The sequence below is a fragment of the Entelurus aequoreus genome, linkage group LG13 (genome assembly GCF_033978785.1).
Source record: "Entelurus aequoreus isolate RoL-2023_Sb linkage group LG13, RoL_Eaeq_v1.1, whole genome shotgun sequence".
NCBI lineage: Eukaryota > Metazoa > Chordata > Actinopteri > Syngnathiformes > Syngnathidae > Entelurus > Entelurus aequoreus.
The window spans coordinates 68,192,270-68,307,269 of NC_084743.1; the positions used below are offsets into that span (position 1 = coordinate 68,192,270).

The window sequence follows — 115,000 nt, forward strand, 5'->3', positions numbered from 1 at the left end:
AAATTGTTTGGGTGACCCCAAACTTTTGAACGGTAGTATATATATATATATATATATATATATATATATATATATATATATATATATATATATATATATATATATATATATATATATGCAGATGTATGTATGTATGTATATATATGTATATGTATGTATGTATGTATGTATATGTTTGTATGTATGTATATATATATGTATATGTATGTATGTATGTATATATATGTATATGTATGTATATATATGTATATATATGTATATATATTTTTATATATATATATTTTTATATATATATATTTTTATATATATATGTATGTATATATGTATGTATATATGTGTATATGTATGTATATATGTGTATATATATGTATGTATAAATATAATATATATAAAATGTTAAGACAGTCAGTAAAGCATAGAAAACACAAAACATGCAAAATGTGTGGGGTGTGTATTTAGTTTAGGTCAAAAGATTTCAGTGTATATAAGTACTTTTTGAGTACATTCAACAATACGACAAAAATTACTGATAGTTTTGGTTTTGATAACCATGATATGAAATGTTCATATAGTTACTTACCACCCACCTCCGGTAAAGCGAATAGGCTCGTCTGTTATTTTTTGTTTTAGTTAGTACAACTGCAAAATTAGCCACCACGGGGCCAAAGAAAGTTGAGAGTGCCAGCACTTTGATAAAGACGATCGTTTACATGTATTTTGCATTATTTTCTGTGTGAAATTATTCTTTATAAAATGTGTCTTGTGTTAAATATTTGGAACAGATTATTCAGTTTTGCATTATTTCTTATATGAAAATTGTATTTGGTTTTCGTTCGTCTTCATTTGACCTTTAGTAATGGATTACTAACAAAAAACCGAGGTACCACTGTGATTTTCAATATAGTGTTCTTGTGTGTGTTAGACTCTTCCTGTGTTGACATAAACACATCAGTCAATAATAAATAGGATGTGAGGATCAATCCAAGGGATTTCACATCTTATCTCTTTTTAACAGAACACCTTTCCTATCTTCCTTCATGCTGGTTAACTATGACCTTTTTCCTTTTTTCTACAAGATGACCTATTCTACTTCTTTAGCATGTATTCTACACAGTCTGTGGCCTGTTTGGTGTTCAAGCAATTCTGAAGGAAGAGGATTACAATCTTTCGGTCCAAGCCACATTCCCAATTCCTGTCTGGGATTGTTCTTCAGCGCTTTGTTTACATGGTGAATAGAAATCTATTTCACTTTCTTGGCTATTCACTATTTAAGTTGCACTATTTCATCTTCCTTCTCTTTTCCGCTGTGAGGGAATACAATCATTCGGGGAAGGATAAGCTCAGCTCTAACACGATTGTCCTCTACTGTGATTTTCATAATTCTGTGCTTGAAGAAGCCGTGCTCATACTTTTATTATCCTTCTAAAGCAGTGTTTTTCAACCACTGTGCCGCAGCACACTAGTGTACCGTGAGATATTGTCTGGTGTGCTGTGGGAGATTATGTAATTTCACCTAATTGGGTTAAAAATATTTTTTGCAAACCAGTAATTATAATCCGAAAATGTGCCGTTGTTGAGTGGCTGTGCTGTCTAGAGATCAGCAGAGTAACCGTGTAATACTCTTCAATATCAGTAGGTGGCAGCAGGTAGCTAATTGCTTTGTAGATGTCGGGAACACAATATGCAGACGACAGCGGGAGGCAGTGTGCAGGTAAAAAGGTATCTAATGCTTAAACCAAAAATAAACAAAAGGCAAGTGCCGCTAAGAAAAGCCATTGAAGCTTCGGGATGGTTATGCAAAACGAAGCTAAAACTGAACTGGCTGCAAAGTAAACAAAAACAGAATGCTGGACGACAGCAACGACTTACAGCGTGTGGAGCAGCAGACGGCATCCACAAAGTACATCCGTACATGACAATCAACAACAAAATAGGAATGCAAGACAAGAACTAAAACACTACACACAAAAAAGCACCAAAAAACTCCAAATAAGTCAGGGCGTGATGTGACAGTACACCTACTTTGAGACAAGAGCTATAGTGATGCATGGTTGGTTATGGTTTGAATTCATATCCAACAATTGCGAGAACAACTGTTTATTGTCATTATCGGCTGCTGAGTTTAATTTTTTAATGTTTTCTGCTTGTGGTCTGCCTCGAGATTTTTTCAATGAAAAAAATGTGCCTTGGCTCAGAAAAGGTTGAAAAACACTGTTCTAAAGGACCCACATGACCGACATTTCACTAACAAGTTCTCTTTATGTATGTTTTGCTCCTGAAAACGAACCTGGCAGTCAAATCACAGTATCCGTTAGTTGAGTAATGGGTAGATATCTAATTGTATTTGGAACACCCCCTTTCCATCGCCAGACTCAATATGTGGCCCCCACTTGGTGTGAAGCTGTGATGTCATATACAGAACTGGAGCCCATTTGCCCACATCTGCAGTCCCTTCCAAGGTTTCTCCTTATCCCATTGGATTGAGTTTTTTCTTGCCCTCATGTGGGATCAGAGCTGAGGTAGTTGTTGTGGTTTGTGCAGCCTTTTGAGGCATTTGTGATTAAGGGCTATATTGATAAACTTTTTGATAGAAAATGGATGGATGGATGGAATTAGATGGGATCATTTTGGTCAAATGTTTCTCACAGGCTTTTGGTGGGAGGGTATCAGTCTATCTAGCAAACCTTTGCAGTACATTTAGTGTTCTGTGCATGCAAATTTGTTTGATTCTATTCAGGCACAATATTATTTTTTTGGAGAAGGATACCAGCCAAAACAATTCAGTGGGTTGAAATCCATTCAGTAACTTTTTAGCAAAAAACTGTGAAATAAATAGTGGGATATTGGACACTGCAGCTGAAGTTTCCTACATTCCTGTTAGTTCTTGTAAGGGAATTTGGAATAAATGAATTATGGATACAAACAAAGAAGTAAACAACAATTATGGCACATCTCGTTTGAATAAAGTGCAACCGACACTTCAATTAAAAAGAGGAAATATGTTCTGCTCACATTTTTAACATTCAAGACGTTTTCAATAAAAGTACAATAACCAACATTTTAACAGTGAAATTACCTGCTAAAAAAAGTTCCCCGACCCGGCTATACAGTATCTGTTTTCCACCCTGGCGTCGCCAATGGAGGACAGCGTCCCAAATGCGCATAAGCATGTGTGCCCCCTCATCGCTGTTGATCCTAATTTCCATAACCTCCTTCATCCATCTCTTCTATTTCTTTATTTCTCATCAAATTACTTCTCCTTGGCTGTTAGTTTTGACTTCATGTTGTTGTGTTCCAGAGGTCGCTGCGTTGCCTTAACTTGCTCCACTGTCACTTTCGTTGTGTCGGTCGTGTCCTGTGTGGCTTAAAGTTGTGTTGCGGCTTTATATTATTGTGTTGTGGCTTTTGCAATTGTGCTGTTGTGGTAAGTTGTTGTGTTGTAATTTATGATATTGTGCTATGACCTTTCTCGACCACTCATGGGTATCTGACATTTTTGTTTTGATGACGCTACTGACTTGCATTACGTGTATGTCATTGCATATGTATCAATCAACTGTTGCAACCCTACTTGTTAGCTTGGTCAGAACAAACATCTTCTTATAGCTGGTTAGACTCTGCAGGCTGCATCAACATTTGCAGAATTGCAGCAACACATGTCTCAGCAGTAGTAGAACTAATTTTGAAACCAAAATGTTTTATACTCTTCTCACTCCCTGAGGACTTTTTTATGTTTCATCTACTCTATTGGGCTAAAATGATTTCCCAGTGTATTATTGATGTATTAAAATATTAAAATGAAGCATGGGAAAGAAGCCTGTGAGGAAAAATATTGCATTCGTAGTATGCAATATAAAGTTATGGCCAAAAATGAAGCAAAAGTGTACCTCAAAGGAGTACAAATTATCCGACTTACACTAAGGGTTAATACTTTTTAGTTTTTTTTAAACCTGCATTCACTTGTGTCTCCACCCTTGTAAAGCGGCTGGAAATGTGAATTTCTCTTGAGTATGAATAAAGTATCCATGTTATATTAGCATTTTTTATTAAGCACACAAGGTACAATTCCAGTAATAAAACATCAGTAGAAGAGGACACAAAATAGAATCTTAGCGTGAAAAAGAAGGCAAACACCTTCTTTTTCTTTGTTTTGGAGCACCACCCAGCAGGCAAGACATTAAAACAACGTTGAGAACTTGTTGAATTAGGTTCGGACGTTGAGCAACTCAAACATAACGTTGAAACAACATTGTGGAGGGGGGCGTGGCCTGCAAGCCTGCAGCACAACGGGTTGTGCCAGAACCGGCCTCGAAGTCAGCGACAAGGTGCGTAGATGGCCCAGGTGGGCCTTGTTATCTAATCACCTGTCGCCCTGTATAAGCAGCAGCCGGAAGGAGAGAGGTGGAAATTGTGGAAGTTGCCCTCCAGTGGGTTCTTCAGACCACCACACATCAACATGAGAGCCCGGGTTTCAGGATGTAATAATGTTTTATTTCAGCGTTCTCCATTCTTCTGCTTTTTCAGCACAAAGTCTGTCTCTTGGTCTCTCTGTCTCTCGCTCGCGCTCCCGCTCCAACCCAGCTCCAACCACCTCTCTCCTCCCGGCTGCTGCTTATACAGGGCGACAGGTGATTAGATAACAAGGCCCACCTGGGCCATCTACGCACCTTGTTGCTGACTTCGAGGCCGGTCCTGGCACACCCCGTTCCGCTGCAGGCTCGCAGGCCACGCCCCCCTCCACATACATGCTTTTTGAGAACGTTCAATCAATGTTGGGTTCTGACGGGGATTTGACTGTTTAAATTTGGTAATTTCCCAACCAACGACGTGGATCCAACGTTAGACACCAACCTTGTCTCAATTTACAAACTCAACTATTTTGCAACGTTGTTTAGAAGTTGGTTTTAAAGGACATGTAGGTATAATCAACATGGTATCAATGTCTTGTGCCTGCTGGGCAGTTTCCGTGGCAACGCTTGTGTCCCCTGCTGTGAGTGTGAAGCGGACCTATATTTCCGTCTTTACGATATGAATTCCATTAAATTCCAAAGTCCGTTGGCGAAAACTTTTACAACAGCTAATGTACAGAATGTTTTTCTGCAGGTTCCAACTCAGTATTTCTCCCCTTCAAAGTGTATGTTGCTAATTACTTGAAATTCTGCGTGAAAATTGGGATGGGGATGCTACAAAAAACAAAACGCATTCAATTTCCCCCAGTCTTCTGTAGATGACATCAGCAGGCTGACCATTTTGGAGCTTAAAAGAGGGCGTTCCAAAATGTGCCGAGACTCGTCAGTAGGCCTGGGCGATATATCGAGTTTGTGAGATGTATCGATATATTTTTAAACAAGATATGAATTAAGAAAATATCGTAATATCGATCTCATTTATTTCACGTTAAAATGACCAAACGCCGCTTATTTGTTGCGTTCCTTGTTCTCCCCCGCTCTCCCTCCATGGGCTACTACACCACTCCCCTTCCTCCTTCCAAGGCGTATAAGAACATCCATGATTGGTTGGTTGTTTACTATGATGAGGCACGATTGGTTAGGGACAGGCCAAGAAGGGCGGGTCATCGAACCAGGAAGGGAAATCACAAAGTGCCTGCCTGCAAATGTATTTTTTTATCTGAGTTTGATACATTTTGTATTATTTGCACAGCTATGTTATTTATTTTACGTATAAAGAATCTTTTTTCTATTTTATTTATTTTATGTAATTCTGTGCTACTTAAACAGTTTCTTTTCTGTGCTGTTAATACCAATCTTGACTAACTGGGTTAATAAAAGTGCCACTGACTGTTTACAGTACACTTGTCATTCACTTCAATTTCACTGAATATCGCTCAAAAATCACCGAAAAATATATCGACATATATATCGAATATAGAGATGTCCGGTAATGGCTTTTTTGCCAATATCCGATATTCCGATATTGTCCAAGTCTTAATTACCGATTCCGATATCAACTGATACCGATATATACAGTCGTGGAATTAACACATTAATATGCCTAATTTTGTTGTGATGCCTAATTTTGTTTAATGCATCCGCTGGATGCATTAAACAATGTAACAAGATTTTCCAAAATGCCAACATGGCATTGCCATATTTATTATTGAAGTCACAAAGTGCATTATTTTTTTTAACATGCCTCAAATCAGCAGCTTGGAATTTGGGACAAGCTCTCCCTGAGAGAGCATGAGGAGGTTGAGGTGGGCGGGGTTGGGAGGCAGGGTTGAGGTGGGGGGGGGGGGGGTAGCATGTTCTGTTGTGTTTATATTGTGATACGGTGCGGATGTTCTCCCGAAATGTGTTTGTCATTCTTGTTTGGTGTGGGTTCACAGTGTGGCGCATTTTAGTAACAGTGTTAAAGTTGTTTATACGGCTACTCTCAGTGTGACCTGTATGGCTGTTGACCAAGTATGCATTGCATTCACTTGTGTGTGAAAAGCGGTAGGTATTATGTGATTGGGCCGGCACGCACAGGCAGTGCCTTTAAGGATTATTGGCGCTCTGTACTTCTACCTATGTCCGTGTACCACTCCGTACAGCGGCGTTTTAAAAAGTCATACATTTTACTTTTTGAAACCGATACCGATAATTTCCGATATTACATTTTAAAGCATTTATCGGCCGATAATATCGGCAGTCTGATATTATCAGACATCTCTAATCGAATATCGAGTTTAAGTAAAAAAGCCCTACTTGTCAGGAAACAAGCCTAACATTTCTATGGAGTCTACTTTGATGAGAATTTTATCTGACGACATCATTTTTAAGTCCAGAACTATGAAATAAGTGTCGTCATGAGAGGACCTTTAAATGTCCCAGAAGTCTTCCAAGTCTTGTTCCTCATGCAAACTCTAACCTCCTTCTGCTGTCCTCCTTAGATCTGCTTCAGTCCTCAAGGCAGCAGAGTTCTGACCGCCAGCTCGGACAAGACAGCTCGTTTGTGGGAGGTCCAATCGGGCGTCTGCCTTCAAGTCCTGCAGGGACACACCGACGAGATCTTCTCCTGCGTCTTCAACTACGAAGGCGACGCCATCATCACAGGTACGCGACGGCGCCCACGTCTGAGAACTAACGGCCGCCTCGAGCTGTGAGGGAAGCTCGTCGCGGTCTGTTGGTTTCCCAGCTGCGCTGCCACCTGCTCCTGTTTGTCTTCCTCCGCAGGCAGCAAGGACAACACTTGCAGGATCTGGTACTGACCCGTCCCCAGAGCCGATACGACGCATCGCTTGACATGGGGTTGGTGTTACTGTACGTCACTGTACCTACATTTACTTCCATCTAAAGAGGCCCTAATGGAACATTTGGTTCTTAATATTACTGTAATATTCTGCTTTGAACATTAACGGCAGCCGACGCGTTTCCTCCTCTATACCCCTCCTTTAGTTCTTTTACGTTTATGTAGCTCTATCACACAAAAATGAAAAGCACACTCATTTTATCAGTTATTTTCTTGCATTTGTCTGTTTCTCTAGTGTGATTGATTATTGAGAACTTGAATGAAGTCAGTATTGTGATCAAATTTGCATGATTGGCCATGACACATTAGCAAGAAGCATCTAAAGCAAAACAAATGTGTTTAAAAAAACCTGTCACAATGTAAACAAACGCCATTGGTGGATCTACACCTAACATCCACACTGCAAAAAGTCAGTGTTCAAAAACAAGAAAAAAAAAATACAAAAATTAGGGGTATTTTATTTGAACTAAGCAAAATGATCTGCCAATGGAATAAGAAAATTTGGCTTGTCAAGACTTTCCAAAACAAGTAAAATTAGCTAACCTCAATGAACCACAAAATACCTTAAAATAAGTATATTCTCACTAATAACAACTGTACTACTATATGAGTACGTATTTTCTATTGTTTCATTGAAAATAAAACCACAAAGTCCATTTGGCTGTCATCTGTTTTAATATGAGACACAATTGTGTCAAAGTCATAATTTTTTTTTCATGCTTGAAATAAGAAATTATTACTTTAAAAAGGTAGTTTTATACTTGTGAGTGTTGATGACACAGCTTTGCAACAGTTGATATTCTAGTTTCAAGCATGTTTTACTCAATATAGGTCATAAAATCTCAGCTACAAGCTTTAATATCTTACTGAGATCATTTAGGACCAAAACACTTAAAACAAGTAAAACACTCTAACATAAAATCTGCTTAGTGAGAAGAATTATCTTATCAGACAGAAAGTAAGCAAATATCACCCTTATTTGAGATATTTAATCTTACTTAGATTTCAGTTTTTGCAGTGCACTGTAATGATACCAAGTACAGGAGCGTATCTACCATGATTACATCGATATTTTTTAGCATCACAAAATCTTATTTTGTTTTTTCGAAGTTATATTACGTTGTCGTTTTTTCCTGTGAGTGCTTTCTGAGTAGAGCAGGGGCCACACAGCTGCTCCCGGTGCTCGCTAAATAGAGCGAGACGCACTTTCATTTCACAGTCGCCACAAAATGTGTCATGGAGAAGAATATCTGAAGCGGTCTGATTGCACGATAAATGTAACGACAAAGTTGCTACATCTATTTATTCTCTGGCAGCGTTAAAATGTGGTTCATTAAGAGCACTATCACGTGATCGTTATTTTACCGTATGAGCTCGGGGGGAACAGCTTGTGATTTATTTTTAATCAAATATCAATATTTTAATCATGATTAATCACAGCAAATTGCATGCTTGCAGCATTAAAATTAACTTTCAAAGGAAACATTCACTTTTTTACATCATCCAAATCCCTGCTAGACATGAACACACATCTTTCCCTTTTTTGTCATATTATATAATTCTAAACAGTAAAAGAAACGCTAGCAAGAGGCAACTAACAATGCAGGATGCAATCTATTCCGCCTTTAAATCGCTCTTAAAAAAACAACCTCCAAACGCGCCTACATCAATGTTTTATATACATGCAGTATGTACATATGTAATGGATAGAGATGTCCGATAATGGCTTTTTTGCCGATATCCGATATTCCGATATTGTCCAACTCTTAATTACAGATTCTGATGTCAACCGATACAGTTGTGGAATTAACACATTAGTATGCCTAATTTTGTTGTGATGCCCTGCTGGATGCATTAAACAATGTAACAAGGTTTTCCAAAATAAGAGAACAACTTCAACTCAAGTTATTATTGAAGTCACAAAGTGCATTATTTTTTTTAACATGCCTCAAAACAGCAGCTTGGAATTTGGGACATGCTCTCCCTGAGATAATCCTGATACCCACTACAACTATGGGAAATACTATACTTTGACTTTCACCAAGTGCATTATTTTAATTTTTTTTTAAACATGCCTCAAAACAACAGCTACAAAAACAATGAGGGCACACGGCTTCAGTCCAGAGTATACTAGAGTAATAAAGTAAACAATAACAGTCCTCCTTTAGTGCAAGACTGCCTGGCATACTGTATAACAGGAAATTATAAACTGGGCTCACATCCATCTTCCGCTTGTATCCATCGTGTATCTCTTTAGGATTCTTGAAGAGGTGGGAGATCAAATTGCTCGTATTAAAGGCCTACTGAAACCCACTACTACCGACCACGCAGTCTGATAGTTTATATATCAATGATGAAATCTTAACATTGCAACACATGCCAATACGGCCGGGTTAACTTATAAAGTGACATTTAAAATTTCCCGGGAAATATCCGGCTGAAACGTGGTATGATGACGTATGCGTGTGACGAAGTCAGAGTAACGGAAGTTATGGTACCCCGTAGAATCCTATACAAAAAGCTCTGTTTTCATTTCATAATTCCACAGTATTCTGGACATCTTTTGCAATTTGTTTAATGAACAATGAAGGCTGCAAAGAAGACAGTTGTAGGTGGGATCGGTGTATTAGCAGCGGACTACAGCAACACAACCAGGAGGACTTTGTTGGAGCGCTAGCCGCGCTACCCGCCGACCTCACCTTGACTTCCTACGTCTCCGGGCCGCCAAACGCATCGGGTGAAGTCCTTCGTCCTTCTGCCGATCGCTGGAACGCAGGTGAGCACGGGTGTTGATGAGCAAATGAGGGCTGGCTGGCGTAGGTGGAGAGCTAATGTTTTTAGCATAGCTCTGTGCGGTCCGGTTGCTAAGTTAGCTTCAATGGCGTCGTTAGCACAGCATTGTTAACCTTCGCCAGCCTGGAAAGCATTAACCGTGTATTTACATGTCCACGGTTTAATAGTATTGTTGATTTTCTATCTATCCTTCCAGTCAGGGGTTTATTTTTTTTGTTTCTATATGCAGTTAAAGCACGATGCTATCACGTTAGCTCGTAGCTAAAGCATTTTGCCGATGTATTGTCGTGGAGATAAAAGGCACTGAATGTCCATTTCGCGTTCTCGACTCTCATTTTCAAGAGGATATAGTATCCGAGGTGGTTTAAAATACAAATCCGTGATCCAAAATATAAAAAGGAGAGTGTGGAATCCAATGAGCCAGCTTGTACCTAAGTTACGGTCAGAGCAAAAAAAGATACGTCCATCACTGCCTCTCAAGTCCTTCACTGTAACGTTCCTCATCTACGAATCTTTCATCCTCGCTCAAATTAATGGGGTAATCATCACTTTCTCGGTCCGAATCTCTCTCGCTCCATTGTAAACAATGGGGAATTGTGAGGAATACTAGCTCCTGTGACGTCACGCTACTTCCGGTACAGGCAAGGCTTTTTTTTTATCAGCGAGCAAAAGTTGCAAACTTTATCGTCGATTTTCTCTAATAAATCCTTTCAGCAAAAATATGGCAATATCGCGAAATGATCAAGTATGACACATAGAATGGATCTGCTATTCCCGTTTAAATTTAAAAAAATCATTTCAGTAGGCCTTTAAAGGAAGACGTCTTGGTTCCTCCTCGCATAACCAACTGTTTGCAGTCATTGCAAATTGCCAGTTTTTTATCCATCAGAGACACTTTAAAATAATCCCAAACCATGGACAGGGTGTCGTTAGTCAGTCACAGAGGGATCTGGCTTGTTAGCCACGGCTACAGCACCGGCAACAACACAGTCTTGTTGTTGTTATGCTGCGCTCGCGGCAGTTTGATGAGGTCATCAAGCGTCGCCAGTAAACCTCTCATGCTGCAGTCGTCAACTCCTGTGTTGTGTGTGGGAGAGGGGAGGGGCTGCTGACTGGGAGACGCAACTGCTCTGTACTTACCGCTCCGTACAGCGGCGTTTTAAAATGTCATTAATTTTCCTTTTTGAAACCGATACCGATAATTTCCGATATTACATTTTAAGCATTTATCGGACATCTCTAGTAATGGAGTAACATTTACATTCATAACATGGAATGTTTACAGTATTTTGAGCATTCTAAATATTACTATTACTATTTCCATCAACAACAACATAGAGAGCACTTTCGATGTTTGCTACCACTAATGGCAGATTTTGAGAGAGCCTAGAACGTAATGTAACAGCCTTGTGCTCTCTTTGAGATGCTAAATTCATAAAATCCTCACTCAGATAACAATGCTGGGAGCAAATGTTCATTTTCTGAGTCCACCCAGCGATGTTATGGAGTTTTATGCCGCATTCCATTCGTTGAGAACAATTATTCACTTTTTATGGTGTGTGTAATTTCAAAGTTGACCAACTTCTCGGCTTTTTGCCACAACCCACTATGCAGCTGGGCATTATTTAAAATCTTGCATGAACTTTTACTAAGTCAAATATGTATGTGTGAAATTATTAACACATTACCGTAAAATATCAAATAATATTATTTAGCTCATTCACGTAAGAGACTAGACGTATAAGATGTCATGGGATTTAGCGATTAGGAGTGACAGATTGTTTGGTAAACGTATAGCATGTTCTATATGTTATAGTTATTTGAATGACTCTTACCATAATATGTTACGTTAACATACCAGGCACGTTCTCAGTTGGTTATTTATGCCTCATACAACGTACACTTATTCAGCCTGTTGTTCACTATTCTTTATTTTAAATTGCCTTTCAAATGTCTATTCTTGGTGTTGGGTTTTATCAAATAAATCTCCCCAAAAAATGCGACTTATATATGTTTTTTTCCTACTTTATTATGCATTTTCGGCCGGTGCGACTTATACTCCGATGCGATTTATACTCCGAAAAATACGGTAAGTTAAAGTCCAATGATGACTGTGCAACTCAAACACTTTGTTTGATGATGAAAGGCCCACATACATTTTTAAGTACAGTAATTCACATCACACAATTTTATTGATGCCAAAAGAGAATTACATTCAGTTACACAATGACACTTTACAGCAGAATAGTGTGCTTCTCTTTGCAACGTCGAATGTAACACAAGAGTACCTAAACACCAAATTCACGTACAAAGTCCACGTTACAAATTGCACTCGGCCCTCCACTCTCTCTCAGGTGCAGCAGGTTGAAAGTGTCGACGTATGTACAAGACAACAGTTGTCAAATAGAATGTGTGTGCTCGATTCCTACATAGACCTGTGGTAATGTCACACAACAATGTGTTTAGAAAGTCAAAATTAAACAACTGCCCCTGGTTTCTATTAATGAATAAATACATTTGGTTGTGAAACTCTGCAAGTATTTTCTATTATTTATTTATAGTGGATTTCTGTACACTGGAGTAGTTAAACCTGCTGACCAGTCAGTGGCGTGTTCACTTCCAGTAGGAACGTCCAATGGATGTTCCTACTGAAAGAAGACATGCCTTTTATCAAGCAGCGACACACAACTTGTTGCCAAGTGTGCTGATGTCTTTGTGCTCTCGGCTTTGGAAGAAACACACTTGGTGAGGAAAAGAGTGAGCATGCAAACTTTAGTGTGCAGAGCGAGGAAACTCCTCTTCACAGGGTGTCCAAAAGCCAATCAAACAGGCTGGACGGATGTTTGTCCTCACTCTCGTCTTCCTGGTGGAGCTTTCCGAAGTGAACCAGAGCATTGAACAAGTCTGCGATTCGCCAAGACTTCTGGGACATGAGGTGGATCACCCTCTGGAACTGAGAGGACAAACACAAATGTATCAGAAGGATCAAAGTTTTAGCCTGGAAACAATCGTCCTCACCTTGGCGATCTTCTTCTCTTTAGAATTCTTGAAGTAGAGAACAGGAAGTCCAAGCTCAGAAGCGGCGATCCACTGCAGAGCCACGGTCAGCTCAGAGTCCTCACATTCTGCTTCTAGGTCACAGTTCAGCACCAGGAGGTCTCTGGTGTGACCTCCACCTCCTGGTGCTGATGTCTTACATGAGCCGCTTTCTGAGAGGGCAAACATCACTTTAGATCCTCACTTACAGCCTAGAAATACTGCACATACAAATAAATTCACCTCTTAATCTCCATTGTCGTTCATCTCAATTCTAAATCGATTCATCATTTTAAAAATTGATATGTATATTTGTTTGTTTAAACAAACAAAAAAAAATGTTTGAGAATCAATTTTCAAAAATACCTTTTTAAGCCATCTCCATGCAACCAGAAGGACCTATTTTTTTAATCATAATTATACCAAATAATTGCAAAAATCAGTTTGAATTGTGTTGAATCAAGAATTGATTGTAAATCAAATAACTAACCCAGGAATCTGAATCGGATCAAAAGGTGCCCAAAGATTTAAACCCCAATTAAATACATTTTTAATTACAATGTTTACTTTTTCACACACGAGTAGGGAAAAAAAAAAGTTTTCACAATGTATACATGTGTGTGTGTGTGTGTAGTATGTATATATTAGTATTAAGGTTGGCAACATGCCAGAATTTCAGTAATTGATACCAATATCTACACATTTCCACAATTCTTGATGCTTGAAAAAACACTTAAAATTACTACCTTTAGAAGTATTTAAGATCACGGTCTTTTTGCACATTTAAATTGCAGTAGAGGTAACTATACGTTCAAAAAAGAGCAGCAGTGGTTTATAACCTGGTATATCAAAAGAAACAATATCGTGCTTATAAATATGTGCATAACAGTCAAGTATTTTACATTGTAAACAAATTCATATTTTTGAATCTGGGTTTAGTGTGACTTTAGTGTACTTTGTAATGAAAGAGGTTAGTTAAAAGAAGTTTTAATTAGTAATCACATTTCAGCCTTTTCTTATTGTGTCATGACATTTTGCTCTATTTTTTTTTCTTAATTTGAATTCTACAATGAGCGACAGGCCCATTAAAAAAAAGAAGTAGCGTTCAGCAAACGACTCCCAGGCCACACCTCACCTTCCTGGTGAAATAAGTAAAGCAGTCTTCAAAGTGTTGCCAAACGACAGAAGAGACTCCCTACGCTTAGTTTTTCTTAGCACTTATAGAAGTGATAAAGTTTAGTTTGCGCGCTTTTGGACGTTTTCTGCACACGGTGGTAATGCACACTCCCTGGGCTTGTGGTGGCGGATCTCCGCTCTCACTCGCTCTGTAAAGACTTTCTTGACTGCTTGTATTTGATTACTGAATAAATGCATGATGCAAAATACATCTCTCTTTCACTTTGAATATGCACCTCTACTCGCTAAATATAGCAACAATGTCGCTAAAGTGCACCACAGATCACCACAAAGGTGTTATTGTCTGGCAAAGCAGGCGTGTATAAGTTGTGTTGTGAAGCTGAGTTACGTTACACTGCCACACTTCTATTATTATTTGTTTATGAGCGAAGGCCAACTAAATGGACCAAATCCACATTCATTCAGGCTTCCACGAATAAGTAAATACATCAAAACTATTTTTTTCTTTTTTGCGCTGACTCAGTGAATCGATGCGACTCTCCCAGTAAAACATGTTCGACATTATTTTGTACTGATAATACTGAAAAAAGCAGTTATTGTAGGGACAAAATATTGTTTTGAGGTACAAGTCAATGTTGTGGTTTGCCAGCTAATATGGGACAGTGCATTCTGAAACATGTACAGCTGGGGTGTCCAAACTTTTTGACTTGAGGGCCACATTGGGCTAAAATAATTTTTTGCCGGGGGCCGAAAGCCAACTGCATGTAAAGTAAACTGTATGTATGTACAGTACAGGTCAAAAGTTTGGACACACCTTCTCCTGATTCAATGTGTTTTCTTTATTTTCATGACTATTTACATTGTAGATTGTCACTGAAGGCATCAAAACTATGAATAAACACATGTGGAGTTATGTACTTAACAAAAAAAGGTGAAATAACTGAAAACATGTTTTGTATTCTAGTTTCTTCAAAATAGCCACACTTTGCTCGGATTACTGCTTTGCACACTCTTGGCATTCTCTGGATGAGCTTTAACAGGTTTTCACTTCACAGGTGTCATAGTTTTGATGCCTTCAGTGACAATCTACAATGTAAATAGTCATGAAAATAAAGAAAACCCAAACTTTTGGCCTGTACTGTATATATAAACACAGTTGCAAGAAAAAGTATGTGAACCCTATGGTATTACTTGGATTTCTGCATAAATTGGTCATAAAATGTGTCGAAGCCACACCAATTGACAGTCTGCTTAAACTAATACCGCACAAAAAATTCTAGGTTTTCATCGTTTCATTGAACACAACATGTAAACATTCACAGTGCAGGGTGGAAAAAGTTTGGGAACCCCTTGGCTATTGACTTCTCCAAGAGCTGATTGGAGCCAGGATTCAAACAACATGGAGTCTAATCAATATGACGACATCATGTGTTGGTTAAAGCTGACCTGCCCTATAAAAAAAACACACACCTGTGACAAGTGTGCTGCTCTCAAGACGCATTGCCTGATGTGAACCACAAAAGAGCTCACAGAGGATCTACGATCAAGAATTGTTAACTTGCATCAAGCTGGAAAGGGTTACAAAAGGTAAAGGCCTTGATGTCCACCATAAAACAGTTCAGCACTGTTGCTACTCTCCCTGGGTGTGGTCCACCTGTGAAGTTGACTGTGAATGCTCAGTGAGGTGAAGAAGAATCCTCGAGGGTCAGCTAAGACTTAGAAATCTCTGGCACATGCTGACATTGTGGACGAATCTACAATACGTAAAACATTGAACAAGAATGGAGTTCATTGGAGGAAGCCACTGCTGTCCAAAAGTACATTGCTGCACGTTTGAAGTTTGCAAAAGAGCATATGTTCCACAGCACTACTGGCAAAATATTCTGTGGACAGATGAAACCAAAATGGAGTTTTGTTGGAAGGAACACACCAACACCAACCAGCACACCAACATCAAAAACTCATCCCGACTGTGAAAAATGGTGGAGGTGGCATCATGGTTTGGGGCTGCTTTGCTGCCTCAGGTTTGCTTTCATCGATGGAAAAATGAATTCCCAAGTTTATCAAGACATTCTGCAGGAAAACTTAAGAGCATCTGTCCGCCAATTGAAGCTCAACAGAGGATGGGTTAATGCAACAGGACAACGACTACAAGCATAGAAGTAAATCAACAACAGAATGGCTTCAACAGAAGAACATTTGCCTTCTGGAGTGGCCCAGTCAGAGTCCTGACCTCAACCCGATTGAGATGCTGTGGCATGACCTCACAAGAGAGTGATTCACACCAAACATCCCGAGAATATTGCTGCACTGAAACAGTTCTGTGAAGAGGAATGGTCCAAAATTCCTCCTGACCGTTGTGTTGTGCAGGTCTAATCTGCAACTACAGGAAACATTTGCTTGAGGTTATTGCTGCCAAAGGAGGCTCAACCAGTTATTAAATGCAAGGCTTCACATACTTTTTCTACCCTGCCCTGTGAATGTTTACATGTTGTGTTCAATAAAAAGATGAAAACCTATCATTTTTGTGCGGTATTAGTTTAAGCAGACTGTTTGTCAATTGTTGTTACTTTGATGAAGAGCAAAAGTCATTTTTATCACCAATTTAATCCAAGTAATCTCAAAGGGTTCACATACTTTTTCTTGCACCTGTGTGCGTACGTATACACACACACACATACATACATACATACATATATATATATATATATATATATATATATATATATATATACATACAGAGACACACACACACAAATATATATATACATACATACACACACACACATATATATATATATGTATATACACATACTGTATATATACAAATATATATATATATATACATACACATATTTGTACACAAATATATGTGTAATATATATATACACAAAAAATATATACATACATATATAGTATACACATAAATACACCCACCCACCCATATATATATATATATATATATATATACACACACACACACACACACACACATAAAAATATATGTATACAAATATACAAACAATGTATATATACATATACGCACACATGTATGTATTAATGTAAATGTGCATATATCAGGCATGTGATTTGACCACAATGAAAAAGACTGAAAACATTTCCGAGGGTCTGGGGGACGAAAGCTCCTGGTTTTTCACCAATTTAACATGCTAAAATTAACAAAGACAGCACCATTTGAAGAAAATATTTTAGTGTTTAAAGACATGAAAACATCATTAATAGAACATACATAACCCAATTATAATAATGAATCACTGTATATGGTTCAGTCCCAACAGTATTTAGTTACTAATATTTACATCTTGTGTTCATTTCACATCCACAGGTGTCACATCGATCAGTGTTATTATCTACAGTTTATTTACAGTATTACCACATTACTTCAGTTCATGTAATGTAATGTAATGTAAACATTTCATTCTTTTTGCCAAAATAGGATATACATTTATGAAAATAATTAAACATGTTTAGTATTGTTTACTCATATTTGAAAATAGGAAATAATAATAATGTGAGGACACTGACATATTGCATGAAACAAGTGTGAAAATATTTACCTTCAAGATTGTTACACCACTGACAATAGTTTCAACAGACTACAAAAGAACATAATATTACAAAATAGTATTATATGCACATTTCTTTCAAATAAATTGTTAACTGGAATCAATAATGCGACTCTTTGAATTTCTGTAATTTCATAATATATTTTCACATGGCTTTTTATTTTTAGAAAAACCCATTTATATTTCGCTAAGCAATAATTGGTTAATATTTAAAACAAACATGCGTATTTCGCAAGGAAATATTTTTTAGCTTACCTCATTATTAACAACCCTGTCTGCAACTGAAGTGGGTGGATCTTTCCTCTCGATGTCTACGGCAGTTGTCGATGTAAACAAAAGATGAAGTCCGTAAGGTTTGCTCACTTTCGGTTGACATCCAAAAGTACCAGCTAGTGAAAAGTTTGTTTTCCTTGCTTCAAGTTGTTTCATATGTTTTTGGCGTTTCGCACGTACTTCCAAAGCCTTGAAACCTCGTGATCCATACTCAATATTATCATGACACCACGTGCACAAAACCTTTCCGGGACGATCGATTTTCAGAATAAAATCACCGAACAAAGTCGTAACTTCCTTCTTCCCAACAGTATCAGTGATTTCCCTTTCCATCCAGTCCCATCGGAACTTATTTTTGACATGTTTATCAATTTCTTTTACTCGTAAAGCGTCCTTTCTCTCGAGAACCGACATCGTTTACATATGGAAAATGGCCGTAGTAACCATGAATGATGACGTTATTAACGTCATCATTCATAACAGATGTCCTGATTGGTCACAAGGAACATATCGACCAATCAACTACGGCGTAATATAAACTACGTCTCGAATCTTGATTTAGGGTCGGAAAAAAAAAACGGAAAAACGGGAGATGTTTTTTTTTTCCCCCCGAGATTAAAAAAGACGGAATTCCGACTTTAGACGGAAAAATCACATGCCTGATATATATATACATATATATATATATACGTATATATATGTGTGTGTGTATGTGTATATATATATATATATACGTATATATATGTGTGTATGTATATATATATATATATATATATATATATATATATATATATATATATATATATATATATATATATATATATATATATATATATATATATACGTATATATATGTGTGTGTGTATGTATATATATATATATATATATATATATATATATATATATTTATGTGTATATAAACATGTGTATATATATACTGTATATGTGTGTGTGTGTGTATATATAATATATATATATAATATGGCGATCTGATATGAATCTGGATATGGGTTACGATACGATTCACGAATAAGGTGAAAAAAAACAAATGGAGCATGGATCAGCTCAGAACATATATAATTATATATACAATGTACACACGCATACATACACTTATACATACATATATACATACAATTGCATATACACATATATGGACACATTTATATACATATATGTATATTTTTATACATATATATGCATATATACATACTATATATATGCATATATACATACAATACATATATAATATAAATACACATATGGACATACATATACATATATACACGCATATATACATATATAGACACACATACATATATATGTGTATAAATATACACACACACCTGTATATACATATATATGATGTCGAGAAGATGGCAGCAAAGTTGCAGTAATTATACGGTAAGATATCTAAAGTTGGAGGCACTGCGCGGGCCAGATTGTTTACTGAAATCGTGACGTCTCGCGGGCCAAAATGAACAGGCCAGAGGGCCGCACTTGGCCCGCGGGTTGTAGTTTGGATGTACAGTATCAGCAGCTCTTCACATTCCATATTGTAAAGGAAGGCGTTATAGTTTGGGGTCTAACCAGAGAGCCAGGATGTAGTCACTAAAGTGCAGTTGAGAGCCAAAGCTCAAAGGGTTAAATAAGATCACAGCACTTACCAAGGTTACTCTTCTTGGTTGCTGCTTGGTCGCTTTTCTCAGACTGCATACTGTGAAGAAAGAAGTCAACAAGTTTGTGTTGTTCCACTAAAACCTTTTAAAGAGCAACTGCTTGTCAAAGGAAAAAGGCAACAAACGCATAAAGCTGACAATCAAGTCTAGCGGGCATAGACGATGACATCACAACAAAGAAAATGGACGCTCTTTAAGGTCCATCATTCACATTGCACTTGACATAAGAACACCTTCAGTCAGCAGGTGCATCAACATGGCAAAGGTGGATAAGTTAAGTAAAAGGGTTAAAAAGTGACATTTACCCAATCACTGTGCTGTCTGAAAAAGCATCAACGTCTGCCAGGCCCACGCTCGACCCGCTGCTGCTTGCAGTCCTGTGAAGCATGAGAGAAAAATAACAAATATTTACATTTTGCTTCCGCACATCTGACATAATCACTGACTTCATGAAGTGCAGTCATTTAGATGGAGTACAGTTGTACCTCGGTTCTACCAAAACCTCCGTTAGAAAAGTTCAGACAAAGGCCAAAACAATTTTCTCACAGACAAAATAATGAAGTTGGTGATGAGCTGAGAAGGATGAGAGGAGGCCACACAAACACCACCTTCTACTTTGCCATGACCTCTTTCTAGAATTCAAAAGTGTTTCTCAGCTTCTTTATCAAAGTGCCGGCACTCACAACTTTCTTTGGCCCCTTTGTGGCGTATTTTGCAGTTTTACTAAAAAAAACAAGTACAGACTGGGATTTTTTTATTTGGGCACTTGCTTCCGAGAAATTATCTGCAGGCAAACTGACTGGTTTGTTACGCACAATTGGCAATACTTCATAAAAAATTAATTTGGCTGTAAAGCTAGAGAAATTTTATCCAGCCAAACAAAAAATACTTTTGCAACCAAATGTTATTTCAATCATAAAAAATATTTATTAATTGCCATAACGTTTGGCGTTAAACCCATGCTGCCAGTTAAAAATGTACTTCCTGTTTTGGCTTAAACCGAAAGTAAAACCATCCAATGCGTTTCTGCTCGAAAGGATTCTTCATGCATCACTCCAAGCAACATTTGTAAGTTTTACAAAATAACTAAAAAATATACATTTTCAAGCATAACAAAAAAAAAAAAAAGTATTTTTCAAGTTCAAATCTTTTAGTTACACTTTTTTTTTTTTTTGGTTGCGAATAAATTTTTTGGTTCCAAATATTTTTTGTGGTTACAACTGTTTTTTTGGTTACAAATCTTTTTCTTGGGTTACAAATCATTTTGGGGGGTGTGACAATTGTCTTTTTTTGTTACAATTTTTTGGGGGTGCTGCAGAACTTTTTTATTTTTATTTTTTTGTCCTGTCCAGCTTCTCAGGCAAATCATATAGTAGATGTAGATGCCCATATCAGCTGTTCAGATTTACTTTACAAAAGAGAAGTGTAGGATACTTCTCTTGTTGCCTTATTTGTATTTGACTTTATTAAATATATTTATATTATCATTTGGTGCAGCCGGGCCGGAGCAGGAGGGGATAGAAAGAGAAAAAAAGGAAGACAGAGGGGGAAATCGTGGGGATAAGACAGAGAGACAAAAACAACAGCAGCAAACAACAATAACAACAACAACAACAATAGAGCAACATCAGCACATAGGATATGTACAAATATGATGGTAAAAGTGATAGCAAAGAAGCAGTTAGCGAAATAAATAATACAGAAAAGCTAAGGAGCATTTTTACACTACAAATGGAGCAATACAAATACCAATAGAAATAGCGCTATTGATAATGAACAATACCAATAATTGACCTCTATTATCAACAATACAGTTGTTCAAATGCAACAATACATATACGTAATGATAACTAGAGATAAAAAATGAATACCGAAAAATGGAGGGGAAGAAAGAGAAGCAACCTATATTAACCTTGTAGATTGTTATAGTAACAATAGGTTAGGATTAGTCAGTGTGCCATGTGTTACCCAGTTTACCCTAGAGCAACAACGTTAATACATGTTTGAGGAACTTTTTTAACGGTTGTAATTCTTCTCTTTTTGGGTTACAAATCATTTTTTTGAGCTGCAATTTTTTGGTTCCTATTCCTTTTTTTTTTAACCACTCAACTTCAATCTTGTGGGCGGGGCTTCCGCTGAACAGTATGTTAGCAGCCTTTTTATTGGTCAGTCTGTGACTTAGGCCTTGAACACATTTGTAGGCATCCTAGCAAAGACAAGACAGGTGGGCTATACTGACCAATAAAAAGGCTTTTAACATATTGTTCGGAAGACGTTGAGTGGTGACAAAAATATTGAATTTTTTTTTTCAAATTTTAATCAATGTTGTCAAATTTATTTGAGAAAAAGTCACACATTTGTCTCCAAATCCGCAAAGCAAGAAAAGAAAGGTGACAGATAGCGAGTGGGGGGTGCATGCATTTAGCAGCAGCTGCTGGGAGGTGGCCAGGCTGCTCTGTGGCGAGACTTGGAAATAGTTTTGGTGTGAATAGTAAACAAGCCAGGCGGTTTTGTTCACATTAAATTGAGCTGAAGTGTTGATGAAGGAGCCATGGGTGATCATGATGATGGTGATAATGATGCAGACAACTACTTTCAGTTTGGCATAAGAGTCAATTCCCCAAGAGTCGCACGGAGCGCCTCTTAGGCCAGGAAGAGCAGTGATTGGTCTAAAAGGAGCGAGGTTGTAGTCAATTCTGCAAGGAGCGATACAGACTCGGCCCTATCTGGCATGACATCAGCAGCAGGTCAATTGGCGGTGGCACAGGTGTCAGCAGCAATGAGTGTGAGGTGAGAGCGGGAGCAGCAGCCTCTGGGAGCGACGGTTACTGACCCCTCACTCAGCTGGTTAGAGCGACTGGTCTCCTCGGGGGGGTCGTCCTCCGTGTTTGCATGGGACCACCAGCCTCCCGCGCTCTCTTCGCTGCTCGCACTCATTGAACGCTTGTCGCTCTTGTCTAGTGCCGCCGGCCCGGCCCTATGGCTGCAGGGAGACCATGGAGTATTTACTGCTGCGCAATGTGCTCGCCAACGCACCACGCAGGAAGATAGCTAATCCATCAGCATATTCAACATCGGCGCTCCTCGAGGGGACGCTTGTTTTTTTTTCTGAACATTGATCAATCCTAGTCATAATGAGTCGACTGAGGGCTGCCAACCTGCCAGAGAGAATTAAGGCAGCATGATTGCTACACCCGGGACAAATACACAGCGTTTGTAGTCTGACGTTTACGTAAACATGTCATGGGTGTGAATGGCATTCATCTGATGCCCAGTTCATCTATTAGGGCCCGAGCAGCAAAGTCTACAAAGGCCATAATGAAATGGCTTAATTTATTACCATAAATTACGGATTATAAAACGCTACTCTTTTCCTATGATTTGAACCCTGCGGCTTATAAAACGGTGCAACTCATTTATGGATTTTTCCTGTTAATTGCCATAATGTTTGGTGTTCAATAGTTTTCATTAAACCCAAGCAAAAAAAAAAAAAAATAAATAAAAAAAAATATTTAAAAAATAAATAAATAAAATAAATTAAAATTTTAAAAACAAATAAATTAAATTTAAAAAAAGATAGAGGTTTTTCCCACTCCAGACTAAGCCTCCTTAGGAGCCCAGTATAGATTGTATTTTTTTTACTCATCTTCTTCCCCAGCGTTTTACCTTCCCCCCCATGGGACAAATTTTCAAGCGTTGACCGGTCCGCAAGTACAAAAAGGTTGGGGACCAATGCTGTACACTGTTTGTCTAATCTTGAACGGGTTTGTGCTTAAAACATAGTTCTGTTGTACTTGTTGCAATGACAATAAAGACCTATCCTATCCCCTATCCTATCCCAAGCAGAGGACTAAAATGGTGTTGTAAGTTAAAGTTAAAGTACCACTGATAATCACACACACACTAGGTGTGGTGAAATTACTCTCTGCATTTGACCCATCCCCCCTGGGAGGTGAGGGGAGCAATGAGCAGCAGCGGTGGCTGTGCTCGGCAATCATTTTGGTGATTTAACCCCCAATTCCAACCCTTGATTCTGAGTGCCAAGCAGGGAGGTAATGGGTCCTATTTTTATAGTCTTTGGTATGACTCGGCTGGGGTTTGAACTCACAACCTACCGATCTCAGGGCGGACACTCTAACCACAAAGCCACTGTTTTATTGTTTGTTCTATGGCGTCATCTTTTGGACGAGTTCGCTAATTGCAGGTGCTGCGAGTTAAAAATGTACTTCCTGTTTTGCCTTAAACCGAAAAGTAAAACCGTCCAATGCGTTTCTGCTCAACAAAGGCAGGTATAAACTAGTTATACTACTAAGAGTAGTAGTTAAGGCAGGGCAATACGGCTGTAAACTGTATATACATTTTTTATAATGATCGATAATTATTGATATTTTTTATGACTTAAGCTCGCCAATAAATACAGTAAAACAATTTTCAACTTAACGAAATGTTTTATTTATCTGTGGTGAAGGTGTCTCGCCAGCCAGGTAGGATGCGGCTAAGGTAATAAAATAATTAAAATAGATTTGAAGGTAGTTGCAGATTTGAGACACTAGATGGCAGTAGTGCATAAACTATTGAACACTACACAGAGTAGCTTGAGAAGCTACTCATCAAACTGACATATTAGAAGTGTCAGGATGTTGCCGCACGTCTGTATTAAAACCAACAAAACTAAAGACAAGTTTCTGTTATTGACTTAATATATCAATATATCGCAGTTTGTCTCCTAACTCCATGCAGAGAATCCACAGCGAGACAGAAAGACGGCGCAACCAATCTTCGTAGTTGATACTGTTACGTGATGGTTAGTGACATTTCCCGTTTGCTGGACTTCATGAAAAAAATCTTGTTTTATTATTGCGGTTTATTCCGACCAAAAAATATCAATATATATTGAATATTTTATCAAACACATTTTTTATATTTTTGAGACTGAATATAAGGAGGAAGATCTACAAGTTTGAGAAGCTGTGTGCTAAACCGATGCATCTTTAGTGAAACACTAAGCATCATGTAGCAGTATTGTCAAGTGCTGAACAAGATATCGAATCTACGCACACAATAAAACAATCACTTACTGTACAGTAAGGATGTTTATATTTTCCCGTTTAAATGAAGAATTAAAACACCATTTTTCATGTCTTTCTTGCCATCTCCGGGTATAAGTTGGATGTCAAAGTTGACCAACTTTTCGGTTTATGGCCACATCCTGCTGCTATCCAGGTGAGAGGCGTGATTTATAATCTAGAATTAACTTAACTTTCACCAACTCAGTGGCGATGCAGCAGCTCATCGGCTCAATATAGCAGCTGCATAAGTTACTGTAGTTAGCTCTCTGAGATCACCGCGTGGCTAAAAATAGTTTGTCAATGTTAGCGCTTATAATAACAATATCGCTAATACTTGGTTAATATTTAGGTCACGAGATGTAAATTGAGTATTGTTGGTGTTTTTAGATGTTTTAGAGGGCTTTATGGGCGGAATAGTGTGGTCCCGTTCGCTGCATTGTTAGCCACCTCGTACGTGCTGTATTTTACAAAATAAAATGCATTACAAAAAATAAAAGCCTGTGTTCTTGTCTATATAGAGGTTGTGAATGAAAGGCAAAATTCCAAAAAAGTGCAGATGCCCTTTAAATCTATGACTTAATGTGAGTACACATTACATACAGTGTGTCACAGCTATAAAGAAAACATAAAACCTTGATAACCAACTTAGGTCCATGACTAAATCTAAATTTCTGAAGCATGAGCATGAACTGATAAAGCATACTTGGATTAAGAGGCGCACGTCTAATAAGAAACTGAGCAGTCCAGTTGCAATCCATTGAATGCCCTGAGAATACAAGGACCTGGATACATGACAACCATGGGCATATTGAGGGGAAAATGCCTAAACTCACAAACTGATGCAATGTTATTGAAAAAAAATAAGCCTCAAAACGATGGACATTTTAGGTAACAACAATCACCAAAAAAAAATCAAAAATCCTTAAAGGACTGATTAGCCTAGCATGTTTTTGGAACGTGAGGGAAGGTGCAGTAGCTGCAGAAAACCCAGGCATTCACGGGGACGACATGCAAAGTCCACACAAACACACGTTCGTTCCAAAGCAGATTCCCTCCTGGTTGTCCAGACTGAGAAGTCTGTTAACCACTACATCGCTGTGCTGTAGTGATGAAAAGTCAAGGCTAACAATTCAAGTCCTGGATGTGACTTTAGTTTGTTTCAAATAGCCACTCGCTGTCAGAACCAGTCGAAGATGATATTTCCACCACCTGCAATCTGAATGCTAACGCACAATGCAACAGCTATCCCTCATTTTCTATGCATGGAAAATAACCCACAAGAGGGAGAGACTGGCGCACGGACGAGGGACAACAATTCATACCATGATTTGTACATACTGGGACTTCACTTTGCACTGGTAGAGTGAAGGAAAATGCTCAAGTCCAAACTCTTCAACTGTGTAAGATCACTGTTGCAGCCAAGTGAATTTATGAGACGCCAGAAATCAATTTAATGGTCGTGTGACCAGCCGGAAGTAGCCAATCTTCCCCCACTTTTCTCTGTACAATGCACCACTGAAAATTGGCCCTGATTCTTCAAAAGGTTTTTCAACTTAGACTCAAGCTGAACATTGATTAGTTGACAGCGTATGCTCAGATTTCAAGCTGGTGGTGGGCTAAGACAGTAATGTGGATTTTCCATTGATACTTGTGTGCCAATTGCTGGCTTGCAATCACGTGACCTAGAGGCACATCGGGGTTTCAGGCGATAGTCTAGACCAGTGGTTCTCAACCTTTTTTCAGTGATGTACCCCCTGTGAATTTTTTTTAATTCAAGCACCCCCTAATCAGAGCAAAGCATTTTTGGTTGAAAAAAAGAGATAAAGTTAAATACAGCACTATGTCATCAGTTTCTTATTTATTAATTTGTATAACAGTGCAAAATATTGCTCATTTGTAGTGGTCTTTCTTGAACTATTTGGAAAAAAAGATATAAAAATAACTAAAAACTTGTTGAAAAATAAACAAGTGATTCAATTGTAAATAAAGATTTCTACACAGAAGTAATCATCAACTTAAAGTGCCCTCTTTGGGGATTGTAATAGAGATCCATCTGGATTCATGAACTTAATTCTAAACATTTATTTTGTTGAAGTATTACTCAATAAATATATTTATAAAGCATTTTTGAATGGTTGCTATTTTTAGAATATTTTTAAAAAATCTCACGTACCCCTTGTCATACCTTCAAGTACCCCCAGGGGTATGCGTACCCCCATTTGAGAACCACTGGTCTAGAGCCTCATTAGGCTACTCTTTATTTGCCTCAATCAGTGCAAATTTGGGTGTATTTTGAAAAGGTTTAGAGGCAAATATATAAGTGATCATGAAAAAACATTTAAAACGGGATGGAGTGGATTTTTACACTCTTAAGAATTTAATTTTTTTTAAATGAGAGTCGTAACGTCACCAAGACATTACTGCTCGCTACGACCTCACTTCATTTGACACTCTTACATCTGGAGGGGTCCACAAATTAAGCATTAAGACAAAGTTGGACTTATTCGAGCATCGGTAAGTAACGTATTTGATTGACATAACGAGTGCTGCTGTGATCATGACGCTAATGAGAAAAAGGATACGTTTTTTTGCAGTTGATTTCCTACTACAAATATTAGTCTCATCTACAATTAATGTATGCAGTTGTTTGTATGCTGTGAAGTCTATATTTTGTCTCATTGTTTAGCTATTAATGTCCCTGTTGTTCAGCTTGAATCTTTGATAGCGATATCAAGATTCAGTTTATGCTGTTGAGCCTACGAGAGATTTATTCATCTCATTTATCAATACTATTAAGATGTTTTCTTGATGCTAACAAACATCACCAAAGACGTTATAATGTGGTCATCCGTGTCGAACAAAGCACTTGGTTTTCCTGCACAAAAACAACAACTAAGCTTTTAGTTTGTTACGAAAATGGACAGTGAAAATACGGTGGATTGAAACAACAATCACAATATTTACAACGAGGACTTAACTTGACGTTAGTTTATTTGCACAACCAGGTCTACATAGTTATATTTAAGCATAGCAACCACAAAATAAGACAAACTAATTTGATCTCTTGTCCTTTCTTTACGTTGAGTTCTGCTCTCAAACACTACTAATATAGGAGAGAATATACCCGATTGCATTTTACAAAGTGATCACTGCAGACACGAGCGGTCTGATTGTATTTCACAAGATGATGAAAGTGATATTTTTAAGAGCCATTTTCTTCCACGCACTTTCCTGACTTTATTACCTTTATGAACATCTTCTTTCGGGACTATGAAAGCTCTTTCCTATCTCTCTATTTGAACGACTGGAACACCCAAGAACAGAACAGTAATATGGGATTTTCTGACCAAACTCTACACTCTCACTTGTTTTAATGCTACGCTCAAGCTGCTTGACCATCGTGTCAATTAAGCCGCCAAGAAGAAAAACGGATGTGACGTCGTATGCAACCCAGCTATACAGTCGTCTCTCACTACATTGCGCTTTACATATTGCAGCTTCACTAAATTGCAGCTTCACTATATTGCAACTTTACTACCATATTTTTCGGAGTATAAGTCGCACCGGCCGAAAATGCATAATAAAGAAGGAAAACAACATAAATAAGTCGCACTGGAGTATAAGTCACATTTTTTGGGGACATTTATTTGATAAAACCCAACACCAAGAATAGACATTTGAAAGGCAATTTAAAATAAATAAAGAATAGTCAACAACAGGCTGAATAAGTGTACGTTATATGAGGCATAAATAACCAACTGAGAACGTGCCTGGTATGTTAACGTAACATATTATGGTAAGAGTCATTCAAATAACTATAACATATAGAACATGCTATACGTTTACCAACCAATCTGTCACTCCTAATCGCTAAATCCGATGGTAAGTGTTCAGTTCAGTTCAGTTTATTTCGAACATGCATACGATACAATTTAATGCATCATATTCCCAGTTGTTTCATTTTAGCACGTCCAAAAAGGAGTAGGAAGAAGCTGAACTTATTTTCATACCATAGCAATTGTATCCCATTTCCTTGTTCTCTGTAACAGAACAGTGAATAAATAAATAATAAATAAATAATATACCATAGTAAGTAAACAAACATTAAATACATAATCTTTATCTCAAAAGAAAAAAAAGTGTTTAAGATGTTCATCGTAATGATTGTTCTTTGTACTTTGTGAACACTTGTTTGAACAGTCTCTTAAACTGAATCATTTTGGTTCTTTGTTGGATGAACTGTTGATTCAAGGATGGAATTCATCTTCGACAAAAATAACAAGAGACAGTGACATTGATGAGCCATGTGAGCAAACACAGGACACGCAATGCTAACTTCCCGGAATGCTAACAACACGGCAATTGGTCCTAGCTGCGACGGTCACGTTAATAAACTTTTCAATCAATCAATCAATGTTTATTTATATAGCCCTAAATCACAAATGTCTCAAAGGGCTGTACAAGCCACAACGACATCCTCGGTACAGAGCCCACATACGGGCAAGGAAAAACTCACCCCAGTGGGACGTCGGTGAATGACTATGAGAAACTTTGGAGAGGACCGCATATGTGGGTAACCCCCCCCCCCCCCCCTCTAGGGGAGACCGAAAGCAATGGATGTCGAGTGGGTCTGACATAACATTGTGAAAGTCCAGTCCACAGTGGATCCAAGAAACTTTTGACAGAATAACTTACACCTGTGGTTTCAGCACATGGAAGCTTAGTTCTCACAGATAAATCATCCAGGATGTGAGAAAGTATTTCCATGTAGTGGCCATGCGACGGCCATTGCAATGACGCTTGGAGGATTCTCAGGGGTACAAGTGAGTACTGTAATCTACAGTAGAACACACTAGAGGCTACTATATTTGGTGAATCGAGTGTTAAAGTGACTATATGGATGTTAGTTCATGTTTAGAGAGCTTTGATTATGTTTGAAAACGTAATTAAAAGGTCATGTATATTACATTTATAATTGTAATTTGCGGAAATTTGTTTACGACTGTCAGGTCTGGCTGTGATAAACGACTGTACGTTTGTTCCAGGTGAGACTCACAAAGTACAGTGACTGCAAAAATACAATATTCTGACAGTCGTTTTTGTTCCTTTTTATGTCTCTCAAAGCTTTTATGTAAATTATGTATTCAGTTAAGTACAATGGTTTTGATCAACTTCAAATTTAAATGTCAAAGTAATCTAGAAATGTGAAACTGTTAGCCAATTGTGAACACTAACTGCACAAATGGAGGTGAGTTGTAAAGATTTGTTCACACACAACACAGCACACACCGAGGTGTGAGTCACGTCTTATCAAAAGGTCTGTCAAGCAATACACACTGCCGGGTTTTAGAATAGATCAGTGTGTTTGCGCTTGGTAGACTAAAAATCTAATAGATAGTAGTGGGGCGGCCTAGTTCAAAATAGAGCTGCATGAATTTGAGAAAAAACCTATTTCGAATTTTCCCTCCAAAATTGCGATTTTTATATTGGATGGATATTTTATAACATAAATGCATAAAACTGCAAAAATAAGTGAAGGAAGACTTTAAAATAACATTCTTGTCTCAAGGTGCCCAACAGAATATGCAATAATCTGTCTACATCATGCTGTTAAACTAAATAAATAATCGATAAAAACTATACACTGTTAATACTATAATGTAATCATAATGTATAATAATGCAAGTAACCACTTAAAAAGGATATAAACTTGTATTTCTCATTACTGTAGCATTGTTGACCACTGTACTGTAATTGGAAAGTCAATAACTTTGAGTTATCCTTAATAAATTAACAAAAATAAATAAAATAGACATCTCTGTGAGCAAAAATGTAACTTAAAAACATACTGAAGATCTTAAAATGCATTTTTTCCCAGTTGGAAAAATGTGTTCCAGAACGTCATTTTGTTTGTTACCATCACGGCATTCTCGCTCATATTGCCCATCCGGGTTTAAGCTGTAATATCATATTCCTCTTAGTTTTTGTTGCTTTGCAGAAATTCCCACTAGCGGGTCGCGAGTAGCGTGACTGCGTGCTTTCTTACGTGTGTAAGATAGCATTTCGCTCTCCGCTCACTGAGACAAAGATTGTGAATGACTGAAAAGAGGGCTCACTGCAGTCAGTTAATTGTACTGTTAATTAAATGCGCTCAGGTGCTGAGAGCAATGCACAGAAGAAAGACATGAAAAAAACAAAAACAAACGAGTACTTAGCAATTTATCGATGCCGGCAAAATATTTCTACTTATTTTCATTCATCGTTCAATTGATCAGTACAAGCAGAGTCACCATCATTAACGTTTTCCAAGGTGCAAGTGAGGTTTGTTATTTGCATACTGGCTGCCTCCAATAAAGCGCACACAAACTTTGTTTCCTTATACATTTTGGATTGGCCAGGAGGTAAAGGACACGAGGCTTAAAAACTCTGATTGGCAAACATGACTGTCATTCAAACGCCGGTGACAACGGAGAAAAAAAATCCTCTCAGCCTCCTGCACCATTTAAAACCTTGATGTCGATTAATTGTGCAGCTTTAGTTCAAAATACATACATGTTCACATTTCTGCAAGTCTCCCCTTTTATAAAGTATGTTTTTTAATACTCAAGGTTAAATCTCAGTACCTGTTGCCATTGGCTGTAATCCTCTCAGTCCACTGGGTAGTTGGAATGTCTTCTGGTCGTTCTCCAGGTCGATCTCTCCTTTCATGGCTTACGGAAGCCTCATCCTTCTGATCCACTTCAATATGGATCACTGGCACATCCCTGTGACCTCTTATATGAGGTGTACTGCTGTCACTTATCCCTGATGCCACTTGTTCATGACTTGACCTACTACGATTACAATTTAGATGGGATTGTTTGAACCCCATTCTTCTCTCACCAACAGGTATGTGTTTTTGTGAGCCATTCGTGATGCTATCTTGCTGAACTACAGCAGACGATTTGCCAATATCAACAATGTCCGCCGCCAAGCGATTGGCAAACTGCTGTACATGAGGTTGGGAGTCGCCTGCAGCTTCCAGGTCATCCTCTGGATCCGCAATGATCTTGTTCTTTCGCATCAATGACTCAATAGAGCTGGACCAGGTCTCATGAATCAACATATCGGTGATCTGGTCAGTCTTGCCTCTTTGATAGAGGCACGAGTCTGACTTACAAAGGCCCGTTGCTGACACAGAGATGCTTGGATAGATATTCAATGTGTCTCCATGCACATTTCGGGCAAATCCATCAAACGAATTGGCTTTGATAGGCGAGTTAACTGTCAGTCTCGAGTCTGAAGAGCGCCTGTCAGGGACTGACGACTGTCTGATACAAAAGGGTGTCCGAGGAGATGGGGGGAACAAGCTGTTGCTCCACTCTTTAGTCTTAGCAATGCCATACTCTTTGTTCTCTTTATCCATGTCTCGGAGCATGAACCTGTAGAACTCCTCCGTGATGCTCTCAGTGCTAGACTGTTTGGACAAGCAGGATGTAGTCCTGACATTAAGGTGGCCATTTTTCTTAGATGCAGCCTGTTGCACTGCTGCAGATAGAATGCTGCTGGCATTTTTCCCTGCGTAGTAGTCCAGAAGAAGGTCAAAGCCTCTGCCCTCAGTCTCCATCTGGTTTACCATGAACCGTGAAAATTCATCTGTGATGCTCTCACAACTTGACTGCTTGGAGATTGAGCTACCACGACTCAGATTCTGACCTAAATGACTGCCAGGGCCCAGGGTGTTTGGTGTGCCTAAGGGGTCGCCATCTTCTTCTGGAATGCTTTCATAACTTGATGCCTTCCCACGGCTCCACCTTTCACACTGCAATCTGCTTCGTGGCTGGCCGGCTTTGGAAGTGTCCACGACATTGAGCTCAGGGCAGTTCATGATCCTGGCAGTGACTTCCGAGGCAAACAGTGCAAATGGGTCCTGTGGTTCATCAAGGTTGACCGATTCATCCACCACACGGTTTACAAGTCGCTCCATTAACTCTGGTTGCTCCTCTGTTTTCTTTTTAATTTCACTGAGGCGTGGTGCACGATGTTTCTTTGACAATGCATTGTTGCTCTGACCTTCTTTCCTTCTTAGTACCGTTCGGCAAGCCGGAATTAGGTAGGCCTCTGGGCCCTCTGTAAATGTCCCTTTGAGAGCACAGAACCAAGGCTGTTTCCCTGTAGAATTCTCAAGCGATATGGCTGCGAGCTCTGTGGCCATAGACACCACTGTCGTAGCTAAGTCATCAGCAAAGCACGTAATAGGTGTCCTGGTCTCGGAGTCCATTCTCCAAGAAAACAGTGAACTGCAGGAGTTGAGTGAGGACTGGGGGGTAAGGGAAGCCTGTCTGCTTTCACTTCCTGTCATTGATCGCCCCCGCCGTTCCGTGCCATTAACTGGAATTTCACTTAAAGGCACCCTGACAGCATTATAGTCAGGCTGGTTTTGGTAGTAGTCTTTTCTGTGAATGACACTCTTTAACGGACTTTGTCCACAATATGGGTGCTGCTGCTGTTGCTCTTTGTTGTACTCTGTATGGTAAGATGTACCAAAGTCACTTTCTTCAGCAACATTTGTTGCCTTGAGTCCAGGAACCATGGTAAGCCTATCTGTCCTGTGACGCATTCCACTATGTTTGTCACTGTTAGTGGACTGCCTATAACTAGCTAAAGACTGTAATTGACTTAATGAGTCATCACTGTCGGTTATGGTGGAATATTCCTTCAAGCAAGTGTTAAAGTCTTGTCGCGTCTCAAATGGACCTTTGTCATGTCTGGAAATGTGACTAATCTTCTTCTGTGCCACGCAAAGAATTTCAAACAGCAAATTGTTTACACTATCCTGCAGAAGAACCTGGAGGCTTGATGCATCCTCTTTAGTGCCTTCAAGTTCTTTTTTCTTTTTTGCAATCTCTAAAGCATGTTTGAAAAGACTGTCGGCCACCTCATTGATTAGGTCACCCATTTCCCTTTCATCTGCGTAGGATTTTTTGGGACAAGTGATACCATCAACTATCTTGTTATGTGTGGACTCTAAGAGGTCTGCTACACTCCTGTATCCATGCGGAGAAGATAGCACCTCAGCTGCTTCCCTGTGAAGGACCTCGGCAATGTTTGCACGAAACACTTCTACACTAGTACCTTCCGCAACACTACAGTGTAATGTAAAGGCTGCAGATATTTGGGCAGCCGATATCAAACCCTGCGATGCGGTGTAGCCTTCATTGAAATCGGCTTCACAATCCTTATTGTCCACTGATTTGTCTGTAAGCTCTACGGCTGCTACAGCACCAGCAACCTGTGCTATACCACACATGGCTGAGGAGAAGGAGTAATCTGCTTTTTCTTCTGGTTCCTGAAGCTCTTCCTCTGTATCTTCTCCTGAAGTTGAATCCAAGGTGAGGTGTTCTGTTAGCTGCGGGGACGTTATTGTGCCAACAACATTGGCAGCACAGGCCAGAGCCACCTCCACAGGTTTGGGTTGGTGTCCTCCATTGTGCTGAGGAATGTGAGCTTTTTTCTCCTTTTCTGGCATCTCACAGTCTTTGTTGGGTGTGTCCTGCTCAGACACATTTGACACCTGAGTCTCTGGCCACTCTGCAGTTCCATCTGCACTGTCAGGGCTTTGAACTATAACAATTTTTGGAAGTTCAAATGAGCAGGTGCGTTGCTGTGAAGACTGTTTTGCTTGTGAGAGAGCTGTATTGGCGGGGTATCTGGAGTGAGACACGCTGACCGCAGCTTCAGAGACGAATGAGGATTCGTCTTGAGATAGCCGTATAAAGGCATCCTGCAACACAGACTCTGCCAGATTAGTGGCGTAATGACCAGCTGATTCCTTTGTGTGCGGGCTGACCCCTATTTCTCTTTTCACCTCTGCGTTTTCCCTCATCTGATGGTGGACCATCTGTCCCCTCTGACCTGTGACACTAGCACTATGCTTCTGTGCAACGTCCACCAAGTTCTCAGCCCGATCGCCAACCTCTTGCTCTGCGGAGAGACAAAAACAAAGATATGTGAAAATGACCAGCAGCTTTGTCCAATTTAAGATTAAGAATGGAACAATTTTATTATTTTCTACATCAGGGGCCGGCAACCTTCAGCATGCAAAGAGCCATTTGAGCCCATTTCCCACCAAATAAAACCCACCCGGAGCCGCAAACTGATCAATAACATTACTTATAGTTTCTTTACACTTATCCTATTGTATATATGAAATCAAACACTAGACAGAGAACGACTCACCGAGTATTTTTGCTCTGATCAGCTTTCCACAGCAGTTTCAAAAGCTGCTCTTTTTCAGTCATCTCTAGCTGGGTATTTTCTCGCTAACGCTGTGTGTTTGTTCTGGAAATGTCTTGCAACATTACATTTTTTGTTGTGATCCAACCTTGTCAACAGTGAAAGCAAATTAATCTGTCCATGAAGAATTAAATGTTCTATTTTCATCAGAAATTGTTCTCTTTTTTGATAAGTCCATTGCTATCTTACCGGGGGGCTGACCACTAAAAATAATACAATTGCTTGCCAGAAAAAAAGATGAGGCATAGGAGGTGTGACGTACATTTCAATCGACAAAATATTAAAATATGTTTTATTTTTATATTACAAGATCGCCGAACTCTCAGATAACAACTGTTAGACTAAAATAATCTGACTAAATCAAATGAAATTAAATAGCCATTATGTATTGACATTTTGTATCAAAGCCAAAGGGAGCCAGGGCGGAGGCATGAAAGAGCTGCATGCAGCTCCAGAGCCGCGGGTTGCAGACCCACCGACCAGTCACAAGAACATTGCCACTAGCCCATTTTTCTAAGAGCTGTATCAAAAATTCTACCCTAAATAACAAAATGTTAATCCTAGTTTTTAATAGGCAGTGTGGTAATTCAACATCATGTGTCAAAACATCAAGAAAAGTTCCTCTAAGTGTTAGCATTTCACAAATTTTAAAATACACCGACTTCATGACATCTTGTAGCAGATAAAGTGAATTAAACTTGAATATTTCAGGCAGCAAAGGACAATGTAATTTAAATTATTTGGTAACAAATGTGTATTCGTACCACAGGTTTAGATTCAATATAGTATAGAATATGTTAATTTTATCCATCCATCCATCCATTTTCTACCGCTTGTCCCTATTGGGGTCGCTGAAGCCTATTTCAGCTACAATTGGGGCGGAAGGCGGGGTACACCATGGACAAGTCGCCACTTCATCACAGGGCCAACACAGGTAGACAGACAACATTCACACTCACATTCACACACTAGGGCCAATTTAGTGTTGCCAATCAACTTATCCCCAGGTGCATGTCTTTGGAGGTGGGAGGAAGCCGGAGTACCCGGAGGGAACACACGCAGTCACGGGGAGAACATGCAAACTCCACACAGAAAGATCCCGCGCCCGGGATTGAACTCAGGACTACTCAGGACCTTCGTATTGTGAGGCAGATGCACTAACCCCTCTTCCCCCGTGCTGCCCTGTTAATTTTATATTGTAGCTTATTGAACCTGCGGGAGAGTTTGCTTTTCACTCTGCTGGTGCTATTACATGTATTGCATATGCACATGCTTTATTCAATCATCAAATAGACTGAAGGATCATAGAGCTCATCAAAATGTATTGGAATGTTGTGGTAGGTCAATGTATTTCCTTCAAAACGGTAATTATAGCTTCACTTGGGACTCACCATTTCTGCAAGGGTCATCCTCACTATCTTCTCCTAAGTGTTCTGAGGCGGTCAGGAAATCTTCCTCGATGGATGAAACTGAACGATTTGTGTCGTCATCAAGCCGTTGTCTGGTTATTCGCCCGTGGTGATGTTGTTGTTCCTTTCCCCACTGCAGACCTAGCAGGAACCGGTTGATCTCAAAGATGATTCTGTTGGGTTGAATGTTGCGTCTTTGCCCTGAACGCTGAAATACGCACACGCCTGTACTTCTCTGCTGCTGTTGAAGACCCTGAATGAGACACATACAGTAAAGTACATATTACGCTAGGCTACTAAAATAATAAGTCGACACTCGCCAGATGTTCACAAACTCAAATAAAAACCCAGCTTTCAGTGGATCTTTGGTAATGCACAACACCGGCTACAACTCCAGCAACGTAATAAAAATAAGTCTACTTTTACTATAAACATCAACTTATCTGAAATGCGCTGTCAACATAATGTTAACATTAAATCGTGGTGACGTAATAAATGTTGGTTTCATCTGAATTTCAGGTGAAACGCTGTCTGGAAAATACCGTTGTCATGTCAGCCAGGTTCTGCTCACTGAGTTTAAGCCCGCCTGCCCTAAACTTAGCTGTGCGTAAGTCTTCGCAATCCGTGGGGCGGGGCGCGCTTTGCGCAAAGAAGCACGTGTTAAAATGTAAATTATTGGATGAAAAAGCGCTTCATATGAAATTTTTCCTCAAACGTATTCCTGGCCACATCCATGCTCTGTCACTGATAAGAATATGGTAAAAAAAATTCCCTCCAAGATTTGTGGTAGCTCTCGTGGCGCCCGTCAATAATACCCAGTTGTGAAACAGAAAGTTGAGGGTTTGAGCCCCGTTCATACTTGAAAATGTAGTAAGGTTTTTAATTTGTGTTTTAATGATGTTAAAATTGTTTAACACGCTAAACTTTAGCATATAAATAAAAAAGTGGACTGTTACAAAGTCATGCTGATTGTCAAAGATGTTAGATAATATAACACGAGGAAGTTCTACCTAAATGCAAGCTTTTGTTATTCTGGAAATTCATTGTGTTGCTCAAGGTAATATAATTTGTATGGTGCTGGGATACATACACATGATTTCAGCCTTTCAAAGCTCCTCTTGGACAATCAATTTCTGACCTCGGTATTTGTCAAATCCTAGTTACGGCACTGATTATATATACACATTAATGTCTCCGAAGTGTGCTTTTTAAAAAAAAAAAAAAAAAAGGACTTTTGTCCAGGCTAGAACCAATTTCCGTTGTTTTTATGGGGAACTCTGCTTCACTATACAAACTTTTTGGACTGCAAACCATGCTCAAGAACCAATTAAGTTCTTAAATTGAGGTTCCACTGTATATCTGAGTGTAATTTATTATATTGTTGGTGCTGTGTAACTTTTTATGGACCTTGTTCAATATACCATCAACTTGCCGGGGACTGCAGATGGAAATTAGCATGTGGCTACAATCTGGTACATTTACATTTTATCTGTTCATTAATGAACATTGTCCCGTGTAAGAAAGATATAACAATTGGCCACTTCCTATCAGGGCTGTATGTAATTTATTCATTTATGAACACGCTTATTGGTGTGTTCTAGTGAGAGATGCGAAAGTAAAGTCGGAGAAAATGTGGTTGTTTATGAATTATTTAATGTGTCTGAGTGGCCCAGTAACAAATGTGTCACAACTCGGTACTGTTCCCCGGAAGTCAGCACCATAAAATCACCTGAGAGGGGGCTGGTGGGTGCGTTTGGCAGGTGTCTGCTCCTTCAAGGCCACCGAGGAAGAGGATCTCATTGTCTTTTGGCTGGTGAACAGTGAGTAACTCAACAAGCCTTGGCAGGTCTGGAGACATCATTGACAATTTCTGTGGGAGACATGTCACACCAGAGCTTACAATGACAAAACCAACCATAATGGGTTGTCAGTACTATCAATACAACAACTGATATTTAGTTTACACCTGATGGGATAGCATCACTGATTGCCAACTACTCCCACCTGGAGCTGACCCATTTGGGACCTTCTCATGCACATTACACAAACAAATCATCCATGAAATTCTAGATAATGACCTAGTATCCATGGCAACCATGCCAATGTTGTAAGAAACCAACCCGGGGAATTCAAGAGAATACAGCGAAGGAAAAGACCAAGCTTGAAAGTTGTGCCTCACCTTTAGGCTTTTGTCGTCACAATAGTCAGTTTTCTGAGGGTCCAGATTCACAAAACAGATCTGAAAGGGACACAAATGCAGACAAGCTAAGAAATGTATACAGTAGAAGGATGAACAATGCAGTGGAGTTTATTAAAAAAAACATTTTTGTACATTTAAACACGTTTTTGCAGCGAATCCCGTCGAACATTCCCCATGATGGGATGCTGGATTGTTTCAAGTGGAACTGCACTTTTTTACAAAAATGTTGCCTATCGTTCACAATCATTATGAAAGACAGAACGGGACAAGCGGTAGAAAATGGATGGAGGACGGATGGATTTTTTTTTTAATGCGTTGTAAATATTAGATTCGATCAAAAATCTGCTTACAATGGAGCCCAGGGGAGCCCTTCAATTCTGCCTATAAAGTCCTTAAAACATCCAAACACCTCAATTGAGGTTTTATGTACATGATGTAAGTATATATGTACACAATTATAACAACAATCAATATTTACGAATTTTTATCATTTTAAGCATACGTGGCGCATTAATTTAAAAAACGCATCACAACCTTTGCTTATTTTTTTCTTCATCACTGATTTCTGCTCACTGCAGACTTTACATCACTTACTGTACAACGTCTGCTGTCATTAGGATGCAGACTGCTGGGATGTTAAGTTAAAGTTAAAGTACCAATGATTGTCACACACACACTAGGTGTGGTGAAATTTGTCCTCTGCATTTGACCCATCCCCTTGATCACCCCCTGGGAGGTGAGGGGAGCAGTGGGCAGCGGCGTAACCGCGCCCGGGAATTATTTTTGGTGATTTAACCCCCAATTCCAACCCTTGATGCTAAGTGCCAAGCAGGGAGGTAATGGGTCCCATTTTTATAGTCTTTGGTATGACCCGGCCGGGGTTTGAACTCACAACCTACCGATCTCAGGGCGGACACTCTAACCACTAGGCCACTGAGTAGGTTCATATATATACATATATATATATGTTCATATATTCCCATTTAAAGGGGAAACAAGTGCTTTTCGTGTCGTCCTCGCCAGTTCCAGGTCCTATATAGCTGTCAAAGTGTCTCAACTTGTTGGATTATATCAACAGCCACCTTCTGTCTAGGTGAGAGGCATGATTTGTGAATTACAATAAACTTACAGGGAGCAAGGAAGCAAGGAAGCAGCTGATCAGTCAATGATGTAAACATTGGCACACAGGAAGTAATCACGGTGCCGCTATAAATAGTTTGTCTGCGTTGTTGCTTAAAATATTAATATCACTAATGATGAATTAATTAGTCAATATTAATAAATTAATATTCAAGTCACAAAATGTAAATTGAGTATAGCTGGCGTTTTTTGAACGGTTATCAGGTTTTATGGGCGGAATTGAGGACCTCCCAATGGCTCCGCTGTAAGCGGACTTTCATTTACCTTTATTTGACATTTAGAATGCATTAAAAAACAATCCATCCGTCATGTCTTTCATAATGATTGAGAACGATAGGCAAAATTCCAAAAAAAGTAAATTCTCCTTTAAGATCGTTTACACAGCAGTTACTTCAGAGACCATTTTCCCCAATTAGACTTTAGCACACATGTGCATGTATGAGAGAGAGAAAACATTAACTTACTGACTGCAACTTTGGACCACATCTAAATAAAAATGGTGGACTTGTGCAAAGCTCTTCGGGTAAACCGCTTCCATATATAAAAGATTTATAAAAAATGTGTCACAATTACCGTATTTTCCGCACTATAAGGCGCACCTAAAAACCTCAAATGTTCTCAAAAGCTGACAGTGCGCCTTATATATGGACCAATATTCAGCCACAAGAGGTCTCGCAACCCCAGCCTCTACTGTAGCGTCTATTCTATGCGCCTTATAATGCGGTGCGCCTTATATATGAACAAAGTTTTAAAATAGGCCATTCATTGAAGGTGCGCCTTATAGTGCGGAAAATACGGTATCTCAAATTCCAAATGGCTCATTTGGAGAAAGTTTGGAAGAAGGCAGGATTGTTTTATACATATCGCCACAATTCCTCTATGGTCGGATTTAAAATTTCCGGGACTTATGGAGATCCCAAATACACAAAAAGATGTTCCATCAGGTAAGAAAAGTTGGTTTTGCATAATGAGGCTCTTACACTATCATTCAGTCAGCCATTTAGCGCGTTATACACTCACCTTCATCATGGCGAAGACATTACCAAATGCACACAACACAGCCCCAAAGCTGAGGGCGATCAACCCAGCCATTGAAAAAGGAAACAGACGCCGCACGGAACCGAAATCCACTACCACTAATGGGCCCAGAAAGGCCAGAACGCTTCGAGCCAAAGAAGGCAGAGGCAACCCACCATCGAGACAAAAATGAAAGTGAAAATGAGGCCAAGAAATGGCCGGACGACACAACCCCAATTCTCCTCCACTCAGACACCGAAGGAGGATGAAGACCACACACACGCCTTGACCACTCCGGTAGGTTACTGTAGTCACTGTCTTTTGCTAAATTTGTGAATAAGATGTGAATATTTCAGTCTGTACACCTGCAGCGTGTGCCCTCAAACTTTGTACAAAATACAATTTTCCCAAATATTAGGTAGGTGTGAATTATATTCATGTGTGCTCTAGATTCTAGAAATTACTATTGACATTAATTGATATTGGCAGGTAAGATACTTCAACTCCTTCCCCACTACCCTGTCTGTCACAAATCCAACAAGCCGAACACAATGACACCTTTTCAGTAAGTGACTCGATATTTCAAAATGACAGCTGCTGTCTGTCATGGCTGACAATGCCGCTTTAAGGCATCGTCTTTTCAAGACGAGACCCTCCCTGACAAGACTCCTCTCCCGAAAGTCGGCTCATTCGCTTCCCACTTCCTTCCTCTCCACTCCTTGTCACACTTGCTGCCTTCTTCCATTTCCTATTTCACCCACCTTCGCCTCTAGCCGCAAGGTTTAATGGTCTATGATGGAGTCCTTGTGCCGGCGCGGGGACTCTGGGACTGCAAGGATGCGGTTTCATTCTACAGCCTACGGCCTCTGATCCGAGTTGGCAGAGGCAAGGAAGTCCTGTGTGGCTAAGTGGATGAAGCTCAGCTCCAGTTGCAATGAGGAGAAATTGAATGGGAGGGGGTGGTCCCAGTTGAGCATGTGCGCGCAACATGAGGCACTTTGAGGGAAGTGTCATTGCTGTGTCTCAGTCACGACATTTCTATATATGTCCCAACATCTAAATGGTGCCATGCTTATCAAACAGAGCAGAAAAGTGAGTCACACGGCATCGTTTCAATGCAAAAAACATGCACAGCTGGAACCCTGCTGTCTGTCATTTTACTTTTGCAGACACCTGCACTACCTACGCCTAATTATACATGTACTAAAAGAAATACAGATATAGTTGCAAATAATAACACCTTGACACAAGTACCAGTTTGAGAACGCTTACTTTTAACGGTTCACTGCCTCACAGCTGGAATGCAATCAACAAACTTTTTATAATAGGTCGTGTCACACAGAGAAAAAAACGTTTTTTTAAAGAACCCAATAAGACTTTATTGAGATTTAAATGGTAAACAGGAAAATCACGAGTTGAACATACATTAACTTTGGGTCATTTTGAGCACGTTCCTCTCTGGAAATACAAAAGCCAACCAACAAAATAAATGTCATTTTTGTAGTTTAACCAATTAAAACGGAATTATTAGGTAAATACATTTGTATCATGAAAATACCTGCAGTTTTACAACATTAAACTAAATTGTGGTCTCTTAACTGGAAAACAGCAATTTTTGACAATATCAAAATCTCATGATACGATAGTTTTAGGGCCACAGTACGATACTATTGTGGTATTGTCCAAACAAAAACAATGCCATAGTGTGTAAAATGAAGTGGCAGGAATGTTTAGACTAAACACAATTACTGTAATTGAACACAAACATTGTTGAAATGCTCCAATCATGTACGGTATAGCGCTACTAATAAAGTACTGCTGTACTAATGGAATTCAAAACGGTACTATACTGCATTTGAAAAAAAGCTGCCGTGCGGCGGTGACTAGCAGAGCAAAGAGGCATGTTGAGTGTGTCAGCGCGCACACACTCAGAGCGCACAACAAGAAACAGTGAGGAGAGGAAAAATAAAGGCAATTCTACTGGTTAATAAAGAGCGTACGTGAAGCGCAATATCATATGGAAATATTTGGGCTTCAAAACTATCATTCAAGGGACGCTTTAAACATAGAAGTGCGGTGCTGCCTTAAATCATGCCTTGCCAAAAGTGGCATGACAGAAGTATTACAACCTTTGCTTCAAACTTAGCTTAATTAAATAACAGGCAGTCAGATCGACAGGTAATAAAGTTAACCAGCTCTCCTGCTGTGCACATACAGATACATCGATGCACTCACAGCTGTTAGGCTTGATGCCAAATATTAGCAAAGTCCAAACCGCCCATGTAGCGCAAACTAATTCAAATGAAATGACTGAGTTTTGTAACAAATGCCTACAATTTTTGTTGCATCTTTAACAATGTGTGTTTTTTACATGTCTTATCTGTGTAGTTTAAGCCATAGTATTGTTTTTAGTCTTTACTAATGATTTTATTTGTATTCAAGCACAAATAAAAGCACAGTGGGAACCATAAATCATGAAGCATAATATCAATATAGCTTTTTACTGTATTCTAACCTAATTCTAGATTATGACAGGGTACATGTAATATAAAAACAATTAAAATCTTCTATGAGTGCAACAAAAAGCCTAATTTGTTTAATGCCTTTTAATTTGTATTTTAATCTTCTAAAATTGTTCTTGGAGTGCAATAAGAACCATATGTTTAACGTATCGTAAGATTTTTTTGTTAATATGAAGCCAAAAATTTATTTTCTTTGTGGTCCGCTTTTTGTAGTCTTTTTAAGTATAGAAAAGGTATCGAAATACATTTTGGTACCTGTACCAAATTATTGGTATAGAGTGCTGGAACATCCACTGTAAAAGCAAATATTTAAAAAAAACTCAATTAAGTGCTGTTGAAATAAAAATGTAAACATCCCCCCAAGTAAGGGTGTAACAGGTGATCCACATATCAATAGATCGATTTATATTCCTAAAATAAAAAAATAAAAAACTGTTTGTGCTCGGCAAGTTAGCGTTTCAGAAGATATATATCGATCTATCATCGATTTAAAAGGCAATTAATCGATTTTATCGATCATGGAAAAGTAAACATTGGCTTTAAGAAAAGCAACTATTATATAAAGCTGTTTTTAGCACTTTTTAAGTAATTAAAGATCGTAAACATTACGCGGACATCTTCGAGCCAAACTTGACATATTTTCCTTACCTTCTTGTGCAGAGCTCAAAGGACATACTCTGAAAAAGTTTATGATCAGGCGACCTTAATGTGGAACTGCACTTTTTTTTGGAATTTTGCCTATCATTCGCAATCATTATAAAAAATTTGACGACCGAAGTATTTTTTGTCACGCATTCTAACTCGTAAATAAACGTAAATAAAAGTTTGCTTACAACTATAATTATGTTAGATCCACTATGGACTGGACTCTCACAATATTATGCTAGATCCACTCGATGTCCATTGCACCGGTCGCCCGGGGGCGGGGGGGATGGTTTATCAAGTAACTTCTCTTATTACTCGTGCAGTGTCCGCACTCCCACCGGAGGCTTCCCCTCCACGGCTGTGCGCTGTGACCGGCTTGGAAACGCTCGAGACAAAGTTGCCGTGCTTTGTTTTGCAGTAAGAAGACTTAATTACCTCCGCCAAAGAGGTTATGTTTTCGCCAAGGTTTGTTTGTTGGTAACAACTCAAAAAGTTAAAGACGGAATTTGATGAAAAATTCCTCTTATCTACTGCGAACACCTTCTCTTGACCCGAATGCTTCCTCTTTTTCTCCCATTGATGGCGTTCCACGCCCCCGTTTTGCCAGTCCAGCGCTCCTCAGAGGATTTTAGAAGGTGGAGTCTACTGTCTGACCGGCCCACACAAAAGTGCCAGAAAAAAACTACACTCACCAAGTTTCCGTTTCATACTGTCATACGTCACGGCATTATTGTGAGGATTTTGAAACCGCGATACCGTTAGATCACTATTAAATGAATAAAAAAAATTCAACGGTAGCTAAAAATTACTATTCGAAAAGGTTTTTTCTGTGTCTGCTTTTCCTGAAATGTCACCCGTACCATTTACTTGAATACTAAGAGACGGTCTTCTTTGCTGTGTGTCCCTCATCTGCTGTTTACATCAATTCAGTGGGTATGATGAGCACATAATAGCTGTGAAATGTCAATTTAAGACCTGAGGTTATTCCACACCTAAAAGGCAATGGGCCACAGAATGCATACAAAATCCCCCGTCCATGGATGCCCTATTCTCTACATCAGGGGTCGGCAACCCGTCGATCGATCTACCAGTCAATCCTTGGGACCCTACCGGTCAATTTCAAAAATATTAGAAAAAAAAAGTATTTATATAACATTAGTGACACCCCCACCCACAGAACAGACCCGCCACCAGGCAGGCATTTTGACCCCAGAACACGCCGGCATGCCTCTGCCTCTCTTCAGCGGCTTTCGACACCACCCGCCTCCCAGCCCAGCGGCACACTACGCCCGCTCGTCTTGTAAACGCGTGTTTCAAGACGTGCTCAAAAATCATCAAGCTGCAACAATACAGTAAAGCTGATTCTTGCAACAAATAAGTCATATCGTAGCATCCAACATGATCAAACAACTTTTCACCATCATCGCTCGCCTGCGACGGGAAGCTAACAAGCCAAATACTAGAGTTTGTGAACATTGCTCCAAAGTATGAATTTTGTTTTGATTTATATATACAAAAGGAAAACATTGACATGTGCTGAGGCAGTAATATATGATAACACAAGGCAGCAGCTAAAGAAGGACTTCAACGTTTATACCTTCTTTTTTTATCACACAGGAAAAACCCGCCAGGTGAATAACGGACTTTACTAATTCTGGCGCTGACGTAAGACAACCATGTGACTCGCGTCCCATATGTGACCATTGGATGAAAAAATATACTACAGTACTAAGATTATAGTGGCCATAAACAGTTAGTTTCTACAGCAGGGGTGCCCAAAGTGTGGCACAGGGGCCATCTGTGACCTGTGACTCGTTTTTTTTATTGGCCCTAAACACATTACAAAAAACACCAGCAAAAATTGGGAAAACAAGAAGCACATGAAAACGCAAATATGTTGAAATCAGCCAATAATAACGATGAAAAGCTTTGTCTTTGAAAACACACAAAAACTTTTTTTTTTCATAGAAAAACACACACACACACACACACACACACACACACACACACACACACACACACACACACACACACACACACACACACACACACACACACACACACACGTACAGTATATATGTATGCATACATACATACTAGGGGTGTAACGGTACGTGTATTTGTATTGAACCGTTTCGGTACGAGGGTTTCGGTTCGGTTTGGAGGTGTACCGAATGAGTTTCTAAGCTAAAGTCTGAACAAGCTGCTTTGCCTTTTCTGCCTCTGTCTCAGCACCCAGCATTGTCCCACCCACACAACCATCTGATTGGTTACACACAAAGCGGTAACAGCCAATCAGCAGTGCGTATTCAGAGCGCATATAGTCAGTGCTTCAGCGTCGAGCAGATAGGTGTTTAGCAGGTGAGCATAAGGCAGTGTACTCTCCCCAAATTATAATAAACACCTCCCAGACAACTACTAGTAATATCACTATGAGCCCGTTGATGTTCTAGAAACTTAAACTGCAGCTCAGCTCGCTCGCAGTCCTGGCTTGAGGTGAAGGCTAATTAGCTTTTAGCGTAATGTTAGCTCATTTTGCGGTGTGTGTGTGTAATCTCTCCTATTGCTATTGTACTATTTTTTCAGCTATAGTTACATTAATCATTAGTAATGTAGCAGCCTAGTTTTGAATGGCAGGGTCCCTGCTATCACATGTTGATAAAAATATAACATTTACATAATACATATTAACTCCAGGGTTCCCAAATGCTGAAATAAATGAAGCATGATGAGTTGACTTGAAACTGTTTAATGTTGCACTTTTTATATGTTGAAGAAAAGTTAGGTCATTTTATTTAATCTGAGCAACAACTTGAGGCAGTTTAATGTTGATTAACGTGGGCAGAATTATTATAGTGTTCCCAATGTTAAAAGGATAAAGCCATTGTTTACAAATTTGGTAAATAACCAAAAAATTTATATTTTGTTGTTTTCCTACTGTACCGAAAATGAACTGAACCGTGACCTCTGAACCGAGGTACGTACCGAACCAAACTTTTTGTGTACCGTTACACCCCTAATACATACACATATACATACATACATATATACACCTACAGAAACATACATACGCACGCATGCGCGCACACACACATTATTCACGCGGATATAAAACAGTTGACGCAGGAGTAGATCTTGATTTGGTTTTTGGCTGAAAAAAGCTTGGTGACCACTGCTCTACAAGTTGTATTTTTAAATATTGTACACACACACTTGTTAAATTTCTATTATATCTGATCCAAGGTAGCCAAAATAGCTGAGGTTAAAAGGTCATATTGTCTTCTGTGGCACTTTAGTACGAGCTTTGTTATGGACGCTTTAGTCATGCTCCTGTCCGTGGATATCAATGCATAATGCATTATAACGCATCAGGAGCCTCTGCTGGCACACGGGGTAATTGAAAGAGGCTTACACATCTGCTTCTGTTCTGCTGACATGAGCACTGGACAAGGAGTATTATTTGGAGGGACAGAACAGATGTTGACATAAGACTATTACGAAAAGAATGGGGGTGTGTAAGCTGAAAGGTAAAATGCTGTTTAGGTCATCCTCACTGTGGCAGGTCAAAGCCAAAAACCACAAATAGCAAAGATTTCTATCAGAATTTAAACAAGGTGTATAAAAATGCGCTGACAGGCCGCATTCCACTGACACAATGACAGGCTTGCCTCGTTGTGTCTTCTCCTTGGCCTTTTCTCTGCACCACGCTAGCTTTTTCTGCTGTGAAGTGTTTTTTTTTATAACAGTGTCATACCAAAAATGTGCTATTTTAAGAAAAACCTATTTAATAGCATTGCTATAATATGATTACTTTTTACTCCACCTGTCATAACATCACCTTAGGTGGAGCGAAGCAAGGGAGAATAATTCAGGTTTGACTTTGTAGCAGGAGGGCGGAGGTATGAAGGTATATAGTTGACCTCATCAAACAATGGGGGCCTCGAGGCAGCTGATAAGACGAGTCAAGGGACATGCATCGATGCTATCAGTTTTTTTTTAATTAGGAGACCTACCAGACAACAAGAACATTTGTGTCAGACTGAACAGCTGACCATATAAGAGATAGAGAGGTGAGGGTTATACACACCCTTAAGATTCCATGAATCCTACATGTAATATACAAATTCTCAAGACCAATATATTTCTGTTGTTGTTTTAGATTTAAACTGTAGTAAGACCCAACAAAGGTGGACTTGACAAACTGCAAATTGTACCTGAATATTTCTCCAAACCAAATGTGATATCACAAGTATGTAGGGCTAACATCACACATCCATTAATCAGAATTGAAGTCAATATAATTATTTCCGTCTATCAGTGTGTGCATGAGTGTGGGGAGAACGTGGTGTTTTGCTGGCATTTCCACAATGAAATAACAATATTGCTTTAGCCCCTGGGTTGTCTCGGACAACCTTTTCACTCTTTTTTTTAATCAATTTTTTTCAAACTTTTATTTGGATTTTTGACATTCACAGTCCAGAAATTACATGTCAAATGTTCTTTTTTGTGTCCCTCAAACAAGTAACCGACAAACATTATATAAATTACAAAACCAAAAACCAGTGAAGTTGGCACGTTGTGTAAATTTAAAAAAAATTAAAAAATACAATGATTTGCAAATATTTTTCAACCTATATTCAATTGAATAGACTGCAAAGACAAGATACTTGACGTGAAAAACTATTATTTTTTGCAAATATTAGCTAATTTGGAATTTGATGCCTGCAACATGTTTCAAAAAAGCTGGCACAAGTGGCAAAAAAGACTGAGAAAGTTGAGGAATGCTCAAACACTTATTTGGAACATCCCACAGGTGAACAGGCTAATTGGGAACAGGTGGGTGCCACTATTGGGTATAAAAGAAGCTTCCTTGAAATGCTCAGTCATTCACAAACAAGGATGGGGCGAGGGTCACCACTTTGTGAACATCGGTTTGACGACATATCCTAATTCCTAATATCAGCCTGATAATTATCTTACACCTTCAGGTAAAACAAATTAAATATTGTAATTGTTGAAGTAGAAAAGTTGGAACGTTCCACATCAACGGTTAGATGAGGCTCAGTAGTTAATATCAAAATCAACAAGCAAAATATAACACCAGCACTAGCTTATGTCACCATTAGTGGTTTAAGTGGACATATTTTATGAAGAAACAACTATATTTGTCTAAATTATAAGTTGAATTTTGTAAAATACTTTCGCAGAGACCAAATGAAATGTTGGCATTTATTGGCTTTAAATTTTCGCGTCCGCTTTCAGGAGAGATTCTCGCATACGAAAGGATTAAACAAATAGGATTAAATAGGCGACCAAAACCATATAGTGCATCTGGAAAGTATTTATTGTCCTTATTTTGGTATGTTACAGGCTTATTCCAAAATGGAAGCCTCAAGTCTTTTTGAATACGATGCCACAATCTTGGCACACCTTTCTTTGGGCAGTTTCACCCATTCCTCTTTGGTCATTCCTCTACGCAGCACCTCTTAAGCTTCATCAAATTGGATGAAAATCGTTGTTTTGCATCCAGGATGTCTCTGTACATTATTGCATTCTTCTTTCCATCCATCCTGACTAGTCTCCCAGTTCCTGCTGCTGAAAAACCACCCCACAGCATGATGCTGCCACCACCATGCTTCACTGTAGGGATGGTATTGGCCTGGTGATGAGCGGTGCCTGGTTTCCTCCAAACATGATGCCTGGCATTCACGCTAAAGAGTTCAATCTTTATCTCATCAGACCAGATAATTTTGTTTCTCATGGTCTGAGAGACCTTCAGGTGCATTTTGGCAAACCTTTACAGGCCACTATAACATACAGGCCTGATTGGTGGATTTCTGCAGAGATGGTTGTCCTTCTGGAAGGTTCTCCTCTCTCCACATAGGAATGCTGTAGCTCTGACAGAGTGACCATCGGGTTCTTGGTCACCTCCCTGACTGGACTAAGATGAATGCAGTAATGTACAGAGACATCCTGGATGAAAACCAAAGCTTCTTATCCAATCTGATGGAGTTTGAGAGGTGCTGCAATGAGGAATGGGCGAAACTGCCCAAAGATAGGTGTGCCCAGCTTGTGGCATCGTATTCCAAAAGACTTGAGGCTGTAATTGCCGCCAAAGGTGCATCAACAAAGTATATAACAAAGGGTCTGAATACTTATGTACAAGTGATTTTTTATTTTTGACAAATTAGCAAAATAAAACAAAAAAAACCTTCACATTGTCATTATGGGGTATTGTCTTTAGAATGTTGAGGACACATTAGAATGGAGGATAGAGGCAATCAGCCACAGGACTTTTTGTCTTGTTGACAATTTTATGAACTCAAGTGATCATTTGAATGCCTTAATTGTCCCTTGTTTTACCTAATGTGCTTCTTTATTTCCTATAACACTTTTAAGTATGTATTTAATGGTCCATGCAGTGGAACACTAAAGTAACTGAGCTTGGCACAGCTTTACTTGCTACTGACAATACGTTCAAGCGTGTAGAGGAACAGTTTGTCCCAAAAGCTTCCATCTATTTTTTAGGCGTGAAATCTTTGTGTCCACACACAGTCAGGCGGTTACCGTCTCTTCACTGCATGACCCAAATTAAAACTACTGTTTCTATATGCACAGACTTGGTCACTATACAAAACCATTACAAAACATTTCTGTCTGCTTTGATTGTGAAAGCTTGGTTCCAGCTCAGAAGCGTCTCCACATTACTCTAGTCCTCCCACACACAGCTGCTGCTCTTGTTCCTTCAGACTCCATTTTGCTTTAACCGTGGCCCCTGTTTTGCTTCAAATTGACTCTGGTATTTATTGTGCACTTGTAATATGCATACAGGTCCACTCGGAGCTCGAATAAAAAACTATGGCCACTTAAAATCGCAAACTGCACCTTTTAGCAGCTGGTGAAAACAACTAAAAGAGATGACAGCATGACAGGTCTGACAACTATTTTTTATTTATTTTTTTAAACAGACTAATTTATGGGCTTTACCAGTCCGTCTATTTTCAATGCCCTAGATTTTTTAAAAAGGAGATAAACAAGGCATTGTCGACCAAAATGAAGCCTGACTGATACAGAAAATATGTCGAACAGTGTCAATGAGTAAAAAAAAAATATTAATCTCATGTTATTACAGTCAGTCTAAGAAACTGTACACATAGACATGCACTGTTGCAAAAGTGGTTGAAAACTTTTGATACATTTCTAGAAATGGTCAATAGTTTAGTTTGTAAATATTTTAAGTTGAACAAATATTACATTACATATACTTTATATACAGTACATATTAATTTATATTCCTTTATATGAGACTGTTTCATTCATATTTATGGGACTAGAAACAGTGTAATTAAATGTGTATAAAATTGTATTTTTACTGCAGAATTTTGATTACTATATTTAGGTTTCCACACAACATGCAATTTTGCACACGTTTAGTTTCAATAATTGTATACGTGTGTGTATATATATAAACATATATATATATATATATATATATACATATATATATATATATATACATATACATAAACATATACATATATATATATATATATATACACACGTGTGTGTTTGTATGTATGTATATATGCATGTGTGTATATACAAATGTATATACACATTTGTATACCTGTATATTAGGGTTGTCCCGATACCAATAATTTGGTACCGATACCAAAATGTATATCGATACTTTAAAACTTTTCAAAATAAAAGGGAACTACAAAACAATGTCAATATTGGCTTTATTCTAACAGAACATCTTACAATACAATAAACATATGTTTCCTATTGCACTCGAACAATTTTAGAAGGTTAAAATATAAATTAAAGGGCATTAAACACATTGGAATTTTCTTGTTGCACTCAAAGAACAATTTCCAATTTAGGAATAGGTTAGAATTTAATAAAAAGCTTTATTGACATTATATTAAATGCTTAATGATTTATGGTTGCCACTCCTGGTCTGTGCTTTAAGAAAAATACAATTATTAGTAAGTACTAAAAACAAAACTATGGATAAATGTACACAGATAATCCATGTAATAGGTAAAACACACATTTGTTATAGATAAAACACAAATTGAAGCAATTTGTTACAAAATTCCGTCATTTCAATTGCATTAGTTGATGCTAGATAGGTTTTAACTTCGCTAATATTTGGCATGAATCCAAGCAGCTGTGTGGGTGCATCTACATTAAGGCTGAAACGACGCGTCGACGTAGTCGACGTCATCGGCTACGTAAATACGCGTCGACGCACAAAAACGGCGTCGACGCGTCGCATATTTACGTCACACTATCGTCATGGCGAAGCGCAAAGCAGACGATCAAAGCAGACGATGCGAGCGAGGGGGGAAAAGCATGCCAAAAGTGGTCAAAAGTGTGGGAGTATTTCAATAAACTGCCTAATAATGTTGTTGTATGCACACTGTGTCGAGCGGAAATGGCCTATCATAACAGCACAACGGCTATAAACGAACATTTGAAAAGAAAACCATCAACTAGTCAATCGTCCGCGCGAGCATACGTTGTCATCATTACACAAAAACATGAATGTGTCATTTGTATCTGCTAGGGGTGTAACGGTACGTGTTTTGTATTGAACCGTTTCGGTACGGGGCTTTCGGTTCGGTACGGGGGTGTACCGAACGAGTTTCTAAGCTAAAGCTAAAGTGTTAACAAGCTGCTTTGCTCCGTCTGCCTCTGTCTCAGCATGCAGCATTGTCCCACCCACACAACCATCTGATTGGTACACAGAAAGCATTATCAGCCAATCAGCAGTGCGTATTCAGAGCGCATGTAGTCAGCGCTTCAGCATGGAGCAGATAGGTGTTTAGCAGGTGAGCATCAGGCAGCGGACTCTCCCCAAATGATAATAAACACCTCCCAGTCAACTACTAGTAACATCACTATGAGCCCGTTGACCTTCTAGAAATATAAACTGCAGCTCAGCTCACTCGCAGTCTTGGCTTGAAGTGAAGGCTAATTACCTCTCAGTTCCAGCCACATCGACCCCTTTTGAGCGCCTATTTTCAGCTGCTGGGAATATTGTAAACAAGAAAAGAACCAGAGCATGTACACATGCTAAACTTTCTTCATTACAACTGTTAGTCACTCACTGGAATGAGTAGAATTGGTTATTGTGTACTGTGTTGGACTGGATGTTTATTTTGCACATTTTAAAAGCAATACTTTTTCGTCACTTCCTGTCAATGAGAAAGGACGCAAAAGAGAAAGGCTCCGCTCTTGCTACCGGAGTTTTTTGTTAAATCTGAAGATTTTGACCACTGATTTGCGATCACAGCCACAGGAGAGTACCCTGGCATCTTCAATCTGATTTTGGTCAGTTGAGAGGCACTGATACGCTGAAAGAAGGCGAGTTGGGAGAGCCGTTAGCCTCAAGCCAAAGGTGCCTTGCCGCAGTTCAAAGCGGTTGCCTAGCAACCAAAGCTACGGCGAGTTTACAGCTGTTTTAAAGTGATCCCGACGTCGCAGAGTGATATAAGTTGACAGGCTGACACCTCAAATTGATCTCTGAACGGCGCAAGATACGAAATTGTTGGAAAAAACAAGTTAAAGTGCCGCAAGTCGCTAAAGAAGCAACTGCCGTTAAGACACAAGCAAGAGGCAGTGACGTCAGTGACTGCCGCGATGCGAAAAGGTAAAGGAAAGATTGAAATCCCGAAACCTTCGGGGTCAGCTGTTACAGAACACAACTGGGAACAAGATTTGAGGTTGGACACAGGACATGATGGGAATCAAGAAGTGATACTACAAAAACTTGAAGAAATGAAAGAAGAAATGAAAGAAATGAAAAAAGAAATGAAAGAAATGAAAAAAGAAATGAAAGAAATGAAAAAAGAAATGAAAGAAATGAAAAAAGAAATGAAAGAAATGAAAGAAGAAATGAAAGAATTGAAAGAATATCTGAGAAAAGTAACAACAGAACACAAACAAGATGTGAAAAGTCTGCAGGAAAATATAGAAAATCTGCAATCTCAGAACAACAGAAGAAATAATGAAGCCACTGAAATGGGCAAACGAATGAAGACCCTTCTAGAAGACAACAACATGTTGAGAAATATCATAGATGAAATGGATCAGGACAAACGAATGAACGATATCGTGACTGGGCACCGAATTAAACCAAGATCCTATGCGAAAGCTGTGAATAATGAAGGTGAACCAGATGAAATGGATATGATCTCAGCAGAACAGCAAGTGGTCAACTTTCTGCAATCAAAGGAAATTGAAATTGACATTAATACCATCGAAACATGCATCCCACTGAACGGAAGAAACAACAACGCCACTCCAATCGTGCTCGTGAAACTCGTAAACAGAAAATCTAAAATGGCATTGCTGAGACAGGGAAAGAAGCTGAAGGGAACAAATGTGTACATGAATGAGCATCTCACAAAACGCAATGCTGGAATCGCCAAGAAAGCACGCGACTTGAGAAAGCAAGGAAAATCCAGGGAACTTGGAGCATCAACTGTAAAATCTACATCAAGCTGAATGGAGGTCCAGAAGCAAGAGTAATTGTTGTCCATGACATCAAGGACCTGGACAATTTTTTAAAGTTTACACAGCTACCAAAACAACGATGATAATGGACTCTGACAGAAAACAAACACCCAAATTCAGCATCGACACTACTATGTTCCAAGGGACGACTAAACAAGAGGACCTACATTCAGGATTGCATCCACCTACACTTATTGAGATTATTGAAACAACATCAAAGATTGTTGAACAAGAAAATATGGAACTAAAAAATTTCTGCAACAAAGATTACAAAAACCAGGATTTGGAAAATGATATAGATCCAGATACAAATTTTTTCTCCCACATCAGGAATAATTGTTTTTATTATACAGATGATCAATACAATAGCAACATTACATGCGATAACAAATAGTCAATTATTCATTTTAATAGCAGAAGCTTGTATGCAAACTACAACAACATTAAGAACTTTTTGGAACACATCAACGAACCATTCAAAGTGATTGCTGTCACAGAAACATGGATTGATGATAAAAAAGGAATAGATTTTGATCTGGAGGGATATGAACTAAACTACATCAACAGAACCAACAAAAATGGAGGAGGAGTAGCTGTGTACGTGATGAAGAACCTGAACTACAAAGTGGTAAAAAACATGTCATTTGCTATAGATAATATCTTAGAATGTATAACCATTGAAATATGTCAGGAAAAAAGCAAAAACATTTTCATCAGTTGTATATATAGATCACCTAAGTCAAGTATAGAAACATTTGAAGAATGGATCAAGGCTACTTACATGGATAATGGTCAAAGAATAATGTTCTTATGTGGTGACTTTAATATTGACTTATTGAACCCTAACAAGCAAAAGTCTATTGATGACTTCATTGATACAATGTACAGCAACAGTCTATATCCAAAAATCACAAAGCCAAGCAGAATCACAGCACACTGTGCCACGCTTATTGATAATATTTTTACCAATGAGTTTGACAATAACACTACAAGTGGTGTACTTATAACCGACGTTAGTGAGCATCTGCCAGTTTTTACAATATATGATGGACACTACAAGAAGAACATGGAAGACAAAAGGACATTTCGAAGACTGTGCACAGAGAAGAGGATGACTGCTTTCAAAATTGAGCTACAAAAGCAAGATTGGGACAATGTGTACAAGGAAAAAGAGGTTGATGAAGCATATGAACATTTCTTAAACAAGTTCATAATACTTTATGACAAACATTGTCCATGGATACAACTCAGTAATAAACAGAGAAAGAATAATCAACCATGGATGACAAAAGGATTAAAAAATGCTTGTAAGAAGAAGAATACACTATATAGAGAATTTATAGCACAAAGAACTATAGAGGCAGAAATTAAGTACAAAAAGTATAAAAAAAAGTTAACAGACATACTACGATCATGTAGAAAATAATATTACAGTGAATTATTGGACAGGAACAAAAATAATATGAGAGCAACATGGGGCATCCTCAATAGCATTATTAAAAATGGCACAAAGAGGGACTACCCTCAATACTTTTTAGACGGAAATAAAAAAAATGACAACATAAAGGAAGTAGTTGAAAGCTTCAATAATTATTTTGTAAATATTGGACCAAAATTGGAAGAAAGGATTCCAGACCCAGTTCCAATTGAGGACTATAATGATACCATAGAGCGAAATCCCAACTCCATGTTCCTCAGTAATGTGACACAGGAGGAAAGAGTTACAATCGTGAAAAAATGTAAATCTAAGACTTCAACTGATTGTAATGGAATTGATATGGAAACAATAAAAAAGGTTATAGAAGAGATCTCAGGACCATTAATGTATATTAGTAATCTATCATTTCAAACAGGTACATTCCCAAACAAAATTAAAATAGCTAAAGTTGCACCAATTTATAAGACTGGAGATAAACATCAATTTACAAATTATAGACCTGTTTCTTTACTTCCACAATTTTCTAAAATCATTGAAAAACTGTTTAATAACAGATTAGAGAGTTTCATAAATAAAAATAGAATACTCGAAGAGAACCAATATGGATACAGAGCTAATGTCTCAACTTCAATGGCTTTAATTGAAATTACAGAAGAAATTACCAATGCAATAGACAGTAAAAAATGTGCAGCAGCAGTTTTTATGGATCTAACTAAAGCATTTGACACAATTAATCACAATATTTTAATCAAAAAACTAGAACGATATGGCATCAGAGGGTTAGTATTAAACTGGATAAGAAGTTATCTAACGAACAGGAAACAATACGTGAAGCTAGGCGAACACATGTCTACAACGCTAAATATATCCTGTGGTGTACCTCAGGGATCAATATTAGGACCTAAATTATTCAATCTCTATATAAATGACATTTGTAAAGTTACAAAAGATTTAAAGTTAGTATTATTTGCGGATGATACAACAGCGTTTGTTCAGGAGAGAACACACAGGAGATAATACAAATAATAACAGAAGAAATTAACAAATTAAAAAGATGGTTTGACAAAAACAGACTATCGTTGAATCTTAGTAAAACTAAAATAATGCTATTTGGTAACAGTAGAAGAGAAAGTCAAACACAAATACAAATAGACGGAATAGAAATTGAAAGAGTAAATGAAACCAAATTTCTAGGTATAATGATTGTTGATAAATTGAACTGGAAATCTCACGTAAAAAATATACAACATAAAGTAGCAAGAAACACGTCAATAATGAATAGAGCAAAATATGTTCTAGACAAAAAATCACTTCATATCCTCTACTGCTCACTAGTGTTACCATATCTGAGCTACTGTGTAGAAATATGGGGAAATAATTACAAAAGTACACTTTATTCATCAACGGTGTTACAAAAAAGATCAGTTAGAATAATACATAATGTTGGATATAGAGAACATACAAATCCTTTATTTATTGAATCAAAGATACTGAAATTCCACGACATAGTGAATTTGCAAACAGCTAAAATTATGCACAAAGCAAACTATAACCTGCTACCCAAGAATATACAACAATTCTTCTCAACAAAAGAGGAGAAATATAACCTTAGAGAAAAATGTAATTTAAAACATTTGTACGCACGCACAACACTTAAGACCTTCAGTATATCAATATGTGGAATTAAATTATGGAATGGATTAAGCAAAGCAATCAAACAATGTACTAATATGATACACTTCAAGAAACTCTTCAAACTTAAAGTGTTTACAAAGTACAAAGAAGAAGAACCATGACAAACATTCTCAATTTATTTCATCCATCCATTCTTAAAGTAATCTTACTTATCTCATCATATGAAATATGACTTTCTTCACCAATTATTATTATAAAATTCTTACTATTATTTATTTATTTATTTTTTATTGTGATTACCTATGGAGTTTATTGTGAATAAATTGAGAACAGGAAGTGAATAAAAAAGTTTCAGCAACTGTTATGTAAAGAAAAGGGGTAGGATTAAATAAGCTCTGCTTCTTCCTACTCCTTTTCGAACATGTTGAAAAGAGAAACTGGAAATTGTGATGTATCATGTTGTATGCTTGCATGTTCGAAATAAACTCAAACTCTAACTCTAATGTTTACAGTGCTCCAGAATATTTAGATTGGCACTTTTTTGTATTGGATGTTTATCTTTATTTTTGCACATTTTAGCAAATAAGCAATACTTTCACTTTTGTTGAAATGTTTATACTGTTACAGAATATTTCGTTTTGCACTTTTTTGTATTGGATGTTTATCTTTATTTTTGCACATTTTAAAGCAAAATAAGCAATACTTTTACTTTTGAAATGCTTATACTATTGCAGAATATTAAGATTTGCACTGGATGTTGACTTTTATATTTGCACATTAAAAAGCAAATAAGCTACTTTTAATTTTGTTAAATGTTAAAAGTTTTAAATGTTTACATTGTTACAGAATATTTAGTCATGTTGTTGTCAATGTTGACTGAGTGGCCATACTTCTTTTTTTTTTGTAAAGAAAAGCCATGCCTTTTGAAAAAACGGGCCTACATTTATTTTTTCATCTTCATTTTGAATAAAAAAATAATCGGTAAAAGGAAAAATAATCTATAGATTAATCGAAAAATAATCTATAGATTAACCGATTAATCGGAAAAATAATCTATAGATTAATCGATAGAAAAATAATCGTTAGCTGCAGCCTTAATCTACATATTTTCATATGCATAACAGAGGAGCTGGTTAATTTATGAAAGTAGTGTATATGTAGACTGACCATACGACCTCTTTTCCCCGGACATGTCCTCTTTTGCGGGGCTGTCCGGGCGGGGTTTCTTAAATGCCTCAAATGTCCGGCATTTTGAGTCAGGGTTGCGTGTATTTTCAATGTACGCCCAGGGTTAAGAAGGGGTTAAAAACAAAACAAATTGTGAAGGTGTGCGCACGCCGTAGTATTCTTGAGGGAGGGGCAGAGAGCGAGGGAGTGGATTGATTGACATACTTGCCAACCCTCCCGATTTTCCCGGGAGACTCCTGAATTTCAGTGCCCCTCCCGAAAATCTCCCGGGGCAATCATTCTCCCGATGCATGCATACTTGGTCAACAGCCATACAGGTCGCCAGGGCGGACGTATAAACAACTTTAACACTGTTACAAATATGCGCCACACTGTGAACCCACACCAAACAAGAATGACAAAAACATTTCGGGAGAACATCCGCACCGTAACACAACATAAACACAACAGAACAAATACCTAGAACCCCTTGCAGCAATAACTCTTCCGGGACGCTACAATATAGTATGTATGTATGCCCTGGCACACCATTATCATCATTTCATGACCGAAGCAAAACACTTTTTACACTTTTATACCGAAATAAATACACCTACAACTTATTAAATGAAAACATAAAGAAACTACCAGCAGCGGTAAAGTTTAGATCCATGAAGGAAAGAAGAAAGTGAAAGAATGTTTATAACTGAATACATATACATATGCATACAAATTTGTCTTCTTTTTTTATTATCTATTTTAATGAATTAAGTAACGTTTATTACAACCTTTTTCCAAAACACAATATAGAATGTGAGATATAACAGGACAATGCATACGTTTATCATTTGTTTTCAAAACGCTTACAAAAAAGTGATATTATTTAAATATATTATTTATAAAGCAAGTTCAAGTATCATTGGCAAATTTTCACCTAGTCCATTAGCAAATTTTCACCTTGGCACACATATACAGTATGTGTCCTCTTTTTGGGATTTCAGAATATGGTCAGCCTATGTATATGCCTTTAAGAGAATGGCAAAGGCATTGGCTGAATGACATCAGTGAGTGAGTGGGCGAGTAAAGAGAGAGAGAGGTAGCGCTGCACTGCAGTAGAAGAATGAACGAGTCTGGTTGTGTCCTACAAAACTAATAATAAAGCAGATTGTCACAAATCGGCGGCATTATTACCTGTCACTATTTAAACTCCTTGTGCAGATCTGAATGCTTATTATTTAAATGTTTACCTAAGTTTGAAGCAAAGGTGGTAATACTAATCGCCACATTTGGCAAGGGGTGTTTTACGAACTTCGTCACCTTTATCATTAGTTTTGAAGACTAAATACATCCATATTGCGCATCACGCACCCTCTTTATTAACCAGTAGAATTGTCGGGTTTTTTTTTTTTTACATTCTTCCTCTTCAAGATGTTATTGCTTGTATGCACCTTATGTGTGCGTTTTGACACAACATCATGCGCCTCGGCTCTGTAGTCACCACCGCAGATGAAAGAACGGTACCGGTAATTTTCAAAGGCAGAATAGTACCAATTTCAATCAAGTAGTATCGCGGTACTTTATTAGTACCGGCATACTGTACAAGCCTAATGTATATATATAATGACTTGGATTGATTGGAATCAGACGGGATTCACAGTAGTGCTAATAGTTCAACAACTTCAAATTTACATTGTGGAGGGGGGAAAAAAGTCCTCTTATTCAAATACCAAAAAAGTGGTTGGTCTTTAGCTTCTTATTTGTCCAGCTTCCATACTCGTTTGTGTTTCTTGCCTTCCTTCCTGCCTGTCGGTTTTTTCTTCATGCTGAGCTTGCAGCAGCCAGGGGTCATCTCACAAGACCCTCGGTTGTCGTGTATGTCAATCAAGTGACGATTGTGGCTTCATAGTTAAGATTGATGACAGGTCATGTCTATTTTTTTTTAATGAATGGTGAACAATCTACACCCTTACCGCTATTGACCGGTAGCTCGCGGTCGACGCAATGGGCACCCCTGATATGCATGAACTAAGCTCCTGTTGTCATTACCATAGCAATTGAATTGCTTCTAACCAACGTTCGTCCCAGCGCAATTGCCCACTGCTCAAAGCTAATTTATACCGCACACAAAATCAAATCCCATCTGAATTCTAAACAAAATAAACACCATTTATTCTGTATGATTTTGCAATGCAACTCTGAGTGACAGTGACCACAAGCGGCCCTAACAGATAAAACAATGTTCGTCAACACCGTTCAATTATTGTAAAGTCTGTCGAGACGAAAAACTGTTTATATTCAGGCATAACCACACCAAAAACATGAGTAAAAAACTTCTCTCTCGGAAAACTAGTCATTTTCTGCCGTACGAACCAGGCCAAAACCAACTCTTTGTCATCTGTCCTATCAACAGCAGCGCCTCGCTCTCTCTCACCTGCATCAACACACGCACATATGGCACTTAGCCACTGGTGCGTTTTATGGCCACACAAAAAGTTGGACAAGCCAAACACCACACAAAGTTACACTATGACTCCTCAGTCATGTGTGTGCTTATTCTACTGTCATTTATTATCAATGTTAATTTATGGATATTAAACATGAAATGCTCTTACTAGAGAAAGTTACAGGAATGTACATTTTATCCCGTGCTTACATTTCATTGTGCAACATGAGAATGTTTAAGGGGAACTAAATGTGATCCCTGAAAGGGCTACAAATTGTTTCCAAAGCAGGACCCCCACCCAGACATACTGTACAATACTAATACATAGCTTATGAAAAACAAGACTTATTTTCTTATTTTCATTGCAAGTGGGCCAAATTACCTTTATTAAAAAATAATCTCATGAAAATTACTCCTGTCATTTGAGTATTATAATAAAAGATTGAAATTGGTTTAGTACAGGTGTGCTGCTGGTATTGCCACATGTGATCCACTGAGTGTGTTTTGTGTTTGCTCACACATATGAACAATTAGAGGAAACATGGCTTCCCACCAAGTAATCCGCGCTATAGGAATAATTGTGTTCCTTTTCGGATCTATATTTGAATGAGTAAACAATTTGCGCAATACCTTGAACTCACATGCAATTAATACTTTGCAGTAATTTGCTCATAGCTCAGAGCTAAAGCCAACATCAAAAAGCTGCTGCTGTCCTTGGCCACGCTTCCACCCCCTCGAACCTTCCATACAAAGCGTAGCTAATTACAAACATTAAAACATTACACAGTGTTTGAGCGTGTTTAGTGCAAGGAGATTCACTTGAGGATCCTGATTTCAGAATGAGGACTGCATTATTTTGTGCACAGGGATGTGTTAATAGATGCATGCAAATAAACACCAGAGGGAAAAAAACAATTACACAACAACGGTGAAAATCGCTCACAGCAGCGGTGCTGTGGTGGGTGTGACATATTGGTGCTAGGACATTTGCAGTTTTTACATTTGGAAAAGTGCTAAGATGTTTCCTCACGCGGCTGTCCAAGTGTTTTCCTTACTAAATGCAATCATGGTTGTATTGTCTTGACATGACAGAATGTATGGCCTTGTACTTGATCAAAACAAACTACTTCAGCCAGTCAATCTTAATAATTGATGTTAAACAGAAAAGTACTTTACGAAACATCCTACCTTTAAACAATCTTTTACCTCCTACCTACTTCAAACCATGGAAATCTGAGTCAGATTAAACACAATTTTCCATTTTGATTAATCACGATTAATTCCTTGCTGGCAAAACTTAGATTCACTTTAAAAAATACCCCACACAACAATGTGTTGATATAAGTTTAGATTGGGGTATGTTTTTCCTTAAAGGGGAAAGACGTTAATGTCTCTTGTTTTTGCGTTAGCATTCGAGCCAGCAAGCTGGCGCTAGCCAGTCTGTGAGTTCATCAAAGTGCAGTTGTCAAGTTTTTTTTTTATAATCTTAATTTAAAACGGTAATACTAACCATTGGGTTGCGTTTTAACGCGGTTATCATTAATACTGTTTATCCTTACATCCCTAGTTACTGTACAAAAGAGGATTTTAGCATGCATGAATGAGCCAGTCTGCCCCACAAGACGTAGGAAACAAGTAGCGGCTTATATTCCGGAATTTACGGTATATTAAAAAAACATCTTGCAATACGCATTTTCTTGAATCTCGAACATTCATAACATATTGGTCTGCTGCATGTTACAAAACAGCAAAATGCCACAGCGAGGAGCACGATAACATGAATGTGCAGTAAATGAGTATCCTTATGGTGAAAGACGCATAGAACATGCAAAAACTCAGTCTGTAATAATGGTTTGCAACAGGACTTACATGTTATTGAGAAGTGGGCCTGGAACTAATGTATTACTTTCAAAACCAGCAAGACGGAGGAAATTATTATCAGCAGAAAACACGACAAGACATCCTTCATGGATAACCAGCTCAAGCCTGCCAAAAATATCACTATAATTGGTATAACCATCACTAACACTCTAACCTGGACACCGTATAGCACAAGTCTTGCCAAGAAGAATGCCAAGCGACTGTAAATACAAAGCCGGTCTAGGAGGGATCTTCCCCCCTTCAAGGCCAGAGTTGCCATCTACAAGGCCTACATAAGACCTCTTATAGAGTATGCTTAACCAATCATGAATTGATTAACGTGGACCCCGACTTAAACAAGTTGAAAAACTTATTCGGGTGTTACCATTTAGTAGTCAATTGTACGGAATATGTACTGTACTGTGCAATCTACTAATAAAAGTTTCAATCAATCAATCAATCAATGAACAGGTACCACTGCACTCAGTCTTCCCAGCAGACTTTGGAGAAAAGCAATTTGTCTCTTGCGTATTGAAAACCCAATCAAAGCTCGTATCCACCCATTGGAGCTGAGACGGGATTTGGCAACTCTCTGCACCTTCTATAGACATTTCTTCTTCGAGCCATCTTTGAAACTTGGTGCTTTCCTACGGACATTGGGCTCGAGTACCCAGACAACAAGATCGCTCACTGCAGTACATTCATACATTGTATCTATCCCCAGGTCTCGCACGCATCTACATACATTTTTCATACATACCACAAATGTGCTGATGGTGGAACACTCTTCCAGCGTACACATTCCCTCCAATACCAAATCCACCTTCTCTTAGTTGCATGGGATTTGATACCATTTACTTCTTGGATATAAGACTTATTTTAATATTGAAAATTATACAATTGAAATGTATTTTGTTTTCTGGACTGCTTTTCTTTAGTAATGATGGCAACATAAGTCCTCTAGAAAGAAAGAAACAATTAAGAAAAACTAATTTAAATAAGGCAGCCTGTGACACTTTTTCACTTGTCAATTGTACACGCAGTCTTAGTAGATCACTTGCAACACACCCACTAATAGTACACGCCATTTTTTAGTGTGCCAATGCCGTTTATTCTGTGGTATTTGGATTTTAATAAATCAGCCCCTAACTGTTTTACGATTTTACAATACAGCAAAACTTACACCATTTACACAAGAGCCTTTAATAATTTGACAATTTAATGAATTGTATTTTAATTGTGACTAAATTGAGGATCCTTACAAGGTCAACAAGTCTTGAAGCAATAGACACATTTGAAATGGTATTTAAAACCTAACATCTGAGGACCTGAACATAAAAGGGTCAAAAACCTGCATATAAAACCGTTTTGGCCACGATGAAGGATGTTAAGACTGAGGTTGACAGCAAAGAAGCAAAGGTTTAAAGTACGGAGGTTTGCCTTCCTGCTGTAAGTCAAAGCTCCCGCTGTGGCCGATGGCATATTTATTCTGTTCTCTTGCTCTCAGTCCAGGGAAAGGACTCTCAGCACACGACGTAGAGACTTGTTTGAACCCAGTGATGAATGGATTGTTCTTTTCCTGCTTTGCAAGGGACAAGATCTATGGACAGTGTTGATGAGGAATACTACCAGCTTGTAAGTACTTCCTTGATTGAGTAGAACGATTCCATAACTTGGATATTCTGCCACACACCAGTTTTGATCCCAAGTAAGCTATATAGAAATATATTTTTTCTGTCCACTTGTGTATGCAAACAAAGTCAGATGGATTAGGAGTACATAAGGAATATTTAGTGTAATTGTAACCCACAATTGTATTTAATCTGAGACAAACCAATCATAAGACTGAAATCGGTGTCGGGTGAAGAGAAAAAAAACCGATCCTTGCATCACTGTCAGGTTCTCCTCATGTCTCGAGGGTGACATGGAATTCAGCACAGCATAACATGAAGAAATGATCAAAGGCGACAACATGATGTAGCCAGTAACGGACTAGATGTTTTCATAATGCATTAAAGCTGTCTTTCATGCTCACTATTTTGAAAACATGCTTCTTTTTCTAAAAACAATATTGAAGGATTTTTTCCGGATAACTAAATGCAGGTTAATTAGGATGTAAAAATTCAGTAAAATTTACAGTGCATCCACAAAATATTGCATTTTCACTTAGTATTTAGGCTACTAATTTAAACAATTTTAAATCTACTCCGCATCATAATGACAAAGTCAAAGTAACAGTAGTAAATAAACATTTGTAAGTGTAATAAGAGACTAACATTTCACATGAACAGTGAGACAAGTATTAATGTGATTTTTGACCGATTTATCTTTGCGAGGCGCTTGTATACTTTCATGGAAGTCTACAAGCTGAGTCAATGTTTTAAACGTGTTGTGTGAAAGCTAGCATTCAACTTGTAGTATTCTATATTCTATAATCCCAGATTCAAATGTTAGGACGGTGTTATGCTTTACATTAGGTTTTTTTTTACCTGCACAGACATCGCTAAGCACCTACACTCAGGCTGAAACCATCCAACATTGGTTTGTAGTTCACATTATCAATCAATCAATCAAAGTTTACTTATATAGCCCTAAATCACGAGTGTCTCAAAGGGCTGCACAAGCCACAACGACATCCTCGGCTCAGATCCCACATCAGGGCAAGAAAAAACTCAACCCAATGGGATAACAATAACAAACCTTGGAGGGGACCGCAGATGTGGAGACCCCCCCCCCCTGGGCGACCGGTGCAATGGACGTTGAGTGGATCTAGCATAATATTGTGAGAGTGTAGTCCATAGTGGATCTAACATAATAGTGTGAGAGTCCAGTCCATAGTGGATCTAACATAATAGTGAGAGTCCAGTCCATAGTGGATCTAACATAATAGTGAGAGTCCAGTCCATAGTGGATCTAACATAATAGTGTGAGAGTCCAGTCCATAGTGGATCTAACATAATAGTGTGAGAGTCCAGTCCATAGTGGATCTAACATAATAGTGAGTCAAGTTCATAAAAGGGGGAGACTTTTTACACTGCAGGGTATGCTACCCACCGTATTTTTCGGACTATAAAGCGCTCTTAAAATTCCTTTAATTTTCTCAAAAATCAACAGTGTGCTTTATAACCCAGTGTGCCTTGTGTTTGTATTAATTCTAGTTGTGCTTACTGATGGTTCTAACATGGCAGTCACACATAAGAGATAAGTGTGGACTACAGGTTGACGCTTGTTTAGTAAATGACGCCAACAAATACCGGTAAGCAAGCAAGACCAAAAATGTGATGTTTATTTTGAGATTATAGAACAGTACATACGGCACTTAAAAATCTGACAAAATGTTTTAGTACGACTTTGGGAAGCTATTTAGCCACACCGCTTAATGGAACGTGGTGCATTAAGGCTAGCATAGTCAGACGTACTGTGCTTCAACATACATTATGGTGTGTGTATAAGGATCCCAAAACGGCACCTATTAAAATACAGTATCTCGCATTTTGTTTTGACCCATTATACAAAAACAACTTTTCTTACCCATTTGTACTTTGTATTTGGGATCTGCATAAGTCCCGAAAATGTGTCTGCGTCCGCCATTGCAGTCCGGGCTGTAGTCAATAAGCTCCTTTTTCTGTATCCTCTTGTTGTGGGGCATTAACCCTCCACTGTTGCCATATTTAATACAAAGTAGTGTATAATTCTAACATACTTGTCAGTAAACTCGCTATGGAAACGCTAAAAAATACAACAAAGATGACGGGAAGAAGACAGTGTCGAAGTGGCGCCACGTAAAATAAGACCGCCCACCAAATGGCACATTCTGAACAGACGATCAGAAAGCGGGTGGAAGATGATCTGTAAAACAATCTATGCAACATTTTGGCCAAAGAACCACAATTACATGTTATGTAAACCACAATGAAGTGTTTTAAATGTAAAAAGCAACAACATATATGACCCTTTTAATGTGCCTTATAATACGGTGCGCCTTGTGAAGGAAACCAGACCCGAATAGACCCATTAATCGACTATAGTCCGAAAAATACAGGAATTCAAATCTGTGTAAGTCACACTTAGGGTTGTACGGTATACCACTACTAAAAAGTACTAATAAAGAAAAAACAGTACAATAATGCCTCTTAAAAATACTAGTACTTTTTTACGGACATAACGTGACATTGCTGGTTCTACCAGCAGAGGCACATGTTAGGCACAAACAAGCACAGAGTACTTACAAGCAGAAACAGTGTCTAAACATAAAGGAGAGAATGGCCACATTTTGGCTTTAAAACTAACGATAAAAGTGAAGCGCCGCTCAGCAAGACGTGCTCTAAAACTTTGCTAGCTCGCTAGTGGCTAACATCCAACTGCAATCAATAGTGTTTTGGCTACTTCTAAATCACTAATCCTCACCTCCATGGCGACAAATAAAGTAAGTTTCTTACAAGTATCATCCCTGCAGGAGGAGGAATGGCTAAACATGCTTCACTACACACTATAGGAGGATACAAAAGCTAACCGCTAACAGTAAGCAAGTGCTTCTGAATGTAAACATATGCCATGGGTGGATCTACACAGACATTGACTGTAATGATACCAAGTACAAGACCCATATAGAGTTGATACTGCAATGATTACATAAATATTTTTTATTATCACCTTTTGTCATTTTTTATTGTTTATAAACACAGGAAGTACGTCCCTGGACACAGGGGAACTTTAATTATGACCAATGTAAATGCAAAGGCTCCAAATGTGGCTGCTGGCGTATGCAGTAACATATTGTGTCATTTCCGATTGTATTCCATCCATCTATCCATCCATTGTCTACCGCTTGTCCCTTTCAGGGTTGCGGGAGGTGCTGGAGCCTATCTCTGTCAAAATTATGAGGGCCAAGCGGCAGACAATGGATTGGACTTTACTGGTAATATCTGCTTACTTTCTGTTTTAACATGTTCTATGTAAACTTCTGTTAAAACGTACTAAGCACTTATTCTTCTGTTTGGATATTTTACATACATTTTGGATGATACTACAAATTTGGGTATTGATCCAATATCAAAGTAGTTACAGGGCCATACTTAGTCTTACAATGTCCACAGATGTATTTCCTGAGTTTGTGAACAATAGCAAAAATGACAAAAGATTTTGTGATACTAAAAAATATCAAAGTAAACATTGTAGTATCGACTATATACGAGTGTTGTACTTTGTATCACTATAGTCGATATTTGTATAAACCAACCTATTTGTTTACATCCGGTAGTGCTAGCTTACTGTCAGGTATTGTATCCTCCTATGCTGTGTAGTGAAGGCATGTTTAGCTTTTCCTCGTCCTCCAGGAATGATACTTGCAAAAAATGCAGCTTGTCGCAAGATTTAAAAGTAGCTAACAGACTGTGAAGGGGGCGTCAGCCGCTAGCGAGGACTCACTTTTATCGTTAATTTTAAAGTCAAAATAAGTACAGTACATTCTACCTCTTCTGCCTCCCTCACATGCGCATGTATCGGCTCATATTACCAACAATGTCACAATGGCACATGAATAAAATAAGTTTGTTTGTTTTTTCCCCCCAAAGGCATCATAGTACTTTTTGTTTTTTACTTTATTAGTACCGCGGCATTTTATTGGTGCCAATATACCGTACAACCATACTTGCCAACCCTTCTGAATCTCCCGGGACAACCATTCTCCTGAATTTCTCCCGATTTCCAGCCGGACCTGAGTGAGGACAGCCTGTCGTCACGTCCGCTTTTCCTCCTTATACGTTACAACATCTACGGCTTTTGGAGCTCAGTGCGCAACTGCACACACAACAAGGAGGAGACTATTATATATGTCTCCGTTATCCTTAGGTTTATCTATAACCCATAAAGTAGGCAGGCACGGAGCTATTTCTCAGCATGTGTTTATTCCAGCCGGCACGTTAATACACTGACACACAACATCCGGATTCCCCTCATGCATTGCTTCAAAACTACGGCAAGTAGTCATGTCCAAAAACATAACAGAGACAAAGCAGAAGAACGAAGAAGAGACAGTCATGGCGACGACGAGTAAGAAGAAGTACGCTTGCAATTTCCAAAATGATTGGAAACAAGAATTTCAGTTCATTCAGGACAACTCGAAGGGGAAGGGGTATGCTAGGGAAAGATGGAAGATTCCAGACTCTGGTGCATTTGATGAAGGCACTTTTGTGCGTGCCACACAGCAATGCATCATCAGAGAGGGTGTTCAGCATGGTTAGAAAAATAGTGACAGAGAATAGAACAAGGATGGACAATTCAACCCTAAACTCACTCCTTTCCTGCAAATTAAATTTCACCGATGCTGCCCATACCTATGCTCCTTCAAAGGCTGTGCTACTGGCTGCAAAGCATTGCACTTCAAATACAACAATGAGTAGAGGAGTGTTATGTGTGTGTGTGTATATATATATATATATATATATACATATAAATAAATACTTGAATTTCAGTGAATTCTAGCTATAAATATACTCCTTCCCCCTTAGTGCCGCCCCCCCACCCCGCCCCGCCCACCCCCGCCCACCTCAAACCCTCCCCAATCTCCCGAATTTGGAGGTCTCAAGATTGGCAAGTATGCGTACAACACTAGTTATAAGCAATAATTTTGGGGGGAATTTTGTCTCGAATCAGTTTGAGCCAATTTCAATCTACTCATGAACTGCATTGCACCTGAGCAATGTTGTCTCATGTACACTCATTTTCATGAACCCCATCTCTCAGATTGTGTCCGCCATTTACCCTTTGCCATCTTTTTGCTTCCGTATACAGTTCAGTTTGCGAGTGAAGAGCTCTCTTTGCTGAGGCGGTGTCATCAATTGTAAGCCCCCGTTTGACTGATTGGCCTTGTAGAGTGTGGAAAGCCCAACAGAGGACTGAGAGTCGGAAGAGCAATTTGTCACTTCAAAGACAGGATGATGCTGTGGGAGGATGGGCTGCGTCTGAGCTCATGGAAAGTCTCCTAACTCACAGGAAAGAAAACAAATGACCACGGTCTGCAGTAAGCCAGATCTGCAAAGACACCAAAAGGATGGCATATTCTGATTACAGAGGTGGGAGCGAGTGAGAGGCAGCTTGTTTGCAGAGAGAGAACATTGTCTTTATGCTGACATTCGTCACAATTAAGCTTAAAAACAATTGCCCACCAGGGAGATTCCAGTTTAAAATTTAGAGTTCAAACTGCTTTTTTTTCCCAACAACACACAGCTATTATTGTCTAAAGCTGGTAACACAAGTGAGTACCAGGAAAACTATGACATGCCTACCTATGGTGATGGCAGAAGTGCTGCCGGCTATGGGGAGCTGCTGTTCTTTGAGGACATTTCAACACAAACTGACATTCTGAAGCAGAGCATGATCTCCTTCCTTTAGAACACTGGTGTCAAACTCAAGGCCCGGGGGCCAGATGTGGCCCGCCACTTCATTTTATTTGGCCCTCGAAAGCCTGGTAATATGTATCAATAGAGTACTGTAACTTTTCTTACTAAATGTATTATTTCTTTCTATTTTGGGAAAAAAATATATATGTACTCCTAATAGCAAATTATGTTAACTTACTGTATATATTCTTTAATTATGCAAAAATATATTCAATAGAAATAAATACTAATAATAATGATTACAAAGCAAGTTATCCATCAAATTGTGCAATGTAAAAGTAGCAATAGATTTCATGGTAAAATAGTGAAATTTACTGTGGTTTTTACAAAATTTTTCTCTAAATGAAAAAAACTGTACTTTTTTTACTGTAATAAACGGTGGTTCCATTTTGGCATTTACAGTAATACACCGAAAATTCTACAGTAGTTGATTTGCGGTATAAAAAAATAAAAAAACTCAGCTCAGGTGCCACAATTTTACTGTAAAATTGCATTTTTTTTATTTACACTAAAAAACAAATGTAAATTTCACAGTAAAATTCTGGCAACTGAGATGCCTTTTTTTTACCATCAAAACAGCAGTACTGTTTTTCCATTTACAGTAATATATGATATACTCAATTTTGAGGTGAAATTATTGCAACTTACCATATTTTTTTACATTTCAGTTTTTAAAGAATCTACTAATAAAATGCATTAAAAAAAAGTGTAATAATAGTATTCACTGTTAGATGCGGCCCTCGGGTGCTAAACATAACTGTGATGTGGCCCTAAGTGGAAACGACTTTGACATCTCTGCTTTAGAAAGTAGATGGCATGGCAGTTTTCCAATGTGATGGAGTAGCCAAGTAGCATACTACTGTCTGCCTCCAGACCTGAACCCAATTGAGCACCTGTGAGACACCTTCCACTCCACCTTCTACATGAGGATGTCTAACATCCACCACCTTTGGCCTGCCATCATGTCCCAATTTGATGTTGATATCGGTCTGACATCAACAACAAAAAAAGTATGTGGTTTGACAGTATCGGCGAGCATCTAAAATCTCTGATATAAATCTTCCGATACAAGCAATTTTGCAGCAAGTTTACTTGTGCAACGCTTAACAGCCAGTTGACATCTAAATGTCCTCCTATATGTGGGTTGCAATCCCGTGACTTAGTTTCAGGCGAACGTTTATTTACCTAAATGCAGATTTAGGCGTAATTTGAAAGGTTTAGAGGCAACGATACAAGCAATCATGAAAACAAATATTTTAAAATGGGATGGCGTGGATTCTTACACTCTTAAGAAAACTTTTTTTTTTTTAAACTTAAACCATTTAACATGTGAATTATACATATATATATATATATATATATATATATATATATATATATATATATATATATATATATATATACCTGTATATATATATACATACATATATATATATATATACACACATATATATATATATATATATATATATATATATATATATATATATATATATATACACACACACACAGTATATACTGTATATACTGATATATATATATATACTTATATATATATATATATATATATATATATATATATATATATATATATATATATATATATATATATATAAAATGTGTTTCATCATCACCAAGAGGTTACGCTACCTCAATTCACTTAACACTAACAGTATTTAAAGAAGAAAAGATAGGAGGCACATCATGTCTTTATATCTGGAGGGGTCTGCAAATTGAGCATTAATCCGTGAAAGACAAAGTTGGACTTATTCGTGCATCGCTAAGTAACGTATTTGGATGACACGAGTGCCGTGCTGCTGTGATCATGACTCTAATGAGAAAAATTATAAGTTTGTTTACAGTTGATTTCCTGCTAAAAATAGTCTCATCTACAATTCATGTCTGCAGTTGTTTTTAGGGTGTGAAGTTCATATTTAGTGTCATTATTTAGCTATAAATGTCCTTGTTGTTTAGCATGAATCTTTGATAGCGATATCAAGATTCAGTATTTACTGTTGAGCCTATGAGAGATTTATTAATCTAGATCAATACTATTAAGGATATTTTCTTGATGCTAACAAATATCACCAAATACGCTATAATGTGGTCATCGGTGTCAAATAAAGCACTTAGCTTTTCTGCACAACAACAACTAAGCTTTTAGTTTCTGTTATGAAAATCGACAATAAAAATACGGTGGATTGGACCAACAATCACAATATTTATTACTAGGACTTAATATGACGTTAGTTTATTTACACAACCAGGTCTACGTAGTTATATTTAGGCATATAGCAACCAAAAAAATAAACTAATTTGTTCTCTTGTCCTTTCTTTACGTTTAGTTCTGCTCTCAAACACTACTAATATAGTAGAGAATAAACTCGACTGCACCACAGAAAGTTTCTCAAATAAATCAAATGTTCAAACATTTTACAAAGTGATCACTGCAGACACAAGCATGGTCCGATCGTATTCCACAAGATGATGAACGTGATATTTTTAAGAGCCATATTCTTCGACGCACTTTAGTTTTATCTCTGACTTTATTACCTTAATGAACCACTTACTTCGGGACTCTATGAAAGCTCTTTCCCATCTCTCTATTTGAACGACTGGAACACCCAAGAACAAAACAGTAATACGGCATTTTCTGCTCAAACTCTACACTCACTGTCACTTGTTTTAATGCTACGCTCAAGCTGCTTGACCATCGTGTCAATTAAGCCACAAAGAAGAAAAACGGGTATGACGTCATATGCAACCCAGCTATAGGCATTCAAGGTCTTTTCTTGTATTTTAGTGATGTCATTTACAAAAGGTAAACATGGCAGATACAAAGTCTCCAAGGCAGAAGCATATTAGACTTAAAGGGGAACTACACTTTTTTTTATGGCTGAAAACTGTATCACGATATACGTGTTTTATATCGGTCGATATCAATATGGCCTATCAAAAAGGACCAGGAGAAAAATATATTGAATGTAAACATTTTTATTTTAAAAAAAAAGGTAACCTTCCTCTGATTATGATTCCCTCTGCTATCTAAACAGAAATGGAAAAAAATGTCACCACAACCACTCAATGTAAACACAATTCTAACATCACATTGAACACTAAACAATAACCTCTTGAAATGAAGGTGCACAAGTAAGGAATATGTAAGAATTGCTAAATAAAGTGTAACAAAATAGTGCAAAGTGTGAAAATGTAAACAGAGAAACCTGAGAAGAAATATTCTAATGCAGGTTTAGTGCCAGGAATTTATGACTGTGCTCAAGGGTGAGTGACAGTGATGGGGACGCTCTGCACAATTCACAGATCACATTGGTCTGACTAGGCTCAGTTTTAAAAAATGCAAATAACTGCCACACTGTCAAGATGACCTTTACTGTTTTATCCACAATTTGCTCTCTGCAGCACTAATTTTTAGTTTCTCTTCTTACTCCATGCAAAGAAACAAGAGACAAGATGGCACAGCCAAAAACTTGATAGTTGTTTGGCGGTCACTTCCTGCGTTGCCTAGTTACCAGAGTGCGCATGCCTTTGTTCATGCAACCAATCTTGCTTTGCAACTTCCGTTTTTTTCCAACGAAGAAGAAAAAAATAAATAATTGAATGTTTTATCGAACGCATTTTTTTTTAATATCAATTAAAGTTAAAGTTAATCTGACTCTTGCCAGATCCTTGTCGCTCGCTGAGCTCCACACAAGTATCTGGGACTTCTCAATGGGAGATGTATTTCAGAAGGCGGGCCCTTGTAAAAAAAGTAATTGTATGTGATTGGATAAACCACTTGTCCGTTATCTTGAATGACATGCTACTTCAACCACTCACATCGAAATCAACCCGTGACGCTGATGAGAGCGAATCTGGGAAATCCAAAACAGAACAGCCGACATATTGGATAACGACTAGGGATGTCCGATAATGGCTTTTTGCCGATATCCGATATTGTCCAACTCTTTAATTACAGATACCGATATAAACCGATACCAACATATACCGATATATACAGTCGTGGAATTAACACATTATTATGCCTAATTTGGACAACCAGGTATGGTGAAGATAAGGTCCTTTTTTTAAAAAAAAATTAATAAAATAAAATAAGATAAATAAATTAAAAACATTTTCTTGAATAAAAAAGAAAGTAAAACAATATAAAAACAGTTACCTAGAAACTAGTAATTAATGAAAATTAGTCAAATTAACTGTTAAAGGTTAGTACTATTAGTGGACCAGCAGCACGCACAATCGTGTGTGCTTACGGACTGTATTCCTTGCAGACTGTATTGATATATAATGTAGGAACCAAAATATTAATAACAGAAAGAAACAACCCTTTTGTGTGAATGAGTGTAAATGGGGGAGGGAGGTTTTTTGGGTTGGTGCACTAATAGTAAGTGTATCTTGTGTTTTTTATGTTGATTTAATAAAAAATTAAAAATAAAAATAAAAAAAACCCAGTACCGATCATTTAAAAAACCGATACTGATCATTTCCGATATTACATTTTAAAGCATTTATCGGCCGATAATATCGGGACATCTCTAATAACGACAGAGCGAAAAGTTAGAGAACTTTTACTGAAACAACGCAGCAATGTCAGTAGACGATCGATGTCGCAAAACAGTTGCAATAGCAGAATCAATGTCAGCACACGACTCCTCGCTGCGTGCCGCCATTGTTGTTTGAATCAAACGGTCGTTTCGGCACTACGTGACATCTATGAAATCCCGCCCGGCGATCCTGATTGGTTCATTATTTTTTGCTATCTTGAAGGAGTTTGCAATGCCCTCGAGCCCAGATCCTTGTGTGGAGCTCAGTGAACTACAAGGATCTGGTGAGAGTCAGGTTAAGTTAAAGTGCCAATGATTTACATTTCTATCGTGATTTATATTTTGATATCGTTTTATCCCCCCCACCCTATTCACTTAAATTTATAGACAGCAAAAGTCCATTCCAGACAGTTAGTGTAGGTTAGTGTTTTTCATACCTACTATTGAGTCATTGTACCTGTTTAAGCCTGTTCTAACATTCCACACTACAAAATAATACAAGAATGTATGATTTGTGCTGATCAATATAGGTATCAGCCAATCTAAGAATTGGTATCGCAAGTGAAAAAGCAGTTTTGGGACATCCCTACTAGTATTTTCCTCATTTACCAAGGGGATTTCATGTCATTTCTTTTAAATTTGGACAAATGAGTCTGAGAGCTGCATGTGGTTGTGTTTGACCGCAAGATGTTCCTCTGAACATTCGCTTTACCTTTTTTAGTAGTGGTCTGATACAGAAATGATCTCAACTTGTTTCAAGGTCTCTGATGCAACTCCCAGAGATATTTCAGACCAACGGACATGTGGTCAAAAACGCCTCATCTACCGACTGGGGATGTCCGACGCAAACGTATCAACCAGCGGCTGCTGACACTTTCCAAGTGCAACATGAGTGAAGGAGCGGTGCTCATTGCTAAATTACCGCTATTTCTCTTATCTCTGTGTTGATACTTGAGGCATGTTTTAGGGAGGAGAGTGCGGAGGGAAAAAAATGTCAAAACACTTCAGCGTTTCACTTCAACACTGGCATTTACTTTGTAGAACACAGATGCTTTAGGCGAATTATTTTGTATTTGATGATCACTATCTGATTGTTTGGATTTCAGATTGTTGTGTGTCTCTATGAGAATGATCCCTGCTGCTTTTTCAATTCAGTCTGCTGCTATGTTCGTGATGTGAGAGATCAAACCTCATTATTAGGAGAATTAGACAGGAGCCCGATTGCACCAGGAGGAGATGAAATACAGTCTTACCACTGATGTGACGGTCCTTTTTTTGTAATTGAGAAATCGTATTTCATAATAGGTTATTTTAGTGAGTGGGTCTCCTATCTGATTGGTTTTATCTAAGCTTTTCTGCTCACAAAAAGAAACAACATTGAATTTTCCACTGAAAACATCTTGAACTTGACTCAATGCTGACATGTCTTCAGAGTTTTACTTTGGCCTACAGAACTACAGTGTATTGTATTTTAAATACAACCCAAGACATTGTCAAACCAACCTTTACATAAAAGTATTTTTAACAACTAACTTCACAGCTGTGTGCCTTAGTGTAGCTCAAACTTTTCTTGTTATATTCTTCTTGTGTCCTTGACGACACAATGTCCTTTTCAATCCATACCACTGCACACATACACTCTTTTGAATAACTTAGTCGTGATCCACCTTCAACATTACCAACTAACAATGTTTACGGTAACTGAATTCCTAAATCAATAGTAAATCCATGGTAATTTTTTTAGAATCCATTCCATAATGTAACTCTAATACATTATGGAATGGATTGAGCAAATAAATCAAACAATGTGACAGTATTATCATGGCTAAGAAAATGTTAAAACAAAAAGTGTTCACAAAGTACAAAGAAGAATCTTGATAAAAAATGTTGAACCTTATTAAAAAATGAGATTATTTTATTCATCTCAACTAGGGCTGCACGATTAATTGTAATCGAATCGACATTGAGGTTTTAATTAATGCTGTAAACAACCGCAAGAGGCAAGTTTTTTTCCTGTCACCAGGATTTGAGTGACAGACATGTTGGCCAATGAGAATATTGAGCCAAGCGTTTGTTCGTCTTAGCTTCAAACAGGAGTAAAGACGTTTTACTTTGTGCATCGCTCTCAGCCCCAGAGCGCCTTTATGTAACTGTAGAATTAACTGAATGCAGTGAGTCATCTTTTCACTCATTCACAATCTTTGTCTCAGCAGACACGCCAACACACTCGCAGTACAGAGAGAGCCTCGTGACTCCCCAGTGAAAAGTGCCACAAAGTAACACGAAGTAGGAAGAAAAAAATAAGATAATAAAGCAAAATGTCCCATTGTGGGCATATTTTGGCTTTAAATCTGTTGGGCGATATGAACCTATCAACACAAACGATCGAGCGAAAATGACGTGATAGAAATAAAAAAAAGACTGGGGGAAAAAAATGCACTTTAATGGGGAACTGCACTCTGTCTGCCTATTGTTCACAATCATTATGAAAGACATAAAGACGGATGGATTTTTTTTTAATGCATTCTAAATAAACAAACGTAAATAAGTCTGCTTACAGCGAAGTCATGGGGAGGTCCTCTATTCTGTCCAATAGTCCATTTGCAGTTCTCCATTTACAGTTTATGACTTGAATATTAACCAAGTATTAGTGATATTGTTATTATAAGCGCTAACGCAGACAAACTATTTATAGAGGCGCCATGATTATGTGTGCGGATGTTTACATCGAGTGGTCTGCTGTTTCCTTGCTTCCTTGCTCCCTGTAAGTTTATTGTAGATCATAAATCAAGCCTCTCACCTGGATAGTAGAAAGATGAGGACATATTCCAACAAGTGGGTACATTTTGACAGCCAATTTAGACTCGGGAATGGCGAAAACGACAAAAAGCGCTTATTTCGCCACCCACCCGTATTCTTTGCGAGGATATAATATATATACATCCCAGCAGTCTGCATCCTAATGACAGCAGACCTTGTACAGTAAGTGATGCTTTATTATGTTTGTTGGCTCTTATGAAGTCTGCAGTGAGTCTTCAACGATGTGGAAGGAAAAAAAAGCAAAGGTGATGCGTTCTTTAAATTAATGCGCTGCGTTTGTTTAAAATAGGGCTGGGCCGATAATACAATCCATCCATCCATCCATCCATCCATCCATCCATCCATCTTCTTCCGCTTATCCGAGGTCGGGTCGCGGGGGCAGCAGCTTAAGCAGGGAAGCCCAGACTTCCCTCTCCCCAGCCACTTCGTCCAGCTCCTCCCGGGGGAATCCCGAGGCGTTCCCAGGCCAGCCGGGAGACATAGTCTTCCCAACGTGTCCTGGGTCACAATATCAAATTATATCGCAACAGACACAATCGATATCAAAATAAAATGCATTTGATAAAATATTTGAGACAGACAGAGGTCGGAAGAAGCCAGAAATTATTAAGCAAGATTGGGAATGCAGAAAACAGGAAAACAGGGAACAGGAAGGTAACAGCCAATGACGTAACAGTATCAACTACACATTTCCTGCTGTTCGGCTCCCATTTGCAGACCGTAATAGAGGAGCACAGGGGAGACGTTCCCTCCTGGGCCGATGTTTTAGTCGGGTGTAACACCCTTAACTTCACCCGACAATGGGTCTGCTAAGCTCTGCTTTCGGGTCGGAATGACTAGGCCGCCTATCCATGACACTTTGTTTGCTTTATTCTTATTTCTGCAGGACACAACCCGACACATTCGCCACTACTGCTGCATGTTACCGCTCCCCACTCACTCACCCAATACACTGCCATTCCTAAAAGGAGCACACACACACACACACACACACACACACAGGCTACTCTCATAACACTAATGTGGTTGTGCCGTCTTTCTACCTTGCTGTGGATTCTCTGCATTGAGTGAAAAGACAAACTGTGATATATTGACATATCAACTCAATAACAGAAACTTGTTTTTATTTTTGTTGATTTTAATGCAGACGTGCAGCAACATCCTGACACTTCCAATATGTCCGTTTAATGAGTAGCTTCCCAAACTACTCTGTGTAGTGTCAATAGTTTATACACTACTGCCATCTGGTGTCTCAAATCTGCAACTACCTTCAAATCTACTTTAATTATTTTATTATCTCAGCCGCGCCCATCCTACCTGGCTAGACACTCTCTCCACTGATAAATAGCACCCTTGGTAAGTTGTAAATTGTTTTACTGTATTTATTGGCAGGCTTAAATAAGTCATAAAAAGTATCAATAAATATCAATATCGATCAAGATAAAAACATATATCGTGATATAACTTTCGGGGCATATCGCCCAGCCATAGCTTAAAATGATCAAAACACGTAAATAATAAATGTTAATATAAAAGGTCCCCGTTACTACATATACTTACATCATGTAAATAAAACCGCAATGGAGGTGTTCAGATGTTTTTTCAAGGGCTTTATAGGCAAAATAGAGCGGTTATCGGCTTCATTGTAAAGTGGACTTTGGATAACATTTATTGAATATTTAGAATGCATAAAAAAACTAAACAATTATTGTGAACGATGGGCAATATTTCCCAAAAAAGTGCAGTTGCCCTTTAAGATGTTCAATATTTATTTAAGTTAACTTTTTGCTTACAGAGATGATTCCATTTTATTCTTTGTTTGTTTATTTAGGATACTAAAGGTTTTTACCTTCCAATTACAGTACGATGGTCATTACAGTCATGAGAAATGAAGGTTTATATAATTTTAAATTAATATTTGCATGAATAATATATATTTATATTATGATTACATTATATTAGAAACACTGTATAGTTTTTATTGATTATTTCTTCCGTTTAAAAGCATAATGTAGACAAAATCTCTGAGTCTGTCTGCATAAAGCCAAATATTTTTTGAAGTAAATTACTGCATATTGTTTTAATGTGTGGCACATTCAGATAAGAATATGTTGATTGACAGTCTAAAAGTAACATCTCCCTTCAATTGTTATTTTCTCAGTTTTATGCATTTTTATGTACGAAATGCAAACATTGCAAATTGAATCGCTATTTGAGAGAAAAATCGCAACTCAGATTTTTTCTCAAAATTGTGCAGCCCTAATGTGAACCATAAACTACTTAACTATTTTTATGATAACTTTATTTATTGTTTTTGTTTAGAAAATATTTACCATAGTTATTCACTGTTGTTACACCTTGAGTACAAACAAATGTGTTAAAAACTGCTATGATATTAAAAGGGGTAGGATTACATAAGATGTGTTTACGCCTACTACTTTTCAGACATGTTGTAATGAGAAAATGGAAATATGTCATGAACTGTATTGTAATTGTATGCATGTTCGAAATAAACTAACACCATAACCATGTGTGTAACAGGTACAAAAAGTACTTGCCCACAATGACCTTTTTTATGAAAACTACTGAATTACAGTAGGATGGGACAGTAAATGAGATTCAAAATGTACCCAAAATAATTGTATGCTGTCGATTCGCAAAAAGGAAAAAGTCCAAACTAATGGTAACATTCAGTATCGCCACAGGCTGACAACATTAACATGTCACATGCATCCACTGTGAGCTAAGTAAACCAAAATTATAAAAAAAAACACATTTTCATTATAAAAAGTACATGGTCAGTAGAGAAGGTCGACGCCATGAAAATGGCATCTAATATCACTTGAGGCGACGTCGAGAACGGTGTTTCTTAATCATAGGGCCTATTGTTGGGCCACGAGTGCCCCCTAGAGAGCTGCCAAAATCAGTTGTAATACACTTTTCCACCACTTGTGGCAGTAATGACAATATTAAACAAACAGAAGAAGTCTGTAGCTAAAGTCGGAGAAGTTAAGCGCAAGAATTATGACTAAAGTGGTAAGGCTGTATTTTCATTTGCACTCTAATTTTATTGACAGTTTATCTAAGAAACATATTTTTTAAATTATTTATTACTAATTTAAGTCATTTTTTAATCGGTTATTCATGAGTTCCTTTATGTAGTATATTTAGTTGGTACTTATTTGTATAATCAGCCTGAATTTTATGTGTTGAATAAATAATGTTTGGGATTATCAAATGCGTTCATATAAAAAAATATTGTAAGTACCGTATTTTTCGGACTATAAGTCGCAGTTTTTTTTCATAGTTTGGCCGGGGGTGCGACTTATACTCAGGAGCGACTTATGTGTGAAATTATTAACACATTACCGTAAAATATCAAATAATATTATTTAGCTCATTCACATAAGAGACTAAACGTATAAGATTTCATCGGATTTAGCGATTAGGAGTGACAGATTGTTCGGTAAACGTATAGCATGTTCTATATGTTATAGTTATTTGAATAACTCTTACTATAATATGTTACGTTAACATACCAGGCACATTCTCAGTTGGTTATTTATGCGTCATATAACGTACACTTATTCAGCCTGTTGTTCACTATACTTTATTTATTTTAAATTGCCTTTCAAATGTCTATTCTTGGTGTTGGGTTTTATCAAATAAATCTCCCCAAAAAATGCGACTTATACTCCAGTGTGACTTATATATGTTTTTTTCCTTCTTTATTATACATTTTCAGCCGGTGCGACTTATACTCCGAAAAATACGGTAAGTTCAATATAATTAATTGAATATGATTAAAATCAAGAATAAGATTATTAATTCAGTGTTAATATTTGAGTGTGCCCCAGGCCCCTCTGTAGTGGAAAAGTTGGCCCCCGAAGTCAATAAGGTTAAGAACCCCTGGTCTAGAATGTGTTCTATACTAGAGAGACCACCAGGGCCATCTTTGTTGTTTTTCATCATTCGCAGCATGCTACTCACCATGGTGCAGCTGCCTTCTGCGTCGTAGTCCAGAAGGCCCAGTCTACACAGAGCTTTTTCGTTCCTCAGCCAGTATTCTGAAGAGTCCAACACGCTGTTGCTGCACAGCACCTAAAACACAGATACACCACCTCTCAGCTACAGCACCACTTACACATTCACTTTCAACCGTCAGCCTCTGTATTTCCTCTTCAGGTTAACAGGATCAATCCACCTTTTTCCAGGACCTTCACGACTCCACAGCTGCCAATCCATAACCTGTCAGCTCACCAGACAGTGGCTATTATACATGCAAAGGAATTGTCCTCTCCCAGGGGTGGACAATTTAATGACGCCTTTAAGATGAAAACGGTGCTGCTGTGTTTGTCACACAGATAGATGAAAATGTTTTGTAAAGACAATTGACTCCTCTGTTTTAATAAGCACCCCATTACATTGTCACTTTGCTTCGAAAGCTGCTAAAATGGGGGTTCGCTGATGCAGACAGATATATCTTAAATTGCAAAGTCGATGTGAGGCAATGTGAAATAACACATTCCAAACGTGTGAAGTGAAAATGAGAAAATCAAGCCATTCGCTTGTAACATTTATTTATCTATTCAGTTTTTGCAGTTCCTTTACAGCTGCAAGCCAAATATTTAAAATTTAACATTCTCTCTTCTTAATGCTAAACATGGAACCATGCACGCTAACAACAACACGGGCGGTATAGCTCGGTTGGTAGAGTGGCCGTGCCAGCAACTTCAGGGTTCCAGGTTCGATCCCCGCTTCCGCCATCCTAGTCATTGATGTTGTGACATTGGGCAAGACACTTTACTCACCTGCTCCCAGTGCCACCCACACTGGTTTAAATGTAATTTAGATATTGGGTTTCACTATGTAAAAGCACTTTGAGTCACTAGAGAAAAGCGCTATATAAATATAATTCACTTCACTTCAACACACAAATCCCATTCCAGTCTGAGAAAACTGCTCATAGGTAAATGTGAAAGAGAACAAAAAAACAAATAAATCAATAAACAAGCTTTTACAGTTTATTTTTAAGTCCACACAGACATTGACAAAGTGGTCACTGCAAACTCAACAAATTGTGTTGTTGACTCAGCTGCACTACATTCAGTAGCAGCCACACTTTCACCACCTTTTTTCCATTTAGGCTACACCAGGGCTCCCCAAACTACGGTGCGGCCCGCCAGCGTCCACAATCTGGACCACAGGATGTCCCAAGTTTTTATTTATATATCTACTATCACAACTATATATATATATATATATATATATATATATATATATATATATATATATATATATATATATATATATATATATATATATATACACTACCATTCAAAAGTTTGGGGTCACCCAAACAATTTAGTGGAATAGCCTTCATTTCTAAGAACAAGAATAGACTGTCGAGTTTCAGATGAAAGTTCTCTTTTTTCTGGCCATTTTGAGCGTTTAATTGACCCCACAAATGTGATGCTCCAGTAACTCAATCTGCTCAAAGGAAGGTCAGTTTTGTAGCTTCTGTAACGAGCTAAACTGTTTTCAGATGTGTGAACATGATTGCACAAGGGTTTTCTAATCATCAATTAGCCTTCTGAGCCAATGAGCAAACACATTGTACCATTAGAACACTGGAGTGATAGTTGCTGGAAATGGGCCTCTATACACCTATGTAGATATTGCACCAAAAACCAGACATTTGCAGCTAGAATAGTCATTTACCACATTAGCAATGTATAGAGTGTATTTCTTTAAAGTTAAAACTAGTTTAAAGTTATCTTCATTGAAAAGTACAGTGCTTTTCCTTAAAAAATAAGGACATTTCAATGTGACCCCAAACTTTTGAACAGTAGTATATATATATATATATATATATATATATATATATATATATATATATATATATATATATATATATATATATATATATATATATATATATATATATATATATATCATTAATCTCTAGTTGTGATAGTAGTAGTAGTGGGCCATACCACAGAAGGTGGCTGAGAACAACAGGGCCAAGGTTCTTCCAGACTGACAAACACCTTCTGGCTAACCAACCAGACATAGTGGTGGTGCACAAAGAGCAGAAAAGGGTGGTGGTTATAGATGTGGCAATCCCAGCTGACGCCAACATCAGGAAGAAGGAACATGAGAAACTTGAGAAGTACCAAGGGTTGAAAGAGCAGCTGGAACGGATGTGGAAGGTCAAGGCTAGCGTGGTCCCCGTGGTAGTGGGGGCGCTCGGAGCAGTAACCCCCAAACTGGGAAAGTGGCTCCAACAGTTCCCAGGAACAACATCTGAAGCCTCAGTCCAGAAGAGCGCAGTCCTAGGAACAGCCAAGATACTGCGCAGAACCCTCAAACTGTAAATGTTGAGGTATATTTAGTGTTTGGTGCAGCCGGACCAAAGCAGAAAAAAGAAGACTGAGGAGAAAGGAGAAAATGTGGGGACAAGACGCTGGCTTAAACACACTGGGAGCAGCGACAGAGACTCGCTAGTGAGAAGCACAATAATTTAACAAAAATTAAAAGGGAAAAACGATGATTGGAAAGCCAAATGCGGCTTTAAACCGGATGAGCATCAACATGGAGAATGAGCCAGAATGCTGAATCCATTGAAAAGTGCCGGCAACAAAAAAGACAACACAAAACCCCCTCACCCAGTTATTCTAACTGGGGGGGACAACTGTTCCATATTTACTCAAATGCAATTTTTGCTGACAGAGATTGAGAGTCAATTGTATTTTATTTTATTGTTTACTTATTTAGGATATTTAAAAGTTATTGATGTTTTAATTACGGCGGTAAATAAAAAGTTCATTGCATTTAAAAGATTTACGTGTATCCAGGGATGTAACAATAAACGGTAACATTGATAACTTTGCTAAAATTTCTGATGGTTAGTAATTAAAGTTAAAGTTAAAGTACCAATGATTGTCACACACACACTAGGTGTGGTGAAATGTGTCCTCTGCATTTGACCCATCCCCTTGTTCACCCCCTGGGAGGTGAGGGGAGCAGTGGGCAGCAGCGGTGCCGCGCCCGGGAATCATTTTTGGTGATTTAACCCCCAATTCCAACCCTTGATGCTGAGTGCCAAGCAGGGAGGTAATGGGTCCCATTTTTATATAGTCTTTGGTATGACTCGGCCGGGGTTTGAACTCACAACCTACCGATCTCAGGGCGGACACTCTAACCACCAGGCCACTGAGTAGGTTATATCGTTATAAGCTCTAATTATTGATAAACAGTGATTGATAATTGCACTGTGATCAAATTCATGGACTGACTGGCGCCAGCTCACTAGCTCAAATGCGAACATGAAAACAGGAGACATTAATGTCTTTTCCCATTTAGAAACAACATACATTAATGTAAGCCAGTTTTTTTTTTAACCATAGGCCCGTTGTTATATTGCGAGCACACCTTTGAGGGCCGGCAAAAAATATATTTTTCTCAGCTGTGGTCTGTATGGGCTGGAGCGATACTCAGTTGTAATACATTTTTCCACCACTTGTGGCAGTAATGACAATATCAAACAAACTTGAGAAGTCTGGAGCTAAAGTCAAAGAGAAGTTTCTTAAGCAGAATATTTATAACTAAATTGATTAAGCAGTATTTTCATTTGCATTTTGATGTTGACAGTTTAGTTAAAGGCCTACTGAAATGATTTTTTTTTATTTAAACGGGAATAGCAGATCCATTCTATGTGTCATACTTGATCATTTTGCGATATTGCCATATTTTTGCTGAAAGGATTTAGTATAGAACAACGTCGATAAAGTTCGCAACTTTTGGTCTCTGATAAAAAAAAACCTTGCCCCTACCGGAAGTAGCGTGACGTTGTCAGTTGTTCACTCCCTCATATTTTCCTATTGTTTTCAACGCAGCTAGAGCGATTCGGACGATTACCCCATTAATTTGAGCGAGGATGAAAGGTTCGTGGACGAGGAACGTTAGAGTGACGGACTAGAATGCAGTGAAATACATATTTGTTTTCGCTCTGACCGTAACTTAGGTACAAGCTGTCTCATTGGATTCCACACTCTCTCCTTTTTCTATTGTGGATCACGGATTTGTATTTTAAATCACCTTGGATACTATATCCTCTTGAAAATGAGAGTCGAGAACGCGAAATGGACATTCAGTGCCTTTTATCTCCACGACAATACATCGGCGAAACGCTTTAGCTACGAGCTAACGTGATAGCATCGTGCTTTAACTGCATATAGAAACAAAAAAAATAAACCCCTGACTGGAAGGATAGATAGAAAATCAACAATACTATTAAACCGTGGACATGTAAATACACGGTTAATGCTTTCCAGGCTGGCGAAGGTTAACAATGCTGTGCTAACGACGCCATTGAAGCTAACTTAGCAACTTAGCAACCGGACCGCACAGAGCTATGCTAAAAACATTAGCTCTCCACCTACGCCAGCCAGACCTCATCTGCTCATCAACACCCGTGCTCACCTGCGTTCCAGCGATCGGCAGAAGGACGAAGGACTTCACCCGATGCGTTTGGCGGCCCGGAGACGTAGGAAGTCAAGGTGAGGTCGCCGGCTAGCGCGTCTGCTCTCCAACAAAGTCCTCCTGGTTGTGTTGCTGTAGTCCGCCGCTAATACACCGATCCCACCTACAACTGTCTTCTTTGCAGCCTTCATTGTTCATTAAACAAATTGCAAAAGATGTCCAGAATACTGTGGAATTATGAAATGAAAACAGAGCTTTTTGTATAGGATTCTACGGGGTACCATAACTTCCGTTAAACTGACTTCGTCACGCGCATACGTCATCATACCGCGACGTTTCAGCCGGATATTTCCCGGGAAATTTTAAATGTCACTTTATAAGTTAACCCGGCCGTATTGGCATATGTTGTAATGTTAAGATTTCATCATTGATATATAAACTATCAGACTGCGTGGTCGGTAGTAGTGGGTTTCAGTAGGCCTTTAAACCTTTTCTTATTTTAGCATAACATAATTGTATGTACATTTATTGTTTGTCAGTTATTTATGAGGACCTTCTTATGCAGTATGTTTCGTTAGTACTTATTTTTCATAATCAGCCTGACCTAAGCCTAAAGTTAATGTATTAAATAAATGTGACCTGTGCTGGCAAAATGAGTCACAATGAGGAAATTTTAAAAACTGAGTTATTGTTATTTACACATTCTCCATCTAAACACCTTCAAAATGATATATGGTTTGTTGGAATCGGACAGAAAATGACCGAGTTACATCCGATTGAAGTTGACCAAGTTTGAGGGTCCGTTTTGAGAAAAACCAGCTTAAAGTTTACTGTTCCAGAACAGAATGTTCCAAAACAAAACTCCATAGCAACCATACCTTAAAAGTCCTTGTAGCAACACCAAAATTGGTACAATTAAAGTCAAATCCCATGTCTAAAGGAAAAATATATATTCAACTCTATTGAAAACGGTTATGTACAAAAATTTCAACACTGTTATGTCAGTTTTTTTGTTCACTGGTCAGTTTGTCAGCTGGTCAGCTGTCCGTAATATTCCTGACCAGCAGCACTAAGAAGATTCGCCGACTGCAGTGAATTTAGCGCACTTGCAACCGCCTGTGTACCCTCTCCACCTTCTAAATCCATTACGGAATGTAAAACAGTCTAACTTATCCACAAAAATAATAATTAAATGTTCGAAAATCACCTTTTTTCACCAAATATTCAGCTCGAATTACTGTGTTGTTTTTCATCAGGGCGCTGCCATGATACCACAATGCACCGCACGGGGTGATTCAACCAATGAAGGTACGCCTCACAGCGACCGCTTAGCAACAAGCCGGATTTGTTTACGTCGGGACAGGTTTAAAAACTCGAATTATATTGGTTCAGAATGGCGTCATCAGGAATTCCATGCTCATTTTTAGAAAGTACGTAAACTTGGCGTCACAATGATACCAAATATGGCTAGGGGGATTCCCCCTTATTGCCGCGAGTGAGCGTTGAAAACACTTGATTTTCTCAAGGAATTTTAACACAAAGGACTAATTTCTGAAGACATACCTCGTACAAAACCTTCAAATAAAGGTGATTTAAGATGTTTTCTTGCTATTTCGATGATTGGGATCGCTAGATTGTGGCTTTATGGACTCATTTTTGTGAAAATCTCAATTTCAACCAAGATACATTTTTTTCACTTATTTGCCTGTAGGTCAAAATTAGCCTGTGCGTATTCCGACTCATTTTGCCAGCACGGGTCACAAATAATCATCTTTGTGATTAACACGTGCTTTCGTATCATTTGACATGGTTGTTAAACTTTAAGTAGGTTAGATGTAATTATTGAATATGATGAAAATCTAGAGTAAGATTACTAATTCAGTGTACATAATTGAGTGGGCCTTGAGCCCCTCAGTAGTGGAAAAGTTGAGCCCCGAGGTAAAAAAAATAAAAAAAATAAAAAAGGTTAAAAAAATAAAAAAAACCCTGGTCTAAACGTATATAAACACAGAGCTTCCCCTACATGTAATTGATCATGGCACTCCACTGTAACCAAGAAAAAAAGACACCTTAAAAATTGTGTTTCTTTAAAGTGAAAACAAATTAGGTATTATGTATATATATAGCGGTTTATTTACGCACTATTGCTACACCAAAAATTCAGCCACCCACAAAGACTTTGATCACCGAAACAGGATGTTGTGATGACGTACATAAGACGCGCACTACTGTCTGGAGCGGAGGCAGCCTGTCTGCAATGTGGTCATACTCTAATATATCCGAGATATACCCGAGGTCAGCGATCTACAAGATGTGCAATGTGCAGTTATTAAGATGACAGTTGCGCTCTTTTCAGTAGATAAATTGTGCGCGGGGCCAGTGTCTACACTAAGGCTATGTCACATGAATTGTTTTTAAAGTAATAACTTTGTGGAACGAAAAAACCCCACATGTAAAAAAAACACTGTGTTTACTTTTTGATATCAATATAAAACAGAGCAGTTTGGCTAATGAAAATAAAGTCAAATAAACAAGCTTCGTTCTTCAACAACAAGACCATGTGTTTCAGTGCAACAGTTTCCATCCATCCATTTTCTACCGCTTGTCCCTTTTGGTGTCGCGGGGGGTGCTGGAGTTTGGCCAACAAAAATAAACACGAGTAATACCTCTCACAATTAATACACAATCTTTGTGCCTCACTGAAAACACATCCGTTCAATTCGATGAGATGACAATACATTTAGCTAGTGTTGATGTTATTGGACAACTAACAAAGTTGGCAGTTAAAAAAAAAGACGAGTGACCATCTCAGTAAACAAAATAAGACTTTATAAACAAGTTGTGGCAACGTTCCCTACACATCGCCTGCTGTATGGCAAATCGGGACAAATGCTTCTGTCTCCAATACTGTCCACACCTGTCGTCATCTAATAAGTGCGCTCTTAAATGCACTCCGAGATTCCACGAAAATAGAAGAGAGTGAAATGAAGTGAAGCGAAGCAATCGTCTCCGTTTTCTCGGAGGGAACATCTCCAGAGCAAAGTCTGTGTAGTTGCCGTCATTTTTTTCCAAGTCTAACGGTGCTAGTGCGCAAGAGCAGCGGCACTTCTGTTTCCAGAAAGTAAGTAAAAAAAAAGGTCGGTTTTTCGGTAATTACAAATTTAAACAGTATTACTAACCGTCTGGAATTTTACCGCGGTGGGTGGGGGGGTGTATATTGTAGAGTCCCGGAAGAGTTAGTGCTGCAAGGGGTTCTGGGTATTTGTTCTGTTGTGTGTATGTGGTGTTACGGTGCGGATGTTCTCCCGAAATGTGTTTGTCATTCTTGTTTGGTGTGGGGTCACAGTGTGGCACATATTTGTAACAGTGTTAAAGTTGTTCATACGGCAACCCTCAGTGTGACCTGTATGACTGTTGATCAAGTATGGCTTGCATCCACTTGTGTGTGTGTAAAAGCCGCATATATTACGTAACTGGGCCGACATGCTGTTTGTACGGAGGAAAAGCGGACGTGACGACAGGTTGTAGAGGACGCTAAAGGCAGTGCCATTAAGGCACGCCCCCAATATTGTTGTCCGGGTGGAAATCGGTAGAAATTCGGGAGAATGGTTGCCCCGGGAGATTTTCAGGAGGGCACTGAAATTCGGGAGTCTCCCGGGAAAATCGGGAGGGTTGGCAAGTATGGTTACATCCCTAGTGGTAGGCCATTTGTTATCCTTATCAGCACCATACTCAATCTCATTGTGTATTTTTAGTGACATGACATGCTACCCCCCTAAGGAATAGACCTGTGTAGGCTGATAGTCCGGTTTAACGTGACATAGACTCACATCATCTTGTAATGGAAAGTTGCTGCTATAGGTCAGCCCAATAATACAGTCGACATCACATTGTGTCTTAACAGGGCTTTCAAGCAGAAGTCAGTTAAGATTGTGAGCGCTGCAGGCTAATTAAAAGCCCATGAGTGTGTGTATCCGCACTCCAATACACACACACACACACACACACACAGAGTAAGGTACAACGCACACACTCAAAGGAAATTCAATCTCGCGTTTGCCTCAGCCCATTGATCTGTGCAATTCTCCCTCCTATCTCACTAAAAGTGGGAGATGATAAATCTACTCGGCCGCACCAAAGGCCGGGCAGTCCCTCTTACTGCTCTACCTCGGTGACACCCACTAAAAAAGAAATGAAAAAGTTCATCCAAACACCAACATGCATGCACACACGTGTAAAGAGAGCAGTCATCCACATAGTTGCTAAATCATTTTCTTCTTACCTTCTTACAAGCGCTGATGGAGGAGGCCACCGTGCTCTCTGTGCTGCCCCCCTCTGCCTCCACAGCCTCCGAGCCTTCAAACATGGCAGATGACTGGAAGTTACTGTAGGACAACAAAAATGACAACAGTGTTGACTTAGTCAGAGCAGAGTCTTGTCAAACACTAAACATCTCGCTTTCGAGGGGTCTTGGACACAAAGTATGTGCCAAGTTGAGCGGCACGCTGCCCGTCGCATATGTTCGTACGTGTCACGCTTGGAATGAGTCAATGTAATTAGCCGTCAGTGGGAAGCTCTTTATTGTGCCCATGCAGGCTTCCTTGAACAACACAAGCATTTATTTCCAGCTCAGTTTCTGGACGTCTCTGTGCAGCTGACCCTACTGAGCCCGGAAGAAGATCCCCTATGACTAGCTGTTAGCTTCCAAATGGACTGAACTTCCAAATTATCTATTAATTTAACAATTCACTGATTACACCCAATCAACATCCTTTTTTTTAATTTTTTTTGTTCTTTTTCCGCAGCTGGGGTCTTTTAAGTTTTTCCTTGCCCGGATGTGAGTTTTGATCAGTTGAGAGTTTGGGAAGCGCTTTGAGGCTAATCACGATAATAGGAGTGTCCAAATAAATAAATAAATAGATTTTCGAATTAATCGTGATTCTTATTTGTAATGATTGTTAATCGATTAAAACATTTTATTTTGTATTTTTTTTCATATTATATATATACATATACATACACACACACACATATACATACACACACACACACACACACACACACACACACACACACACACATACATACATACATACCACATATAAATACATATATACACATAAATAAATCAGTGTTGTCCCGATACCAATATTTTTGTACTTTTCTAAATAAAGGGGACCACAAAAAATGTTATTATTGGCTTTATTTTAACAAAAAATCTTAGAGTACATTAAACATATGTTTTTTATTGAAAGTGTGTCCTTAAATAAAATAGTGAACATACAAGACAACTTGTCTTTTAGTAGTAAGTAAGCAAACAAAGACTCTTAATTTAGCTGCTGGCATATGCCGTAACATATTGTGTCATTTATCATTCTATTATTTTGTCAACATTATTAAGGACAAGTGGTAGAAAATTTATGATTAATCTACTTGTTCATTTACTGTAATATCTGGTTATTTTCTGTTCTATGTACACTTCTGTTAAAATGTTATAATCACTTATTCTTCTGTCATTAGTTTTGGATGATACCAAAATTTGGGTATCAATCCGATACCAAGTAGTTACAGGATCATACATTGGTCATTGTCAAAGTCCTCATGTGTCCAGGGACATATTTCCTGAGTTTATAAACATAATATAAATTTTTTTTTTAAACGAAAGAAGATTTTGTGATGCTAAAAAATATCGATGTAATCATAGTAGTATCGACGAGATACGCTCTTGTACTTGGTATCATTTCAGTGGATGTAGGTGTAGAATGGTGTTTGTTTATATTGTAGCTTCCCAGAAGAGTTGGTGCTGCAGGGAATTCTGGGAATTTGTTCTCTAGTGTTTATGTTGTGTTGCAGTGCAAATATTCTCCCAAACTGTGTTTGTCATTGTTGTTTAGTGTGGTTTCACTATATGGCACATATTTATGACAGTGTGGTGTGATGTGAAGCTTATAGAGCTGTCATGCACCCTTGGACAGGTTGGAAAACTGGGTGGGGATCTCAGGCACAGTTTTAAGCTGGTTCAAGTCATATCTACAAGATAGGAACTATTTTGTTTCCATTGGTGACTTTGTATCAGAACCAACCAACGTAACGCGTGGAGTCCCCCAAGGTTCAATCTTGGGGCCGACTTTATTTAACATCTGTATGCTCCCACTAGGACAAATCATGCAAAATAATAACATTGACCATCATTGCTATGCCGATGACACCCAAATCTATGTAGCGCTATCACCAAATGACTATCGCCCCATAGATCTTCTGTGCCAGTGCATTGAGCAAGTCAAACACTGGATGTGCCAAAATTTCCTACAACTAAATGAAGATAAAACTGATATAATTGTTTTTGGTGCTAAAAAAGAAAGGTTTAAAGTCGTCCAACACCTTCAATCACTGTCCCTGAAAACCTCAAATAAAGCCAGAAATCTTGGGGTTATTTTAGATTCTGATTTACATTTTGACAGTCACATCAAATCAGTAACAAAATCGGCCTACTATCACCTCAAAAATGTAAAAAGACTTAGAGGGCTCATGTCAGCTCAAGACTTTGAAAAACTTGTACATGCCTTTATTACCAGTAGGCTAGACTATTGTAATGGTCTCCTTGCAGGTCTTCCCAAAAAAACTGTCAGGCAGCTACAGCTTGTTCAGAACGCTGCTCCTAGAGTTCTAACAAAGACCAAAAAATGTGAGCACATTACACCAATTCTTAAATCCTTACATTGGCTCCCTGTACATCAGAGAATTGATTTCAAAATCCTCCTGCTCACATATAAATCACTACATGGTCTAGGGCCCAAGTATATCACTGATATGCTCCCACTATATACGCCCTCTAGATCACTAAGATCTTCTGAGACCAATCTGTTAGCGGTTCCAAGAGTAAACTCAAATCAAGGGAGAGCATCATTAAGTCACTATGCAACAAATAGCTGGAATAAACTTCCTGAAGATGTCAGACTTTCCCCAACTCTGACTACTTTTAAAACTAGACTGAAGACTTTTATGTTCACCTTAGCTTTCAGCTAAATCTTTTAATCTTTTAACTTTTAACGTCTGCACTGTTTTTATTTTTATTGTCTGCATTTTAATTTTGCTTTTATTTTCTTTCATTTCACTTTGTTGTCTGTGAAGCACTTTGAGTCTGCCTTGTGTATGAAAAGCGCTATACAAATAAAGTTGCCTTGCCTTGCCTTGCCTTCAAGGTTGATATCTGAAATAATCGTACTTTATTTGTCTCCATGGAGACAAGGATTAGTGATATTGAAGTAGTCACAACACTGCTGACAGTCATTAGCTGGTAGCTAGCTAGCGATCCATGTCTTAAAGCACCTCTGCCTGAGGGTGTTCTGCATGACACATGGTCACGTCGGGTGGGGGACCGATACTTTTTAGAGGCGGTATAGTACCGAAAATGATTCATTAGTATCGCGGTACTATACTAATACCGGTATACCGTACAACCCTAAAATACATACATATATCTCCACTTATATACATACACACGTATATACACACACACATTTATATATCAAAAAAAAGATCAGAGCCATTTATTTTATAGAGGAATGTAGTTAATCATAGAACTGGCACTTAATGTTATTAAAAAAGTATTGATTTTGAACCAAGTATAGTTTTGAATGAAGAATCGATTCTGAATTGAATCGTTAACACCAAAAATTACATCGAATCGTGTGGTGCCCAAAGATTCGCAGGACTACACAATAACATCTTGATATGGCTATAATAAAGTTAATTAGAGTGATTATGTTTCATTTATAGTGATTAAATGAAGGTAATGTGACAGTATCGGATTTAAAACATATTTATGTTACTGTCTCTTTAAGACAGTAGTCTTCAACAGAGGGTCCGGGACCCTTAGGTGGTGCGCTGTAGAGGGTGGTAACAGAGAGCATACAAGCGGAAACAGTGTTAAGAAAGAGAGCGAGAGAAAAAACAAGAGAGTGAATGGCAGAGTAGGCAACATGGCATTTAGGCTTCAAATTAGGGATGCATGATTTTGGAGAAAACATTGGCGATTTTTCTCTCAAATTGTGATTTGATTTGCGATTTTTATATTTTATACATACATTTATACATATATTTTTTTATACATAAAAATGCATAAAACTGCGAAGAATAATGAGTAAAGTAATGTTACTTTTAGACTGCCCGACATATTTTTGTCTCAGGGTGCCACACATAGTAAATTATTGCATATTGTGTTAAACAAATATTTAGCTTTATGCAGACAGGCTCGGAGATATTGTCTACATCATGCTTTAAAACTGAAGAAATAACCGATAAAACTGTTTATAATGTATTGTAATCATAGCGTATAATAATGCAAGTAAACATTTAACAGTTTGTTTACCATTGTCCTGCAATTGGAAGAGAAACAACTTTGTTATTCGAAATAAATAAACAAAAATAGGGACTCTCATTTCTGCAAGCAAAAATGTAACTTAAGTAAATATTGAACATCTTGAAGTGCATTTTTTGTCCCAGTTGGAAAAACTAGGACACTCACTCAATCGTCTGTGTTGATGGGCGTATATTGCCCATCCGATTTAAAGCTGAAATATTACCACAACGGAAGATTTGGCTTTGTAGTCGTATTTTTTTTATCCTAATTTTTGTTACTTTGCGGAACGCCTTACTGGCAAGACGCGAGTAGTGAGGCTGTCTGCACGTGCTTCCTGTGTGTGTAAAACTGGCGCCCCACTCTCCGCCCACCGAAAACAAAATGAGTGACTGAAAAGAGGGATCACTGCATTTGGTTAATTTTGTTAAATTTACGCACCCAGGTGCTGAGAGCGATGCACAGAGTGAGACCTCCTTATCCCTGTTTGAAGCCAGAGACGAATTAACGCGAGGCTCAGCCATTCTGATTGGCGAACATGTCATGTCCGTCACTCAAATGCTGGTGACAGCAGAGTAAAAAACAAAACGACCTCAGCCTCTTGCAGTTATCTATCGCACTAATTAAAACCTCAATATTGATTAAACGTGCAGGCCTACTTCAAAGCAAACAAGAAAGGTAAAGCTACCAACACTGAGATGCCGCTCTGCAAGCTTCAAAACACGCCTGGCCAAAGGTGGCAATATTTGTTTCTTGTTACGAAACTGTGGACAGACAAGCATGGAGATCTGCACAATGAGTTTAAAAACTTAGTGACGAGCTCCCCTGTTATGCTTTGAATGGAGTCTGATTGAATCTTGCTTCTTTCTTCAAGCATGTTCTATTGGGTTGAGATTAGGCCACCGACTTGGTCAGAGAAAATATCCAATTTCTTTGCTTTCAAATAGTGTTGAGTGCCATTAATCATGTGCACTGAGAAGCGAAGCGCCATGCTGGCAGTGTTGTAATATTTGGCTGAATGTGAGCTAGGGTACAGCCCTAAATGCCTCATAATTGTTCTTTCAGCAGTCAGATGACCAATAAACAACCAGCGAGCTCATTCAATGTGCAGGTACCTATAACTGCAACCACCACAATTGACACATGATGCGGTGTGCTTTGGATCATGATCATCCATACTTTACACTTTGCATCATGCCGATACAAGTTGACATTTAAACGTCCAAAAATTGCAGAATGTGGGAGGCATTTTCCAAATATTTGTTTGACTTGTTCATGAACATTACCACTGGTCTGCACCTGATAGATAGATAGATAGATAGATAGATAGATAGATAGATAGATAGATAGATAGATAGATAGATAGATAGATAGATAGATAGATAGATAGATAGATAGATAGATAGATAGATAGATAGATAGATAGATAGATAGATAGATAGATAGATAGATAGATAGATAGATAGATAGATAGATAGTACTTTATTGATTCCTTCAGGAGAGTTCCCTCAGGAAAATTTAAATTCCAGCAGCAGTGTACAAAATTGTAAAAAGTAAAAAATAAAAATAAAAAGCAACAATGAGAATAAAAATAACAGTAAAATAAGAATATAACAAGAGAAACTAGGCAGTAGTGACCATGTTATGAAAAAGTATTTCACTGTTATTGTTTTGCATCCCCTGTCATCCTAGTACCCCCCTCCCCCCCAGAGAGGAGTTGTACAGTCTAATGGCGTGTGGGACAAAGGAGTTTTTGAGTCTATTAGTCCTGCACTTGGGATGAAGCAGTCTAGCACTGAACAGGCTCTTCTGGCTACTGACAACGGTATGCAGAGGGTGACTGGCATCATCCAGGATGCTCACTAGTTTTTCCACAGTCTTCTTCTCTGCCACCGTCACCAGTGAGTCCAGTTTTATTCCGATCATAGAACCGGCCCGCCTGATCAGTTTCTCCAGTCTGGAGCTGTCCTTCTTAGATATGCTGCCAGCACACTACAATGTAGTACAGAACACTGGCAACCGCAGACTGGTAGTACATCCACAAGAGATTATGATTAGCATTCTTCAAGGATGGATGGAAGAAGGCATACATTTGGTGATGCTAGACCTCAGGCCAATAATTATGTCCCACAAAGTATTGCCAATAAACATTATTGTGGGACCAAATCAAGCACTAATGTAATCATAATATATAATAATAATGCAAGTAACCCTTTCAAACAACTTATTTCTCATTAGTCATATTTTTCATTGTAATTGGACGGTGTATAACTTTCAAAGGTCCTAAAAGAGTAAGCAAACTAAAACAAACTATTAAACTGTCAGCAAAAACTGCACTTCAATAAATATCTAAAACTTAAAGGGCAGTTTTCATCCCAGGTTGGAAAAACTGTCGGGTGGTTTGTTTCGCATGGACTAAATGTTGCCATTGTGTACATGGGCAAAGAGTATTTCATCTGATCATCATTCAAACAACAATGTTACTGTGTACATGGACCCTGGAAAAAAATATCTGATTATGACTTGCATTTTCATGCATCACACCTTAAATCTGTCTTCTTTACTTTGACATGCGCAGCACCATACCATAAACGGAAAGAGGTGTTATTGCTTGTGCTATGGCACCATCTTTTGGACAAGTTCGCTCACTGCATGCGCTGAAAAAGCAGTAGACTTCCGCTGAAAACAAACATGGCTTTGTGGATTTCTGCTTGTCCAACGCTGTCACTGCATTAATTTCCTTTCTTTTCTTTTTTTTTAATACATTTTTCCTTCTGTTTGATTGTTTTGTTTTAGAGCAGAGGTGTCAAAGTCAAGGCCCGCGGGCCAGATCCTGCCCGCAAATGAGTTATCTATGGCCCCCAGGATGATATCTGATTAGTATTAGAACCGGCCCGCAGGCCACAGCCACCTGCTGCTGTTTTGCACGCACCAAAACTCCATCAGTGTTGGCGCTAGGAATTTTCAAATGGGGCCCCATTGACCCCATCAAGTCATAAAAATGGGATTTCACAGTAAATTTTTGGGGTGTCACTTTTTTGTAACCGTTTTGAAAACAAATGATAAACTTATGCATTATCCTGTTATATCTCACATTCTAAATTGTGTTTTGGAAAAAGGTTGTCATAAATGTTACTTAATTCATTAAAAAAATTAAAACATTTCTATGCATATGTAACTTTATTCAGTTAGAAACATTCATTCACTTTCTTCTGTCCTTCATGGATGTAAACTTTACCGCTGCCGGGTATTTTTTTCTATATTTTTATTGTAATATTTTCAGAATGTGTTTGTTCTATTTTTGGCCAAAGTAAGACAAAGAACACAATCAGAAGTTGTCTTTATTTTTTAGTTTTAATGCCATGATTTTATTAGTGCGGCCCACGTGTGCACAGATTTTCCTCCATGCAGCTCCTGAGCTAAAATGAGTTTGACACCCCTGGTTTAGAGCAACAAACTCAACAGTATATAACACTACTTCTGTATATTTTGATTAGGGAGAGACAGCAGCAAGAAAATCTAATCTTCATTCCGAGACTATTAAATTTAGTCCCCCTCCACTACCAAAGTAGCAGACATCAAAGACATGAGCAGTAAAGATCATTTCAACCCACATTGTGGAAGAAGTGCTTTCATGCACTCTAACCAGAATGACTTACAGCATAAACCCGTCTCGATCAGAATGACATTTTGATCCATAGTGTGTGATTGGGTCAGAATATTCCGAATGGCGTGTTTACATGAAGCATTTTTATTCTGATTAGTCTTTTTATCCGAGTAATTGTGTCCATGTTCACATAGCTGCTATCCAACAAAGTCGGCATACAAGCTCCTTTGTACGTGTTGATGGGCTTATCTTGCTATTTCGCTTGGAAGCCGAAATATTCCCAAACATTTGGCTTTTTAGTCATCTTTTTACTCATCATTTTACTGACTTTGCAGTGCTTCTCCCTCGCGACTTGCTAATTCGCTTGGAAGCCGAAATATTCCCAAACATTTGGCTTTTTACTCATCTTTTTTACTCGTAATTTTAGTGACTTTGCAGTGCTTCTCACTCGCGACGAGGGAGCCTCTGTCCCTGCATACTGTGTCTGTAAGACAGCAGCCCCGCCTCCACCAACAAAGCTAAAGAGTGGATGGCTAACAAGAGGGTTCACTTCCTTCATTTATTTCTGCTATGGATCAAAAGTGTCCAGGTGCTGACAATGACACACAGAGTGAACCCTCTTGCGCCTGGTCATTTACATTTATTGTCATAATAATTGATTTATACCTATCCTTAGGTTGATTGAAGACTTTAAATTGTCTATAGCAGTGGTTCTTAACCTGGGTTCGATCGAACCCTAGGGGTTCGGTGAGTCGGCCTCAGGGGTTCGGCGGAGGTCAAAACACACCCGTGTAAATACAAACTTCTCCCTATCGACGTATTACGGATACGGCAACAGCTGACTGGTTTGCAGGTGTGTGATTTGTTGTGAGTTTATGCACTGTGTTGGTTTTGTTGTTTGAACAAGGTGATGTTCATGCACGGTTTATTTTGTGCACCAGTAAAAAAAAAAAAGGTAACACTTTAGTATGGGGAACATATTCACCATTAATTAGTTGCTTATTAACATGCAAATTAGTAACATATTGGCTCTTAACTAGTCATTATTAAGTACTTATTAGTGCCTTATTCGGCACTAACCCTGACCTTAACCCTAACCCTAACCAAATAACTGTAAATTAAGTCTTTATTACTTAGAATATGTTCCCCTAGTTTCCAAATAACTCTAAATTAAGTCTTTGTTACTTAGAATATGTTCCCCATACTAAAGTGTTACCAAAAACATATAGCTTTGTCTTGAATTTGAAAAAAAAAACATTTTATTTTTCACTAAAGAAGGGTTCGGTGAATGCGCATATGAAACTGGTGGGGTTCGGTACCTCCAACAAGGTTAAGAACCACTGGTCTATAGATATGAATGTGAGCGTGAATGGTTGTCTATAAGTGCCCTGTGATGGGCTGGCGACCAGTCTAGGGTGCACCCAGCGTCTCGCCCAAAGTCAGCTGGGATAGGCTCCAGCTTACCCGCAACCCTTGTGAGAATTAGAGGTAGAGAAAATGAATGGATGGATAATTGATTTATTGATTACCAGCTGAGGCCTCGATGTCCACGGTCATCAGACTTTACAGTCACCAGCTGGAGTCTCATCCAAGTATTAAAGATTATTGTTGGATTAAAATATTACATTATTTTGGTAATTTCCCCGTATTTAAAAAGGGACAACCTATTGTAAAGAAATCATAACCACTTTGGTCGGTTTCAAACCAGACTCGAAAGCCTTTTGTAGGGTTAGCAGGATTATGCACAACCGTCACTTAGTCCAATACACACAAAAAACAAAACCTATATAGAAAATGTTTTTAAAAACACGGTGAAATGCCGGAATGACATTTTCCAGTGTGCACTTTTACTTTGATAACCCAAATCAATCATCTGTAATGCCGTTTGATTAGAATCAATTTCAATTAAAAATAAGACAGGGGATGCTTATCAAAAAGAGAGCGGCTGTTTTTTTCTGCAATCCGCATTTTTCAAAGCAAATTATAAGCATTTCCCCCTTGAAACCCTAAAGATCACCAACCACCTCGCTAAGCCTAATGAACACTGCCCAGAGTAAACAATGGCGTCATGGCAAAAGTGAGCAAGCAGGGGATGGAGGAACAAGACGAGGGACTGAAGATAAGTGGATCTGATGCACTATGAGGTACAATCTCCAAAGAAGACATCAAAACACCTGACAACAGCTAGCCTCCGCACAATTATGCGGTGATGTGTTCTGGAAATCCTGACGCAAACTGGCAGTTGTTTTTTCTTACTTAGTGGAAACTAAGCCTGTTGTGACATATTTTATATTTAAAGCACAGCAGTGACTTGAAGTGAATGTATTTTTGGAAAATACTAATTTCTATTATCAGCAGTTTGAGTCCTATGACCGCCGTTGCACCAGGAAAAAAACAACCTTACTCCATTGGTGCACCGGATTTCGCAATAAATCGCAAATGGCTTTGGATTGCTTTTCATAAACAGATAAGTAAAAATTAGGGCTGTCAAATAATTTTATAAATCCGATTAATCGAATTTTGGAATATGGATTATTTATGAGTAATCACAGGTGATTACTCTCTTGCATGATTAGAAGACCCTAATATTTGTACACAAATGCAATTTTAGTATCAGAATGTCATACAGGATCATTTAAGCATTTTACCTGAATGCACGTCATTTATTTGCACAAAACTTGGTAACAGTTTTATCTAAAGTTCATTCAGGTTGTATTTTGGAGTTAAATTTGCCAGTGAACACATAAACAGAGTCAGAGTCTCCTCATTCATTTTTCTACCGACGTATTCATTGATCGGATCACTGACCGTACACTGTAGCGCTTATGCTAAAAGAGCTTGTACGTTAAAATTAATCTATACGTGATTAATGCGATAATTTTTTGTGATTGTGAGTTAACTCGTTAATTTTGACAGCCCTAATCATCACATATCTTAATTATTGAGTTATGGTGAGTGAGATAGCTTTTTTGCAGGAAAACAGCATGTTTTTGAAAAGAAAAAAAAACTGCTATTGTTAACCCCTGAAAAATTGTTAAAAAAAAAAAGTTTTAAACTTTCTTTCACAAATTAGATGATTTTTGTAAAAAAAAAAAAGGTAAAATAATTATTTTTGTCAACAAACAGTTAAGCTGTGGGGATCTATTGTATTGTTTAATAAATACAAAACAACCATAATAATTTGGGCTCTCAAAGGATTTTTTTTTTTTTCTTTTTAAATCAGATTAATCACATTTTGGAATTTGGATTAATCATGATTAATCACAGGTGATTACTTGCTTGCAAAATTTAAAGTTTGCATAAAAAATAGCTCCTATATTTGTAAAAAAATGCAATTTTCTTGTCAGAAAAAGTATTATACCTGAACGAAGGTCATTTATTTGCACAAAACTTGATAATAGTTTTATCTAAAGTTCTTTCAGGTTGTATTTTGTGGGCTCTGTACCGAGGATGTCGTTGTGGCTTGTGCAGCCCTTTGAGACACTTGTGATTTAGGGCTATATAAAGAAACATTGATTGATTGATTGATATTTTGGAGTGAAATTTGCCAGTCGAACTCTTCTTACTCATTTTTGTACTGACGTATGTATTGATCTGATAACTGACTGTATAGCGGTTAAGGTAAACGAGCTTGTACAGTCAAAATAAATTGCATGATTAATCTAAGTGTGTACAAGATTAATGCGATAAATTGTGATTAACTACGAGTTAGCTCATTAGTTTCGACAGCCCTAATTCTCAAATATCTTAATTATCGACTTAATGTGAGTGAGATAGCTTTTTTGTACTATTGTTTAACCCCCCAAAAATTGTGGAAAAAAAACATTTTAAATTGTCTTTTGCAAATTAGCTGATTTTTGGTTGAAAAAAATTAAATAAAAAAAAAGTCAAAAACAATTTTAAAAATCAGATTAATCAAATTTTGGAGTGAAATTTGCCTGCGAGCACACCAGTCAAACTCTTATTACTAATTTTTGTACTGACGTATGCATTGATCTGATAACTGACTGTATAGCGGTTAAGGTAAAAGGGCTTGTACGGTCAAAATAAATTGCATGATTAATCAAAGTGTGTACAAGATTAATGCAATAAATTGTTTGTGATTGTTAACTACATTTTGATACACCTAATTCTCACATATTTTTTAATTATCGATTAATAGTGAGTGAGATAGATTTTTTGAGACAAAAAAGTGTACGGTTTAACCCAAAAAAAATTGTGAAAAAGAAGTTTTTAATTCTCTTTTGCAAATTAGCTGATTTTTAAAAAAAATAAATAAATAAAAAAGTCAAACAATTTTAAAAAACAGATCAATACAATTTTGGAGTTTTGATTAATCATGATCATGTTTTCTTAAGAAAAGACCCCAATATTTATACACGAATGCAATCTCATTGCCAAAATGTCATCCAGGAATGTTTTTAAGCGCTTTACCTTAAGTACTGTAATTTATTTACACAAGACTTGGTAACAGTTTTATCTAAAGTTCTTGCAGGCTGTATTCTGGAGTGAAATTTGCCAGCGAGCACACCAATTAGAGGCTTGTCACTCATTTTTGTACTGACTGTACAGCGGTTACGGTAAAAGAGCATGAATGGTCAAAATAAATTAGAATAATAATCTAAGTGTGTCCATGATTAATGCACGATTTTCATGATTAATCACATTATAGTTAATTTTGACAGACTTAGTAAAAATTTAATTTTGCTCAAATGTAGTCTCCCTATATATATTATAAGTCAGTGGTTCTTCACCTGGGTTCGATCGAACCCTAGGGGTTCGGTGAGTCGGGCTCAGGGGTTCGGCGGAGGTCAAGACACACCCAACTCATCGTGTAAATAAAAACTTCTCCCTATCGGCGTATTACGGATACGGCAACAGCAGAAGTCAGACTGATTTGCAGGTGTGTAATTTGTTGTGAGTTTATGCACTGTGTTGGTTTTGTTCTTTGAACAAGGTGATGTTCATGCACGGTTCATTTTGTGCACCAGTAAAAAAACATGGTAACACTTTAGTATGGGGAACATATTCACCATTAATTAGTTGCTTATTAACATGCAAATTAGTAACATATTGGCTCTTAACTAGTCATTATTAAGTACTTATTAATGCCTTATTCGGCATGGCCTTATTATAACCTTAACCCTCTAACCCTAACCAAATAACTCTAAATTAAGTCTTTGTTACTTAGAATATGTTCCCCATACTAAAGTGTTACCAAAAACATAACTTTGTCTTGAATTTGAAAAAAAACAACATTTTATTTTTCACTAAAGAAAGAGGGGAGTGCTCAGAGAGTATGGGGTATCGGACTGTCTGATTGTGGCGGTCCGCTCCCTGTATGATCAGTGTCAGAGCTTGGTCCGCATTGCCGGCAGTAAGTCGGACCCGTTTCCAGTGAGGGTTGGACTCCGCCAAGGCTGCCCTTTGTCACAGATTGTGTTCATAACTTTTATGGACAGAATTTCTAGGCGCAGTCAGGGCGTTGAGGGTATCTAGTTTGGTGGCTGCAGGATTAGGTCTCTGCTATTTGCAGATGATGTGGTCCTGATGGCTTCATCTGGCCAAGATCTTCAGCTCTCACTGGATTGGTTCGCAGCCGAGTGTGAAGCGACTGGGATGGGAATCAGCACCTCCAAGTCCGAGTCCATGGCATTGCCCGGAAAAGGGTGGAGTGCCATCTCCAAGATCTTGCCCCAAGTGGAGGAGTTCAAGTACCTCGGAGTCTTGTTCATGAGTGAGGGAAGAGTAGATCGTGAGATCGACAGGCGGATCGGTGCGGCGTCTTCAGTAATGCGGACGCTGTATCGATCCGTTGTGGTGAAGAAGGAGCTGAGCCGGAAGGCAAAGCTCTCAATTTACCGGTCGATCTACGTTCCCATCCTCACCTATGGTCATGAGCTTTGGGTCATGACCGAAAGGACAAGATCACGGGTACAAGCGGCCGAAATGAGTTTCCTCCGCCGGGTGGCGGGGCTCTCCCTTAGAGATAGGGTGAGAAGCTCTGTCATCCGGGAGGAGCTCAAAGTAAAGCCGCTGCTCCTCCACATCGAGAGGAGCCAGATGAGGTGGTTCGGGCATCTGGTCAGGATGCCACCCGAACGCCTCCCTAGGGAGGTGTTTCGGGCACGTCCGACCGGTAGGAGGACAAGTTGGGAAGACTATCTCTCCCGGCTGGCCTGGAAACGCCTTGGGATCCCCCGGGAGGAGATGGACGAAGTGGCTGGGGAAAGGGAAGTCTGTGCTTCCCTGCTTAGGCTGCTGCCCCCGCGACCCGACCTCGGATAAGCGGAAGAAGATGGATGGATGGACTAAAGAAGGGTTCGGTGAATGCGCATATAAAACTGGTGGGGTTCGGTACCTCCAACAAGGTTAAGAACCACTATTATAAGTGTTTTGCTCATTTAATTTTGCACCTCATTGGAATGACAGCAAAGGAGGGTTATGTATTGTTACTGCTGGAATTTTTACTTCTTGGCCAACCTTATAAATGCACAACAACTAAATATTGTGGCAGGTTATGGACTGTCGTTAGCAGTGAGGAACATAAATAATATTGTCATAATCTGGAGCAAATGACGCCAGTCTAGCATGTTTGGTATGGTATTTACGTCAGGGATTAGGATCGCATCCACTTCATGACAGTTCTTATAAAGCGTCGACCGCAACATTCATTTGAATATTGCGACAAAACGCAGTTTCGACATGTTTGGGTAAAGAAAAGAAGCCATTTGTTACCTTGGTGTTTTCAGAAGGCACTTTGCGTCTGCCATGATGTCCTCCACTTCTCACCTTATTTCCTCAACAACAACAACAACAACAAAAGAAGCGTCGACGCGTTACTGTGCCCGGGTCACGCTGCGGTCCTCATTGCCCGAAACACGGACCCCAGGACGTCCACCCACCCCGCGGCAACGGAGCCGACCTGCAGTCGGTGTTACGGTTCCAAAGCGGGACGAGAAGTGCTGCCGACGCACGAAGGACGGGGACTCACGCGCACTGTCTTCCCGCCAAGTGCCGAGTGCAGCCGAGCAAGCGCCGTGCGCACGAGGCAGGCGTGCGCGCGCACCTCGACGCACAAACCCTTATTTGCGAACACGTAAAGTTGCTATTTTTTGAAATAAAAACCCCACAATTCGCCGTGAATTTTAAAACGAATTTTGTGTTTAAAACTTTGAGTTTGATTTGCATGTCAATGAAATGTGTTGAGATTAGGTTTTGTTTGTTTGATTGTTTTATTAGTTTCACCTGACTTGTCAGCGCGTCTTTTGTGTCAACCAATTAGCGTCCTCCTTCCCATTGTTGCTGTTCAGGTGTGTCTCTCTCTGTTATTACTCGTTGTCTTCCGTCAAAAGACACTTTAATATGTATACTTTGTACTAGAGATGTCCGATAATATCGGCCTGTAAATGTAACATTGGAAATGATCAGTATCGGGTTTTTTTTATTATCGGTATCGTTTTTTTTTTGTTTTTTTTTAATCAAATCAACATAAAACACACAAGATACACTTACAATTAGTGCACCAACCCCAAAAACCTCCCTCCCCCATTTACACTCATTCACACAAAAGGGTCGTTTCTTTCTGTTATAAAGGCCTACTGAAACCAACTACTACCGACCACGCAGTCTGATAGTTTATATATCAATGATGAAATCTTAACATTGCAACACATGCCAATACGGCCGCGTTAACTTATAAAGTGCAATTTTAAATTTCCCGGGGAACTTCCGGTTCAAAACGCCTTTGGAGGATGACGTATGCGCGTGACGTCGCGAGGTCCACGGAAGTGTTTGGACCCTTTTGGACACAATACAAACAGCTCTGTTTTCTTCGACAAAATTCCACAGTATTCTGGACATCTGTGTTGGTGAATCTTTTGCAATTTGTTTAATGAACAATGGAGGCTGCAAAGAAGAACGTTGTAGGTGGGATCGGTGTATGCGGCTGGCTGTAGCAACACAACAAGGAGGACTTTGTTGGATAGAAGACGCGCTAGCGGCGAACTCACCTTGACTTCCTACGTCTCCGGGCCGCCGACCGCATCGTCGATCGCTGGAACGCAGGTGAGCACGGGTGTTGATGAGCGGAGGAGGGCTGGCTGGCGTAGGTGGAGCGCTAATGTTTTTATCATAGCTCTGACGAGGTCCCGTTGTTAAGGTAGCGTCATTAGCAACAGCATTGCTAGGCTTCGACAGGCGTCGAATACACATTAACCGTGTATTTACATGTCCAGTGTTTGGTTCGGTGTCTCCTGATAGTAGTATTGTTGATCTTCTGTCTATCCTTCCAGTCAGGGATTTATTTATGTTGTTTCTATCTCTATTTGAGACAGATGCTATCACGTTAGCTCATGCTAAGAGCTTCGTCGATGTATTGTCGTGGAGATAAAAGTCACTGTTAATGTCCATTTCGCCTTCTCGACTCTCATTTTCAAGAGGATATAGTATCCGAGGTGGTTTAAAATACAAATCCGTGATCCTCAATAGAAAAAGGAGAGAGTGTGGATTCCAATGAGCCAGCTTGTACCTAAGTTACGGTCAGAGCGAAAAAAGATATCTCTTGAACTGCATTCTAGACTATCACTCTAACGTTCCTCATCCACGAATCTTTCATCCTCGCTCAAATTAATGGGGTAATCGTCACTTTCTCGCTCCTAATATCTCTCGCTCCATTGTAAACAACGGGGAATTGTGAGCAGCACTACCGCTTGTGACGTCACGCTACTTCCGGTAGGGCAAGGTTTTTTTTATCAGCGAGCAAAAGTTGCGAACTTTATCGTCGATTTTCTCTACTAAATCCTTTCAGCAAAAATATGGCAATATCGCAAAATGATCAAGTATGACACAGAATGGATCTGCTATTCCCGTTTAAATAAAACAAATTCATTTCAGTAGGCCTTTAAAGGCCTACTGAAACCCACTACTACCGACCACGCAGTCTGATAGTTTATATATCAATGATGAAATCTTAACATTGCAACACATGCCAATACGGCCGGGTTAGATTAGTAAAGTGCAATTTTAAATTTCCCGCGAAATATCCTGCTGAAAACGTCGTGGTATGATGACGTTTGCGCGTGACGTCACGGATTGTAGCGGACATATTGGGACACCATTGTGGCCAGCTATTAAGTCGTCTGTTTTCATCGCAAAATTCCACAGTATTCTGGACATCTGTGTTTGTGAATCTTTTGCAATTTGTTTAATGAACAATGAAGACAGCAAAGAAGAAAGCTGTAGGTGGGATCGGTGTATTAGCGGCTGGCTGCAGCAACACAACCAGGAGGACTTTGAGTTGGATAGCAGACACGCTACCGTGAGTACAGCTTTGGCTTCCAAACATTTGATCGCTTGCCTGTACGTGCGTGCCGCTATGTGCATGTCACGTATGTAACTTTGGGGAAATATATGTGCTGTATGAACTTTATGGAGGTGAACGATACTTTGGGCTGTGGGATTGAGTGTGTTGTGCGGGTGTTTGATTTGTATTGGTGGGTTATATGGACAGGAGGCGGGAGGTGTTTGTTATGCGGATTAATTTGTGGCATATTAAATATAAGCCTGGTTGTGTTGTGGCTAATAGAGTATATATATATGTCTTGTGTTTATTTACTGTTTTAGTCATTCCAAGCTGAATATCAGGTCCCACCCGCCTCTCACAGCATCTTCCCTATCTGAATCGCTTCCACTGCCCTCTAATCCTTCACTCTCACTTTCCTCATCCACAAATCTTTCATCCTCGCTCAAATTAATGGGGTAATCGTCGCTTTCTCGGTCCGAATCGCTCTCGCTACTGCTGGCCATGATTGTAAACAATGTGCAGATGTGAGGCGCTCCACAACCTGTGACGTCACGCTACTTCCGGTACAGGCAAGGCTTTTTTATCAGCAACCAAAAGTTGCGAACTTTATCGTCGATGTTCTCTACTAAATCCTTTCAGCAAAAATATGGCAATATCGCGAAATGATCAAGTATGACACATAGAATGGACCTGCTATCCCCGTTTAAATAACAACATTTCATTTCAGTAGGCCTTTAATATTCTGGTTCCTAGATTATATATCAATATATATCAATACAGTCTGCAAGGGATACAGTCCGTAAGCACACATGATTGAGCGTGCTGCTGGTCCACTAATAGTACTAACCTTTAACAGTTAATTTTACTCATTTTCAATAATTACTAGTTTCTATGTAACTGTTTTTATATTATTTTACTTTCTTTTTTATTCAAGAAAATGTTTTTAATTTATTTATCTTATTTTATTGAATGATTTTTTTTTTAAAGTACCTTATCTTCACCATACCTGGTTGTCCAAATTAGGCATAATAATGTGTTAATTCCAGGACTGTATATATCGGTATCGATTGATATCGGTATCGGTAATTAAAGAGTTGGACAATATCGGGATATCGGATATCGTCAAAAAGCCATTATCGGACATCCCTACTTTGTACTCTGTTTACCAAGTACGCACATTTTGACACTACTTTTGTCCCAAATCAATAGTGTTGTCGTCCACTAACCGGAAATAACAGTCGCAATATCCATCCATCCATCTTCTTCCGCTTATCCGAGGTCGGGTCGCGGGGGCAGCAGTCTAAGCAGAGAAGCCCAGACTTCCCTCTCCTCAGCCACTTTGTCCAGCTCTTCACGGGGGATCCAGAGGCGTTCCCAGGCCAGCCGGAAGACATAGTCTGCCCTCCCGGTAACAGTTAGAGATGCTACCTCAGTAGAAGCATTTAAGTCCCATCTTAAAACTCATTTGTATACTCTAGCCTTTAAATAGACACCCTTTTTAGACCAGTTGATCTGCCGTTTCTTTTCTTTTCTGCCCCCCTCTCCCTTGTGGAGGGGGAAAGTGCTGGCTGTCCAGAGTCGGGACCCGGGGTGGACCGCTCGCCTGTGCATCGGTTGGGGACATTTCTGCGCTGCTGACCCGTCTCCGCTCGGGATGGTCTCCTGCTGGCCCCACTATGGACTGGACTCTCACTATTACGTTAGATCCACTATGGACTGGACTTTCACAATATTATGCTAGACCCACTGGACGTCCATTGCATGCGGTCTCCCCTAGAGGGGTGGCGGGGGAAGAAACTAATTTTGGCCGCTTGTACCCGTGATCTTGTCCTTTCGGTCATAACCCAAAGCTCATGACCATAGGTGAGGATGGGAACGTGGATCGACCGGTAAATTGAGAGCTTCGCCTTCCGGCTCAGCTTCTTCTTCACCACAACGGATCGATACAGCGTCCGCATTACTGAAGACGCCGCGCAGTTTCAATTCCCACCTCCGGAAGAACTTTGAACATGTCACGAGGGAGGTGTTGGACATTGAGTCCGAGTGGACCATGTTCCGCACCTCTATTGTCGAGGCGGCTGATTGGAGCTGTGGCCGCAAGGTAGTTGGTGCCAGTCGCAATATTTACTCCTCAAATGAGTGACAATTTTTTTAGATGTTTTTTTAAATTTTTTTTTACACAGGAGTCATATCATATATTTTTTTTACCTACATTTAAAACACTTCCTTGTGGTCTAACATGTAATGGTGGCTCTTTGGTCAAAATCTTGCATAGATTATGTTTTACAGACTTCTTTAAACCACATTTTGACCGACCGTTTTGTGGGTGGTCTTGTTTACCTGCTTCCACTTCAACTTTTTTTGTTTTTTTTTTAGATAAAAATTATTAATGTATTTAATATGTGTTTACTTACTACGGTATATTATTTATTTATTATGTAATTCCTGAAGGAATCAATAAAGTACTATCTATCTATGTATTCACTGTTCTGTTACAGAGAACAAGGAAATGGGATAAAATTGCTATGGTATGAAAAAGAGTAGGATTAAATAAGCTCAGTTTCTTCCTACTCCTTTTCGGATGAAACAACTGGAAACATGTGATGCATTACATTGTATCGCATGCATGTTCGAAATAAACTGAAACTGAATTGATGTAACAATAAAAAAATGGATCCAGTTGTCTTAACGAGCAGTTTTAGTCACGACATTACAGATACCTGCGATGAGGTGGCGACTTATCCAGGGTGTACCCCACCTTCCGCCCGAATGCAGCTGAGATAGGCTCCGGAACCCCCGCGACCCCAAAAGGGACAAGCGGTAGAAAATGGATGGATGGGCATTACAGATACTTCAAGTGCTAACTGCTAGCCTCAGACAAACACACAGAATATTGAAACATGAAGACGCGCCATAACCACAACATAAATGGCACAGAAAAGCTCAATCTAAAAAAGAGAGGTGAAACAAAAGTAGTGAACAGAAGGAAAACACAATAAATAAATACAGTGTCTGGTTACAGTGGAAGTCTACTGCTTCTTCAGCACCTGCAGTGAGGGAACTTGTCCAAAAGATGGCGCCATAGCACAAATAATAACAACTCCCCATTTATGTTGGGTTCTGCGCGTGTCGTAGTAAAGTATTCCGATTTAAGTTGTGATGCATGAAAATGCACGTCATAATCAGATCATTTTTTTCAGGGTCCATGTACACAGTAACATTCTAATCCGAATGATGATCAGATTAAATGCATTTTATCCATGTACACGTGGCTATTGAGACACGGCCTTAGTCTTTGCAGATCACTTCGCCTGTTTTCAATGTCAGTTTTATTTATACGCAGGGCCGCCCCTCCTTATACGCAGCTCACCAGGTGTGCATAGAGGGGCTCATGGGATTTTGTGTGAAAAAGTGCATGTAAATTGTCAATTAATGAATGATAATGTATGACTACATATGCAAACTTATTTCTAGCCGATTCCTGCTCTGTAACATTAGGGGTGCAACGATCAATCGTTCACAAAATGTTATTCTGCTGCTTCGACTAGTCATTTAATGAGTCTAACTAATGAAAGTCGATCAAATCCAGAACGCAAGGAATTTAAATGCGCAGACGTAGTTTCCATACAGCCGCTGCAATTGAGCAGACATGAGAGCGGTGGTGTGAGGGTGCCATGATCTGTGTGGCAGCGAACAGCGTTGATTTCTACAAATAGTTTTTCACATGTTAAAAGTGCAATGTTAATGTTGACAATGTTAAAAATAAAGAATGACGATTATGGCAAGCAGAAAAATCTTGGTTTATTTAAACTATTTTGCCTAAAATACGCAGTGAGGCCATAAAGTGTGTTTTACCCAATTACTCAATTAATCGAACAAATTATATAAACTAAATAGATCATTTGTTTACTGAAACAATCGATAGTTGCAGTTCTAAAGAACATACAATAAACCTCTTTAATCACTGTTGTCACGACGTGGACTTTGGCGGGGTTTGTTTTCCCGAGATGCAAAGAAATTGGAGCGGACATGGCCATGGACTCTGCCTTTATCTCAGCAGAGTAAACCCTCTTGTCAATCGTCCACTCTCTTTGCCACTGTGGGTGGAGGCGGGACTGAATGGTCTTGAAAAAGCTACTCTTACTGTATATTCAGGGCTGTCTTGTATTTGGGTCAATACGGTACTTTTTGAGTGACCTCTACCCAGCCATTGTGTACTTTTATAAATACAACTGTTATGTAGAGGAAACGGAGGTGGCTAGAAGTGGTTTGGATTAAAAAAAAAAAAAAGGAAAATTCAGCTTCAGAAAGCACGTATTTAATGCTGCTTGCTGATATTGTTTTACCGCACCTGTCAAGGGCCAGTAGACGTACCTTGTCTCGGGATCGCTTTACAAGACAATAGCAGGGTTCATAAAATACTGCAGCCCTAACAACCACAGCTTTTTATAATGCTGGATCTACTTTGTTGAATAAAGCTCAACAAACCAGACCGTTTATGACATAAATGGATCATCACACGGCGCATTATAACGCAAGAATGATGAATATTTGATCTCTGCACAATAGCATGTGAATAGACTCCACTATTTATTACCTCTATAAAACTTACTCTCTGGTGTAGATTCCAATATTTTAATAATGTATTACACACATGATACAGATATTAATGCAATTAATCAAAGGTGTAAGTTAACTGTGATAGGCTCCGATACTCACAAAGTACCCATTCCCAATAGCTGGGAATCAATACCAATACTCAACAGTATTAATTTGTTGTACTTCTTTGTGTGTTAAAGTAGTGGTAACTGTTTAATAATATTTGTATTTAACATTCAAACCTGAGCTAATCATAATAAATGTGCTATCCAGGTGTTAAATATGTTTTTTCTAACGCCTTTGAGTCTCATTTGCAAGAATTGATATATATAGTAGAATTTGAATGCAGTTGCACTTCCAAAACATTGAATTGCAGAGGTGAAGAGGCCAGGGGTGTCCAAACTTTTTTACGCATTGGCCTAAAAAAATACGTTAGGTCAGGAAAAAACACAGAGGCTATTTTATCCCTACAAGCCTGTTTCACAGGTTTCCCTGTTCTTCAGGGGATTTTATAACATTTTCTAAAATCCCCTGAAGAGCAAGGAAACCTTTTCACATACCTTTTCACTCATGACGGCTTCAGGTTGCATGTAAGAACGGTGGCTGGTTGACTTTGCACATTTTTGGCCCAAAAGCAATACGACCACATTTGAAATCCAGCCACTGATTTTCTGATTTGATTTCTTAACGACATACTTAAAGGGGAACTGCACGTTTTGGGGGGGCCAAGCATCGTTTTGTGTCGTTCTCGCCATTTCCGGGTCTTAAATGGCTGTCAAAATGTACCAACTTGTCGGAAGACGTCCTCAGACTTCTTCTATCCAGACGAGAGGCATGATTTTTCTGATAAACCTCCAGGGAACAAGGAGGCGAGGAAACACGTCGCCCGTCGATCATGTCGAAATTGTACTCAAGCTTGTGATCACGGCACCGCTATAAATATTTTTTCTGCTTTAGCGCTTATAATGACAATATCACTAATACTCTGTTAATATTCAAGTCACGAAATGTAAATGGAGCATTGTTGGCACTTTTTGAATGGTTATTTATTGACTTAGACAAACTTTAATGATTCACAAGGGAAATTGTTCCACACAGTAGCTCAGTTACAAAGGATGGAAAGGATAATGCACACAAGGGCACAAAAAGAGGGTGAAAACAAAAAGGTATAAAGTAGACTAAAAATGTACCATAGTAGCAATATAAAATATAACATATGTAATATTTACATATTATATATACGGTACATAAAATATACTGATATATTATATTATTATATCATATAATATGTTTATATAATATAAACTTTTACATATTATATATTGGGTTTTATGGGCATAATATAGGACCTCCCATTGGCTCCGCTCTAAGCAGCCTTTTATTTACATTTATTTACAAGTCAGAATGCTTTTTTTTAAAAATACATCCGTCCTCATGTCTTTCATAATGATTGTGAAGGATAGGCAACATTCCACAAAAGGTGAAGTTTCCCTTAAATACCAAACAATTTCTGAGGCCTTTGTTCTTAAGTTATTGTCAATAGTTGTCATGCAAAATAGGAACGGAATAGCAAAAACTAAGTTCTCCTGTTGGAATCGTCCTAACTTTCCCCGTTATGTGGCGCCCCTGGTACAATAATGCACTGTGGGGAAATGTACAATTTGGTGGAAATCTGGGATTTATCCGCTGCCTTTGTGAAAGTTCTTACCGATTCCTGGCATATAGGATCAGAAAAAAAAATCAAATCAAATACTCATCCATCTAAATGAAATGCTCAATCCCTAGAAAGAGAGTGTGCACAGTAGTATCAAAGCCCTCTGCAGCGTCTCCGATGGTTAGGCATAATTTCCCCTGCTTGGTCCATTAGTGAGGCCAGTGTCAACTCAGAAGGGGGTAAAAAGAGCTGTGACCTTTAGTATTCCATTACCATAGTCACTGAGACTGTATACAGTACGGCAAATCGCTCCGTGTGGACCTTACTTGTTCCCTCCATGCTTGTGTAGGTTTACTCTGCACTCCGGTTTCAGTCCAAACAACATTCATATTGATTGGTGTTAATGTGTCCTGCCCCCGCTAGCCTCAAGGTGAGCTGAGATACGCTGCAGCTCACCATGACCAGGATGAACAGTATAGAAAATGCGTTTATGTCACGACGTGGTTTTCGCCTACTGCGGGGTCGTTCTTCCAGGAAGGAAAATGGATGACTCTGGACAGGACTTGCAGGTAGGAACATGATTTAATTTTAAGAAACACTCAACGAGGTACAAAACAGAAAACCACCCAAAGGCAAGCGTGCCTATCGCACGCGGAAGCTAAGGCAAAAACTTAGGGCAGGAAACATGAAACTATAGACATGAAACCTCACCAAACTGTGGCATGAAACAAATGGCATTAACTATGGCATAGAACAAACACAAAACTGTGGCATGAAACCAATAATGACGCCAGCCCGACTGACTGGCAAAGGCAGGCTTAAATAGTCCGCTGATTAGAAGCAGGTGCGCGTCCCGAACACCAGAGGGAGGTGAAAATCACAAGTAGCCATGGTAACTAAACAAACTCAGGTGTCAAACAGGAACTAAAAGAGTCCAAAACTAACAGAACATAACAAAAACATGATCCGGACCACGGATCATGACAGTTTAGAGAAGAAAGAAGTGGGCAGAAAATGGAGAAAATGTGGATATTCCCGGAGAATTTGGTGAAAAGGTGTCTCTGTGTATTTTTCAGACGCAGTCTTCAATGCATTTTGTATTGTTTTC

General features: G+C 38.6%; 1 protein-coding gene across 4 annotated transcripts; it reads right to left on the reverse strand.

Annotated features, from left to right (window-relative positions):
- Positions 1-12,228: 12,228 nt before the first annotated feature.
- LOC133663650 (A-kinase anchor protein SPHKAP-like) lies at positions 12,229-105,382 on the reverse strand. Of its 4 annotated transcripts, none has more exons than XM_062068293.1 (13): positions 105,074-105,382; positions 90,652-90,754; positions 81,876-81,986; positions 38,689-38,748; positions 38,239-38,379; positions 36,492-36,762; positions 34,673-34,788; positions 31,449-34,588; positions 22,590-22,739; positions 20,062-20,133; positions 19,745-19,794; positions 13,063-13,253; positions 12,229-12,997 (listed from the first exon to the last, which is right to left on the reverse strand). In XM_062068293.1, the coding sequence occupies exons 1-13, from the start codon at positions 105,106-105,108 to the stop codon at positions 12,845-12,847; spliced, it is 4,593 nt and encodes a 1,530-aa protein (XP_061924277.1). In that variant the 5' UTR covers positions 105,109-105,382; the 3' UTR covers positions 12,229-12,844. The 4 variants fall into 4 exon arrangements, with proteins under 4 accessions (XP_061924277.1, XP_061924276.1, XP_061924275.1 ...); XM_062068292.1 differs by having other exon boundaries at positions 34,655-34,788; XM_062068291.1 differs by having other exon boundaries at positions 31,449-34,788.
- Positions 105,383-115,000: the final 9,618 nt, after the last annotated feature.

Bases quoted from the DNA above. Each gene is read 5' to 3' on its own strand.
- LOC133663650 (XM_062068291.1), bottom strand. From the start codon at position 105,108: ATGGCAGACGCAAAGTGCCTTCTGAAAACACCAAG. The intron at 81,987-90,651 runs GTAAGAAGAAAA...TCTGTGTTTTAG, and splicing joins CCATCAGCGCTTGTAAGAAG to GTGCTGTGCAGCAACAGCGT. The intron at 22,740-31,448 runs GTACTGAGATTT...GTCTCCCTGCAG, and splicing joins ATTACAGCCAATGGCAACAG to CCATAGGGCCGGGCCGGCGG.